Source organism: Phodopus roborovskii, unplaced genomic scaffold (genome assembly GCF_943737965.1).
Source record: "Phodopus roborovskii unplaced genomic scaffold, PHOROB, whole genome shotgun sequence".
Classification (NCBI taxonomy): Eukaryota; Metazoa; Chordata; class Mammalia; order Rodentia; family Cricetidae; genus Phodopus; species Phodopus roborovskii.
Genome location: NW_026125640.1, coordinates 795,558 through 917,748, shown reverse-complemented (window position 1 = coordinate 917,748; position 122,191 = coordinate 795,558). Strand labels below are relative to the sequence as shown.

Here is a 122,191-nt window from a genome sequence, read left to right as displayed (position 1 = left end):
GGGAGCCCATTCCACATAGAGGGACACTCTCTCAGCCTAGACACATGGGGGAGGGCCTAGGCCCTGCTCCAAATGATATGACAGAATTTGAAGACTCCCCATGGAAGGTCTTACCCTCCCTGGGGAGCAGAAAGGGGATGGGCTGGCGTTTGGGGTGAGGGACAAGGGAGGAAGGAGGTGAGGGAACTGGGATTGACAAGCTTGTTTCAAATTTAAATAAAAAAATCATCATTAAAAAAAAAAGAAAGTGAAATTGTATTCCTGACAAGGAATTGACTGAGATGGGAGAGAGCTAAGGCCCCAAGCGACAGTAGGGCTGAATTCTTGACTGCAACCCACCCACCAAGGTTTCTACTCACTGGTTGTACAACAGATCCCTTTGTGGGGAGGCCAGCTTTACTTAGGAGGCCTGCATTTCTATTTGTCAGTGGTTGAGCCTGAAATATCGCACCTTGGAATTTAATGAGGAGTTAGAGTGTACTCCCGGGCAAATATTTCCAAATATTTCTGGTCTCACTTTGGCCCGTAATCTATTCTTAAACAAAATAGTGAAATGATAGAAAGTCCAAATTCCAACATCTAGTGGCTTAAAGCAGGAGGGAGGTTGTGCAGTGTTTTCACAGTAGATTAGACGAAGTAAATACCAACCCTTGAACAGATTTACACTCTATGTAGAAAAATTGACTGTTTTTCTCCTGTATACTAAAAGTCACTGTTTGCCTGCTTTAAATGTAGCAGATTAAAGTAATAGCACAAATGGAAGTGGAATGCCAAATGGTGTTGGACTTCATACAGTAGCTTGTGCCCATGGGACAGTCTGAAAGGACCTTATTTGATTTATTCAAACCAGTCTTTCTGGTTACTTTGAAATATCATAACACTTTGACCCTCTCTATCAAATATACAGATTATTTGAAGATGGATGGATGACCTGTAATGATTTAAAATGAAACATTCTTCAAAAATACATGGGAAACATTTCAAAAAAGTTATCAATTGCTATCTCTAGAATGCAGGTTTCTCCCTGGATATCTCTCAGAATTTTTTTTTGAAGATTTATTTATTATGTATACAGTATTCTGTCTGCATGTATGCTTGCAGGACAGAAGAGGGCACCAGATTTCATTGTGGATGTTTGTGAGCTACCATGTAATTGTGGAAATTGAACTCAGGACCTCTGGAAGAGCAACCAGTGCTCTTAAACTCTGAGCCATCTCTCCAGCCCATCTCTCAGAATCTTTTAAATATACATTTTGAAATCCTAGAAAGAAACAACTAGAACTAGGGAGAGAACTCAGATCAGTTGGTAAAGTGCTTGCAGTGTCAACAGGAGGGCCTGTGTTGAAACTCCAGCACCCATGTAAAAAATATCAGGAAAGGAAGCTCACAGTTCTCAACCCCTGGCTCCCTCCTTTATGCTCTCTCTCTCTCTCTCTCTCTCTCTCTCTCTCTCTCTCTCTCTCTCTCTCTCTCTCTCTCCTCTCATCTATTCCTCCCCTGACTCAGTCTTCCTAGTCCCGAGTGCTTTCACATTCAGACATGCATATGTACATTTATACTTTCACAGACGGCATGAATATTCACACATGCAAACAACCCTCATTCTTGCTTGCTCATATGCTATGCTTTCACACATCTGTGTGCAAGAGAAAGAGTGGGGGGAACCTAAAATTTACACATTCTTTGGCACATATGTATAGGGGAAAAATAGCCATTTAAGTGAACTTAAATCAAATAGGAAATGCTGTCTACTCAGTACATAACAGCAGGAAATTGCCACTCAATTTTTTTTTTCATATTCACAAGCCTGCTTAGGATCTGTCCTGCCTCCCAAACCACACCTGGTGTTCCAGTGATCAATTAGAAATGCACACAGGTCATTTCATGTCAACTTAAAGTGGCTCAGTGAACACATTGGAAATTTACTGAAAGTCTATCCCACAAAAGTAAAAGCTAAGTCTGGTGATGAACTTGAAACAAAAGTTATGAAAAATGCCTACAACCAAACTTACACGATATCAAGCTAGTGAATTGTTTCTTTGGGTGCTCTGTGACATTTATTTTGAGAAAAGTATGCTTCTAGAACAAGAATGTAAAATGTGATACATTAGTTAGCATTTTAGAAAGCCTCTTCAATATCTGGCACCAAAGAAGCTAGCTGGGCTGTGGAGCTAATGTGTGGCCTCATAGTTGGCATTATGAAAAGATGATTTAAATAATTTTTACAATGTTTGGAATCCCTAGGAAGTATACTACATCTGACTTTACTAAGGGATTTTTGGAGGGGTGGAGCTTAAAAACACAAGGTATGCCAGTGAAAGAAGAAAAACTATGAAAGGCTCAAACATCATACCTGTTCCTGGTCTTTAACTGTACTTGGAATTCTGGTGGTCAACCATCAGTCTATTTTTAAATTAAAGCAGCTGAGTTAAAAGAGGGCAAACAGCACTGCTATATAATTTTATAAATACTGTTTTCTCCACAATGTGAATAAATATATAAAGAAGACAAAAGAGGAGCAGAAGAAGGAGTTCAAGGCTAGCCTGATCTACAGAGTGAGTTCCAGGACAGCCAAGGTCTCAAGATAAACCCCATTTCAAACAAACAAACAAACAAACAAAACCCCAACAAAACAAAACCAAAATGAAACAAGCAAAAAACAAACAAACAAACAAAACAAAACAAAAAAAAAACTTCTCCAACTTCCAAGGGAATGTTCATGTGCAGCCTGTGGTGGCAACCACTGTTCAGGGTGAAATGAGAAGATTTATGGGTAGAACTACTGATAGGAGCACATTTTTCCTTTGGAGAAACTATAATTAGTGCTTCTCTGCCTTGGACAATGCTTAATGTCAATACTGGGACTATGTATGCCTACAGTAGAATTATGCTTAACTCATTTAAAATGCAGCACTCATTTCTCCTTAGGAAAAAGGCACATGAATGTGGGAATCTAGCTTTTACAGTTATTGCTTGAAATAGTCTCACCCAGGTCATGTTGGCTAGGAACTGACTCTACCTCCTGAATGCTGTAAAGGAATACACATCATTCTTGGATTAGAAAATGCTGAGTATTGAACCAAGAGTTTTGTGTATGTTAAGCAAGAACTTGACCAAATGAGCTACATCCCCAAGTCCTAGATTTTTAAATCAGAATCGATTCTACTGGTGAGAGTATTTTGTGCAAATATGCTTCCATTACATAGTGTCAATTGTGAAGATGTACAACAGCTGACATTCTGCTTGAGCCAGAAAATAACTTAATTTCTTTATGTAGCATTTTGTAAATTTGGGGTTTTGCATCATCTCCTCTCCTCTACCATATCCTCTGCCTATTCCCTTCCCCATCTCTCCAGAGATGATACATTTCTCCACAGAAGGATGCTGAAAAGCTTTCACATCTGAATATAAATCAAATCTTTATCTTGCTAGGACATATCTTCCAATGTGTCTCTTCCTTTTGTGGAGTTCTGTTTGACCCTTGAGCAGGCTACTAGATGATTTGAACCAAGGATTGGCCTCGTGCAAGTCAGGTGAGTTCTCTATAACCAAACATATTATACAGCCACTGCTTTTTTCCCTGTTTATTTTTATGACATTCTCTCTCTAAATTCTCTAGGCTGTCCAAGAACTCAGTCTGAAGCAAAGATTGGCCTTGAACTTGAGCTCCTTGTGCCCCAGTCTCCTGAGAAGCAATGATTGTTGGCCTGTGCCCTAATATAAAGTATGAACTGCTAGGTTAAGAGGGAGAACTTCTTCTTCTTCTTCTTCTTCTTCTTCTTCTTCTTCTTCTTCTTCTTCTTCTTCTTCTTCTTCTTCTTCTTCTTCTTCTTCTTCTCCTTTTTCTTCTTCTTCTTTTTCTTCTTCTTCTTTTTCTCCTTCTTCTCCCTCTCCTTTTTTTTTTCAGAAAACTAGAAAGGGGAAAAATGTTAAGTGTCAACAATGTAGTCATCTGAAGGGACTGAGTTCCAAAACTTTCTAGACAAAAGCTTCTCACAGTTTGATCATCCTATTTGTTGCTGATCCCTGAACCACTTGTTATTGGTCATCAAGACAAGGAAGGTCTGCAAGATGACTCAGCAGATAAAACAGCTTTTTCACCAAGCCCAATGACTTGTAAGTTCAATCACTCCTTACATGTTGGAAAAAGAGAACTAATTCCTGTAAGTTATCATCTGATCTCCATAAGTGTGCCTTGGCATATGGCATGCAATAAAAAAAAAAATCTGAGAAAATAAGCTATTGAGCTTGCTCCAGAGAAGGTATTAGAAATGTCAATAAACATTACATTGTTACATTGTTCCTCTGGGAGTTTTGATAGCAAAGATTTCTTTCTTTTCTATTTTTTTTTTTGTTCCTGATTTTTTAAAATTTTTGTTAATTTAGAAACAATCATTCTACATATTAATTCCTTCATTCCCTCTTCCTTCCATCCTCCCATGTCCCCTACCAACACCCCCAAGCCATCCCCCACCTGCTCCCCAAGTATGGTGAGGCCTTCCATGAGGGAATCAATAAAGTCTGTCATATCATTTGGGGAAGAGTCTAGGTCCTCCTCCGAGTGTCTGGGCTGAAACAGTATCACTCTATAGGGAGTGGACTCCCAAAGTCCATTTGTACACTAGGGATTAATACTGGCTCCACGGTCAGAGGTCCCTTAGACTGACCAGGCCTCGTAACTGGCAACCATATTCAGAGGGTTTGGATAAATACAATGCTGGTTCACCTCTTTTATGACTGGGGTCTGCATGCTCTCACTAAATCAGGTCAGCTGTTTCAGTGTGTTTCCAGCATGGTCTTGAGTTCTTTGCTCATCCCTCCTCCCTCTCTGCAACTGGATTCTGGAAGTATGGCTCAATGCTAGCTGTGGGTGCCTGATTCTGCTTCCATCAACTGCTTGGATGAAGGCTCATGCTTGTCTTTCTGTGACTAGTCAGGATGGTTTCTTCAAGTTCCATCCATTTGCCTGCAAATTTCAAGATTTCATTGCTTTTTTCCATTGAGTAGTACTCCGTTGTGTAAATGTACCACATTTTCTTCACCATTCTTCAGTTGAGGGACATCTTGGTTGCTTCCAGGTTCTGGCTATTACAAAAATGCTGCTATGAACATAGTTGAGCAGATGTCCTTGTTGTATTAATGTGCATCTTTTGGGTATATGCTGAAGAGTGGAATTGCTGGCTCTTGTGGTAGACTGAATCCCATTTTCCTGAGGAACTAGCAAAGATTTGTTAATGAAGGAGTCAGAACATTGACTTAAATTCTGAAATCAACTCATCATATACTGGAAGAGCAGTCCAAGAGACACTGAGGAGGGATAGATGTGAGACGCTTATTCCTTTGTATCCATTGCAACCAGAAAACTTGAAATTAGGAAAAATGCAAGATACTTTTTTAAAGTTACAAGTCTTGTTGTGGATTGAGTAGCTCTCCTGTAATATGACATGTGAAATTCTGGTAACAGTTCAGGAGGAGCAATTAACTAGTCTCCATGAGACCATAGGAAAGTAGTCTCATGTTGCAGACATTTGAGAGGAGGAAGCTGCAGTTGCTAGTTTTTGCAGACTCCTCATTCAGAAACAATCATACTTGCACATGCTGTCAACATTCACACTCAGAGCAGAGGGAAGCTTGGCCATTCCTTTGAACTTACCTGGGAAAGGCTTTGTCATCCCTCTGAACTCACCTGGGGAAGGCTTTGCACTTTACCTTGGGGGCTTTGGATCCCTTGAGCTCAGGTCAAACAATATACATTTGCTCAGTATTTCATCTGCTCTTTGCACATTCACTCAGGTCTTTCTTGGTCCCTACATAGTCCCTCCTACTATTTCACAGAAAGGGAAGGTATACCCATGTTAGAAACATTTGCTTTGGAATGATCTCATAGGAAATTATATCACTCAGACAACTTTTAATGTTTTGGCTTCTGGTCTAACAATTAAGAGTCCTGTTATCTTTTTGTTAGTTTCCAGAAACAAGACCTAAAAAATAAAAATAAAAGCATCTCAGTAGTTAGGAAGGAGCAATGTTGATTCTGATTTTTCAAGATTATTCTTTATAACACATAAATTGATAACATCACACTGCCTCACTGACTGCTAATAACTCACTGATTCATTCATTTATCAAGCATGTATCATAGTCCATTGATCTTAACGTACAGATTACTTTTCATGTTTTAACATCTCTGAAGTAACAGTGTCTTCAAATTAACAACATCCTCTTGGTTAAGGTCCTGGTGGGAAACCAACTGTCTCAAATGAGAATTAAAGAGGGCATAATGAAATGACTATTTTGTAATGATGTGGGCATAGAAAACCAAATTCAATAAGAGACTTGGAAGCATTCAAAGCTGGCAGCACCAGGAAACATCTCTCCTAGGCTTGAAGGACAAGAAGAGGTCATGATTATGGGGATCTAGAAAGAACTGTGTGTATAGTTTCAGAAGTCGCAGAACACAACTTTCAGATCAGTAAGTAGAAAGCACTGTAAATAAAAACCCAACTTCTCTCTCCTGTCCTCTGAGTTCCTGCTCTTGGTGGAAACTGATTCAAACCAACTAAAATCCAGATCGTAAAGGAGCAAAATACAAAAGTTTGAAAAGTTTTAGAGGGTGGACATGGTGTGACAAACCAAACCACTCAACGCAACTCATCACTTTGAGTCCTTCCCATCTACTCTACTTCTTTGTTCTTTTAGTGTTTCTGCTTTTAGTGTTTCAGTGGATCTGCTATCAGCTAAGAAGGAAAATTTTCAGATCTACTGAAACAGATAACAATAGTGAACTTTCCCTTTCAAAATGCTAGAAGAAAGTACATTGAAAGTTTGTGGCATCTACTGGGTTCTTTGGACAAATAAAACCTTATTCCTCAGTACAGGGGTCGCACAATTTTCCCCATTATCTACTCCAATAGTTAGCAGACTACAGCCTACAGGATGGCCATCTTGTTTTGTTAGTAAAGTTTTAGATGGGACACAGCCACACACATTCTTTCCCACATTGTTTATAGCTGTTTTCATGCTAGGGAAGCAGAGAGAAGTCATTGTGACAAAGACAATATGGCCATAAAGTCCATTTTATCATCTATCCCTTTAAGAAAAGGTTTAGTCCCGTGACTACCGTCAGTGAAGAGCAATATAAAATTTTTTCATATTCCCATATGAACTCTAAAAATTTAGCTACCACCATTTTTTCTCTATACAATATAGCCAGGAAACAATATAGTTGGAAGAGAAGGCTAATTCATGTGAAATTTATGGGCTTCAGTCTCACTTCCATGACTAGTCATGGGACGAAACTTGATATGTTATTCAGATTCTCTTTGAATCTTTCTCAGTACTGCAACTAGATTAATTGCTTTATCCAGATGATGAAGCCAAACTTTCACTTCTGGAATATATGCTTCTTAGTGGTCCTGTTTGGATTGCTTGTAGTTTCCACTGACTAGAATTATAGATCAAAGTGCCTGGCTACCTGCTTCTCCATGTAACCCTGTGTGTGCACAACCCAATTTCCTTTCCGTAGTCACTCCACCCATGTTCTTTACACAAATCAATTGAGTGGCTTATGTCCAGAACACATAGACTCACTGAAATCAAGCTTATGGAAATAAGTACAGGACATTTCTTTAGTAGTCAATTAGGGTTAAAAATAAGAGGATCCATTCAGAGATCTACAACATGGTCCTTCACCCATGCCTTTTGGTGTTCAGAGATACATAAACACATATATGTGACTCTGTTTTAAGGCACATATTATATCATGAAGTTTTTTCCTCATCCTCACTAAATGTTTATCAGCTGATTCGGAAACTGAGCAAGACATTTTTGGTTGATGAGACATGTGGTAAGCATGAGCCAACATGTACACATTCTTCATTGTAAGATGATTTCTTCACCCAGAGGCATGTAAGGAATTCTTTAAGTGTAAGTATGTGGTACATTCACACAACAGGGAAAATAATATAGTTCTAATTTCCAACTTAAGGGCTACGTTACCTGTCTTATTTTTGTTGAGACCTTCATTATTTTTATACACAAAATCACTGCAGAAAATTGAGGATAGGCTAAAGTGAGTGCAAATGCCAGGGTCCAGCTGGGAGAGATAAGTGGGGAAAATGCAAAGCAAGGAGCAGATGCAATAGCTAAGCACGGAGAATTGTTCAGCACCACTCTACTTTCTAAATGGAAACTTCGCATTTATCTATTCCATGTCAGTTCAACAAATGTTCATGTCTTCAAAGACAAATAAGTGCAAAAACAGTAAGACTAGATGGAACACAATCAATCTTTAAAGATGTACAATCCATCTTCCAGAGCTCTGAATAACTCAGAAGACAAAATGTTAGAGATATTAGAAAGTGAATTTAATGAACGAGACATTATAATTTGTATAATGTACAAGATGGCATGCAGCTTTAGTCTAGCATAAAACTCCATTCAGAAGCTTAGAAATAAACATATTAAACATTTAAATATTATTATTACTAATCTTGTGCTAAACATGTTAAGGTAAGTAAAAAGAAATTTTGGAAGCAAGAGTAACAAAATAGCCAAATGAATGCAGACATCCTATCATCTCTTGCAAGTAAAACATTGATATCTCAGTGTTCTATATTTTGATTACCTTATACTTAAAAGCAAAGTTTTATATATATATATATATATATATATATATATATATATCATTTCAAATTTTGTAAGGAGCATTGATATCATGTTAAGTGCACTTACCACAGGAAACAGTGAAGTATCACATCACAAAATGACACGAAAGAATCTTAAATGCATATTGTTAAGTGAAAGAAGCAAGTCTATAAGGACTCTTTATTGTGTTTATGCATTAATCAAGACAAACAGTACTCTAAAACAAAGCATGGGCCTTTTAAGGTATTACCTTTTAACTTCAACATAATGTCTAAGTATCGTCTCATCAGTTACATTGATACAAGGACCTACCTAGGAGAAACTTTGGAGATGGATAGTATTTTAAAATGCTCAGTAACTTAAGCAGTTTTTCTGTAAACCAAATTTTCTCTAAGAAATAAAATCTATTAACTATAATCAGGCAAAATAGGTCAACTTTCTACCAGAAAAAAAGTTTAGGAGAGTACATTGGCACATGAATGAACATGTCTAGAGATGATTCAGTCTGTAACAGAATTGGGGAAATTGCCCCTTTTATTTTTCCTGAAGAATAGTTCTGACTGTGTCCAGTGGCTCATAGATTTTCATGAGACACTGAAAATGTGCCTTCTGTCTGCAATTCACTAAACCCACAGACTCATCTATAGGTCCCAGTGAAAATCTTGGCTTGCTCATCAATATAATGCTTACTCCAGGAATGGGAGACCTGGTGCAGTCACAGAGCCAGGCCAGTAACTGGCCTGATGAGGTGATGTATTCCTCAGATCAATTTAATTTCATTTTGATGCTGAAAACTGAACACAGGACCTCATGAGGCAAGGGCTCTAACATTGAGCACTAGCTCACATTTTTTTTTTTTTTTTTTTTTTTTGAGACGAGGTCCTCCCAAGTGTCCCAGCTGGCCCCAAACTTGAGATCCTCTCCTACCTTACCATCCTGAGTAGACTGAGTTACAACTTTAACCCACTACTTCATGGCTTTGATATCCTCCTTAAATATTTATATGACATTTATATTGAGGCACACTTTACCGATGGAAGAGATACAAGTTCTTCTTTCCCCTTTGTTCTTAGCAACTTATATCTGATCCAAACTGGCATATCATATTCAGTAAAACAACTCCATAATCCTTAAACTGTCCTTAGAAAGCAATTTATGACTCATGAATTGCTCTTCATGGACAGGATCTCTACCTCATCTATATACTCAAGCAGCTATTATGGTTTTTTCTGTTAATGCCATAATCTTCTTGAGAGCAGTTCCCCACTTCATTATCTTCTCAGTGATATTCAGTGACTCTTCTGATCATGGGAAACTGCCTGAGAACCCTGCTTCTTCACGTGACTCTGATAATTAATATGTTTTGCAAGTAAATAAAGTTAACCTGGGTTCTAAGGTGACAGGAAAGAGTTTAAATTGAGTAATGAAATTTCCAGAAACCTTTGTGCAAAAAAAAAAGCAGTGATGGGATCGCCTAAACCTCTGTGTGTACTCTATCAACCCATGGAGCACCAGAAAGAGTGAGAAAAAAAAGAACCCTAGATATCCCTTTCTCTGTGTCAGCCCGAAATCAATACTCTGTCTTTTAAAATATCCACTTATTAAGAGAAGACATTTTTAAACTTCTCAATCATACTGTCAACTGTATAGTCCAGCTCTGAGTGATTGATGCAACTACTTGTAATGGAAAGGCTTCCTTTCTACTTGTTCTAAAAGAGAAGAAATGAAAGTCAAGTCTTATGGTTGTGCTCCATCAACTTCTATGCATTTTCACAAAGAAGTTTTTGAACTTTCTGATGTCCAAATAAAAATTTGGTAAGTAAAAATTATGTATAACCAGATTCCCTTTATTGGCATAAGTATATTTAACAACAGAGATAACACATATACAGTTCTCTGGCCTCCTAATAGATGCTAATGACTTAATCTTTGCTTTAATTGTGTGCCTTAATGGCAGTTTCATTTAGAGAAAAAGGAAAACAGACAATTTTTCTCCTCATGATAAAATATTGGATAAAATGTAAGCATTTTGGCACCTACAGGCTATATTAAATATGAACTCATTTTCACTTTTCTAAGCATCCTTCTTCGGGTGAAGTAAACGACGGTCAACTGATAATATTTGAAACATTATGGCTTACTCATGGTGACATGCTAGTGTCTGTTCCTGTGGGGGGGGGTGACAGAAGAGTAAATTTGTTTCTGTAGATTAATCGTGTGAACTTGAAAAATATTCCTGTGAGATAGGCAAGTTTCATCAATATGTCATGGAAAGTAAGGATGGGTCATAGAAAAAGATGGCTTTTACCCTGGGAGAAGATCTGAGGAAAGGCTAGTAAAGACGGCCAAGTTGGATTGTTGGATTGCTAGCAGGTCCCTCAATTTTACCACGGTAGATTTTATCTTCAGCAAATTAAACATATTATGTAATATTCATGAACAAATCCATCAAAACAAATTTCTGGTTTAAAGTAAATTGCCACATTTGTTAGCATTCCATTTACTGTACCAAATACTTAAGATAGATAAGTTTTGGAGGTTTCAACCTATAGTTTGTTGACCTCTTTACTTTTGGTTCTCTGGGTGGTAGGCCAGAAAATCTTGGCAAGAAAGTGTGCCAAAACTGTTTACTTTATGGCTTGAATTGAGGGTGGGAATAGGCCAGGATCCTAATAAACCCTGTGTACCTTATAATTCAAAGACATCACATGATGATCCATATTTTAATTTTTTGCCTCCCTATAGTGATTAATCTTTAACAGATGGGAGACATATAATATTCCAACTATAAGTTGTCTCATAAAAGGTATCTTTTAAAATATTTGTTGTACACTGGGGGGAGCACTTTATTGTATATAGAATGCTTAAGATCCAACCCAGCATCTAAGAAAAAGAGCTAAAGAGATTATAAATCACAAAGTGTTATTTAAGTTACTAATTTTTCCACAGTAGTTCAAATTTTGCAAGCCATATTTATGCATATTAATTCACTAGGTATTTTCATTTTCCAAAAGTGTATTCATATCTGTATACATGTATGTTTCACAGCATGAATGTGAAGGCCAGAGTATAACCCTTGGGAGTCACTGCTTTCTTTCTACCATGGGTTTTGGAGATTTAACTCATATCATCATGCTTGTAGGAGCAGTACTTCTATTTCCTGAGCCATATGACCACTCCAGTATTTTAGTTATTCTAACGTAGGCCAGTTATTTCCATTTCACAGTAAAAATGACCAAGGCCTACTTTGGATAATTAACTGACTTCAGATGGTTGGTAAGTTATCAAGATTTGAACTAAGGTCCTCTGAGACCAGAGTTAAGGTTTTTTTTCACAACATCCTGGTTGCATTGTGCTTTGTTTTGAATGTGACATGACCCCACAAGCTTATGAGTTTGAACATTTGATATTTGGTTGGTGTTGCTATTTAGGAAGGTTATGGGATGTTTAGGAGATTGAGTTTGTCTACTACAGCATTTTCATATTGTAACTTCTGTTGTTAAATGATGCAGTAAGTTTGATAAAAATATTATGAGTATTTCTGGAAATTTTTGTTAGTATGTTTGGAGCAATACTATGGAACCATAGTATTCACTTCATACTACAGATCATATTTTCTAATTCTTAATATGTCACAACATTCCTAATTTTCCAGTGTATATTTGTTTATGTTGTTTATTTTCTTTGTTCAAAGGTCACAAATGACACTATTGTAGGAGGAAAGATCCTGCTAATTTCTAATGACAATATTCAGATCAATGTGAGATGTATTCTACCAAAAAAAAAAAAAAACAAAAAAACAAAAACAAAAAACATTGATCACAACGCAAATGCTTCAGATTTTTCAATTTTAGAGAATTCTTGGATTTGGTATTTCTAACAACTTTATTCCTAACAAGTAGGGCTTGTCATTATTTCTTCCTTGGCTTTCTCCTTTCCAGCGAAATACAAACCTTGGCACATCAGAGGATTGTATGACTTCCACTACTGTGACACAGGTGAGTGCAATGCATTTGTCACTTATTTAAATACTTAATTATCATTGATCATATATTAATGACCTTTTCAAAAAAAGGAGGTATATGATGTTCCAAACTGTCCTTGTTTTTGGGCTCTAGAAAATCTATCACCATCCTAATTAATAAGTACAGTGATAACAAAAGCAGTAAAATAAGAGCTGATTATGTTCATATGTTGTGAGTGCTATTTATGCATTCAAGTATAAAATCTTGTTTTTAAGACTATCTGTCTCCTTACAACTATTTTGGTTTATTCATGGGAAAATCGAAAGCTGGAACCTCCAAATAAGGAGTGAAAACTTCCAGGAAAGACTGTCTTCTCTTCTATTGAAAAGCTTATCACCTGTCTAGGGCTCTTACTACAGTACTACAGAAAGTTTATTTCTGTTTAAATTAACAAACATATGGTATTGTGTTTTGATTTATATACACATTATCAAGTCAATCTATTTGGCATGTCTGTCACACTAAATATTTATCATTTGTCCTGAGAACATTAAAACTTGTTCTTTAGTTATTTTGAAATACATTATTACTAACTTAGAATGAGTATTTTTAAAAGACGAATCTACAAGCACTTTTAGAAGTTTTATTTTTTTTAATCTGTATAAGCTCCAGTTTTCCTTTCTTTTTAGTTGGAAGTTAGAAACGGTGATCCTTTTTTTATGTGCATGAAATAATTTATGGAGTGCACTGACTAACAATAAAGAAAAACATAAATTAAGACTTAAATTTTATCTTTCTTTTGTGTTCACCAATACCCTAAAAAGCATTGACACTATTCTCCAACTTAAGTAATATATCTCTGTCAATTACTTTTAGACAGTTTGCCAACACTTTTTCCCCTTTTCAACTTTCATTTAGATATGCTAATAACCATCAGTGCTGTGTCTCTACCAGTGATGACGAATCAGTAGTCTTAATCCAGGGTATATCTAGCCTGAAAGACACAGCTATACAAACTAGAATAAAGGTCCTTCTTATAGGCAGATGAAGGACAATCCAGTTATACTCTTACATAACCTCTAGTTTGTTATTTTGTTACTTGTAGTTGAAAATACCCTGAGTGTTGCAAGTTGCTATCTCTTCAGGATGTACTGGATACAGAAATTGGGGGATAGTGTTGAAACACATGATATTTTGTCATTCTTCAGCTCCAGACTCTCACTAGTCCCCATTTCATTCAATGACCCAAATCCCTAGTTAAGATAGGGAAGTCCCTATCCAGCCTTGCTCTATCTCTGCCTTCCCCTCTTACTTGGAAATAGTGGCTTTCAAAAATGTTTACTATTATACCACTTGGTGATGTTTTTTTGTTTTCTTTTTATTTATTTCACATATAGTTTTGATCACCTATTCTCAGCTAAGCACTGGGGATACAATTGTGAAGATGTATTGCCTCTGCCCTTATGAATCTTACATAGTGAGAGACAGCACACATGAGCACCAAAAGCTTCATTGCATGAATAATTTAATGTAATTGCGATGGGTGCAGTGAGGGGGAAATAAAGGCAGGCTTCTGTGGCTTCGTTCAGCATGGGATCAAGAAAGCTTCCTGAGGAAATAGCATTTAAGACCTGGGTGATTTATGGGGATTGTGGTAATGAGAACAAGAAAGCACACAAGGTGGCAAATGAAAAATGGGGGCAGGGACAGGAGGCACAGCTTGGGATATGCTAGAGAAAAGGCAGTAGCCTTCTTATGTTGGACCATATACAGTAATTTAAGATATTTGTATTTTATTTTCAGGACAATTGAAAGCCCTTGGAAAGCTGCCCAAGGATGGGCAGGTATAATCTTTACAATGACAGGCAATCACAGTCATGTGCTAATGCTAGATGATAAATATAGGTCATAGGCCGAGAGTGTTTACTATAACATTCTTTCAACTTTTCTGTATAGTTGGACATTTAAAATATCATTTTGAGATGAATCATTCTGTTTGTAGTGCAGAGGTTGGAATGATGGAGAACAAGAATAATTGTAAAGATAACAGCCAGAGAGATGTCTAATCTGATAGCATATTCTTAGCACAAGACTAATTACTCAGTTTTAACCCCCAGAGTTCATGTGAAGAGAGTAAGAGAGGAGTCCACAGAGTTGTTCTCCCACCTCCACATGTGCATGCAACACACACATCAATATACACACAATAGCTAATAATAAAACTCAAAATGATTAAAGCTATGATACTACTGTAATAGTCACGAAAAACAGTGACATAAGTTTTGACTTGTGTGGTATCACTGAGATGAGGAAACTTAAGAAGTAGATTCCATATGATTCCCTGACTGATTTTGCCCCAGGGCAAAGAAGAAATAAAAACCATTCCATGGTACCTTGCTATTGTCACAGGTTAGAGGATGGTTGCCCATAAGTACTGAGATGAGACAAGCTAGAGCAAGAAGACTAGGGAACAAGTATGATAGCAGAGTTCTTGGTTTGAATATATTTTCAAAGAACCTATCCAGGTGGAGATGTCATACTGATGGCTAGATGTGGGTGGACATCATTAAATAAAATTATAGAAATAAATCCTTAAGAAAAGGAGTTTTATTTGAGAGTGAATGGAAAGATAGAATTGCACTATTTATATATGTGTGTGTGGTATACATATTAGACAGTCTATGATGTATCTAGAGAACGAAAGAAAAGACTATCTTTTTATTGAAGAAAGAGGGAGTAACACAGGTTATTTTGGAAGCAAGTTCCAGAAATGAGTAACACAAATTATTTTGGAAGCAAATTCATATGTCTGGTAATGTATTTTGAGAACTGGAAAGTTTGGATTTGTGATCAGTGACAACTGCTAAGTAAATTTTGTCCTAAAGTTGTAGTGGGTCATTTGGTTGCAGAGGACTTGCAAAGCATCCTATGACACAGATATTTGTGACCTACGTGTTTTCCCTATGCCTCCTTGGCTGTTTACTTGGCTGTGACAGGAATAAGTGAACTGGCTTGGTGGATCTTCTCATAGTCTAGGGCTGAGAAGAAAGGTCTGCTTTGGATATGCAAGTTTTACGATATAAGAAATATCCAAAGCCAAGCGTTGTTAGCACACGCCTTTAATCCCAGCACTTGGGAAGCAGAGGCAGGCAGATCTCTGTGAGTTTGAGGCCAGCCTGGTCTACAGAGCAAGTTCCAGGACAGGGTCCAAAGCCATACAGAGAAACCCTGTCTTAAAAAACCAAAAACCAAAAAGGAAGTATCCAATTCCATGAAAGTAGTTTAGAAGTGAGGAGAAAGAGAGCACTGCGGGGTCCAAATGGTAACAGCTATGATGAGAATTCTCAGAGGCACAAGAGAAGAAGAATCTAGTAACTAGATGCAGAAAAAAAATCTGGAGTGTGTGATTTTCAGATGTCTATTGGTGGATTTTGCATTGCTTCTGATCTCTTTTAGAATATGTAGGGTAGATTCATGAAAGTGGATAGCTGACTAAGATATATATCTCATTTTTTTCCAAAGTGTTTGTTTTTAAAAAGAGAAGATTGTTGGGAGAAGCTACTAAGCATAGATGGTGTGCCCATATTTTCTGTGGCATCTGCTAATGCTGAACATATTCAGTGGACTACTATAGAGAAATACTCTATAGGCATAGAAAAGACTAACACTGACAGTATACTTTCATTCAGAAGTGGTGGACAAAGGCTCTTCATAGTTTTTAAGCACTTGAATTCCATGCCATTCAGAGAATATTTTACTTTTGACATGGGTTCTCATTATAGTCTAGGCTGATGTTGAACTTGTGATAATGGATGGTGTGTAATTTCTTAACAAGTACTGTAATACTAAGCTACAAAGGCTGTCTTCTACAGATGGCCTATTTTTAAATAATGTTGTAAGTGTTGTGTATTCCCTTACCATGAAGAATATTAAATACGTTCTTAAATCATTTGTCAAATTTCAAAAATGTATCTAAATACATGTAACAACTATGTAGAATCAATCTGAACATGGTTTTAGTTATCCTACTACTAACATTCATTTGTTAGATTTTTAAAGGGGTTGCATTATTCAAATGAAGAAATGAGCAATTGGGAATCAATCTGACTCCATAACATCTGGAGTGTGCATATTTTTGGTGGATGGGATGCCATTGTGATAGGGTCTGGTTATATAGCTTAAAATTCTCCATGTAAGCAAGGCTCACCTTGAATTCATGATCCTCCTGATTCCACCTCCAAAGTGCTGGGATTACAAGTGTAACTTACCACATGTGGTATAAATCAAGTATGTTTATGTTTAAATGATCAGACTGTGATCTACTTTCTTTGATGTGTGATCTTCTAGTGAACTTTATAAGCACTGAGTCATGTCAAATTTGCCTAGGAGCTAAGTCCACATTCATTCACAGACTCTATGCAACTTTGAACAAAAAATTTCAGTTCTCTGGACTGTAGGGTTGGAACCCACAAAATAAAGAACCAGATGTGGTTCTCGATTTAACTGAATTTGCTTCTAAATTTGGTAGCTTAGGCACCAAAAATGACAGGACTTACAATGGATTCAACTTATTGATCTCTGTATCACAACCCTTTCTTGAATTCTCACTCTTGTCATCGGCATCACTGTGCACAAGGCATATTTCCTTTTTTTATTGGTTTTGGACTTAGCAATGTGACTTCCTTTGGACCAATGAGGCACAACACACTTATATGCTTGAGTAGTGGGACTTATCCAAGTATACCATGCTCAGGCTATTCTTTTGGTTTAATGACTCTTGGGCCTCTCTATTGGAAGGAAGCACATCCCTGGAGTCAACCTTCATAGACATGAAAAAAATTGATTTTCATTTCAAGTCATTAACTTTTGGGGTTGTTTGTTACTTGCTATTATAATAGCATAAGACAATAATAAGAGTTGGGTAAGCGAAAATGAAAGGTTGAACATGGAGTTCCTGACTTTTCTTCAACAGCACTGGAAGGAGATAGGCAGTGGAGTCACTCCCTTTTCAGTTAACTAGTCTCACTTACAGGTGACAAACAAAACATGAAAATATGAATCAATTGGCTCTTATTTTCTTTTACTTAATGGCTTATGATATTTGACAAAATAATTTTTTGTAACAAGAGTTCTCTAATTGCTAGTTTATCATCAAGATGACTATATATTCCAATTCCAACACATTCTAGTTTGTGTCTGTGTTTTTTAGTGTGTGTGTGTGTGTGTGTGTGTGTGTGTGTGTAATCTTTTCACTTTCAAAAAGAGGTGGAATTAGACGAAGAGTTCTGCGATTATCAGAATCCCACCAGAACATCTTGCAACATTACCATCTCCATCCTTAAGTTTGCCACTAGAAAAGGTTTCTACCCCATCTCTCAAAACATCCCTAGCATGTCTTCTTTACATCATAGACAATCATAGGATACACAAAAGGTGGCAAGTAATTCTCTTTGTTATTCTTCAAGCAATCTACCTTCTTGGTGTTCCCTTTTCTTCTCAAACTGAAGAATTCTTGTTTGGAAACGTGTTGAGGACACCTAATCTCAACAGTATTTTCCAATAAGCTTGTATCATTTCTGTCAATACAAAAGACTATGAGCCATTCCACAGTTTGCTTATTGGCAAGATGGTGTGGTATACTTCTTATTGTCTAATCAGGGAAGCCTGAAGCCTGAGTAGGTGAACATATAGAAGTATATGGGGTGTTGCTTTTTTTTTTTTTTTTTTTTTTTTTTGATAATCAGCAAGATCCTAAATGTTCACAACACTGACATATCTCCTCTTATATCCTAATACCCTTAAGGGTGAAATGACAAGGAAACAGAATTCAAGGCTACAGTCCTTTGATGAAAGAAAACAGTAGGCAATCAGAGATGTAGTTCTTGGAGAATTGGTCCCTTTAGAGCCTACATTTTGCCATGCTGGAACGTAACATGAGAACTCCCTCTATAGATGTTCCAGGGTTGTCAACCATCTTTTGCCAAAGGCGTTGTTCTTCCCCACGAGAGTCCATCCAGTCTACAGTCTTCCCACGGCTGACACCTGAAGAAGGGAAAAGGGAATACAACATTTCACACAGGGGGTAGACCTTCTGGAAGGCAAACAACACTTTCTGAGAGGAACTTTTAAGTACAAATCCTCTCGTTGGTTTCTTCTCAGTTCCCATTTCTAGTGAGAGGTATTAATAGGATTCAGTCTTTTGAAGCCTGCATGACTTCTTTCTAATTAGGTTTCAAAGAGAAGTCAGAATGGCCCCTGATATCTCATTGCCTCCCTGCTTTGATAGTATGGGAGCGAACTTACTAATTCATCCAAATGAAGTTACTGTGAGTTCACAGGCAAGCCTCAGATACGAAGACCTCTATTTCTAACATAACTACTTCTCTGACCCTGGAAGTTTCACTTTTACTGATTAATCTATAAAAAAGTTTTATATATTTCTCAACCAAAATGTTGACATGGCATACGGCTGGCCTAAGATATGGGTTACAGAGATTTGGGGTGACTTCATATGTGCTTCTAGTGATAAAGCATTTGGCCACTCTAATATGCCTCCCCACCTCATTTCCATCTTTGTATTTTATGACATGAGTTATGTCTTTTCATTCTGTGTTTAGTATTCTATCAACATAACACACTCAGGTCATTGAGAAAACACATCCATCTGATTGGCCTGTAAGCTAGTCTGTGGAGAAGTTTCTTGATTGATGATTGACGTGGCAGGAAACAGTTTATATGGGGGTAGTACCACCCCTGGGCAAGTGGTCCTGGGTTATATAAAAAAGCACACTGAGCTAGAATGTAAACAATATTGCTCTGTGGTTCTGCTTCAGTTCTGCCTCTATGTTCCTGCCTTGAGTTCCTGCCCTGATTTTACCTTCATGATGACAGTAAGTAGAATAAACCATTTTCTCCCCAAGTTGGCTCTCATTATTGTCTTTCTCATAGCAATAGAAAGCAAACTATAACACATTGCTTATATGAACAATATTACATGTTGTGTGCAGAGAAAAGTTGGTTTCCTTTTAACGTGATCATGGTTGAGTTGAAGCACTAGACAGAAGTGAAAAGAAGATGAAGTAAAGGCAACCTTATGAGGCCTTCCTCTCCCATTATAAGTCTGTGATGTTTTGATTTTCACCTGAGCAAAACCTGAAGACCCAAGAAAGTCTTTGAAATTCACTTACATTGAAGATTTTTCTATGAAAGGATTCATTATAAACATAACACTTCCTTAAATTTAAGCCTAAGGATACAAAGTTACCATAGAAACACTTATGCTTTTAACAGCGATCAGATCTCCATCTAAAAGAATGAGGCATCTGTGTTACTTCAGGAGTTAGTTGTAGCTCAAACTACATAAAAATCTGATCACACCTGTAATCATGCTACTACCCTTGCCCTGTCAAAGACCAGCTCCAGCTCTCCCAATTCCTTACCACTTCCAGAATTTAAACGAACACCTCCTAGAAAGATGTTGCTGGAAAAGGCCTCCTTGTCCCAGATGGTGAGTTCTAGGCAAACATTCTTTATATCCTGAGGATACAGGCCATTGAATATGAATGTATGATTCCACTGAGGATTAACACTCTTTTTTACAACAACCGTTTTGTGCTTGGTGGCTTTGTTATCATCAGGAAGCAGGTAGCTGTAGAAGGAAACACAGTCACATAAGTGGGAAAGTTAAAAAAATTCTATATTTGAGTTGTCCTTTGGACTTCCTGCAATTTCATATAACTGTGTGTGAATGCTATAAGCATACTTGATGTTTTCTCCCTGATTCTTATAAGCTTAAAAACTATCTTATTTGGGGGGATGACTAGTGTCACAATAGTAAAATGCCCTTTCATTTTTGCATACAATTTTTTTGTCTTTCCAAACCCTTCCAAATATTTGGTTCTCTACCTGGTAAAGACAAGACCTCTGAGGGTGGCCACTATTGAGTGCTTTACTTTGTATCTTCTTGGGTCATCTTTTTAGCTTCTTACCTCAAATCCTGTGTGTCACAGGCTACCTAGTTCTGTGTGAGTTTTCTCCCTGATGTTCAGAGCTCCAAGAAGTTACTGAGGACCCAATGCTTGAAGGTCAATTCTTTTTTTTTTCCTTATTTTATTTAAATTTGAAACAAAGTTGTTTTACATGTCAATCCCAGTTCCCTAAACCTCCCATCCTCCCTTATCACCCCCACCAAACACCAGCCCATCCCCTTTTTGCTCCCCAGGGAGACTGAGGCCTTCCATGGGGAATCTTCAAAGTCTGTCATCTCATTTGGGACTGGGCCTAGCCGCCACCCCCCATGTATCTAGGCTGGGAAAGTATCCCTCTATGTGAGATAGGCTCCCAAAGTCTATTCATATACTAGGGATAAATACTGATCCATTACTAGAGGCCCCATAGACTGCCCAATCCTCCTAAATAACACCCACATTCAGGGGGTCTAGGTCAGTCCTATGCTGGTTTCTCAGCTATTAGACAGGGGTCTATGAGCTCCCCCTTATTCAGGTCAGCTGATTCTCTGGGATTCTCCAGCCCGGTCTTGACCCCTTTGGTCATCACTCCTCTCTCTCTGTAACTGGATTCAAGGAGTTCTACTTGTTTTTAACTGTGGGTGTGTGTCTGCTTCTGCCTCTAAGGGCAATTCTATAAGTGGGTTTTAGAAAAGGTTGATAAGTCCCCTAGTTCTTCAAGGGATACACCTAAGGTACATTATGTAGAGTTATTATTTTTTCCTCAGTGGATCTGAACCCTACAGTGATAATCTTCCCAATGACATTTTAATCTGTCTCACTCTATCCTTTGATTCGTGGTCTACAAGCTCTCACTGATGTTTCCTAGAAGCCCTTCTCTGGTGGGTTACCTGAGCCCTAGGGCTTCTCCATTGTGTTCAAACTCTAAGTCCCAAATACCTTTGTACCTTAAGGAAACATGAGTTAGGGAAGAACATGAATGCGTAGATGGAATCCATACATGAGACAATTATGAAAACTACAGATAAATGTCCCAGAGTTAAAGATGATAATTGGGTCATGCAGAATTTCAATTACTACATTGGTCAGCACTAGTAAGTAGGACAGTGACAGAGTGTTTGTCTAGCAAGGCCCTGGGTTTGATCCAAGAATTACCACCAAAGAGGTAAAAAAAATTAATAAATTAATCAGAGAACACTATTGTCTCTCAATATCTATTCCACACTTATTCTTTTTTTAAATATCTATTTTTTAATTATTTTTACCATCTTACATTTTATTTTATTTCAATTTTTAAAAATTTCCAGCATTAAAAAATACCTGGTTCTAAATTTGGGCACACATTTTTCCAAAATCAAGACCACAAAGCTGTTTTGCAACTTATATAGCCACAGAACTGGGCAATAGAATACATGAAGTAGCTCTATGAAAAAGTTAAGGGAAACTTCCTACAAGCTTATATTTGCATAGGATAGATGAATTCTGCACAGCTAGTTATCCTGGTCTTTGGTGAAGATACTATAATGATATAGAAAAACACCTTTGTCCCTGATAATCAGGATGTTTCCACATCTACCCTAGATAAATTACCTTCAGTTATTGTTTTCATGTAAGAGAAAATGTCTTTTTAAAAAAGACATTGTTTTCTCAGGGGAGGCTTATATAGGATCATGGGCAGGATGTGAGCAAGGTTTGAGCGTAGCCAGGATGTGAGCAGGGTTTGAGCGTAGCCAGAGCATGAGCACTGGCACATAGGCAGAGTGAGAAGGTCATTCAAAGGAATGCCCTGAATTGTTTAGCTAACCTGTAATTGGCTGTAAATTACAGCAGGAGAGATAGCCCTGAGTTGGTTAGCTACTCTTTAGCTGGCTGTTAAACTGCAGCAGGAGAGAGAGCCCTCTACTTGCTGAGCCATCTTGGAGGCACCTATGTCTTTCGTAAGCCACAAATATTTCAGTTCATAAGCAGATTATATGTTTTTATGTAATTTTCTTTCCTTCTTTTTTATGTATATGAGCGTTTTCCCCTGCATGTATAACTATGTATCATGTGCAAATAGTGCTTATGGAGATCAGAAAAGGGTATCAGATTTCCTGGAACTGGAGTTACAGACAGTTGTGAGCTGCCAAGTAGGTATTGGAAATTGAACTTTGATCCTCTGAAATAACAGCCAGTGCTCCTTACTACTGAACCATTTCTTCAACTCCTTGAATAATTTTTAAATTGGCTTAATATTTAAGTATCAGTCAGAGAATTTAATGGAAAGTTAGTTTTTTAAAAAATAGAATGAAATACTGTTTTTTTAATTATTATTTGTGCTTCATAAATTCTCAACAAGAGAATATAAAAACTGTTCCAGACAATATTGAGTTATCCCTGGAAGGACATAATAGGCCAGGGACTATATTCTTACCACACAAGACAGTAGGGAGCAGGGTCCTAAACTGAATGCTAAAGAACACAATTCAGTGATGGGGAAACCCTAGTCATCTCATTCTCTTCAGTATATCGTTTATCCAACTGGAAACATGCAATAAAGTACGATTCATTTCCTTGTGGGAAAACACACCCATGGGAGGCCTGCCCCTTTCTGAATGGAGCCAGAGGAGAAGTGGATGGGGAGTACGGTTAATGGTAGGTGGGCAGGGACAGGATAGAGGAGGGAACAGAAACTGGTCAGAATGTAAAATAAATGAAAAAATGTTAAATTAAATTTGTACATGGGGGAAACAAAAAACCAGACTCTCACCCTCTGCCCCCTGCTGCTGGCCTGGTACTTATTACATGTAGCCCAGCCAGGATGGACATTTGTGATCTTCCTGACTTAGTCTCCCCAGTAGTAGAATTTTAGGCACTGCCATCAGGCCTGGATAACTTTTCAAAGACACAACATCTCTGCCTCAAAGATCATGCTATGGCTTGGTATCATGGGAACTTGCTTTACTTCATATGTTTCAAGGTGCTCTGTGAGGTCAGCTATTATATCTATTTTCAAAGAGCAACATCTAATGCTTGCTACATATACAATTGAGTGTTTGCTTGAATGAATGGAAAAATAATTGGTTTAGCCCAAGTTCTTCTAATTGCATGAGAAAAAGTCTACAATAGTAGGAAATGAGAGAGATTTGACAATTTGCATTGCTTAAGAATATCCATTTAAAGGGTAGTATTGCTTCAAGAAATTGCCATTTACTCCATATGGTTATACATACATACATACATACATACATTCATACATACATACATAAATACACACATTCATACTTAACACACATACACACACATATACATATATACATACATACACACATATTTAGTTACTTAACACACACACATACATACACACATATACATACATACATACATATTTAGTTCCTGGAGACTATCTCACACACTCTACAGGGAAGATGCTGAAATTTCTCTGCATTTTACAATTTTCCAAAGAGAGCAAACAAGCAAGTATTTAGTATTTTGTTGCTGCACCAAACAACAAAGCAAAAATAAAAGTAAATTATACACAGAAAACCATGCTTTGTTCTCTTTTAAGAAACTAATCTCCTGGGAAAGTCTTCCAACCTTCAGGATAAGAGTGGTCCTCACAATGCCCTCCAGAAATATGCTGGAGATAGTGAAAGCTAGAACAGCAACTTTGCCCCCATCATGTTGCTTTAGATGTAAGAGAGAACAAGCACTTAAGGATAGCTTTTCCAGAGTACATGCAATAAGCAGAATGTGGGTTGTTCACAGCTACCATTGTCTATTGGATCTTAATTCCTTTCAACAGCCAGTGTGTCATCTGTGATGAGCTTATACACAATTACCCCTTCACGAAGCTGTCAGAGCCTCCTGATTTGACTGCGGTCAGATTCTTTGCTTCCTTGATGAACACTTCAAGTATTCCCCCAGAGATGACAGCGAACTCCTGCTTCTTTCCCTTTTTAAAGGTCTTCTTTCCTGTATGAACCAGCAGAGAGTAGGTGGAGGAGATCAGAGATTCCACTTCACAATACCCAAAGAACATCTACAAAGAGTTACTTCATTTTCTCATAACTAGGCCGAAGCACACAAAGCTTCTGTAAAGCAAAGACTGTAAAGGACTAGAATGAATGGAAAAGATCCTGCTTGGACTACCATCCTATTCTTACCAAGAAAGTGCTATGATGAAAGCCAGAACCAAATCAAACACCAGAGCACTCCAGAGTATACCAAAGTGTGTGTGTGTGTGTGTTTGTGTGTGTGTGTGTGTGTGTGTGTGTGTGTATGTATGTATGTATAGAAGTATATATATTCCTAGCTATAACCTGCTCATTCTGAACAATGACATTTGCATATATGCTTTCAGGGCTAACCACACATTAATGGGGAAAGACCATGAGACCTCAACCCTACATAAAGAACTACAGGCAAGTGAGGTGAGAAAACACAGACCAAGAGATGAGTTACTTTCATGGGGGCACCACCACTAAAGATGGTGACCATGAATGGGAAAATAAAGGAAGCTGCCTAAGAAGTTGATGGGAGGAGGAAGAAAAGAGGGACTTCAAATGGATTACATGTGGACTTTTCCTTTATTTTTTGTTTTATGCCAGGTATTTCTTCTTTAAACTCCCTGAGTACTTGTGAATGAGTCCACAGAGTAGCTTCTTAAAAAAAAAAAAAGAACTCTTCCCACAATACATCTCTCCCACAAGGGGAAAGATTCTCCATCTCTTGTACTGACAGGTAATAATATCCCCATCTGGGCTGGTTTCTAAGTATGGATTTTGTCCTGTACTTTTCTTCTCCACATGCATTATAGCATGTACTTCTCAACTCTCAAAAGACCCCTAATCCTACTTTATTATCATGCTGAAAAAGTAACACAGTCCAACCAAACCCTAATATCCACTTATACAATTGTATAAAGGGAATGATCACAGCTATTGATTTTTAACCCTACCTTGAGGTTGTCCTACTGGGAATATAGAGTTCTCCTCTGGAGGAATGTAACGTAAAACAACTGTTAGCTCTCCTTTGTACTGAAGGCCAATATCAGGAGCCAACTCCACCTAGTCAAAGGGAGATAAATGAAAAAAAGTTAGAATACTTAGTGTCATCTACTTAAATGAAATACAGCATACTCAGAACAACACATACTCTATGCTTTCTCTCACATTTTGGAATATAGGGAGTCTATATTTCCTTCAGAGACCTGGCTCCTCTATGGGAGGACCTAGCTTAGACTCCTAACAGTTGTGGATAAGTAGCCTGAACTGGCCATCTCCTGGGACCAGATTGGTGCCTGATCTAACAGTCTTCAGAAAGGCAGTATCCAGCAACTGATGGAGGCAGATGTAGAGATGCACAGACAGACATTAAGTGGAGTTTGGGAATCCTGAGGAAGGGGAGGAGGAGGGAAAGAAAGAGGAGGAGGAGGAAGAGGAGAGAGAAGTACAGGAACCAGAGTTCCTAATCCAAACTCCCAGAATCAGCTAACCTGGGTTCACAGGGGCTGGCAGAGACTGAACTGACAACCAAGTTAGCCTGCATGCGACTGACCTAGGCACTCTGTATATAGGTTATAGTTGTGTACCTTGGTCCTCTAATGGGACTCCTAACAGCAGGAACAGGGGCTGCCTCTGACTCCTTTACTGGCTTTTGGGACTGTACTTCTCATACTGGGTCATTTTGCCCCACCCTTAATACATGGGGATGTGTTTAGTCTTATTGCAACTTGATATGCAATGTTTTATTGATACTCATAGGAGATGTGCCCTTTCCTGAGTGGAGATGGAAGAGAAGGGGATTGGGACATGGTAAGGGGAAATGGGGTAGAGGGACTAAGAGGGTAGGATGAAGGGAAGAGTATGTGACCAGGATGTAAAATAAATAGATGAATACAATTTTTCTTCAAAAAGAGTAATACATAAAGACAAGAGACTTGAGTCCTATACACCTAGTCAAGGGCAGAGAATTGTGCTCCTCAGAGAGAGCAGATGGAAGATGACCAGAACCCAAGCTCTAACATAGTAAAGCTAAAGAGTCCTGAAAACTTAACACTCACACAGAGACACACAAATATACACACACCCCACAGATATTTGCGTGAGGTTTATTTATGTTGTAAGAGTAGAAAGTGTTTTATTTATCCTTACCATAAGCAAAATGGTATTATAAGGTAACATTAACTTTATTCTTTTTAAATAAAGTATGCAAAACAAAGAAAACAATATAAAGAGTCAAGGAAACAAAGAGTTGATTCTTACAGAAAATTAACAAGATATATAAGCCTTTATCCAAACTAACCAAAAGGCAGAAAGAGAATATCCAAATTAACAAGATCAGAAATAAAAAAGGGGGACATAACAATGGACACTGAGGAAATTCAAAGAATCATCAGGTCATATTTCCACAAAATTGGAAAATTTAAAAGAAATGGATAATTTTCTGGATAGGTATGACATTTTCAAATTAAATATAGATAAGCAATTTAAATACACATATAATAGCTAATGAAATAGAAGCAGTCATTAAAAGTCTCCCAACCAAAACAAATCCATGGCCAGATGGTTTCAGCAACAAATTCGACCAGAAATTCAAAGAAGAGCTAAGACCAATGTACTTCAAATTGTTCCACACAATAGAAACAGAAGTGTCACCGCCAAACTCTTCTTATGAGGCTACAATTACCTTGGTACCCAAACCACACAAAGACACAACTAAGAAAGAGAATTACAGATTAATCTACTTCATGAACACTGATGCAAAAATACTCAATATTGGGAAATCGAATCCAAGAACACATCAGAATAATCATCCACCATGATCAAGTAGGTTTCATCCCAGAGATGAAAGGATGGTTCAACATACAAAAATCCATCAATGTAATCTACCATATAAACAAACAAACAAACAAAAAAACACATGACCATTCCACTAGATGCTGAAAAAGCCTATGACAAAATCCAACACCTCTTCATGATTAAGGTCTTGGAGATATCAGGGATAAAAGGAGCATAACTAAATGCAGTAAAAGCAGGATACAGCAAACCAACAGCCAACATCAAACTAAATGGAGAGAAACTCAGTGCGATCCCTCTAAAATCAGGAACAAGACAAGGTTGTCCACTCTCTCCATATCTCTTCGATATTGTACTTGAAGTTCTAGTAGTAGAAAAAAGGCAGCATTGATTAAAACTATCCCCCAAAGCAGTAGAAGATTCTTGAGACTCTCAGAGCAGATGTGTGTGTGAAATAATCAGATGGCACTCACTGACTTGTGCTGTCTGAAAAGACAGAGCCACTTCCCGTGCAGAAAAATCACAGGTCCCAGTGCATTTGCAGGTGTAAGGTAGCGGAATAAATTACAGACAAAAGTGCCAACACTGTCAAGTAAAGAGCAGCTTATAGCTAGGTAATAATCCCAGAGAAATATGCATTTACTCTCTGCTTGAAGAAAAAAAAAAAAAAAAAAAAAAAAAGAGAACGTTTCCTTGGAAAACCACTTAAGCTTGCTGATTGCTTCCAGAGGTCCTTGTTTTTCTAACAGCACCTCCTGGGAAGGTCTGAGTAGCAATTCATACTGACAAACACTTCTCATCTAACTACCTAACATGATTTTCAAAAGGATAATGAGTTATAGGCAATAAAGAGTCCCATGCCATGCAGTAAAATGGAAGTTACGCTGTGAAATTACTTTCTAGTACTCTAGTTTGACATCTTGCATCCCTTTTCAGCACCAGTCTCCTCACTGGCTTCCGCTGTAGTACTTAACATAAACAAAGCTGTAAGTACTGAAGGACTTTCAGTAACACAATCAATATGTAGTACAGCAGTATATTGCTCTGTCATATCCAATGCTAATGGAAGTCAGTATTGCTAAAATCTTAAGGATTATTAATTATGATCTTTTGTTAGTAGAGGAATCTGTCCCTCCAGCTCACACTGTGTCTAAGGCTGCTCACAATGAAGTAGAAGCAGCTGGTAGAGTGTTGACTGAACTGAAATGACTGACACAGGACGGAGATTTTTTTCACATAATTTGTACTGAAATTTTTTTTCAGGTTGTTGTTGCCTTTATTTTATTGCCATGAAAAGCAAGGAATTTTGTGCACACGGACTGTACAACAAGTAACACAAAGATCTACAAGCAGAATTGGTGTCTTGCTGGGTATGGTGCTATTTGCCATTAATTCCAGCACTTGAGAGACAAAGGCAAACTCTGTGAGTTTGAGGTTAACCTGGTCTATTTTGTGAGTTCCAGGGCAGCCAGTGCTATATAGAAAGATCTGGTCTCAAAATCAACAAAACAGACAAATGAAAATAATCAATGTCTTGATTGTCATTTCTTACCTTTAACCAATAAAGATCTTTGTCTTAATGGGGGTGAAAAGTCACCACATTAAACATAATAAACCACAGGAATTTAACATTTTGCATGTCTAAACTCTTTGCATTCATCAACTGCTATTGCTAAGTACATAAAGATTGATGAGTTCTATAGTATGTGTGTGTGTGTGAGGACACATATGTCATGGCATAACTGTGGAGGGATGAGCAAGGTTATGCTGGGAAAACCCAATGGAACAGCTGACCTGAGCAAGTGGGAGCTCACAGACTCCATTCTGACAGCTGGGGAACCAGGACCAGAATAGCATAGGACTGAACCAGGCCCCCTGAATGTGGGTGTCAGTTGGGAGGCCAGGGTATTCTATGGGACCTCTCACAGTGGAACCATTATTTATCCCTAGTGCACAGATTTTGGGAGCCCATTCCCTGTGGAGGGATATTCTCTCAGGCTAGCTACATGGCAGAGGGCCTAGGTCCTGCGCCAACTTTTGTGACAGACTTTGAAGATCCTCCATAGAAGGTCTCATCCTTTCTATGGAGCAGAAGTGGGATGGGATAGGGATTTACAGGAGGGACGCATGGGAGAATGGAAGCAAGAGGGAACTGGGATTGATATATAAAATAAGATTGTTTCTAATTTAAAGAAAAAATAGAAAAAAAAAAGACTCCATAGAAATGTGGTGGTGCCAGCCATATTATTTTTGATACGAAACTTTCAGTTACCTCTGATGGAGATGAGAACTTGTCTCTCACCATCTCTGCCAGGTCAGGATGTATGCATGGGGTCTTGTGCAGGCAGCAGAGAAAAAAGTTGGTGAAAAGGAAGCTGCTGTATTTATACAGTATGAGCCAGTTACTCTAGTCTTGCAGTGCTCAGATGTTGGGCTGCACATGAAGTCTGTACTGGAATCTCTAATGTCAGAAGTCTGGGTGAGCTTAGAATAAATCTGCATAGGTGTATAAGAAGGAGAATACATCTCTTGTGTGCTTAGAACAGGGACTGGATAATAAAAAGTGAAATGCCATAATTTAATGAACACAAACCTTCATTTGCAAAGGACAATGCGGCGATTGGTGCAAAAAAATGCAAAAGATGATTTTTGTGACAGGTAAAACAGGGAAGCTAATATGATTGGCGAAAGTACTGATCTTCATTTGCATAATAAGTTTATGTGAATGGAATAAAACAGGTGATTTAGTAATCTATTCAAAACTGACAATGTTGTGCTTAATTTAAAACACAAGTCTTCATTTGAATGAGATGATTATGTCAGTCATAAAAGTGAATATTGCTATGATTGGTGCAAATACAAGCCTTCATTTGCATAGAGTGTCTGTTATTGGTAAAATAGTCATTGATATGATTGATTCAATACAAACCTTCATTTATACAAGTTGTTTGTAATGACTGATGCAAAACGGACTAAAAACATAACAGTGCTATAATTGCTTCTAATAAAAACCTTTATTTGCATCAAAAGTGTGCTGTAATTGTCTAAAGAAGACTGTTACAAAAGAATAAGTGCCATGATTGGTGCAAACAAAATTCTTCACTTGCATAAGAGGCTTATTGTAACTAGTAAAAAAAATCTTGTGATTAGTTCAAAAACAACCTTTTACTTGTATAGGAGGCTTCTTTGAGATTGTTATAAAAGTAATTTCTGTGATTGGTCCAAATACAGTTTTCATTTGGCTAGAAGGGCTTATGTGACTTGTTTAAAAGTGATGAATGTAATTAGTCCAAACACAAGCTTTCATGTGCATATCCCTTAGTGATAAAATATGGAATGCTGTGATTGGTTCAAACATAGTTCTTCATTTGCATAGTTACATTATTGTGTCATGTATAAAAGAATATGGGCTGTGATTGGTCCAAATATAAACCTTAAGTTGCATAAAATGTACACTCTATCAGTGATAAGCTGGGGAATACTATGACCAGTCCAAACACAAACCTTAATGTGCACAGTATGTTTATTGTGACATGTACAAAATTGATGGTTGTGATTGGTTTAAAAATGATCTTCAGGCTTGGACTTATTTCTGAACTGCCTCCTGAGGCCTTTGGTCTGTGCGCCTGTGGGGGACACTGTCCAGGTGGACCAGCCTACCTAGAGTCTGCCAGCATCCTGGCCCTGCCTCTGCCAAAGGAGGGAGCCTGCTTTCCAGTGCCCTGCTCTGGGCCTCCTGAGGACTGGGGACTGCACCAAGAGGGGCCCATCCCTGCAGATTGGTTATTCCAGAGTTTGCCAGCATCCTGGTGTTGCCTCTGCTCAATGAGGGAGCCATCTACCTGTGGATGCCCTGCTTGGAGCCTCCTTAGGACAGGGGACTATGATTGAGCTAACCTGTCCCAGAGGACCAGCCTATTGGTAGTCTGTAAGCACCCTAGTCCCACCTCCACTCACTGGGTGAGGACAGCCATCAGACTATTGGATCTGCTTGCACCCACCAAACATACAGAATAAAGAAATAATATTAAGAGCAGCAAAGGAAAAAGGCCAAGTAACATAAAGGCACACCTATCAGAATCACACCTGACTTCTCCATGGAAACTCTGAAGGCCAGAAGGTCCAAAATAGATATTCTACCAACACCAAGAGACCACAGATGCCAGAACAGACTAATATACTCAGTAAAGCTTTCAATCACTATAGATGGAGAAACCAAGATATTTAATGAAAAAAAAACATATTTAAACAATACTTACCAACTAATCCAGCCCTACAGAAAGTTCTAGAAGGAAAACTCCAACCCAGTACTACACCCATAAAACGTAGGCAATAGATAATCCCACTTTATCAACAGTCAAAAGAAAAATGGGGGGAAATCCTCACACAATACCACCACCACCAAACCCAAAACAAACAAGAATTAACAATCAATTATCATTAATATCCCTCAGTATTAATGGTCTTAACTCACCTATAAAAAGACACAGGCTAACAGAATGGATACAAAGACAGAATCCATCCTTCTGCTGCATACAAGAAACATACCTCAACTTCAAAGACAAATGTTACCTCAGTTATAAGGGTTGGGAAAAGATATTCAATCAAATGGACCCAAGAAACAAGCAGGTGTAGCAATCCTAATATCTAACAAATTAGGCTTTAAATTGAAATCAATCAAAAGAGATGAAGAAGGTCATTACTTATTCAACACAGGAGAAACCCATCAAATGAATCACTCATATATGGTTTTTAGATTTAGAGCAAAGGAATACAAGCCAGAAAAGTTCGGAAAGAAGGAAGACCCTAAGAAAGATATACATGGTCCCCTGGAGAAGGGGAAAGGGAAAAGATCCCTCAAGCAAATTGGGAGCATGCAGGGAGGGGAGAGGGAGTTAGGGGGAAGAGGAAGGGAGAGGTGGGCATGACAGAGCAGGAATATTGAATCAAGGAAAGAGTAGAGGAGAACAAGAAAAGAGATGCCATAATAGAGGGAGCTATTATAGGTTTTAAGAGAAATCTGGCACCAGGGAAATGTCCACAGATCTACAAGGATGACCCCAACTAACAATCTAAGCAACAGTGGAGAGGCTACCTTAAATGCTCTTCTCTGATAATGAGATTGATGACTACCTTATATACCATTCTAGAGCCTTCATCTAGTAGCTGATGGAAGCAGAAGCAGACACCCACAGCTAAACACTGAGATGAACTCTTGGATTCCAGTTGCAGACAGGGAGGAGTGATGGGCAAAGGGGTCAAGACTAGGTTGGAGAAACCTATAGAAACTGTTGACCTGAACAAGGGGGAGCTCATGGACTCCAGTCTGATAACTGAGAAACCATCATAGGAATGACCAAGATTCCTAGAGCGTGGTGCTAGTTTGGAGGACTGGACATTCTATGGGGCCTCTGGTAGTGGATCAGTATTTATCCCTAGTATACAAGTGGACTTTGGGAACCCGTTCCACACAGAAGAATATTACCTCATACTAGACACATAGAGGAGGGCCTAGGTCCTGCTCCACATAATTTGACAGACTATGAAGACTCCCCATGAAAGGCCTCACCCTCCCTGGGGAGCAGAAAGGGGATGGGGATTGGTGGGAGCAACAGGGGAAGATTGGAGGGTATAGGAATGAAATTAATATGTAAAACAAACTTGTTTCAAATTTAAATAATAAAATATATAAAATAAAAAAAATGCAACTTCACTTGCACGAGAGGCTTACTGTTAACTGGAAGAAAGTATACAAGTCTTCTAATTGGTCCAAACATAGTGTCTCATTTGCATAGTGGGATTATTCCAACATGTATAAAAGTAATTGTTATGATTGGTCCAAACATAAAACTTAATTTGCATAGTAGGCTTATTGTGATATATACAAAGGTTATGACTGTGACTGATTAAGTAAAAAGTCTTCATTTGCAGGAGAGGTTTGCTGTAATTGGGAAAAACCTTACCACTCTTGTGATTGGTTCAAACACATTGATTCATTTGCATAATAAGATTATTGTGACATGTATAAAAGTAAATGCTGTGATTGGTCCAAATACAAACATTAATTTGCATAAAATGCTTACTTTTTTTAGTGATAAAAGAGAGAATTCTATTACTGGTGAAAACACAAACCTGAATTTGCTTAGTAAGTTTATGGGGACATGTACAAAAGGGATAGATATGATTGCTTCACAAATAAGTCTTTTTTTTTTGGCGAGGCTTAATGTAAATGGTATAAAAATTACCACTCTTGTGACTAGTCCAAACATAGTGCTTCATTTGCATATTCAATTTATTGTGACATGTATAAGAGTATATGTTGTAATTGGTCCAAACACCAATCCTAATTTGCATAAAATGCTCACTTCTGTCAGTGATAAATTGAAGAATGCTCTGATTGCTCAAAACACAAACCTTAATATCCATACTAGGTTTATATTGACATGCACAAAAATGATGGCTGTGATTGGTTAACAAATAAGCCTTTGTTTGCATGGGAGTTTTGCTATAACCAGGAGTGAAAAACTTACTACTCTTGCGATTGGTTCAAATATAGTGCTTCATTTGCACAGTAGGGTTATTGTGACATATATAAAAGTAACTGCTGTGATTGGTCCAAGCATAAACCTTAATTTGCAAAACTTACTTACTTCTGTCAGTGATAACATAGAGAATACTGTGATTAGTACATACATAGTACTTCATTTGGATACAAGGGCTCACAAGGAATGAAAGCAGAAGAAGAAAGCTAGGAGGTCTTAAAGAGCCAGGTAAAGGAAACTGCTGGTACTATTCACTAGAAGGTTTCCATAGAATTGTCTTTAGGATCTGAGCTTCACAGATATGTATTAGTATACAAGGACATAGAAGTCTAAATTTCTGGGGACCACATAAGATCTATAACATTGTTAGAACAGAAGGTCCAAGATATTTTACATCTATGTAAGTGATGCAATATTTGTAGAATTAGAGTTGATGCAATATTTGTAGAATTAGGTTTCTGCTAACTATGGTCTACATGAGAGCTACACTAGAGAATGTAACAACTGTTGCTGTTTGCTTCTAGTAACACCAAGTGATACAACAACTACCAAAAAAACAATGCTTGAATATCTTATTTTTATTTATATTTATTGGGACAGAGCAAAAAGACCTGAGCCAAACAACAGGTAACAATATTATATAAAAATTATGCAAGTCATAGAAAACTGTTAAGTTTGCTAAATATTTTTTACAGTAAGGCTTTTCATTCAGTTCCAAAAGCCTAATCCTGAATGACCAAGTATTTTTTATATATATAATATCAGGAAAAAGTATGATATCATGGATTTTCCTGCTGGTAAAACTGTAATTCCTTCTCTATCATATTCATGTCAGCCATGTGATTACTATTATGCTTAAGAATTTGAAACTTTATTTCATAGAGTACAAATATATCTAAAATTTTTATGAGTTATATACACCAAGTTTACTGCAAGTAGTTTAAAAGCTCCACCAGCAAGCTGAATTTATTTTCTAAGTCTCAGCTTCTTAATCTCTAAGATAGGGAGAATGTTGTTTATCTCATGGGGTTGTGACAATTAAGTACCATACCTGCTGCCACTGGTAGTGCTATGGGGACCATCTAGTATTGCTTACTATCCCATTAGTTCTATCTATTGGGTCTGATTTCTTTTGTGACAATGCTACCATTATGATGAGACTATGGTGTAAATGTTTTTATTCAAACCAACGTATCTCACCTCACTAGCAAGTTATTATCTAACGATAGAAAGCATAACATGATTAGAGTTAAGAGAAGCAGGTAGGCCAAAGACATTGTTTTCATTATTGGAAGAGGAAAAACACTCTACTTTTCTGAACAGTGTAGTGCAGACAATGGAATGATAACCCACTCGTAGCTAATAATGTACAGGTTTAGCATGCATGGAGGTAGGAAAGGAGGTCAACAATATGTAAAACTTAAAATTGAAGCTAAAGAAGAGTAGAAAGCCAAGACTCCATGGCTTAGGTAAGATTTGCCAATCTGGATCAAGCTTCTAAACAATGTAAATACTACCAAGCTTTTATTGACAACTTACAATGTGCCTAACAGAATGCTGACAAACTTACAGAACATTCTTATTCAAACATAATATGTTATAAATAAGAATATTTAGGCTTAGATCACATAGGCATTTTGAAACCAAATGGTCCTTATCCATTACAAATAAGGAATAATCTTTGGCAGCATAAATGTAACCTTTTCATTCTCCTTCTTACTTAAAAACTGACATTAAATGTCAAGAAAACTTAGTTACCTATAACGAATTCAAGGCATTGCTTATCTAAGGTTGAACATGTTAGACTCTATTGCCATTTTATGAACCCCTAAAGTAAAAATATTTTGGCTAGTGGTCACACAAGTGAGCCAAGACTATTTCTGATTATTCTGTGAATTGTAGAGAGTGGGAAAAGGAAATAATGTTTTGGTCATACACTGTGAATTTGTTTTAATAAAGACTTTCTTGTTATAATAGGATGATATAGTGTGGTCTTTTTAGTAATCCATGGACATCTTCCAATGATAGATGGATTTCAGTAATAAAAGTTACTCAAGTATGATTACATGGCTTTTCATATTATACAACATGTATCTATGAAGAGCTTCTAAAATAATTTATTTCTAATATATATTAAATTTTACAATAATCTTTACAGATTGTTACTTGAAATTTAGAAGCCTTCTGCATCTTCAGGCCTTAAATATCATTTTTGCTCAGTTTTGTCTAATTCTACAGCTGGTGAACTAATCTGGAATTATTTCCTACCTTGGGCTGAAGCACAAACCACTCATCACATGGATTTTCAAAGTTCCATGAGTCAAAAGCAATCTCCACCTCTCCAAGGAAACTATTGCGTCCAAAGCGATCATAGTGCCAGACTGAGAGCTGCAGAGTTCTTGTTTCCAGCTGGGTGTGGCTGATGGTATACTACAAATGAAATGTAAAGAATTACACTGTGCAGGGAGGGTTCTAGCTAATTGTAAAGTAGGCTGAATTTTACTTTACCAATTTTCAGATCATAGGCATCAGCAATATGGAAATAACACATTTCTGCTACAATTGAAGATACAATTGAAGGTTATATGTTGTTAATAAATATATATAAACAAATTATTATAGGGTCTGAAGTGCAATGTCTTTCTGCATGCTGCAAATATATGTTGTATATTGAAAGTGTAAGGTAATAAAGAAGTCTATTTACAATTTCACTTGGTTTTCTTTCTTTTTTGTCATTTACCTGTTGTTTGTTTGTTTGTTTTGTTTTTATTTTTTCATGTCTACTTTGTAGCTCTAGGCTTAATATAACAATACTCCCACTTATTTATACATAATAAAAATCCTTAAATCCAGAAAATTACTGACATGAGAAATTTGTAGCCTAAACTTCATAAAGTCCAGCAGAAGCTAAAATCTACACACAAATTGAATAGAAAAGAAATATTACCAGGCTTGCTTTTTCTTTTCCAGCAGAATGTTAACCATGGCTGCATAACCACACATCCTTGAAACTTCCATTATTCTGTATGCCCATCTGGGTCACACACCAGACTGACTGACTTCTGAGTTGAACTTATATGTACCCCTGTCCCAGCTGTTAGCATCACAATTAACATTGGCTCTCTAATCCCTGAATTGATCTATCACGGTGTTTATCTGTCCTGCTTGACCACTGGATTCACACTCAGACTGTATTTGCTCATTTTACTTTTGACTTGTGCCCTATCTTCTACACATGCCTCTGAAGTGCAGTGTCCTTCTGTATGCTGCAAATATATGTTGCTTTTATTGGTTGATAAATAAAGCTGTTTTGGCCAATAGTCAGGTAGAATAGAGCCAGGCAGGAAATCCAAGCACAGGTATAGAGAGAAAGAAGGTAGAGTCAGGGAGACACCATGTAGTCACTGAAGGGACAAGATGTCAGGTAATACACAGATTAATAACAATGGGTTAATTTAATTGTGAAAGCTAGTAAGTAACATTCCTGGGCCATTGGCCAAGCAGTTGTAATTAATATTAAGCCTTAGAGTGGTTATTTGGGAACTGGTGGGCAGGATGAGAAACCTGCATTTATATGCTTCTATTAATACATGTAGACTTGTGACTTTTTTTCCATTACTACTACCCACTGTGATAGACTCTTACTTGGGGCACAAATCCAATATTTTTCCTATGATTATTAATATATTTTATCATTTCTTTGTTTTTCTTACTATACTATATGGATCCAGAGTGAGAAAAGGGGTTGTTTATGGCTACCCATTAGAAACAGTAATTTCTTTACAATTTAGAACCTAAGGTCTGGTTCTTTTTTTATCAAATATGACCAAGCATTATGACTGTTCATTAACCACACACCTATATTTAGCCAAACTCAGAGATCCAAATTAAAAAAAAACAAAAACAAAAAATAAATAAAAATAAAAACAAAAAATGGTACAAGCCCTTGTTAGCAAAGCAATAAATATGTACACATGTACAAAGTGATTTGCTGAGTTAGTTTCAACTTATTTTGTAACAATATATACCAGCCTAGATGTAATTTGTAATTTTCCTGGATCATCTTGACTTGAAGTACAACCCCATTGACAGTGGAGCGTAACCAGAGCAAGGGCAATTTTCTTTACCAAAAACTTCCAGGAAAGCTAATAATATTCAAATTCTAGCTTTCCAAAAATACATATAAGCCTTGGAATTCAAAAATGTTCCAATTTTGGATAGAGAAGGAGTCTTATTCTGTAGACTAGGCTTCTTTGAATGTCACTATGCTATCTCAGGCTAGCCTTGAACTCTTAACAATATTCCTGCTACCACCTTCTGGCCTAAATTGAAGAGGTTCTAGTTAATATGGCATAAATCCCTATGGTAGTATTTATTTACCTTTAATGTTTCATTGAATTCTGGGTTGGTACCTGTCCTGATTTTGGTCTTGCGCTTATTGCTTCGGGACTTGTCTGGAAGAAGGTACGACTTGACATAACTGTCAATAAGGATAAAAATCATTATTTGAAGACATACATTTTGCTAGATATATTCCAGGACTTCAGTGAATAAAGGGAATGGATAAATGGATAAAAGAGATGGGAATGAAGAGATTTCAGTCTTTGTAATATGCTATCATAAATATAATTCTGGGGTTTCTATAAGAAAAAAGCAGTGATGTATATTGGTAAAGAGCAGGCAATGGCACCAAGAAAAGTCGTTTGGAACCACCATGTATTGTTGCTTTTGATAGCCTTGGGTTTTTAACTTTTCTATGTATAGGAAGTGAGATAGCAAAAATATCTAACTCATGAAACATACATGAGAAGCTACCATATTGTACTACTGCAGGAATGGAATCTGATAACATCAATGATCTCATAAGCTTTCTGAGATATCTGTCTCTCCATGATTAGTCTTTTCTTCTGATGTCGGGTCATAGGACAAACTGGAATGAATGAACGAAAGAAAAGAGTGAAAAGGAAGAAATGGAAAATGACAACCTGACAGAAATTAAACCCAATTCTTTGGCTTGTGCTAGCTAGCTATTTTAAACCTTCTTGGGACAGGGACATCAGAGAAGACAGAGGCATGCACAAGATTGAACCATATTATACCAGAGTTATGGAGCACATCTACTGGGGTTTTAAATGGCTCCTTTCCCTGCTGGCCAAAATAATTATATCTGTCATTTAGCTGTCTAATATCTAGACTATATGAAATGAGCAAAAATCACATCCCTAGCTGAGAAGCTATTTATGATTGATAGCTTCTGGGAGTGAGAAAATGGCTTTCTTAAATGGACTCACATTGAGGATAATCAAGATTACTCCAAAGCAAGCCTTATATTCAGGAGTAGTTGACCAACACAAATTGGACTCCAATTTTTTGTTTTATTTTGTTTACATTGTGTGTGTGTGTGTGTGTGTGTGTGTGTGTGTGTGTGTGTGTGTGTGTGTGTGTGTGCTCTTTTGTTCTAAAGGAAAGAAAGAACATAAAGTTGGTAGGGGAAAATCTGGGAGGGGTAGGAGGGGGAAATAATGTGATCACAATATATTGTATGAAAAATATTTTAAATAATCAGCACAATTCTCTTAGACATTGTGGTGTATGCCAACATGTCAGCTTTCTTCTTCCACAAGTGGCCTCTGTGCTAGCTAAAAGTTAGCCTTGAATCATATAATGGCCTCTTTCAAGTCAGGTAACCAATGATACAATATTTATACTCATACTCCAGAGAATATTTAGACGTACAGTATAGGAAGGAAGTCACAAGTAGTTTTCTTCCTTTTTTTTCAAGACAAGGTTTCTAGACCCAGAAAGACAAATATAATATGTACTCACTCATAAGTGGATATTAGACATAAAGCAAATAACAAAAAAAAAAATCTCTAGGCCACAACCCCAGAGAACTTAGGTAACAAAGAGTTCCCCAAGAGAGACATACATGAATCTGCCTAGGAAGGGGTAAAAAAGACAAGATGTGAGTAAAATAGGAGCATGGTGGATGGGCTAGGGTGTTGAAGGGGAGAGGGGATGAGGGAAGAGAAGTGGGGAAAAATGTATAGCTCAATAAAAAAACAAAATTCAAAAGAAGACAGGGTTTCTTTGTGTGACAACCCTGGCTGTCCTGGAACTCTTTTTGTACACCAGGCTGGCCTCAAGCTCAAAGAGATCCACCTGCTTCTGTCTCCTGTGTGCATGTGCTGGGATTAAAGCTGTGTGCCACCATGCCCAGTCGTAAGTAGCTTTCTTTCTACGGTGGTTTTTTTTTTTTTTTTTTTTTTTTTCAAGACAGGGATTTACTGTGTAACAGTGCTGGCTGTCCTGGAACTCACTCTGTAGACCACACTGGCCTCAAATTCACAAATATCTGCCTTCAGAGCTTTGCTTCCTGAGTGCTGGGATTAAAGGTATATTGCCACCACCTCCTGACTCTGAGAAGGTTTTAATGGAAGGAAATGTGCATGACACAGAAAAATGAACATAGAGAAGGCAACGCTGGAACATCTTATGTGCTTACGCATCTGTCCTCTGTTTCTTCTCATCTCCTATGGCCAGGTTTCTGCAATTCTTGACAAAAATATAGAGACCACCAGTTTTGTAGCAGTAGCTGATGTGGAGAAGAATTTCACCAGTGACCTTCACGTTGCCATAGTCTCCTGTTTCACTGTAAACACTCATCATGCTGTTAAGGCTGGTCTGGAATAAATAAGATGAAAGAAGTCACCTAGTGTTATTACAAGGCTCTATTACAAAATCCACCCCCTTAAGTCAATTCCAATTGAATTTCTATTTAATTGGCAGAAGAGTCAAGGGCAAAGTAAGGAAGACACTATTTGCTTGCTTTTCTGGTAGTGCATAAGATTCTAACCTGAGAACACCCTACTAAGCTCCCCTAGTAAGGGAGACAGGAAGCTTGCTGAGAGAAGAAGCACATCCTTTTGGTTAGCTGAGATCCTTGCTTCTCCACCTGTCATGGCCTTTTGCTGCTAGACTCAAATGCAATCTATTTAAGTATCTAGAATGTGATGATCAGGAGAAAGAAAAGCTCACTCTATATTATGAGTTAACAGGTGCATGCCGTCAGTCCTTGGGGAACCATAACTGCAGCCATAACAAAGGTATGGCAGGACATCCTATACTCACAAGGGTGTCAGTTCCCAAATTTAGTAGCAGTGTGGCTATATATGTAGTCCAAAACCCATGGCTTTGAAATTCCATAGAATAGTAAATGACCAAAATATAGCACCAAAAAAAATTAAGTGCCTCAATTAATCAAAAACATAAAAAAATTCTATAAGGATAAATATAAATTTTGCCAAGACATTTATACTACAAGATACATATTTTAAACCAATGCATTATTATTTGGTGCCAGAAACAAAGACTCTGTATCTTAGTAGCATGATGGACACCAAAGGCCAGTGACATTCATAATGCAGTAGTTTCATAACCTTTCATTCACCAATGAGAAGCAAAGTCTACAGCAGTACAAAGAGCGTAGAATTGTCATTCATATAGATGGATATAGGCACGAAAAGTATCTATGGAGCATTTATCTGTTATATATAGGGTGTGGAAACATGAATGTATCTATGTATCTATATTTCTATATATTTATTTTACTGTGTGCCTGTCTACCTGCCCATGACTGGATTTCATTGTTATTGTTTTACAAAGGCTATTACGTTTCAAACAGGATGTATTTCTTCAAGAAACAGGATGTATCTGACTTATCTCATAATCTCTTTTAAATTGAAGCCAAAGACAAGAATTAACCAAGAATTCTAAAATTGCATATAAGCTATTACTTAGAGAGCCAATAAGTAACAGAATTTGTCTTTCCAATTCTTAAAATAATACAACATTTTAAAATGTTAACTATATAATAAGTCTACTGGGAAATATTCTGACATTTTAATTTATCTAGTGACAACTAGGTCTTAAGGACCCAAATAATGTTTGTACCCCATTATATCACTGCAAATTCATGGGAATACACAGCTATAGTAGCATCCATCAGACAGCATACAGAACTGGCAACTATTTGTGATATGACTAGCTTTTGACAGTTTCCTCGTCTTAACATTTTCTCATTAAAAAATATACATGTTTAGGGTGGCTAGAAATATGGCTCAGCGGTTAAGAGCATTAACTGCTTTTTCAGAGGACCCTAGTTCAGGTCTCAGCACCCATATGGCAGCTTACAAATGTCTGTAACTCTAGTTTCCAGGGGATCTGATGCCTTCACTTAAGCACATATAAATGAAGGTTATATAAATTGTTTAAAAAAATATCTATGTAGGATGCAGGCATGGTATATGTCCATCATCTCAGAACTTAGAAAATGAAGGCAGAAAGGTATTGAGTTTCTCAAACAAAATAAACTTTTCTCATGCCAAAAAAGCAGAAGCATTAATATGGAATGTCAAGTGTAATAAGTTTCTAAGATCTGACAAACTCTATATGGTACTAAGCAAGTACACACATAGAACTCACCTATATTTTCAACACTACCCTCTATAACTATATGGTAAGAGAGGAATGAGGGATCCCTACGAGTACAAAAATTTTAAGAAGTCACAAAATTGAGACTTAGGGAGGATTTAGAGTAATTATGACAAGTTTACTGCTAACAAACCCTTTTTCTTTATCAAGACATTGTTGTGACTTAAAATGGAGATGCTGATGTTATTAATAAACCATTTTGGACATATCTTTTGACTGGTACTCAGATTCTAACATTTAATAAACGGGAATATTTGAGATGTGTCAGCTCTGTCTGTGTACCAGTCAGAAAACAGGTGGATCTGCTCATCCAACCACATTCCCAAAACCATGGAACTTATGAAGTATGGTTGGGAAGGGGGAAACAGGGGTGAAGACTCACGGTGTCTGAGTCAGCATCAGGCACATTTAGGTAGCTCCTCTTCCTATCAGATCCTGCTTGAGAGTTCTTTAAGGATGCCATCCAATGAGCAAAAGAAAAAGGCTATTAGAACATAGAAATCAGAGAAGCAAAGAAATGCACAGGTACACAGGGTGATACGATGGCATGGCCATTGCTAAAGGTTTGCTCTCAAAGGGGATCTTCAACTCCAGGAAGAGCAGAATTTTCTCTCAACACAGAGGTTTTTGTTTTATTTTTTTTGCATAGGAAAGAAAGCACAGTAGGGATGTTTTGTAGGAAAATAACTGGCAGAAGTGTGGAGAGCAGTTGAGAAGGAGGGGGAGGGAGAAGGGAGGGAGGAAGGAAGACAGAGAGAAAGAGATGAGAAAAACTTATCAACAGGGACTGGAGAGGAAGGGGTCTGAATTAGAAAATGAAGAATTTCTTCAGGTATTTATGAAACAATTGTGTGTGTTTACGGGAGTATCATATGACTAATGCTACCATCAATGGTCATATCATGACAATTAGCTTTTATTATCTCCTTCACCATGTAATTCTTTGAGTTGTGAGTCTTCAAACTCTTCTTATGCAGTTCTTTATACAATGGGAATAAAGACAGTATAAAAGCTGGTTGAGGATTGTGGCAGAAGGAGGAAGGATTCAGGAATCAAAATAGAGTGAAAGGTGGTGTATGGGCACAGTGCAAGCTGGAACCTACCACAGCCTGGGACATATGATCACGCTTCCCATCTCTTGGAAATGCACAAGGAATGAACAATAAAAAAAAAAGTTTCTGTGACAAACCTTACCGTTGACAGGCCTGTTGCCAGACTGTGGGGATTTGCAGAAAACCCAGATGACACTAAGTCATCATCACCACCTTCAGTTTCTTCTAGGGAGTTCTAGGAAAGGATGGAAAAGTCAATGGTTTGGTTTATTTCTATCCTAGGAGAATTTCTTTTACATGGGAAAAGATTTATTTCACAAACACTTGCAAAGTCAAAGAAAAATAGAGAAAGGAATTCTCTTTTAGGTTTAGGGTTTTGCACTTCCAGTTAATCTTAACTACAAAATCAAAAAGAAGGCAGGGGCTGGAGTAGGGCCTCTTTCCTAGTAAAACTTGCTTGATGGAAAGCATATGAAATTTGGAATTCTAAAGACCAGGGTTTAATTCCCACCTCCCTGGTCTCTATGGCAACACACTTTGGACAATACACTTGTTATTTTTAGTTAAGAATTGTACCCCCCTCTTCCTCACTCACTCACTCACTCTCTCCAGTCACTCTCTACCCCTCTTTGTTATTTCTTCCTTATCTGAATAAATTTTAGCAATGTATTTTTACCATGAAAGTTCATGAATTATTTTAAACTCTCATTCTTTGTTTTTGATCCTTAATTGCTGTAAGATCTGTGACCTTGATTGGTATTTTTAAAAACAGAATTTAAAGACTTGTTGAATATGTATTATTTTCTGCTTCTTTGATCTTAGTTTTATTAATATAACTTTACCAATGAAACCCTTCTGCAACAGTAGTAAGATTTCTTTCTTTTCATAAGTGTATTTGTTTCTAAACTGCTTCCAATGTAGCCTTTTGCTTGGTGTGTCTTGGAGGCCCTGTTTTTGAAAAGTTTTAGGTTTCAAAGTTTCCTTTCAGTACTTTGAAAATATTACTGTTTCTATCTTGTACTCATTATTACCATAGTAAACTGATACTAATTTGATTCTTCTTTATTTGAATAAAATACAATTTATTTCTATAACTGTAGTCAAAGCATATTTTTACATCATTTAGGATTTTCTTCATATAGGATCACATCATCAGAAAATTGATGTCACTTAAACTGTTTTTGTTTCCTCACTGAGAACCTTGCTCTATCTTTGCTCTTTTAATCTTTCCTTTCGCCCCTTTGTACCAGTAGCTCTAACTTCCTGTATAATGTTGAATGAAGGAATTCTGCTTTATCTACTGGATTTAGACAGTATTTGTTCAGTTTTTCCATTGTCTATAAAAGCCCTTCATTAGGCTGAGGAAATTCTCCTTTCTAGTTTGTTGAGTATTAGATATACATTGAGATTTTGTTTAAAAAAATACCATCCTTCTGCTGAGATGTTATGGCTAGTCATTGTTTAGTACCACTTTCATTTAATTTTAAAAGCTTTATATTATATTTTTATCTGTATGTACATGTGCCCACAGAGGTCAGACTAGGGTGTAAGATCTAGGATTATAAGTGCTTGTGAATCAACTCCTATAGGTGCTAGGAACAAATTCAGGTCATCTCTGAAATCAGCAAGTACTCTTAACCTTAGGCTACATCTCTAGCCTCAACATTCATTTCTTTTCAAATGGTAGATCAACCTTGCTTCTGTGGAGTAAATCTGACTTAGTTGTAGTATGTGATCTTTTTTTTTTTTTTTCAGGATGAAGCTGAGACTTTATAATAAAGACATTCACACCAGTATTCATTAAGTATACTGAGATCCTGTTTTCTGTTCTTTGTTAACCTGTGAAGTAAAGTAACCAACGAAGTAATTCATTATGTGTCAGCGTCAGCATAATGAATGTGGCAATATTTCATCAACTGCCTGAGTGAATTTGTGAACTACAGGATTTCTTCTTCAAATCCTTAATGGACCAGGCCTGGTGGCTCACACCTTTAACATCACTCCTTGGGAAGCTAAGGCCAGAGGACTACATGAAAGTTTAAAGCCAGCCTGGGATAAATAGTAACAGGCTAGTCTGGGTTATAGAGTGATATCTTATCTACAACAGCAATAAGCCAAAATACTTGATGGAATGCATTAGTGCATTAGTAAAGCTATCCACGCCTTAGATTTTTTTTTTTAAATGGGGAATTTTAAGTTTGACGTGAAGAGGCTTCCATACACAATTTAAGTTTGGGTTAAAGGTTTTTCCATACATAATGTACCTCAATTTGATATGTAAGTAGCTATAACCTAGTATTATAACTGTAGTTGAGTCTCTGTAAATCATGAGCAGACAGTTGTGAAATCATTATTGAGACAGACAAGCTGCATGGGGAATAGGTTCCAAAAAGCCAGCTCAAGTGCCAGGTACAGGTCCTGATCCCACTGCTAGGAGCTCCACAAAGAGACCAAGCAACACAACAGTCACACACATGCAGAGGGCCAAGGTCGGTCCCATGCAGGCTCTCTAGCTGTTGGCCCAGAGTCAGTGAGCTCTCAGGAGCTCAGGCCAGCTGTCTCTGTGTACATCCCATGTCATGGCCTTGACCCCACCCCCTTGCTAGTAAAATCCCTCCTCACTCTTCAACAGAACTCCTGGAGCCTGGCCTAGTGCTTGGCTGTGGATCTCTGCATCTGCTTGCATCAGTTACTGGATGAAGGCTCTCTGATGCCAATTAGGGTAGTTAACATTTTGATTCACTATGCTGGATTGCCTCACCCAGCCTTGATGCTGGGGCAGGAGCTTAGTCCTACCTCAACTTGATGTACCATGCTCTGTTAACTCCCATGGGAGATGTGTCTCTTTGCGAGCAGAGAGGGAGGAGGAATGGATGGGGGTTAGATGGGAGGGAACAGCGGAGGTGATGGGAGGGAACAGGAAAGGAGGGAGGGGAAACTGTGGTTGATATGTAAAATACCCCCCCCCCAAGACAGACAAGCTACAATCACTTCCTCAATCCCATTTGTAGTATGCCATTTCCTTTTTAATGCCCATTGCTCTGGCTAGTTCTCTGTCACTTGACACATGCTGGAGCCATCTGGGAAGAGGGAGCCTTAATTGAGAAAATGGCCCTATCAGATTGACCTGAAGTCAAGCCTTAGGGCAATTTCTTTTTCTTTTTAAACATTTTAAATTCATTTTACATACCAGCCACAGTTCCCTTCCCTCCTCTCCTCCCCAGCTACATCCCTCCAACCAAGCCCCTACCCACTCAGAAAGGGTAAGGTCTCCCATGGGGAGTCAACAAAACCTGGCAAGTTGGGCGGGACCAAGACCACCCCTGCCACACACATACACACTGCATGGAGGTTGAGCAAGACATCCCACCACATGGAATGGGCTCCAAAAAGCCAGCTCATGCCCCAGGGACACATCCTGGTTCCACTGCCAGGGGTCCCACAAACAGACCAAGCTATATAACTGTTTCCCACATGCAAAGTGCCTAGTTTGGTCTCACGTAGGTTCCCTGGCTGTTGGTCTAGAGTTAGTGAGCTCCCACAAGTTCTGGTCAGCTGTCTGTGGGTTTCCTTGTCATGCTCTTGACCTCCTTGCTCATATGATCCCTTCTCCCTGTCTTTAACAGGACTCTGGTAAGCCTGTAGGGAATGTTCTTGATTGACATTAATGTGAAAGGAACCAGATTGCTGTAAGCCCTTACAAAAAGTTATAAAATGACAGTGAAAATCCATGTTGTCTTCTAAGTTGTAATGGAAATGGATTAATAATATCAACATTTAAATGGTATATACTGTGCCTGTTTGATATGTAATATTTTGAAGTCACATTTAAATGACTTTCATTAATTTTAAAGTAGAATTTTAAAGGTATGATTAAAATTTTATCACAAGTTGTTGGCTTTTTAAAACTCAGCTTTATATGTTCTTTAATATATTATTGGAATATACTGTTGCTTCATTTCATATATACATTAAATATTCTATTCATATTTAGAACAAAATGTACTTTTTCTTACTATAGCATTTTAATTCATTGCTCAGTTGCTTTATATTGTTTCAAGTTATATGTATATATTCATAATGCAACTTTCCTTGCAGTACTGGTTTTTATTTTTTCAATTGTACTGTTTTAGTTGCTTTTATATTTGATTATGAGAACTACCAGGAAGACATACTGTGTGCCTTCATTTTACTCTCAACTTATGACCTAAAAGTGCACATGCTTGAAACAAGATCATGCCCTCCTCTCCATGTGTTATCAGACTTTTCCCCATATCCAACTTACCAAATCTTTGTCTAATGCCCCAGGGACAGATCTGCTTCTTATGCTTGAAGTGTCCTCCAAGTCTTCTGCAAATGACTCACTCAAGTCTAACTCAGATCGACTCCAGTCTGGAGGGATAAATATGAAATGCAGATGTGAATCTGCTTATTTTGTCATGATTGCATTGCAAATATTTCAGTATTTCAATATCTCAGTTTATACACACACACACACAGAGAGAGAGAGAGAGAGAGAGAGACAGAGAGAGAAATACAGTGCAATGAAAACAGCATCCAGTTCAGAAACTCCATGTTGCTTTATATTAACATACTTACATTTTTTAATACTATTTTGGAAACTGCCCTGATATGAATACGAACACATCTATGTTCATTTGTCCTTTGATTACAGGGGGTAATGTGCTCTGTTATAAAATCCAAGGGTAGCTTTAAGCTGTTTAAAGATTATGATTTACTTCTTCCTAAATATTAAAAGTGCTCATAGATTCGGTCCTGAGAAAACTAACATTCTTAAAGAGAATTCACTGTGTTTTCACATTTCACATAAAATGAAGCCAACTGTCATAAATTTCCACTTTCAAATGATATGACTTCCTTTCATGCAAAAGGGAGCAACTATAGAAAAATTGAGAGGTTTTGATTTCATTAGTTACTAGAATATTCCTTCATAACAGAACATTTTAATTTTAGTTTTTAAGATATCAGTTAACAATTGATGTGCTTCTTGACCATGCTGTAGACAGCTTACCAAGTCCTGGCAGTTTACTTCCATAGAATAGTTCTGTTCTAAAGTCTTGCTGAGACAAATATAGTTGCTTATAGAGGAGAGAGACTGGAGAGAGCAATCAAATACTTAAGTTTGAAATGGCAAATACAGTGATGAGGAAGTGTTTAGCACAGTGCCTAGTATAGTATATACTGAATGATTAGGAGTTGTGGAAGACATGCAGTGCAAGTTGACTTGATGACATTAGTTTCTAGGATATGTTAGTTTTTTTTTTCATTGAAGAGATGAACTACTTCACTATCTTTTTCTTTTAAAGCTATTTATTTATTTAATATATGTGCCCATTCACGTGTGCCATGACACAAGGGAAGATTTTGGGAGCTGGCTCTCTCCTTTCATCATGTGTCCCGGGGAACTGAACACAGGTTGTCAGGGGTGGCAGCATGTGCCTTTATCCACAGCACCAGTTTGGTGGCCCACTTTCTTAGTTTTGAGAACATGCCTTTTAGAGGGCTCTGGTCCCCAGTGCCACACATGTACATGGGTATACCAACAAACACACAAAAACATGCACACACAAACCCTCTGGAGCCTGTGGCCTTAGAAAAGTTTCCTTATAATTCAAGTTACAAGCCAGAATCTAGCTGTAGACTTCATGCAGATATTTCCCTTAAGTAACATAATGGTTCAATGTTGAGGACTTAATTATGAATTGATAACAATATATAGACATAAACATTACAATAACAATGTATTTCTCTGAAGAGTTTTTTATTCATAGGCAATAAACTGCAATGTAAATAATATCCATATAAATGAAAAGACTTCTTACTAATATATAATATATGTGCTGGTTAATTTTTTTTCTTTCAAGTATCAAGGAATTCCTTCTATTGATATGAATATATATATATATATATATATATATATTTATATGAGACTATAGTATAATTATATCACTTCCCCCTTCCCTTAGTTCCTTCCAAACAATCCCATGTGCATACTCTACCCAAACTCTTTCAGATTCATGGCCTCTTTTTTAATTTTGGTTATTGAGAAGAGAAGATGGATTGAGAAAATTCCTCCATCTAACTGGCCTGTAGGTGAGCCTGTGGGAGTATTTTTTTTTTTTTTGACCGATACTAATATGGAAAGAACCAGATCACTGTGGCCAGTACTACCCCTTAGCAGGTGGTCCTGTGTACATGAAAGCACATTGATCAAGCAACAAGGAGCAAGAAAGTAAGTTGCATTCTTCGTGGTCTGTGTTTTAGTTGCTGCTGTCCCTTCATGACAGGCTATAATCTATACCATACTTCTCCGAGTTGCTTTTAGTCATGGTGTTTATCACAGCAACAGAAAACACACTAGACCAAGCTGCTTACAAGTGATTCCAATTTAAGGGATGAAACAATTTGTTTGGGTATATGGAATGTCTAGTCATTCTATAGATTGAACTATCATTATTGATATCTAGGCAAGAGTTATTATTTGTCATATCAAATGCACCCTAGAACTATTTGTATTTCTGTACTAAGAATCTGGTATAGATTTGAACTTAAACAATGACTTATATATAACAAAGCTATACACTCAATAAGTAGACTTCTTTTACATACAGTGGGCCTAAAGCATCTCCTGGGACCACCTTTAGAAAATGCTTATGCTTTATAATGGATAATCATTTTTATAATGGATGATTGTTTTCTCGGGTATAAAGCATCTACTAAATACCATATAACACAGGAAATTCAACTTGACTTAGTCTTTTTTAACAGTACAGTACTCGTACTGTAACCACATACCTGAGGAAAGGGAGGCACCAGACACTGCTATGGAAGGTGTACCGGATGTGTTTCTGCGGTGACTCTTTGTGAGCTCCTCAGAGGTGGTTTCACAGGCATCCAAACCAATGGGGTTTTCAAAACCATGTTCCTTCCCAGAAGAGTAAAATATAAAAAAGAAACATTATACTGACTGATTTCTCTTAAAACCCTGTCATAGAAATATGCTTTTGTATAAAGATGTTTGAATGAGTTATTTTGGGGGAAGGAATGAAATAACATTTGAAGGACCCTTATCAGAAGTCCATACTTCAAAGTTACTGTATAAAATGGGATCCAATAAAACTATCAGTTTAGCATCTAACATATTTCAATACTTTCTTCACTCATGAACCAGTGATATAAGATTAGCAAGAAAGATTGTATAGGAACTTCCTATCTTACATGGAGTGGCAATTAGCCTCAGAACTGTTTGGCCTTGTTTTTGCCCTCTGTCAACATTAGCTCTTCTCAACTACCCTGTTTTGGTTTTAATCAGGACAGCTAGCCCAAAGGCCCAAACAATGGTACTTTGAGCTTCAGGTTGGTGTTATTGGATGGTAATAAAATCCTTTTAGATGTGCACCAAGTTGATGGTTCTAGGTGATTGGCAGCCATGACATGAGCAGCTTGCTCATGACATATTCCTTTTTATAATATGACACAAAGGTGGCTATTTTTCTTTCTTTTTTTTCTGACCTGCAACCCCCAAAACTGTAAGCTAAAGCAAACTTTCCTTCTTAAGTTACTATATCTTGGGCATTGTGAGAATAATGGAAAACAGAATAAGTGACTCCTTTTATTAGTTTTGTATCTAGCAGTAGGAGTGGTTCTCAACCTTCCTAAAGCTGTGACCCTTTAAGACAGTTCCTCATGTTGGGGTGACCATAAAATTATTTTCATTGCTACACCATAATTGTAATTTTGCTAGTTATGAATCATAATGTAAATATCTATGTTTTTAGGCAACGTTTAAGGGGTTGTGACCCACAGTTTGAAAATTACTGAGCTAGACCCTGGAATGCTGACTCACTCACACTGTACTTCCTCTCATCACATTTCACCTAAGACCCTGTCTTCTTTTCCCATCTAGAAGACTGGTAGTCAAAATATAGTTACTCGTATGTTGAAATAAAAGTTTCATGCATGATGCTTATCAATGTTTATAAGAGTGGAGCTTTGTAGGGAGCAGGTGAGGTCCTGAGTGACTGGGTATTGTTTGACATGAGAATGGCCATGTCAAGGACCAATGCCTCATTCCTAAAGGAATAGCAAAGCCTTCTTCTGAAATGCATGCAGATATTAACAGTGTATGCAGAAAATATCCACAGTAGCTTTACTTTCCCCTGGATGCTAATGGGCAGAAGACTGCCCCCCTCTAGAGAATGATCCTACAGAGACTAGCTAAACTGCATCCTTGGTCAACTGGATATTATAACCCCTTCTCCTGGTTCAGCTGCATGCAAGGAACTCACCTCCCTCCTCGACTGCTATGTAATAAAGAGACTGAGCTTGGGATGGGGGTTGCAGCTTTTGCATGAGAAAGCCCAGTGTACCAGATCCCAACAGCCCTGCAGGACACAGTAGGTACTCCTCAACCTGGATCCATAAATGTTTATACATGTGGCAGAATGCAGTCTGAGATTGGCTTTCATTGTTGTGTGATATGACAAATATAAAACCCTGTCTCAGCTCTACTGATTTCTATCAAGTCAGTATAAGCATGTTTTTGTAAAACAATATTTTTTGTTGTTGTTGTTGAAAACTTCATACATGAGCACTTCCATCTACATCACTCTACCCTTCAACTCTCTTGATTCATTCTCAAACTAATGGTCTCTTCCTTAATTATTATTGTTAATCTATCAATATTAGACAGTCATTGAATATATAAAAACAGTAGTTCACACACACACACACGTAACTTACTGAGTCCATTTATCATTGTACATGTATGCTCAGGGCTAGTGATTTGTGACTGAAAAACCTATGTGGGAACCATTGGAGGAAACTGATTTTCCTCCTCAGCAACCATATTGTTGACATGTTATAGGTAAATTTCCTCTGTCATGTCTAGGGACACTAGCTAGGTGTGTGTGTGTGTGTGTGTGTGTGTGTGTGTGTGTGTGTGTGTGTAAAACAGTCCTGGCTGTCCTAGAATTTGCTCTTTAGATCAGGCTGGCCTCGAACTGCACTCACAGAGATCCACCTCCTGTTTCCCAAGTGCTGGGATTAAAGGCACGTGCTACCACCTCCTGGTAGCTTTATTTAATGTAAAAAAAAAAAAAAAAAAACCTGTGTTTCTCTTGAGAACTAGACTGAGGTTAAATGTCAATGAAGATGGCAACATGGTGTGATAACTGTTAAACCTAACAGAGATTTTACCATTCTTCCTATTATAAATGGTTAAATGGTGCCTGTAGGATGAATTCCCTCTTGGTTAACTGACATGCAGGAATACTTAATAAAGTTTCCACAGACAGATCTGGCTCTTACTTACTTAGCATGCTAATAAATTCAGCTCTAGTAGACTGTTTTCAGTATTTTATTATTTCCAACATGTAAGGCCTATAGCAGGAAGTACGTTTCTTCTAATTCCTCTAATTATCATAGACTAGCAAAGTTTATCCAGAGTGGAACAAAGGTCAAATGGATGAATTAGTTTAGGTCAGATTTCAATAGCTCATCAAAAAATTCTTAACATGTGGAAGTCTCCTAATGAAGCAAGACTAAGATCCTTACTGTCAATTATGATGACAGAAAATTTTCCCACAGGTGATTTGGTGGTACCATTAATATTGAACATTAATATGTCAGTTAATATCATATAGTCATTAACATGCAACAATGCACTAAAGCAAGGATTCTCAACCTGTGGGTCATCACCCCTTTGGGAGTTGAATAACTCTTTCACAGGGGTCGCCTAAGAAAATCAGAAAACAGATATTTACACTACAATTAATAATAGTAGCAAAATGACAGCTATGAAGTAGTAAGGAAAATAATTTTATGTTTGGGGTCACAGCATTTAGGAAGGTTGAGAATCACTGTTCTAGAGCTTCAGGTGGTGAAGCCTAAAATCAGCAATTTATACCATAGCATAAACAGAGATATTCAGAAGGTTTTCATTTATAGAAGAAATTGTGAGCTTGGTCTCTCTCTTCTCTCTCTCTCTCTTCTCTCTCTCTCTCTCTCTCTCTCTCTCTTTCTCTCTCTCTCTCCCCCACTCTGTTTCAAACACACACACACACACACACACACACACACAAAAGCAATGTGATTTATAAATTACTGTCTTATTAACAAGAAAACACTTTTCCCCTTTAAACAATCCAACTTAGACCAGTGGGAACACAAGAACAAGCTCCACACCCTTACAGTATATGCAGAGAAAGTCTTCCCACATTCACTGTAGGATGAGGAATACCTGGAAAGATAATCCTTGTTTTGATATCCAAACTGAATTAACTTATTGGCAACTGGACTGATGGTCACTTGTCACCCACTGCCTCAAGCACAGCAGTTGATAATGTTTTTGATTATTTTATATCATAATAGCTAGTAGACATTACCACTGTATTAATCCTATCCCCCTCCTTCCTTATGACTTTCTTCTCCCACAACTCCCTTTATAAGTCATGCAAGGCTCCTGAGTCTTGTACAGTATCTGCTTTGATTGGTCAGGGTCTCCTCACAACCAGCTCATCAATACATGAAATATCACTACTTGTTAGGTAACCAAAGAAGAAAATATGATCATCAATGATCTGTGCACTTTTCTAATGGCTGAGCAGAATCCAGTTGCTGAGCTTAGCATAAATATTTATGAAACTCAAAATATACCTTTTATGTAATGAAGTACAACTTAGGCTATATTGAAACAGATCAACGATATTCAGTCTATCTAAATGTCATTTGATTCTTCCTCCAAAACCCTAAAACACTCTGACTGCTCACTACCCACCCTCCTGCTATCTCCCTGTTCCCAAGCCCCTTTTAATGGCTGCACTATGGCAAAAGCCTCCTAAATGATCTACAGGGTGCACTTACTTCCCTCTGGGGTTCTTCGGCAGCACCTTCCTGAGATCCTGCCTAAAGAGATGCTAAAAAAAATGTTACTTGGCTAGTGAGTCCTACAACTTCAGCTGTCTTAGCCAGACTAAATATTGAAACCTATACAGCAGTTTTCAAGGTCCTTGCTGACTCCTAACTTATTTGAACTCATATGGAAGTCCACTTTTCTCCATTTACTAATAGCAGTACACTGGACTTTTCAGTCTTCCTTTAGAAAATTGGGCATGCCCACCTTGGGTTCTTTATATTAGCAGCTCCTCATGAAGTGTACAGATACTTTACAAACTATCTGGGCCAGGGCACTGATCATTAAAGATGGATAGGCCTTCTTCTTTGTATCTCTCCAATATTGATTTGGTCTGTCTGGAGGATACTTTGCCTGCCCAGACATTTGCATGGCTGATTCGTTCACTTATTTTAAATCTTTGCTTGTCCAGGTCCTCTCAGGAGGTTTCACTTCACTAAATTATGGCTAAATCAAAGTATTACAGTTCATATGTAATGATTTCTCAAATATAGACTCCAGCAATACCGAATTTCTTGCTTAATAAAAAGTCTAATAGATGATAACTTATTCCAAGAATTACTTCCAATAGTAAAATTGATAAAAAGAAAGTATTACCCCAAGTGTTTGGTGCTTTTTCTTCTTTAAAAGAAAAAATGTGATACAAAAGACAATTTCTCATGTATTATAGGTGTATGTATATCTCTTTCTACACACACACACACACACACACACACACAATAGCAATTTAAGCCTTTATTATATGTTTGGCTTCTCATTTTAACAAATGCAAAGAAAGAAAAGAAAATTATAAAATGACTCCAAGACCCTGCTTTTCCTGTAGAATATCAACCAGCTTAGAAAACATTTAGTACAGCGAATTTATGGATTAATTTATAAATATGTTCTCTGAGAAGTAGCATGAAGGATGAAATTCAGAACCTCCAAAGAACTCTTCCTATTTTCTTAAGTCATACAGCCATTTAAAGATCTGTCATATAATAGCACCTTTAAAACCTGGGTTGCCCTTTTGTCTTCATTTTGGGTTTCTGTCCCAAAGCTAAGGATACATTCCATTCAACAACATAAGCAACAAGCTCCGAGATACAGAGAAATCAAACCAAACCGAGTCATGGGTGGTGGTAAAGCCACCTCCCAGAGACTGGGTGTCTCTTCACAGCTGTATACTTACTCTGCTGCTGGTGGAGGTGACACTACGAGCACTTGAGGCTGGTGACCTCTGAGTAACTGGGATTCCACCATTGCTGTAACGGGTTTTCGGTGTTCCTCGTCCTGCCTCCTGGTCAATGAGATCTGATGAAGCGGTACTTCTCCTAAATGATAGGATAAAGCACACTCCAACTTTGACAGCAGCCAAAGACACCAGCCAGGAAATGTTGATGAGGAAAATGATGGGGAAAGCAAATCACACCAAGCTGACAAGGGCCACTCTAGAGCTGCTCAGTAGTTTTCCTGGCACCTTCTTCAAAAACCTGCAGGACTTCAGTAGGTCCTGTGCCCACATCCTAACTTGTCTAACTCCATTGTAATGTAATTGAGCTTCATGCTACCTTTCCAACTTTATTTCCCAGTTTTCATCAGCACTCTAAGCCATTTCTTATCTTTCAAATGACCAAATATTTACATGCACATCTGAGTCATTTGCTTCCTTCATCCTCATCTCTTTTTCATTCTTTATCCATGTGAGTCCTCCTCTCATTTAAGTACACAAGAAGTTCTGCCTTCCTTATAAGGCCTTTCTTGAAATGCACAGCCCTTGCTCTCCTCTGTGCCTGTTGACTTCCAGTTTTTGAGGAGCTGTAATTCCTGTGCATATGTGCATCTTGAAGGGACTCCTATTAACTGTGGGCTCCCATATTATTGCCAGCATTTTCTCTGGTGTAAAGTCACTCAGTTATGCTTAATCAATGATTACAAATTATAGTTCATTTCTTCAAGTCTGACTCATTGGTGGCTAACAAATGTGCTATAAAATAGTGGCACTGGATAAATAGACCCCAATCATTTTCATATTTGAGGGAATGATGTGATCTATTTAGTGATGAGAAAAGCTATTCCTGCTCAGGATGTGATCACAGAGTTCTTATTCAGTGGAACATCACAAGTAAATATACAAGGCAGACGAATTAGAATTTAAAAGACACTTTCATCCCAGGGAGGCCTGCTCTTTTCTGAAGGGAAGAATGGATTCAGGGGAGAAGTAAGGGGGAGGGGCTGGGAGGCCTGAGTTGAGGCAGGGAAAACTGCAATCAGGATTTAATGTATGAGAGAATTTTAAAAAATAAATAGTCATCCTTATTTTATTCCTTATTCCCAGCGAGTCCCAAATAGGCTAGTAAACACAACTATGTGACATTTGTGCTTTCAATTACTGTTTTTGTAAGCCTTGATAGTAAGCATATGATTGATAAGACATGTTGATAATTAACAAACAGTTATTAGGGTTTACAGTTGAGCCACCTGGAGGTAAGAACAAATGGAGGAAAAAAAGAATTGTGTCTTCTGTTTTGATCTTTGAGAGGGAGATCTCACTATATAGTTGTGGTTGGCCTAGAACTCACAAGAGATCTGTTTCCTTCTGCCTCCTAAGGGCTGACATTAAAGATGTGTGCTAGCACATCAAGCAAAGAAAAAAATTGTAACAATGTTTGAACCTACATACATTGTTACCAGTAAATACATCTGTGAAAAGAAAGAGCAAGCAATGACCGTCATAGCTGCCAACAATAACTCCTTAGTATTTTTTTCTGAGAAGCCACCAAAGCAAATTATTTCCTGATTGACATTACCAGTCACCACTATCTTTAATAAGCATGCAAATAACAGCAGTATTTACTATTCAGGTTTTCATCAGTGTCCTTTTCCTCAGCATCCCTGAAATAAAATTTCAACTTTAACGATGAGGAAAGTAAGTCTTACAGAGGTTAATGATGAGAGCATAGTGTTCCATACCAGTATCCCTACCATTCCAAAATCTATGGCAGGAAAATCCTGAGTTTGAGGCTGGCTTGGACTACTCAGTAGGATCTTATCATAAAACAAAAAATAAGGGAAAAAGAACAATTATTCTTGCCTTTTCTGCCCAAATCTTTTTTTTTTTTTTTCCTTTCTTGTCTGGGGACCAGCAAATCTGGGGAGGGAGACGGTAATGGGAAGCAAATAAGAGTAATATATGATGACAGATATGCATGAAAATTTGACAATGACCCCTGTTGCCTTGCCTGCTAACTAAAAAAGTTACTAAAACAGCTAGTCTATACACATACACTGTTGTATCACCATGCTCTCACAAAGGTAACACCTGAAGAAAGGATTAAAAAGAGTATTGCACATCCACCCAAAGTCTGGCCTATTTATTCTGCTTTGTCGTACTGGTCTCACATTGTCTCACTAAGATCAAATCTTTCCAAACAGAAGAATTCTGCATAAATAGAATGCACTACCAATAAAAGGACAAAGGAACACTGAATTGCGAGTTAGTTATTGATGTCTGACTGCAACAATCTTGATAAACCTTCTATATAGCATCTTTTTGATAGCACATAGCATCTCTGGCCTCCACTTTCTAGAGACAATGCCAAATTTCAGTGCTATGAACACAGCTCAGAGTAGTTTCTGACTGCTTGTTGATCCTGACCAAAAAAAAAAAAAAAACATTTTCTGTTTTAATTGTTTAATGAAATTTAGAGTTCTAATTTTTAGAACAATTTTCCTGAACCCTCCTACAGTAGACACTTCATTTTGGACATCAGTTAACCACATTTATACTTTTCCACATGCATCTCAGAGATCCTACTTAGTTTAGGAAAAGATCAAAGACCAACCCAGTGGCATGTCATGACCACAGGTTATAGATTGTCAGAACAATATTTTAGAAACACCTCTTCCTATCATTTAAGGACGAAAAGATCTTTAAAAATGGCTAATGGTGAGTCTTTCAAAAAGAGGTCAAGAAATTACAAAGAGATTCATGTGAATATTCTGCTAATGTGTTGAAGACCTTCCCAGGTCCAAGTGGTTTTGACAAATTTCCCATTGTGCTTTCAATAAGGCTGAAAGAAAAAGTCTTACTTATTATAAAAGTACTGCCAGCAGTTGGTTAATCAGAATGATGACATTTAACAGGCTAACCTGTAATAAGGAAAAAATTCTTGTGATCCCAAGTCAGCTACTGGAAATTATTATTGCTAACAGCATTAGCTCAGAAATGGCAGACTTTCACATTTGTCCCTGACATTTACTATGAGTGTCTCAAAACATTTCCTTTTGTTTGATAGACTAAGGAAAGTTTAGTGTAAAGAGGCACAGAATTTTAAATACTTAGGTGCCAAGTGTTTTAGATGTTATTTAAAATATGACACAAGTGCATGGACTTTTGCCACTTAAATAGGAAGAGGGTCATAGTCAAATTTTGAGAAGTAAGAAAGCCAATTAAGAAAGTGCCATTTTTGATTCAGATAATATGTTGTCATGATTTAAATACATATTAGAGACCATTGGCAACAAATGTTCAGGCTAACATGGTTAAGGGAAAACTGGAAAGGAGGAGACATATTTGACAGTGTCTATGAGGCTTCATTATATGAGGTTACAGAGAAACACATTTTCTAGATTAGAAGAGTCTCTTCTAATTTGGTTTATGAAATATATTTGAAAAGTCTACTCTTTTGTTATCTTTAATTCCATGTTGTCCCAAAATATTGATGATGCTTTTTGAGATATATACATTTCTGTATAGCGGATACAAGGATAGGACAGATACTATAATCTACATTACTTTTCTGGGTTTATATAATGCTCTCCTAGGAGTGGTATCTAGGAAATCATTTCCCAGTACCCTCCCTTTCTAGACTGGTTGACAATGTTGAGCATTAAATGAGTATTCCGTATTCCAGAAGGTACCATTAATATAACAGCCACTAACACTGAGACCAAGATATAATGCATGCTACCACACAGAGAATGCAGGATATTCCTTCTGAGGCATATAAGCATTTCTAAATTATTTTAGTTAATTCAAATCTGAAACGAATATATAAGAAAGATGGGAAAGAGAAGTTATAACTGAAAAATGAGGTAAGTCTGATAAATGAGAAATAAATACAAAAAATCTAAAAGGAAAAGAGGAAAAGATTAAATGCAGTTCTTTTCTAGTCTTTAAACTGGCTTATGTGAGGTACATACACCTTCACCCCTTGCAGCACATCTGAAACACCACACTGGATTCTCTGAGCATGTGATCTAGAATCCAGTATATTTTTAAACTGCTTGTCCTAGTCTGATTCCAATACACAGAAAAAGATGGAGACTATTTTGCTAAACTGCTCAGCAAGTCATTAATCTCAGACATGCGTCTGCCTGCAGGCATCCCTTCCCATGGGGTACCACCATGTTTCCTGTTTAGTATAATGCTCACATGAAAAAGTTCTGAGCTGTCCTCATGGTGACCGTGATAAATGAAGATACATAAAGATATATTTTGTGTTAGTAAGCTACCATGAGATACTAAGGTTCAGCAAATGGTCTGTAGATTGAAGTATTCCCATATAATATTTTTGTGGCTAGCAAGATCAGTGTAATTTCTCAGTTTTAGATTGATGATAAAAACAAATGAAAAACATCTTGTGACACATAAATACTATAATTTATATTTAGATATCAATAAGTTAAATGTTGTTGGAAAGCAGGCATACTCTTTCATTTATGTCTTGTGTATAATTCTTTCTTTCTCCAGAAGGAGAATTGAGTTGAGGTGGAGAATTTATAGGCCATGAAACCAAGTATATTAGCTTGAATAAATGGACCCATTCACAGAGATGTGTAAAGACACAGATATGCATACCCATTTAAAAATCAAACTATTATGAGAAGCCAACACAGTTCAAAGGAAAAAGTTATAAATGGTTTATAAATAAAGACCTCATGTATCTCCAGCTGATATTATGGCCGAATCCGTATTTTTTCTACCTGTAATATCATTTACTCTCACTTTTCTGCACCAGATTCTGTATTCTTCAGTTCTCAATTGTCTGACAAATTTTCTTTAGGTTGTTTATGACAATTTGTGACTTTAGTTTCCCATCCCTTGCTACCATTAAAGAGGGATCCCAAAAGGAGTTAAACAGAAAAGTATGAATTAGTAGATATGGATGATAGGGAATAGTGGCACAAAGCTTATGAAAAAAAATCTAACTGATTTTAAAGCTCACTGTCAAAGATGGAATTCATCCCTGACAGTGCTTGGGTGACCAAGAACCAAAGACTAGATAGCTCAGTGACTTAGGGTAAAAACAAATAATACTGGTCTTTAAAATAATAAAAAATAAAAATGTATTGATAAAATGACCACTAATGATATTCTGCTACACTCTTAGATTAGTGCCTTGTTCAGCCATCATCAGAGAAGCTTCCTCCTGTAGTAGATGGAAACAAATGCAGAAACACACAGCCAGTCATACAAAAAGAGAGAAAGATCTTGGAAAACTCATCCTCAAATGGGATGTTTCTATCAAATCTCCACCCAACCCCAGAGCTCAGGGATTTCTATGGAAGAGGCGTCAGGCATGTAAGAGCCAGAGGGGACAGAGGACACCAAGAAAACAAAGCCCTATAAATCAACATGAGCAAAGCTCATGTGAACTCACAGAGACTGAGGCAGCATGCATATGGCCGGCACCAGTCTATACCAGGTCCTCTGTGTATATATGTCTTCTGATGGGAGATGTCATTCTGAAAATATGTTTCTCATACTGGTTAATGAATAAAGCATTGTTGGTTAATAGGAAAGAAAGATAGGTGGAACTAGGAGACAAGGAGAAAAGAGGAGGTAGTAGGGAGGAGTCAAGATGGAAGACAGAGAGAACAGAATGCCACCGGCCTCTCTCTCTGGTAAGATAAGACCTTATGGAAATACATAGATTAACAGAAATGGGTTTGAAAGACAAAAAAGTAAAGTTAAGGAACCCCTCCCCAACACACACTTAAAATAAAGGACAGTCTGATTTGGAATTTGCTAATTTCCCCTCACAAGGCCCTGAGATGGCAAGATACCAAGAATTTACACTGCCCCTCCTTTCTGTGAGTCAGCAAGTGATAAATAGGGTCCTTAAGAAACAAAGAGATAACTATACCTCCAGTTTGCCCAGATAAGATTAATTAGCACACACTGAGGCCCTAAGGTCTGTTGATCCTAATAGCAAGATCATCCTGCCTCCAAGGGTCACGTACTCAATGGACAGAGGGTCACACCCCTTCCCTAAGCTTGTGGGTTTTGTCTTTAAAAACACCTGTGTCCAGGGGATGGGGCTTCTCTCTAGCCTGCGTGCTGAGGGAGCCTGTTTGCTCAAACGTTTCCTGTTCATTAAAGCCTCTTGCATGTTGCAGCAACTGGACTGGACATTGAGTTCTTGGGGGTACCGACCAAAACTGGGAGACTCCTCATTCTGAGGGTCTTACAGGTTAATACTTAAGACAGAGTTAACCCATAAGAAACTAGTACCTGACCAACAGAATTATATCTAATACAGAGTCTCTGTGTGTTAATTGGGGCTGGCGTGGCAGCGGGACCAGTGCTGGTTGGAAAAACCTTAGTCCTTACAATCTTCCAGTCTAGATTTTTTTTTTTGTGTGAGCAAATAAGTTGGTTCCTGATTCTTGTAACTTCTCCTGGGATCTTTCCTTTCTGATTGTCTTGTCCAACTCTGAAGTGATAGCTTTGCTTTATCTTTTGTGTATGTGAGTGTGTGTGTTTTACTGTTACCTTGTGGAAGCCTATTCTTTTCTAATGAGAGACAGAAAGGAAGTGAATTGGGATGGGATGGGATATGATGGGATGGGATGGGATGGGATGGGATGGGATGGGATGGGATGGGATGGATGGGATGGATGGGATGGATGGGATGGATGGGATGGGAAGGGATAATTGGGTAGTCTCTGTTTTTTATTTAAAGCCAAACCAAACAGCTTGTGAAACTTCACAGACAGAGTGACAATCAGTCCCAGGGTTGTGGAGAGCAAGTAAAAGTGAAAGGATTATTTTAGTGTGTGTGTGTGTGTGTGTGTGTGTGTGTGTGTGTGTGTGTGTGTGGTGACTGAAGTGGAAGGAAGAACCACAAAATATACATTTTCATAGAATGTTAAGGGGACTCTGCTGGTATCCCACCTAAGCCCTCACATCCTATTACTAGTTCTACATAACTCTCCGTCATTACTAAGGGCATTTCTGACGTGCTTTGCACTTCATACCTTTAAGATTTGTCCATTGACACTATAGATACAGGCCCAGAAATGATTTTGATTTTTCCCCCATCTCACCCACATTGTAGAAAACTTAGATTAAACTACAAAATTCTTAGTTAAATTTGAATTGTATATGCCCCTTGTGGGTTCACACTACAATAAACAATCAAATTTTATTAAGAATTGGGAACTTCTATATATTTCACTACGTATACTAATACTAAAAGTGTTGTCTCAAATCCATGTTTATCTGAACATCCTTAATCCTTGTTAAGCAAGGAAACCGTATGTGACTGACTTGGATCACAGTAAAATGGCCTGTCTGCTCCAAATGCAAAGGGACAGTCTAAATTTACAACTTGTTAAAAACTGTCCTTTGTTTTCCAAATCTAGTCCCTGGCAACAAGTGAACAGCCATTTGTTATGCTTTCCTGAGAGACTGCTATGCCTTTCCTATCCTGTTTGTACTTCCCCAGCTTTGAAACTATTGACAAGAAATGAATCAATTAGGCATCTGATAAAACACCATTTCCACTAGTGTATAATGTGAGTTTTTAAAAGGGATGCCTTAGCCCAGCTGCTCCAGGAAAAAAAAAATGAACCATGAAGAAATATATTTTATTGAGAAGAAAAGAGAATAATTGCCTAGCTGGGTCAGGTAATAGATGAAAGAGAGATGGGCATCTCATAATCTCTTTAGATGATAGTTAAGAAAAGATAGTGTCCCCCCCCCAACTTTTTAAGGAATCACTTGGAATGAAGTGAATAATGAAAATAATTATGGCAGTCTATTAATGAATCATCACCAAGGTCAGTTAATGTTCCAGGGAAAGGGTGGTTTGCTCTATTGATCTCTTGAACATCTTCATTTTATTAATAGGAAAGCATTGCTCTTGACATGCTAAAGCTGAACAACTCTGATGACAATATTTGGATTATATACAAGCTACTTCAGATATTCACAACTTAGAAGATAAAGTCTTTGGAGGCATGAAGGAGGTGTCTGGGAGAGGCTAGAGGGGTAAGTGGGGGAATGAATATGATCAAAATACATTGTATGCATGTATAAATGCAAATATTTTTAAACTCTATTTACGGATTGTCTTCCAGTTTATAGTTGCCAGAAAATCTTGTGTCAAAACACGATTATTAGACGCGACATGTCCATATGGCATTACTATTTTATAATTATTCATGTCTAGCAACAAAGAAGACAAAAAAAAAAAACAAAAAACAAAAAAAAAAAAACAAAAAAAAAAAAAAAACAAACCCAGACAGAGTGATTCTGGAATAACATTGTAAACACCTTGATCATGCGGGAGGAAGACCTTCATTATTGGTGGGTTAGGATAAGGCAAATAATTCAAAATAGCATGATCTAATTTTTGCTCTATAGGTCTTGGATCATTGGTTTTCTTTAAACAAAGAATCCAGTCTTTCCTCTCCCTATATGGTGTCCCTCTTAATGTTAGCCTGAAGTGTAAAACAATATGGTGCTGTAAAGATGGCCCATGGGTTAAAAGCACTGGCTGCTCTTCCAGAGGACCAGGTTTTTACACACACACGGCAGTTCATAATCACCTGTAACTCCAGTCCCAGGAAATCCAATATCCTCTTCTATGGGCATCTGACATGCATTCAGTGCACAGACATATATGCAGCATCATACCCATACACACAACAAATATTAAATCTATTAATTAAAAAACAGTCACTCAAACACAAAGTCCCAAAGAGGCTAACAAAAATAAACCAATACTAATTTAGGTGCACTATCATTTGTAATGACTTTCATATCTACTCAGAGACATGGAAGCAAAAATGAAGACCAAAGCTGACATTTTATTTCTCTTTTTCTTTTTGATTTTTTGAGATATGGTCTCACCATGTAGCCACAGCTGTCCTGTTACTCATTATGCAGTCCAGGCTGTTCTGAACCTCACAACAATCCTCCCAATTTATCAACCTGAGAACTAAGTTAACAGGTAATACCATGAGTGATTGGGGTTTTGAAGGGAAAAAAATTTAATGGAGGCAGCATAGAAGGGAAGTGAAATAATCCACAAACCCAGAGAGGCTAGGTAACAAGGAGGGCTCAAGGGGGGGATGCTCAGATCTTCCTGGGAAGGGGAAGTAGAAGAGATTTCATGGGTGGACTAGGGGAGGCTGGGAATGGGAACTGTTGTGAAGTATTAGCTTAAGATGTGTTGCATTTGTTTATGCTGTGGAATATTTGTTTAATGATACAAAGAGGTGTTCCATTCTTTTAGGTTACATTTGTTTAACTCTGTGGATCTGTGTTACTTTGCCTGTCTATAACACCTGATTGGTCTAAGAAAGAGCTGACTGGCTGATAGCTAGTCAGGAGAAAGGAACAGGCAGGGAAGCCAGGCAGAGAGAACAAATAGGAGGAGGAATCTAGGCTCAAAGGAAATAAAGGAAGGAGAGGGAAAGGAAGAAGGAGAGGAAGACAACAGGGGCCAGCCACCCAGCCACACAGTCAGCCATGGAGAAAAAAGAAAGATATATAGGATAAAGAAAGTCAAAATTCCCAGTGGAAAAACATAAAGAGAAATGGGATAATTTAAATTAGAAAAGCTAGAAACAAGCCAAATTAAGGCCTGGCATTCATAATTAAAAATACATCTCCATTATTTATTTGGGAGCTGGGTGACAATTCCCCAAATTAAAAAAAAAATCTACAGGTAATATGAGAGATCAGTTTAGGGGGCAGATGGTGGGGGAAAATACTGAAAAAGACTACTGGAAAAACAGAGTGGCCATTCCAAGATCAGGTAAAAACCTGGTGCAGGGAAAACTCCCATGAATCTATAAAGATGACTCCAGCTAGTAAGACTCCTAGCAATAGCAAATGTGTAGCCTGAACTGGCCATCTGCTGTGACCAGGCAAGACTTCAAGTGGAGGGAGTGGGAAACCAACCTAGCCACATAATTTTTGACCTATAGTCTGTCCTGCCTATAGAATGTGCTGGGGTAAGAGTGGCCTAGAGATTGAGGGAGTGGCCAATGAATAACTGACCTATCCTAAACCCATTCCAGGAGAGTAAGTCTACCCCGATACTGCTTGGAGCACCAGGATCCACATGCTAGATGACCCAGAAACCTAGGATAGAACCAAACATGACTGGAGGGGGAAATGTCAATGTAACCATGCCTAACAATATTCTGCTATACTCAGATTGGTGCCTAGCCCAATTGTCATGAGAAAGACTTCATCCAGCAACTCATGGACACAGATGCAGATCTATAGCCAAACACAAGGCAGACCTTGGGAACCCTGCAGAAGATGGGTAGAAAAGACTGTAGGAGCAAGAGGGGTCAAGGACACCACAAGAAAACCAACAGGAACAACTAACCTGGGTCCTAGGGAATCATAGAGACTGAACCAGCAACCAGGGAGCCTGCATGGGGCTGACCTAGGCACTCTGCTTATGTGTGACAGTTGTGCAACTTGGTCTGAATAGAAATGGAAGAGGGGTGGATTTGAGGTACAGAGAGGAGGCTTCTGGGAGGAGAGGTGGGAGGGGAAACTGCCATCAGAAATCAAAATAAATTAATAATAAAAAGAAGGAAAGTGGAGCAAAGCTATTTTGAGGGCAAAGATGCTTTGCTTATGTTTCACTCACACAGGGATTCTTTAATCATACAGGGAATATTTCTATATTCTTGAAAATTCAGAAAATTCTGAGTACAACACTGGTCATCTGAAAGAGGATATTTTTTTCTTATATTTTTTCTCTATAGTCTTATAAAAAGTGATGTGTGGAGGAATGCTAGAGGAAAAAAATGAAGCCAGTATGAATAGCTATCATTATTAAAAGCACCAATAATAGAAAAGTGTCCTGGAAAAGTTCTGGTCTATATACTTGATTACAATATATAAGGTCCTGGGTTCCATACTCAGTACCACAATGAGGAAAAAGGATGAGGTGTTATATATACATATATACATATACATATACATATACATATACATATACATATACATATACATATACATATACATATACATATACATATACACATACATATACATATACATATACATATATATATATATATCAAACAACCCCAAACAAAACAAAACAAAAAAAAAAAACAAACCTGAAATTCTGCTTCTAGAACCTAAAGAGAAAAGAATAGAAATACTAGCAGAATTGTTGTAGCCTGAGCAATCAAAAACAAATTGAATTAGCATGTGGACAAATCAGTGTATCATCAAAGCAGATAATTTTTTTCTTACTTTTAGCATTGATAGTTATGAAAATGAGGCCTGACTTAGGCCAAACAGGATAAAAAATCTGAATTGAAGTGACTATGCTTTTGGCTATCTGCTCTTTTCCTCTTTGCTTCTCCTGACAAGTGATGACACTATGCACAAGAGATTCTCACTTGATCCATCTGAAAATCAGTTAGAGGCAGTGGAACAAAAAAATAAATGGAATTACAAAAATTCTCTAGGGCAAAACACATGATGGAATTATTACTAGTTTTGAAAGCTTCAAGGAATGGCTATGACACTTAAAGGGTTTTGTTTTAGAAGTTGAAAAAGAAAAAGAACAAGAAGTCAGTGAAAAAATTATGTGCTATATACATCTCTACTTGAACTTATAGCCCCAACTCCACAAACACAAGGCTACATTCCTTCACATGACACACATGTTTATAATAGCTGTAAATCAAGAGGAAAGCTTTTCTGTAACAACTGAAAAACTTGTTCTTGCCTTTTGCATTGTACATTAGGCATTCACTGTGTGCCAACCCTTTACAGATACTTAGACTCCCTATGTGGGCAGAAAGTTATCAAGCTGATTCCCAGGCTATCCATTGCTCGATTTGTATGTTCCTTACCTGTCGGAACCAGGGGCTGACTTGAAATTCTGAAGATTTTGACTATCTAAATCCAAGCTATAGCTCCTCCCACTTTCAGGCTTTGGAGTTCTGATTTCTCCTCTGGTTGCTGATCTGAACTTGCTCAGAAGAAATCTGAAAATAAACATACAAATTCAAGAGTAAGATATGAAGCTCTTATCATTATACCTGCAAACTAATGCATCTGTCAACCCCCATTAGAGAATCTTCTATTTGCAGGGATCTTTGCTGAAGAGGGGATAGAAAGGGTTTAAGGCTAGAGATGGTGAACAACTAAAGGAAATAATATTATCTAGACACAGAATGATAGCTCACAAATGAATATACACTGGTTGTCACAGCATACAAAAAAAGCCAAGACAAAACAAAACAAAACACAACAAAACATGTGCAAGCCAAAGCCAGACAAAAGTCCCAGTGTGGAAAGGAGATTTTGGTGCTACTAAATTCCTACCCCTGCCCGTGGAGTAATTGCCAATGTCTAGGGAGAAGAGTCAGATTTCTCTAAGAAAACATAGTCCCAGGTAAGTCAACCACACTCAAGTGGAAGGTCACATATACAAGAATATTTAAACATCACAAATAGATCTTGATGGGTTAAAAAAGTAAAGGAGGGGCTGGAGAAACAACCTAGAACAGATTACTGACTGGTCTTCTGGAGGACCTAAGTTCAACCCTCAGCACCTACACAGTGGCTCACAACAGTGTTTATAACTCTATTTACTCTGACACCTTCTGGCAACATTGGGCATCAGGCATACACATAGTGCACAGACATTCATGAAGGCAATACTCCCATACACATTATACATACATATGCATGTATGTTTATAACATACATAATATAATTTCCAGTGTAGCTCAGTGATACAGAGCATGTTCAGTAAGAACAAAGACCGGGATTTGATCTCCAGCACCAAAAGTGAATAATAAAATCAGTAATTTACATTACTTTCACCAGTAAATGATTGCTCAATAATAGACCATGACTGAGGAATTGCGGGTAGTTGGGTAACAGTGCCTCTAGTTCCCCAGCAAGCATACTACTTGATGCTAAGCAAGGTCTCTGCCCCTGTTAAGCAAAAATTGCCTAGTTTGGAAACTCATCAGTGGCAACTGAGAGGGAGAAGCTTATTCTGGGCTGGGACTCTTGGCAAGCATGCTGAGAATAGAAAATTGCATATGAATTTCACAGAAAAGAAACGAGGCTCTGGGAAAAACAAAGGTGGCAACTTAGAGCAGGGCACCATTAGAGCAGTGACTACCTTTCCTCATTGCTGGAGCCCAAAACTACTCTGGGGAATACAAGAATATACTATGTTCTTACTAAGCATGCCCTGGATCACCAAGTGCCACTGGGAATGACATATTGTTTTTAACATTTATTACTTCTTGGACAGTTTCACACAATGTGCTTTGATTATATTCACTCCCCAACTTGTCACCAGTCCACCCTCTCTCCTCCATTTACCTACTTTGTGTTCTCTCTCTTGCTCTTGTGTGTGTGTGTGTGTGTGTGTGTGTGTGTGTGCACAGTGTTTTGATGTAATCTGCCTTTATATCTTCTGTGTCCTCTCCTGTTGTAATGAAGTTTATACTAAGAAAGGTCTCATGCTGGGCAAAATCTGATTGCATTGCTATGCCATGTAGTTATTTGGAAATAAAGCACAAATAGCTTTTGAGGAAATGGAACTCAAGTCCTGGACCAGAGACTGAATGCACCAAACATGGCTGTTTCTAAATATGTTAGATAAAAATAGGACTCAGGGGTCTAATAATTTTGGAAGAGCACATGAAGTATGGAAAGAGATGGGTTTGTGAGTCCAAGGGAGAGTTGATGGATAAGATCAAAATACACTCTCCTTCTGGTGCCCTGCTCAGAGCCTCCTGGAGACCAGCCCATCCAGAGACTGCCAGGGCCCTAGTTCTGCCACCACCCATGGAAGAGGAGAGGCATCGGCGTATTGAACCTGCTTGCACCCACCGGATGAGAACCTTGTTTCTACCCAGGAGAGGGAGAGACCCCACCAGTGCACACTGGAAGAAGGGATGGGTAGATGACTGTATAAGAACACATTCAACAACAGAAAGATCAATATGATGCCCCCACAGTCTAGGGACTCCACACCGGCAAGACCTGAACATGTCATCACAAATGGAGAAGAAGAGAACGACGCTAAAAACAACTTCATGAAGATGATAGAGACTCTAAAAGAGGAAATGAGAAAATCCTTTAAAGAAATGGAAGAAAAGACAAACCAAAAATTGCAAGAAACAATTCAAACAGTGCAAGGTTTGAAAGCTGAAATACAGACAAAAACAAAACAAAAACCAAAACAAACAAACAAACAAAAAACTAAACCAAGCAAACAAACAAAACCCAACAACAGCAACAACAACAACAAAACTAGTCTGAGGGGAAATGCTGGAAATTAGAAAAGCTGGGTAAATGATCAGGAACTGCAGATGCAAGCATAACCAACAAAATACAATAGATGGAAGAGAGAATCTCAGGTGTTGAAGATACACTAGGAGAAACAGATTCATTGACCAAAGAAAATCTTAAGTCTAATACAAAATATCCAGGAAATATGGGACACTGTGAAAAGGCCAAACCTAGGGATAATAGGTATAGAAGAAGGTAAAGCAAAAAGACCTACATGGTATGTACTCACTCGTATATGAATTTTAGACATAGAGCAAAGGATCACCAGCCTACATTCCACACCACCAAAAAAGCTAGGAAACAAGGATCCTAAGAGAGACATACATGCACCCCCCCCCAGAGAAGGGGAAAGGAACACAATCTACTGAGAAAATTGGGAGCATGGGGTGAGAGGAGAGAGAGTTAGAAAGAGATGGGGAGAAGAGGACACGAGGGAGCAGGAAGACTGAATCAGGGAAAGAATAGAGGAGAGTAAGAAAAGAGATGCTGTGGCCCTTCTGCAGTGGCAGACACTGAGGACACATCATGGAGTGCCTAACAAAAAGCCAGGAAACCTGCTGACCGCATCTCGCTTCAGGGCTCATCTCCTCAGCAGGGTCAAGCCAGACAGGAACAGCGCCAATGCAGGGGCCACATTCAAATGACACTGCACACAGAATGTCCCAACCTAACTTCTGTCTATAAAATGTCAGTTCACTTTAGACAACTTTTGTAAATTAAACATGGGAACAAATCAGGATCTCTGCAAATGAAGTATATGAAATACTTGGAAAAAATCTATTATGATAGAGGGAGCCATTATAGGTTTTAAGAGATAGCTAGCACTAGGGAAATGTCCAGGGACCTACAAGGATGACCCCAACTAACAATCTGAGCAATAGTGGAGAGGTTATCTTAAATTTTCTTCCCCGATAATGAGATTGATGACTACCTTATATGCCATTCTAGAGCCTTCATCCAGTAGCTGATAGAAGCAGAAGCAGACACCCACAGCTAAACACTGAGCCCAAGTCCTGGAATCCAGTTGCCGATAGGGAGGAGTGATAAGAAACAGTGTCAAGACCAGGCTGGAGAAACCCAAAGAAACAGCTGACCTGAACAAGGCGGAGCTCATGGATCCAGTCTAATCGCTGGGAAACCAGCATAGGAACAAACCAGATCCCCTGAATGTGGTGTTGGTTAAAAGGCCTGGTCAGTCTATGAGACCTCTGGTAATAAATCAGTATTTATCCCTGGTATACAAATGGACTTTGGGAACCCATTCCACATAGAGGGATACTCTCTTAGCCTAGGCCATGGTCCAAATGATATGGCAGACTTTGAAGATCCCTCATGGAAGACTTCACCCTCTCTGGGAAGCAGAAAGGTGATAGGATGGGAGTTGGGGGGCAGAGAAGGAGGGGAGGGTAAGGGAACTGGGATTGGCATGTTAAAACAAGCTTGTTTCAAATTTAAATAAAAAATATTATCATAAAAAAAGAAAATGTAAACATCAAGTATCTTATAACATCAGCCAATTAGGCTATTTCTTCTCAAGTGTTTCTGCTTTGGAATGAGAACAAAGTGGTTTTTCAACTTTCAGATACTCTTCTGGATAGGAGGATTATGGAAACCCAGTTGCCATCAGTTTTCTGTTTGCTTCAGGTCTTGCATGGAAGCCAAGATGGTGTCTTTCTTTGTTTGGTCATGCAGTGTCTGCCTACACACAACTGTGTAAAAGCTATGCACCATGACTCACCTCCTTTTTAGTTACTGATGATTGCACAAAAAGTAAACATGTTTCCTACAGTGCTCTGTAGCAACCAAATGTGCCAGGGCAACGACCACTTTTCAAGTAAATGAAATAAAACATATGGGAAGAAAAAAAATAAAAATACACAGTAGACGCATTTGAAATTTTCAAAGAATAAATAAAAACATTAAAAATGATAACAAACTGTCTCTATGTGTTTCTGCCACATGGTCTTGTCCTCTCCATCTGCATCTGGTTTCTAGTTCGACTCAGTGTTTATGTATGGGTGTTTGATCCTGTTTTCAACAGGCATTAGTTGAGGGCTCCATGGAGAAGTTAGTTGTTGATCTCACTCTCCGGGAAGGGCATTTATGATAGCCTTTCCACGGAAGCTCAACTTGTTAGTTGGGAGCAGTCTTATAGTTCTCTCGACCTTTCTTTGTGTTCAATTTTATCTTCAAACCAATATTGGTTTGGTTCTCTCTCTCTGTCTGTCTGTCTCTCTCTCTCTTTCCTATCTTCTATTCCTAACCAGGCTCAATCTTCCTGGTCGCACATGTTTTCCTTTCCACTCAGGCCCCCCTGATTATGGGTCTCAGCCAGAAGGATTGAGCAGTCTAAGAGACCTCAGACAGTGGAGCCAGGATGTATCCCTGGTGCACAAAAGAACTTTGCGAACATATTCCCCATGGAGGGATAACTGCCTTAATCTAGAGACAGGAGAGAAGCCCTAGTCCCTACTTCACAGGACCTGTCAGATCTACATGACCCCAACTGGATGGCATTCCCCTACATATGGAATTGGGGTGGGGGGATGGGAGGGGAGGGTGTTTAGAGTGCATGTGAGAGGGCAGAGAGGGTAAAAAGGGAGGGAAGGAGGGAGGGAGGGCTGGGGGGTAGGTAGGGAAAGAGGGAGGGACGGAGGGAGGGAGGGAGAGGGAACTGGGATCGACATGTAAAATAATATATTAAACTAAAAACAAATGCTTTGACTCCAAAATTTAAGTTGAAGGACAAGTTACTGGGAAAAAGGATTTCTATTTTTATTTTCACAGAAAATGAAAAGATGTGGATTCCTTCCAGACTAATGTGGTTTGATCACGCCATACTGCCTGAAACAGAGTACAAACTGATCCTACATTCAAAACAGCTGGACAAAAAGCCCTACAGACTACAGCCAGGATATCTGAATCTTCTTCGAATCCCCCAAGACAGCGCCCCTTACCAGCAGGAAGTAGTTTGGAAAGAATGACGCCCAAATTCCCAAATATTGTGTATAAATGTTTGTTTTCATTTAATTGGACTGTTACATAAAATTAAATAAAATTTAAAAAAAATCCAAAAAAAAATGATAACAAGAATCTACTAGCTGTGTTCTTTAGGAAGATGATGGTAGGGTGATCGTTTCATTTATTTCATATTCAACAATGTTCTAAGTGAACAAGTGGATTCCAAAGGCACTGGCATAATCTTAATAGAATCTGCTAAGTTGTCTCTGCGTCAAAGGAACCTAGCCAAATGTCACTGTCAAAATGTCAGAACCTTCATTCTGCTGGAAAATTACATTTGGGGTGAGAAAGATGCTTAATGAAATGCTAGCCTTTGATGCTCAGAATCACCCCTTCTTCCTTTTGGTTGCCTGAACCCTATCCACCTCTCAAGCTCCTTGTCAAATCCCACTTGGAATCTGATGTGTGTCTTTGTGACTCGTCTGCACCCCAAAGCAGCTAGTATCGATTTAGTGTGTGTCTCGATTGCCTATGCCACCTCTTGTGACTTATTAACACATTGCTGTATTTCTGACCTTGATAGCTTGTATTGCCATTTTATATGTTCATACAAGCCTTTAAAACTCAGTAACATTTTAGGTGTTAAGCTTTCCTCTCTAACTGGATGTTATAGCCCTTAAAGGTAGAACCACAGCTGCCAGTTTTGAGGGCAAACAGGACTAAGGTAGTTTGAATGAGTCAGGATGTGTGTGACTCATGTTTGTCAGTTATTGCTTTCCAGCTGCTGACTTCCTTAGTTGTGTGACCTAACTGTGGTAATCTGAAGTAAAAGTATGTAAACTATAGCTCTTCACAGCATCTGTAGTCTCTGAGATCCTTACTCAGTCATCCCTTTGATTCTTTTTATGGTTAGGCACTATGCTAGATATCTTAACACAAAAGTAAAGAAGCCACTGGGGCTGCACTAAAACAGCTTGACATTAAGTGTGTGTATATGGGGGAAAGGGTCAGAGTGCAAGACAAGAGATTTACAGGCCGAAGGCACCAGAAGAACCCTGATGAATAAATGACTGCAACAGGAGAGGGATGGTTAAATGTGGAGGATAGGAGTTCAAGAATTTCTAGAACATCTTTTGCATTTGTCTCTGCTAATTAATGAACAAGGGGGTTAGTCAAGAGAGTCTGACTTAAGTTACACTTTTATTTCATTCCCACTCCTAGTTCAGAACACTGAAAAGAAAATGAGAAAAGTCCACACTTCTTTTAGAACTAGCTACAATCTTAGCCATTGTCCGCATTTCCTGTGGTTTCTGCTGAGAGAACAATGCAATGCTACCTAGAAAGGAACAGAAAAAGACTTTGTAGAACCCTTGCTATGCAGTCTTCCTGTGGTGGGGGGGGCTCTATTTCTTTTGGGGCATCTTGCTGCTAGTTCCCGTGCCCCCTTGCATCTTGTTCTCTGATATATCTCCCATTGCTCAGTGCAGTACTCAACATGCTAAGTTGAAGTGATCAAATGTGACTTTTCTTTTCCTTAAGGAAGACTGCATTTTAAATAGGGAATAGCATGTTCAAGTAACTATGCTTTTATTGAGTTTGTTGTATATGCCAGAAGCTAGGTTGGAAAAAGAGGGATACAGACATTTGAATGCAAAGACTCTAACCACCTGCTTATAGCCAAGACTGACTCTGATCAACGATCTGCCTGGAAGTAATGGGAACGGACCATTTTTGAATTCACATGTTCAGGTCAGCCAGGGAGTTTGTTTTGTTTTGTTTATTGAGACAGGTTTTCTGTGTAACCCTGGCTGTCCTGGAACTCGCTCTGTAGACCAGATGGGCCTCCAACTCACAGAGATCCATCTGTCTCTGCCTCCTGAGTGCCAGCATCAAAAATATGGGCTACCACTGACTGGCTCTGGCCAGGGAATTTATATGAGGTTGAAAAGTATTTAAGCATGCATTTCCTGAAATAAAATGTTACCTCTTGGCTACTGAAGTCACATCAGACATGAAGCACTAAAAATTATTTTTTTAGATGCTGTGCTTACCCCTTCCTCTTAGGTCCTTCATGGGTGGCCTTCTGCCTAATAGAAGATGAAGTATCAGACTTGTCTACATCTTGGTGGGCTTGCTCTTGGCTTTGTATTTCTTCAGATCCTCATAAAAAATAGAAAATAAATTTACTTATAAAAGGCAAAAAGGATAAGCTTATAATAATTTGTAACTATATAGTTCAATTCTAAATTATTTTGTATACATAGGTATTTCTAATTTGTTGAATGCTGTAGAGATAACTGAGAATTAAAACTCATCAGGTCAAGGTTTGGCATGATAAACTTTCCTAAGAAGACTGCAATGAAGGGACAAATTCATTATGCCTCTACGGATATATTCAGAGTATGAAATGCTGAGTTCAGGAGACCTCTAAATCCATAGATTATAGGCATTATTTTTATAGGTGTTTTGTCTTGTTTTGAGACAGTTCTCTCTATATTCCTAAGGCTGGTCTGGGACTCACTCCGTTTCCCAGACTGCTGTTAAGTACATAATCATTGTGCCTCAGTCTCCCAGCAATAATGAATACAAGTATGCCACAATACTGCACAGCCAGATATCATTGAAATGAGAGGCCAGATGTCCTGATCTTATGCTTGGAAATGTAGTTCACACACTGGAAGGCACTGAGGTTTAGTGTAGGAAGAGGCTATAGCTGACTGGATATTTTCATTCAACCTGACTCTTCTAACATCAGACCTGATGTCACTCACCTTTAGGAACTTTCATTGTGAGTATCACAGCCCAAAAGCAACACTGGAATCAGTTGTAAGCTTCCCAGACAAAAAATATACCCATTCTACCTTTATTAGGTAAATAATGCATGGGAAATATGCACTCAAGAAATCTTTATTCCTTAATGAACCAATTAGATTGTAGTTTGAGTACACTGGCAAGCAATCTTAAGCTGGTTGTTCTTGGTACTTTGGGCCAGTATAATTTTTCATTGACTAAAATTTTCCTGCATATTTTAATCCCATTAACTTATCATACTTGGTTCCTCTCCAATAAATGTTATTGACTCAGTCTAATCATCATAACAACAAAAATGCTCCTTGGCATTTCCCAATGTTCCCATTTGTGAGAATGGGACTTTGGGGTAAAATACCAGTGCTTGGTTAGGAAACAAGAATGAAGTTTTTAAAATCCCATTTAAAAGGAAATCTGAAATTAACTTGGTGAAAACTCAAGACTTGCTTTTGAAATCATTTATTTTACCTGTTTTAGGTTACTTTCCTAAGTAATTTGAAAAGTATCAGAAATGTGTCTGGAAAAATAACTGGCTGTGATGAGGATAAATGGTTCTTTTGAAATTCTTAGCATGCCAGATATGTGGAGGATGACTATGAAGTTTGTTTTCTAATGACTTCATTTGTATAATTTTTAGGTTTAGATTTTAAGCTACCAAGTTGTGAAATGACCTACAGGACTGAGAAAAAGTGCAACTGTGTTCACCAGCTATATTACCACAGGGAAGTTATTTAACCCAACCAAAGACTTAGAGACAAATAATTGCATTAGTTACCTGGACTTCTTCTTAAGATGGACTGTCGAACAACATCAGTGCCCAGAACATTGACTTGCTTGAAACGCTTTGCCTTTTCTTCAAAAAACCATTCTCCGCTTATAATCCTCAGCTGCCTGCTCATGGAGCAAAAGTAAGGTACTAAAGTTAAATTATTTAGCTTTGCATAGATAACTTTCAAAAACCACTTAGGTAAAAATCTATGGCTTTGGATAAAAGTTCTTCAACATAAATGAGGGACAATCAAAGGCTCCATATTAAATAATGGTATCACTAAGAACATGTTTTAGGAATATTCCTTCATGGAACATAAATGCTGGGCTAGAATAGAGAACAGGACAAAGACTATCACAATACTCTAGGAGAACAGTGATGGGATGTATTCCTGAGCAAAGGGAAAAGTAACAGAGGAGGAAGCCGATTCAAAATACCCTGTTAGGAATGTCTTCCTTAATTTTGTAACCAATTAAATGTTAAAGATGGGAAATGATCCTTGAATAACTATGTACTGGTTGGGTTTTGTCAACTCAGTGCAAACTGTGTCACCTGGGAAGAGACAACTGCAGCTCACCAATTGCCTCCATCAGATTAGTCTTGGGCATTTTCTTGACTGATGATTGAAGTGGCAGGGCCCAGTCCAGTGTGTGTGGTGTTACCTCTGGAAACTAAGACCTAAGTTATATAAGAATGTAAGCTGCACAATCCATAGAGAGAAAGCCAGTAAGAAACTTTCCTCCATGGATCCTACTTCTGCTCCTGCTTGAGTTACTACCTTGACCTTCCTTAATTAGGAACTGTGTTTGAGATGTGTAAAACAAATAAGCTCTTTCCTCTTCAAGTTCCTTTTGGTCAATGTTTCATTCACGCAACAAAAATGAAACTAGGACAGATCCTATTCATCTTTTGAGCCTTATCTATGATGACTGTGTGAAATGACCTCCTATCTCCCCTCTAGGAATGCCTGTGATCTTCTTTTAGGCCTGCACTTTTTTCTATGATCTATAGAGCTTTAAACTCTATCTTAGAATTTTAAGTAATATCTATTTGTCTGTTAACTCTGTGAGAGACAATCTCTATGCAACTCAACTACCCCCCCCCCATAGTACTATAATAATAGACACTAATAGACTGTACTCTCGAGCAATAGCTTCTTTTTTATTATATATACTAACATACATTTGTTAAAAAAATGATGGAATGCATTGTGGTATTTTTATTGTGCAAAAATTGCACATAAATGGTACTGATCTGTATATCTTCATGTTATAATTTTCACTTTAGCTTCTTTTCATATCTTCATCATAAACTTTGTTGTTATCGGTAACATGAAGGCAGGGATCTGGAATCTCAGTTATCATCCCTAGCACTAATATTTAGTACTGTAGTTTGTAAACGTTTGTAAAATGAGTCAAGATTCCTGGAATTCAACCTATAGCATCTACACTGCTATAAAGCTCAGTTGGATGCTTACAACAAAGACATAGAAACAGAAAAGTCATTAGGCAGTCTACAATTATTTCTAACTAAACATGAGAAAATAGCTTATAAGTGCATGAGTTGAGGATGGAAAATAGTACTGTACTGTCAGGGTAAATGATTTCTACAAGGTTATAGTAGAAAATAATGTTAAGAGGTTGGCCTGGACTATATAATAGTAACATTTGAATGCGATGCTAAGCTAAAATTTCATTCGAGAGGCCATAAGGAACTCACACTAAAGTTCACACTTGATTACATAATATGTAGAGAAATGAGAGGCTAGTAAACCATTTAAGAAACTAGTTGATAAGAACTGATAAAATATAAATCAAGGAAGGTATCATAAGGATGAGATTTTGCAAGTATGATATGCTGGCTGAAGAAAAGCAAATAGAGCAAAACAGAGATTTCTAGCCCCAGAACATCATATTGAGATTTATCCAGCTGAGCTTTACAATCAGCAATTGGATCCCAAATGTAAAATTCATTCAGGAAAAAATATCAGCTTTATTCCTCGGAGTAATTGAAATCCTACTCCTTTGTATAAGAGACAAAGACAAGATATATAAGTTCACCACAGATCTACTACTGGCAAAAACGTCAAATTGTCAATCTTAGAGGAGGTATACAATGAAAACATGACCATACCATGTATACTTCACACTCACTCCTGGTGGCTATATAACCTCTTGAAAAGCACAGGTTATTGAGTGATTAATTCATAGCTGTAGAGGCTACAAAATACATCAACCTATCAAAAGAATAAATTTGAATAGATTATTCCTGCATATATCTCCAGAGATTGATAGGCACATATATTATTATTTATGCTAGACACACAGGTTTCTGTGAAATGTAAATTTCTAAAGATGCTGTCAATCAGAAACTCACATATATAAGTATTAATATAATTCAATTTTACAGCAGGAATTGAGCCACTAATGAAGTGACTTTAAAATAACACGGCTGTCCCAGTTTATTAATGTCGATCCAAAGTAATCACATGAGCTATTGAAACCAAGAAAAATAAGTGCAAGTCAACAGAGACAGCATAGAGCTGGACGTCACGGAGTGAAATGAGAACAAGAGAAGTGGCATAGCTGAGTGCTAGAAAATCATCCAATGGGGATTATGCTGTCTTGTCTCTTCTGTGTGTATGTGCATGTGAGGGAGTGTAGAGGATATTACAGTGACAGTTTCGTGTGTGGCAGTCTATATTCTAAAGGAAACAGACCTCCATACTATCTTTACCATACATCTACAGCTGCCAACAGATAACACAAATACCATTTCTCTAGAGCTGTTAGTCACTACCCCCTACCATCTGTGTGAGAACAATAGCCATAACTGTATTTATTCACCTCCACTATGAACTTGAGTAATTTGTCATTTTTAGAACTCTGAAGTACCAGAGATAACGCTCTTGTCTCCTTCACCATTTCTGGATGTAGACAGAAAGTTAATAGAAGAACAAGAAACTAATACTGAATACCTACCAAGTTCCAAGTAATGTGCTAGGCACTTTATATGTGCAATCTGTGTTCCTTACTGTGAAATGTAAGCTAGCAATAACAGTCCTCACTGTATAGACTAGGAAACTCACATGGGTTAAACAATTTCCTCAAAGACATAAAGGTGTGATGAAAGATACAACATTCATATTCCAAGTCTCATACTCTTTCCATTGGGCAATATCATCAGAAGAAAACTCATGTTTGTCAGCTACAGCAAGGCTTTGATAAGGGGTGAAGATGCATGGAAGCAAAAAAAAAATTGTCAGCAATGCTTAGCCTTTCCAATGAATGAATGTGTGTACATTCCACATGTGTGACCACTGTGGGCCAGGCAGCAAGAATGATAAAGTGGTGAGAGAGGAAAAAAATAAATATGAAGCTCACTATAAGATTTCAACCTGTCTGCCATGTCACTGTAGTATTCAAACAACTCAAGGCTTCAAATAGACTGTTTCCTCAAATATGAACTCAGAAGAATGTGTTTTGACTAAAATTACAGGTTATCACACTTATTATCTGTGAACACCAATCACTAACTATCAGAGAGTGTTAACTTCTGGTTTTATTTAACACTAAACTTCTGGGGCTCATGTAAGTTTCCTTTATTTGGAAATTTACATAAATGGAAAAAAAGCTCTATTCTCTTTGGATTCACAAGGCAAGTAGGTAATAGTGTTTTAAAAGACAGCAACCAAAGCATTTTGTTTACCTATCTATAATTAACTACTGGAGACACATGTAATATGCTATGCTTTGTAAGATACACTAAAATATCATTTTCCATTTGTCAATCCCAATGAAACTAGTTAAACTTATTATTTATAAATTCATTCACTATATAGTACATATTTCTCGGATTCTTACTATTGGGAATTGAAAGAAGAGAGGAGCAAAACATATTTTGTCCAGATAGAGAGGGTGGTCATTCTAGGTTCCTTTTTTTCCAAGCAGAAAAATAGGCAAAGAAATCCCCATGCATGTGGTAGTGAAAGTGCAAACCACTTACAGGGAAAGAAAACATCTTAAATGCAGTAATGGGACAACAAACGCAAAAATAGATCTTCTACAAAGGGAACAGCTTTCTCCCAATCCTTGCAATAAACATTTCAGTGCTTCAGAATGAAAACCCTGTCCAAGATAAATGACAATAAAGGTTGTTCTTCCAACTGATTAAAGAATGAGTCACTTTCTGACTCATCTCATCTCTTAGAGGTTAGGGTGGGAATTTCAATTTAATGGTCTATTAAACGTGGAGACAGCCCAGTTGGGCTGTAATATTCTCTTATAACAAACAAAGGACATTCCTTGCCAATAAAATATCATTTATGCTTCCTTGTTGAAAGCCACTCCATAAATAGCAAACAGGATATTTCCAATGTTGAAAGCTCTAGTCCCAGAAAGCACACACAAACAAGTAGCATAAATATAAGAGAAGTATTAATATATTTTTCAGCTAAAGAAGTAAACATGGGCTTTCATATATTAAATACTCATGGAAATTTCCATTTATTGGTAAAAAAACATAACTATAGACAAATTGTTGCTGGAGAAGTATAAGAATAGCACATCAAAAACTATTTTCTCATTAGAATGTTCAGAATGATAGTTTCTTTAGTGGGTGCAAAAATAACATAACAATCTTACTTTTTACATTAGACTATGAAACCATTGAAGATATTCCATGTTTCCCTTTCCTAGTATCTTACCCCATTTTATTCTAATAGGCTAACAACAAATGTGTATAAAGGATGGACAGATGTATGGATGTATAGATCAATTAGTCAAATAGGTGGTTTATTTGATTAAGCTATCTACTAATAAAAAGAAGACAATTGATTTGGAAGTTTTTAATTCATATATTAATACTTTCTAAGAAAAGCATCCTGTTCAACATCTTAGTTTTTATGTTTGTATCTTCTTACAACAACTTGTATTTTTCTGTGATGGGTAGATATTTATTTTGTTTAAAGGGCAGATGTACTTGTCATGGTTATTGTTTTACACCCCAACTTCATGTTCTTAATAGAGTAAAATTATATTTGTTCTATTTTCTTCCTCTTAATCTAGCCTGATATGCTTTAAGTAGGAGACATTCATTCAACCACTTATCATTTTATCCATCTACTCATTTAACAAATACACATGGAGTACCTATTTTAGGCATTCCTTTAGGCACGAGGATATCATCAGTGAAACACAGATTATTTTTAAATCTCCTGTCTTCATGGTAATGGAATTTAAAGTATAAGATGAGGAATAAGGAATATGATAAACAAACGAAATATATAGCACATGTGATCAAAGCACAGGAAAGGATTCTTTCATTTTGGGTAGGCAATTTCTATGACAAGCTCCAAATTAGACTCAACATATTAAGACTTAATTTCTTGTTAATACGCCCTAAAATGAATCTGACTCCTGTCTTTCAGATGAAAGATACAGTGAATTGGACCCCATTTACTACCCTATTATCTATCAAATGAACTGATTGCAAAAACATAAGGCTACAGATCTTATGATTTAATAATTAGAACTAGTATAGATACAATAAGTCAAATTTTATCTTCTTACATTGAAGTCTGAGGCTCCGTATAACAGAAAAGGAATTTTGAGTCTTAGGCCTTACGTCCTTTTGTCAGAACAAATGAGGGTCTGGGCTATATAAGAGAATGAACAGAAATGGGATATAGGGGAAAAGAAAACATACTAAAAATTAAATCAGAACGTATTGAATAAGAATTGGAGAAATAGTTACAAAGAATTTCTCATCAATCTTAGAAGATTTGTGTAAGCAAGTCCACTAAAATCAGGAACAAGACAAGGTTGTCCCCTCTCCCCATACCTAGTCAATATAGCACTTGAAGTCTTAGCTAGAGCAATAAGATCACAGAAGGAGGTGAATTGGAAAGCAATAAGTCAACATATCTTTATTGGCAGATGACAGGATTGTATATGTGACCCTAAATTTCTACTGGGGATCTCCTCCGGCTGACTAAACACTCATCAAAGTTGCTGCATACAAAAGTAACTAACAAAAATCAACAGCACCCCATAAAAACAGACAAGTGGACCAATGGAATCAAATAAAAAACACTGGTATTAATCCACACACGTATGAACACCTGATTTTTGACAAAGAAGCTAAAATTACAAAATGGAGAAAAGAAAGAATCTTCAACAAATGGTGCTTGCATAACTGGATATTGACATGTAGAAAAATCCAAATATATCCATATCTATCCTCATGCTCAAAACTCAAGCCCAAATGGAATAAAGACATCAACATAACACTAACCACACTGAACCTCATAGAAGATAATTTTGGGAAGCAGCCTTGGATGTACTGGCACAGGAGACCACTTCCTAAATATAATACCAGTAGCACAGACACTGAGAACAATGATGAATAAATGGGATCTGCTGAAACTGAGAAGCTTCTATAGAGCAAAGAACACAGTCAACAAGACAAAATTACGGCCTACAGAATGGGAAAAGACCTTTACCAACCTCACATCTGACAGAGGACTGATTTCCAAAATATACAAAGAACTCAAGAAACTAGTCACTAAAACACCAAATATTCCAATTAAAAAATGGAGTACCGATGTAAAAAGAGAACTCTCAACAGAGGAATCTCAAATGGCAGAAAGACACTTAAGGAAATGCTCAACATCCTTAGCCATCAGGGAAATGCAAATCAAAACAACTCTGAGATACCATCTTACTCCTGTCAGAATAGCAAAAATCAAAAAAAAATTTAATGACAGTTTATGTTGGAAAGGATGTGGAGATAGGGGAACACTCTTCCATTGCTGGTGAGAGTGCAAACTTGTACAGCCACTTTGGAAGTGAGTATGGCAGTTTCTTAGAAAATTGGTAATCAATCTACCTCAAGACCTAGCATATACCAAAGGACATTTTACCAAATATGGTTATAGTAGCATCACTTTACTGTAATATCCGGAACCTGGAATCAGCCTAGATGCCCCTCAATTGAATAATAGATAAGGAAAATGTGGTACACTTATACATTGGATACTACTTGGTGATAAAAAGCAATAATACCTTGAAATTTTCAAGCAAATGGACAGAACTAGAAAAGCCACCCTGAGTGAGGTAATCCAAACCCAGAAAGACAAATATATACTCACTCATAAGTGGATATTAGACATAAAGCAAAGGACAACCAGCTTATAGGCCACAACCCCAGATAACAAAGAGGAAGACCCTAGGAGAGACATGCATGGATCTGTCTCAGAACAGCAAAAGAGATAAGATATCCTGAGTAAAGTAGGAGCATGCAGGGTAGGAAGGGTGTAAGGGGAGTTGGGAGGAGAGAAGGGACTAGGGATAAATGTATAGCTCAATAAAAAATGGCAAATAATCAGTAGTCCTCCTATATACAAATGACAAATGGCCTGAGAAAGAAATCAGGGTAGCAATATCCAGCCCAATATCCTCAAAAATATAAAATATCTTGGGGTAACTCTAACCAAGCAAGTTAAAGACTTCTATGATAAAAACTTCAAGGCTGAAGAAGATATCAGAAGATTTGAAGATCTCCCATATTCATGAATTGGTAGGATCAATATAGAAAATATGGCCATCCTACCAAAATCAATCTAGTGATTTAATTTAATCCCCTCCAAATTTCGAACACAATTCTTTGCAGACCTTGACACAAGGCAAAGTTGTCTGAAAGGAAAGAGACTCAATTGAAAAACAAAAACAAAGTCTCTATAAAACCCAGCTATAGGTAACCCTATAAGGCATTTTCTTAATTAGTGATTTATAGGGGAGGACCCAACCATTATGGGTGGTGCCATCCCTAGGCTTGGTGATTCTGGGTTCTATAAGAAAGCAGGCTAAGTAAGCCAAGGCTCACACACCAGTAAGCAGCTCCCTTCTAGGGCCTCTGCATCAGCCCCTGCTTCCAGGTTCCTGTCCTGTTTGAGTTTCTGTACTGGCTTCATTCAGTGATGGACTGCAAAGTGAAAATTTCAGCCCAAGAAGCCCTTTTCTACCCAACTTCATTGGAGCAATAGAAACTAAAATAGAGACAGTCCCAGCTGTTCATTTCCAAATGAAGCTTCCAGTACGAGGACTGGGTTACATACAATTGAATTGTTGTTGTTGTTGGCCAAAGGCAGTGGTTTTCAACCTTCCTAATGCTGTGACCCTTTAGTACAGTTCCTCAGGTTTTGGTTATCTCCAACCATAAAATTATTTTTCTACTTCTATGAATCACAAGGTAAATATCTGATATGCAGGATACCTGATATGTGACCTCCAAAGGGGTTGTGACACACCCACAGCTTGAGAATCACTGACCAAAGGGGTCCAATGGAAATCTCCAAACAACCCAGGCCGTTGACAAGACAGTAAGTTACTCTCCAAAAACTGACAGCAAGGCCCCACAACAACTCACTGCACATGGAGATGTCAAGCTGATGCCTACATAGAATCATCACACTTAGATCCTAGTGCAGTATTTCTCAACATGTGGGTTGCAAACCCCTTTGGGGTTAAATAACCCTTTCACAGGGGTCACCTAAGACCATTAGAAAACACAGATATTTACATTATGATTCATAGCAGTAGCAAAATAACAGTTATGAAGCAGCAAGGAAAATAATCTTATGGTTGGGGATCAGCACAACACAAGGAAATGTATTAAAGGATTGCAGCATTAGGAAGGTTGAGAAGCACTGATCTAAACTGAAGCCTAATGGGAAGGCTGCCTCCCTTTGTCCTTTTAGATGAACAGCTAGCCCCAGAGAACAAGCAAGAATGGTTGGTGCTCATCTTTCCAGTAATCACACATGTTTAAAAATATCAAGAGAATTATGTCTATGCCTTTAGAGAAGCCATGTGGAGTCTTGAAGGGCTTACAGAAAATACATGACTGACTTTGAAATATAGGGACATACTGATTTCATTAGGCCTCCAATTTTATTATGCTTCAGAGTTGTTTCTTTCTTTCTTTTTAATACTATTCCCCACTTTTTTTAAAAAAAAAAAAGATTATTTATTTATTTTACATGTCGATCCCAGTTCCTTCTCCCTCCCTCCCTCTGTCCCTTCCTCCCTCCCTCTCTCTTACCCTTTCTCCCGCCTCACTTGCACCCTAACCACCCTCCACTCCCAACTATTCCCCACTGTTTCTTTCCCATTGAACACTCCTTTATCTCTGTGCCTGTTTATATTTTCCTCTTTGTTTCTATCTCTAATACACACACACACACGCACACACACACACACACACACACACACACACACACGTCAAGCCTGTTACTAGGCTGTGCTTTTAAATCTACTCTCAATTTTAAATTCTTTTCCTCATTTCTTACTTTCCTCATTCGAATCTTATCAATCACAAAATGTGGATTTTGCACAAAAAGGTAGGAAACTCACGCGACTTTGGCACAGACAGTGCATTTCCAGCTGCCACCAAGGCCCGTGACTCGACATTCACTGCACACCCTGAGTGAGCATGCTTGGCATGGATCTCCCCGGTCAAAGATGAGGCCAAGGTTTTTCTGACAGTGAACACAGACTCTACTGGTCTCTTGTTGGGTCTTCCCACTTTTACGCTTTGCCTCTAAAAGTTCATTTTTCAGCTTCCTGGTAAGAGAAAAAGACACATTAAAAATGAAGACGAGGACTGGCAAGATTACTTGGTTGGTAAAAGCTCTTGCTGCAAGGCCTGATATCCAAGTTCAATCCCTGGGACACACATGGTAGAAGGAGAGAGGACCAGTTCCTTCAAGTTGTCCTCTGACACCTACATCACATGACAGACATGGTATATGTGTGTTTCCTCCCCAACACACAAATAAATACTTATTTGTACCCCAAACATTCTCATAGGAGCACAGCCTTCTTTATTTATAAATATTTTCATAATGAAATCAAGGAATCAGAGCCAATACAATTTCTTTATCCAGAATCAATGATCTTTTTAAATTAGCTGTTGAGTTAGTATGCGTTTTACTTTTGCTATCTTCCACTAGCATGGTTTTTATCCATGTTTATTCATTTATTCAGGACACCTTTGATGTGATAATCCTGGAAGTGCTCTCTATGAAACCACATACGAGAAACAACATTCAGCCTTATTATTTCTTTCCTTGAATTACAACTACAAGCATATTCTATCATCTCACTTGAACATACTTCCTCTTAGCATGGGAAAGTTTCCAACAATGCACAGTACCATTTTTGTCACACACACAGAGCTGTGTTTGAGTCCAGGACACAACATAAATTAGCTGGTCAACTGCATGCAATGATTTATCCACTGAATTTCAGCTCTCCTTTTCTAAAACAGGAATAATTACATTCTTTAATGGTTGTCTTTATGAAGTAATAAAAGTGAAGTCCCTAGCATGAATCCTGTCATAGGCCATTTTCATATCTACTTTTTAAAACTATTTGACAAGATATGTGTTTATCAATCCTTTAAAAACTTGGAATTGCAAACATAGTCCTTTTTTTAGAAGCCGCACTTAGGAAATTCTTAGACATACTTATCAGGATCTGGTTTACTGGATCAAAATCTTCTTTTTATCAAAGCATCCGATTGATGATGGTATGAGAAGTACAGTTTTGAAACATGTGTTCTCTAACTTGTCTAGTCACTGGAATAGCTTGGAAATACTGCTGTCCAAGTCTCATGTCCACACATTTGAAGGTTTGGGAGGTGGCCTGGGGAACGTAATGTCTAAAGTGTCTTTATTTGTCCTAGTATACTGCAAGGTTTGGCAAACACTGCTTTGGAAGATTGACCTGCTCCATTTTAATATTTTATAGATATGCCATTCCTTTGGGTCACTGTTCTCTTATCTTGTCTTCAGTGCCCAGAAAGAAAACATGGAAACATTCCACATCTTTCATACCATTTTCTTTCCACATTCATGACATCTTTGGCAGATTCAACAAGACTAGCATTATCTTGGGTACAAAATGAGGTCTGTATTTTCTTGAGCACATGCTAAGGATCTAAATCCATCCTGGGTTATAAAGCAGTTGAATAATTAAAAGTAATAATTATTTCTTTTGTGACATCTTATGAATCTGAACTGGTCCATGTGTAGTGTTGGAATCAGTGAATGCTATTAACAGTAAATTCGTGTTAATTAAAATAAAATATTTTAAGGATAATAAGCACATGGATAGAACCAGAATCTAGAATTTTTCATTCTCAGCCCAATAAGAGAATCAAAAGTCAAGAATTTGACTAAGGAATACATTTTCCGAAATTATTGACATTTTCATATATTGATTCAGCATGTATTAGGTAGGATGTCAGACATAAGCAGGCAGAAGGACACTGAGGATGGATGCTTCCATCATAGTCAACTTTGGAGCCTACCTCCATTTTCCTGGTACCATTAGACAGAAAAGTATCAGAGTTGCTGCATCTTTACCACTTAAAATACTGCATGAGCAGGACATTGATTTTGGTCTGTTAAAAGAAAGCTAATATGTCTTGGTCAAAAGATCAAAATATTTCTACTGATCCTTATTTACCACGATATTGGGCCCTGGGTAGAAACATTCTGACATCCTGACATATACAATATCATCACCGCCCTTAAGAATTAATCCAAATGGGCCTATCAGTCTCCTGGTCAGGAAAACACCCTCCAGGATAGCTAATTTGAATGAAAACATGCTAAAGAGAGAAGAACTATCCCATTAATGGGATAATGTACTTACTTATGTCAGGACCTTCCCCACCCCCAGATCCACTGCTTACAGATCTTCCCTGCTGAATCTACCCACTTTTTGAGGTTCAGCCCCCAAAGAATAATCTTCTTGTTCCTTACCTCTTCTGGAATACCAGCCAAAGTCCTAATAATACTTTCCCTGACAGTCTGGGTGTACATGTCATTTTCATGAAGAACCCATCTCCATTTCTAGAGCTGTTTATAGTCGACCATGTTGACTCTAACTCAAAGTAGAACTTTCTCTCTTTCTCCTCCATTTTCCCCTACTGTTGTTTCCCTCTCATACTAATATAATTGACCTAAGTCTCCTTCTGAGTCTGTTTTAAAATTCTTTTATCAACCATCATGGAGCCCTCATCTAATGCCTGTTGGAAACAGAAGCCAACACCCATACCTAAACACTGAGTTAAACTAGAATCCAGATACAGAGGAAGAGGACAAGACCAGGTTGCAGAAACACATAGAGACAGCTGACCTGAACAAAGAGGAGCTAATGGGCCCCCAGACTGATAGCTGGGAAGCCATCATGGGACTAACTCAGGCCCCCCTGAATATGGGTCTAAGCCAGAAGGCCTAAGCAGTCTAAGAGACCTCAGACAGTGGAAACAGAATGTATTCCTGGTGCATTAATCTAGATTTGGGTGCAATCTTTTCTTTGGTATGTCATTAATGTCCTATCCATGGTGAATAGAGTTTGTCTCCCCAGTAAAAGTTGACATAATATTTGATAAAGATATAAAGTAATTGAAATAATCGGAGGACAACACCCTTGAGAGCAATCTTATGTGAATATGTTGGTGGATCAAAGTAACAAGCAGAGTAGATAGTGGTTTTGGATATAACCTAGAGTGGAATTCTCTCCTGCCAAAGAACATACCATTGGGTACTCAAAGTTTAACCTCTTACCAGTTCCTTTTACTAGAGTAGCTGGGGCTACTTTGGGAAGTTATGGCCACATACAAGTCAAACATTTACTTTCAATTTTTGTGTGTGCTTTTACTTCACAGTCACTTATTTAACCCGGAAAATGATTTCTTAGCCTGAAAGAATTTGGGACTCAGTATAGATCAGGCTAGAGGAAAGCAATTATACAAGGGTCTTAGTTGGCCAATTCCTAAGACAATTGATGTTTATGATGCCAACTGTCTCTGAGATATGCTACAAAGTCTGGAAAGGTTTTCACAGGCTGATACAGAATATAAAAGAGCTTAATGATTTTTTTCAGCCTTTCTCAGACATTGAATTCAATCATGTCTATGCTAATCCGAGTTAAGAACACAGTCATTTTTCAGACATTTTTGAGGCAGAAGAGATATTCCATTCTGTTCCAAGATACACACAAAGTATTTCATAAAGATGGAAGTTAATTTCTTATCATTTTGGAGGCTCAGAAGTCCAATATCAAGGGGCTGTCAGCCCCTTAGTAGTGTAAATCTGTAATCCCAGATAATTGGACAGAAGGATCACAAGTTCAAAGCCTAACTTGAATGAATTCAAGGCCAGCCTGTATTTTAGAGGCCCTATTTCAAAATTAAAAGGGAAAAACAGATGACTGAGGCTATACCTTAGTGACAGAGTGCTTGCTCAGCATGTCCAAACCCTTGGGTTCAATATCCAGTACCTCAATATTCCGTGGAATGTGTGCTGATTTCTGGTGGTGTCTTTTTTTGCTGTGTCACTGATGGCAAAGGTAGAAGGGGGTCAAGAGAACACAAGAGAGCTTCTAATCTACTGTGTTAAGAAACTCACTGCTAGGAAAATGATGAAGACATAGATCCATTAATGAGGAGGGCAGAATGAACCCTGATGATCTAAGAATCTCCCATTAGACTCCTACTTCCAAATATGGGCATTAAGTTTCCAAAATACCAGCATTTGTATTCTGGTTTTGTGTATGAGGTTTTGCCTGTATGTTTGTACATGTACCACATGTATGCCTGGTGCCTGAAGAGGTCAGAAGAGGATCTTGTAGGACTGGAGTTATGGATGCTTGTGATCCACCATGTGGTTGCTGCAAATCAAAGCCGGGTACTATGCAAGAGCAACAAGTGCCCTAAATCTCTAAGCCACCTCTCCAGTGCCCCCATCATAAGAATATTGAATGATATAATCAAACAATAGCAGGTAGTGATTAGAAAACATGAAGAAAATGTCCAATTGGAAAAATGATACTAAAGGGAAGGGAGTATTGGATGCTATTAGAAAGGGATAAATTTAGAGGTGTATCTGGATCTCTGTTCAAGCAGCCAGCTCTTAGAAATCCAGGTGGCATTCATTTATATGTGCATGGTTATAGTAGCCTCAGGAAGACATCTGCTACCCCAGTACCTCATCTTTTCTCTCATAAATAAAAAAGCCACCCTCAGAAGCCATAAATGCTTCTGAGAACGAGCCTTTATGGCCTGGTTTATTTTCTGTTCTTCCAGATAACAAGAAACACTGAGTTAGGCAGTTGCTTCAATTAGATGCAAAATAGCATCATTAAGGATCCAGTATCCTTTCATTTTGTTCTTTCTCTATGCACAAAATATGGCTTATTCTTGTACAAAATGACCAGAATATGGCTTATTCTTGTACAAAATGACCAGACAGCTCCAACATTGTAGCCTTGTTTAAATGTGTGCTTAGGTGCTTCTATGTATGTATCTTCACAGACAGAGCAAAATCTACTTCAGAAATCCTCCAATGAGACTTCTTGTATTTGACCAGACAATGTCACACCATTACCAAGTAGTTACAAGGGAGGCTAAGGAATTGACACTCGACCTTGTTTTGTGAAAGTGGGTAAAGAATATTGGGTGAAAAATAATTCTAATTCCCATTTCCTGAGAGAGATTGTGTGTTGTGTAGTATTGTGAATTCCCCACAAGACAGCAATCCCTCTGTTCTGGAGACAGCAGCTAACTGTGATGCATTTTATGCCTCACTTCACAATATTCCTATGTTTAATTTACAGGAAAGAAAATGAAAAGACAAGAATCAGGCTCTGGGTCGCACAAACATCTCTGACCTGGGTGTTCTTTTTTTACTACATGCATTATCAACTTTCTTTATAAATTTCAGTAATGGTTAACAGAAGGGTCCTAGCTGGCTTTTGGCCACTCATTTAATTGCTACCACATCCCTTTGAGATTAAAACTATCCAACTATGTCACCTTCCCACTCTGTCTCCATGATCATTAGTGTTTTGTTTTGTTTTGTTAACACAACACAAGCCAGGACTATCTGGGAAGAGAAAAATCTCAATTGAGAAAATGCTTCCATCAAATTGGCCTGTAGGGGTAATTTTTGGCAATGGCAACCCTGGACATCCCGGGTTCTATACTAAAACAGGTTGAGCAACCCATGGGGAGAAAGCCAATAAGCAGCATTCTTCCATGGCCTCTGCATAAGTTCCTACCTCCAGGTTCCTGCCTTAAGTTCCTACCATGAAGTCCTTGGAAGATAGACTACAAGATGAAAACTGAGATAAAGCCTTTCTTCCCCAACTACCTTTTGGTCATGGTGTTTATTACAGTAATAGAAAGTAAACAAGACAGTTTCCTTAATATTTATCATCTATTACTTACTTAAACACCTCACTTATCCTTTGAATATTTTCATACTGTAGTTTCCCTTCTATGTCAACAGAACAACTGCCAAACATCATATTTGGACCTTGTAAAAATTACAGCACTTAGATGGTTTGGATTTGAGTAGGTGGGGAAGGGAGGTGGATCAGGATGGAGTTGGGAGAGGGAAAACCACTATCAAATATGATAGGAGATGTATATATGTTTCTCATACTGGTTAATGAATAAAGCACTGTTGGCCAATAGGAAAGGAAGGTAGGAGGGACTAGGAGACAAGGAGGAAAGAGGAAGTAGTAAGGAGGAGTCAAGATGGAGAGTCTGGAGAGAATAGAACTGCCAGCCGCCTCTCGCTGGTAAGACCACGTGGACATACATAGAAATGGGTTAATACTTAAGACAGAGCTAGCCGATAAGAAACAAATACCTGGCCAACAGCATAATATCAAATACAGAGTCTCTGTTCATTAATTGGGGCTAATTGGGGCTGGCGCGGCGGCGGGCCAAGACCAGGTGGCGGGCGGAAAAACCATACTCCTTACAAAAATATATTAAAATTTGTTTCAATTAAAAATCTTACAAATTAAAAAAAGAAAAAGAGTGCTTTCAAATATAACAAGATCAAGGATCTTGAGATTGGAAAATTGTCCTGGATTATCCAGATAGGCCAATTTAATCATGGGTATTCTTTCAATAACAATAATAGAAAAGGATATGATATAGAATGATGAGGGCAAGAAATGCAGAGGATAAACCACTGTGACAAGAGAGAAACTGATGCAATATGACAACAGCCAATGAATTTAAAGAAACAGCAGAATGAAGGAGTCTAGGACAATATTTTGCTGAATGAAGTAATGTTATGCCAACACATTGATTTTTAAGCCAATGAGAGTTACTTTGAATTTCTGCTTTCTAGAGGAGTGAAAATAAATCCACCTTGCATAAAGCCATGAGGTTTGTGATAATCTGTTATAAGAGACACTGGGTATAAAAATGCCTTCCTAAGAATCTAATTTCTTGGAGACTATAACATCTTTGTGCTGTTAACAAGTTCAACTCACTGTGTTCTCAGGTTTTTGGCCTGTTCACATTTGACTTCACTTCTAATTATTCTTGTGAGTAATATACTGCCACAGATAAGAGTTGGGACTTGTCATCTTTAGGAAGGACATTGTATTCAAAATCATGAATTCAAACATCTTATATTGTCAGTCTAAATTTTTTTCTGAGCTCATTTACTTATGACTCTATCAATTCTTCATATCCCTCTCTCTTTCTCTTACACACTTCCCCTTGGTACCCAGAATGCAGAAACTCTGCCTGCACTGGGTATTTCCTGCCCCATAGATCCAGACTCAGAAATCTACCTTATGGCGATACATGTACATTAAGTAAGTTGAAAGGATAAGCAATAGTCATTATATGTCATCAGCCTCATGTGAAGAAGCAGTCATAACAAATGAAAAAGATTGACTTTGATTCATCATTAAATGCTCAAGGCAGTGATGCTCTCCCACCGTCAACAGGCCCAGATCTTTAGGAGGAAAAGAGCAGAGAGGAGAGGAGCTAGACAAGGAAGGGGAAGAGAAGCTCCGGTTGCATGAATTTCTTTTGAAGAGATGTCGACAAATATCTACTTGGCACAAATAGAGCACCAGCAATAGAAGCAAACTGTTCTACTCAAGTGCAGCTTGGACAAGGAATGTAATTGAGACTACTTACTGGAACACAGGTAAGAGGTTACTAACAGGAACATGGACAATATATGGGAGAATACCTACTAAAACTCCGTCTGTCTGTCTCTGTTCTCCATCACCCAAATCCCCTCCTCCGTTCCTCTCTAAAACTGCTGTCTACATATCTTCAAGACACTAGGGACTTATAAATCTCTTCCAACAGACATGCTCAGAGGAGATTGTTCCACAATACTTGTCCTTGTCTTTCTTCTGATGCTTCACTGTAGTAGATTGAAACACTTGTACATTTAGAGACATAAGGGAAGAAGACAGAATTAGAGAATATGTACTTTAAAAGAGAAGAATGTTATAAATCAGTTAGTATATTACCTTGAATAAAGCTGCTGGGCCCACAATAAAGTTTCATTTGGAATTTTGAAAATATGTATGTTCCATTTCCTTTCCTTCTAAATTGATTCTAATTTATTCTGCATGGAGTAATCTGTGCCATTGAACAATACCTTTTTAAAGTATTTTTATAATAATTTTCATCTGCTTAAAATGTTTCAGTGGTTACTCTTTATAGTTTGAATGAAGTTCACAGCCCTTCCTATGCTCTATATAATTCTTTCTAATGTGGTCCTGCTGTGTCCCCTCCTTTCTTTAGTCATCTCCCTTCTAGTCACTATATATTGGCAATAAAATGCTACTTCAAGTTTCATATTGTTTCTTTTGCTGAGCATGCCTTCCCCCTATGCTCCAGGATATAACACGTTTCACAAATATTTCCCATGTTCCCTTTGAACAAGTTATGGTCATGGAATTTATATAGGCCCATGAAATACGGTACTTGATTTTACACAAAAGTTTTTTGATCAAGGACATCATTTGTATATTTTAGAGAGAAAGCAATGTCTAAAACAGTGTCTGGTCTACAAGTCTGGGCTGTGATCTGAGGATGTTGTGAAGTAACATCCTCAGTCCACCTTGGTATGGATATGTAGTGGGGTTTTGTTGTTGTTATTACAACACAACTTAGCATACACTGAATAATAATCATTCAGTTTAATTTCCAACATGAATGGCTGGTCACATCTATAAAAATATTTATTTTTATTTTATATGAATGGTGTTTTGTCTGCATGTGAATGTGTATACCACATGCATGCAATGTCCATGGGAACCAGAAAGTGTGTCAGATTCTCTGTAACTAGTTACAGATGGTTGTAGGCTGCCATGTAGGTGCTTGGAATTGAACCAGGTCTTCTGGAAGAGCAGTCAGTGCTGTTAACTGCTAAGCCATCTCTTCTTGTTTATTACTGCTTCTCTAGAGGTACTATCTCTGACCACCAAATTTACAGTTGGTATCTATCATATTTTTATCCAGAATAATATATTTAGGTTCTTCACAGAACTTACCATACCTTTCAAACTGAATCTCTATTTGATTGCTTTTAATGTTTTCATGTTTATATCCCCATGTTTGTAAAGTGGTTTTGTGTTTCTAAAGGACATACATTGCAATGTGGTAAGACTATAGACACAGAGACAAGATTAAGACTCAAGAGATTTAACATGTTATATGCACATTTCAGTACCTAAGACAAAAAAATTATCACTCATTGGACAAAATAGAAGGTGTTTAAGCAGAAGTAAGAGAGTAAGAAAGAGGGTGAAGGAAGTGAAGGGAGAAGATGGGAGGGGAAGGAAGAGAGGAAGTCTGGTTATCTGGTTACTGATTATCACTAGGCACTCCAGTGAACTTTGTCAGTTTTGGTCACTCCAACTTGAAAATAAGATATATAGTTCCTTTTCCATCTCTGTCTTGTCTTTCTTAACCTCAGTTTAAATCATTTTATTCAGAAAGAAAAAATATTTTGATTCTCCAAAATATTAACAATTCTAATGACTTCTCTACTGTTTTGAGACAAGTTCTCATTATTTATCACAGTCTGGCTTTCAGCTTGTTGTTGTACTGTTGGAACCTCCTAAATGCTGATTACAGGTGTGTGCATCTATTCAGCATCTATTTGTTTTTATCCAAAGAGGATCAGAGAGGACTGAAGAACACAGTTCAGTAGTAGAGTGTTTGCCTAGCAGCACATGGAAGGCTCTAGGTTCAATCTCAACACCTTAAGAAAAAAAATGATATAGCTGATACTTTAAATGTTTTCAACTAGGTGTCATGGCATACACCTTTAATCCCAGCACGTAAGAAGATAGCCTGAGCTACCAGACAAAACAACAGAAAAAAATGCAAAATAGTTTTGCTATTGAGGATATTTAATTAAAAGTAATGTCATCCCTTATTTGGAATAAACCTGTGATGTTATAAACACTTAAAATGTTTATTCTTAGTTTTCTTTGTTGATGTACAGAAAGCAACTTTAATATGAAAATATGAATTGATGGTCTACATCAATTCACCTAAAATCTTAAAGACTGAATAGATGGATTACCCTAATTATTGCTGAATGATTGAGTTTTATGTCTGTGTTATAATGACTTATTGAATTCATTTTTCTATTTAATCATCCAGACAGCTCAACATGTAAAAATTCCTTACTTTGTCATAACCCAGACACATTATTTTCAAATGCTATCATAAAAAATTGTCTTCTGTTATCTTGACTAGAGCAAGCTGTACTTAACAGAACTTTGCACCAAAGTAGGAATTTCTGAATATAAGCAATGAGTTGCTTGAAAGAAGTCATAAATAGTTTATAAAGCTCTCTTGATTCTTGATGCTTTCAATAATCTCATGTATTTGGGCACATCAAGGTCCAAGTTAATAAGAAAGGGAGGTTTACATAGTGGCCCAAACCACAGAGTTGTGCACTCAAGACTGCCTGGGTGCAAATGCTCAGTTCTGTGCCACTTATTTTATATGAGATCTTAACACAATTATTTAACATCTTTGCCTCAAGTCTAAAGATACTATCCTCTCCATATCTCCAAGTATTCCCCACTGCATATTATTGTGAGGATTTAAATATTTTAAGTATTTAGTGTACCTTGAGGAACTGTAATTAATCATAATCTTAATAATTATTTCAGGATCTCTTCTAGAGACTATATTTCTAAATTGCCCTAATTCTATATGGGAACAAAAATACCTCAAATTCAATAAAAATGAACTTAAACAAAAGAAGGTATCACAATACTTCATTTTGAGATATAGTTCAGATCCATTTAACAAAGTATTGCAATATCACACAAAAACAAATCTGTTAACCAATAGAATATAATAGAGGTATATAAAAAAGAAAGCATTTAATTGGGTTTACAGTTCCAGGCTGGACTCAAGGCATGGTGGCAGAAACAACTAAGAGTTCACACCTAGAATTACAAGCATGAGGCAGAGAGCACACAGGAAATGGCATGAGTTTGAAACTTCAAAGCCTTTTCTTACTGAAACACCTCTTTGAACAAGGCCACACCTCATAATCCTTCCCAAACAGATCCATCAACTAAGAACCTGGTATTCAAACATATGAGGCCATGGAGGGCGTTCTTACTCAAACCACCATAAAAGAGTCTAGAAATAAATTCATGCATTCATAGTCCACTTATTCTAACCAAATATTCTCATGATATATACTGGACAAGATCATCAAAAAACAGGGAAGAAAAAAAATTAGATGCACATATGCAAATAGTTGAAATCTGACCCTTAACTCGCAGCTAATATAAAAAGAACTAAAAATGTAATGCAAAGTATGAAACTCCTAGATGAAAATATTGGGGAAGCACTTCATGACATCATTATAGGCAACAATCTTTTGAATTAGGGTCCCAAAACACAGGAAATAAGAGCATAAGTAAACAATGGAATCTTATCAAACTAAAAAGTTTATGCATAGCAAAAGAAAAAATAAACAGAGAAGTAACAACTTATAGACAAGCAGGTATTCTTTTCAAAGTATTCATCAGACAAAATTGATATCTAATGAGCCAATGTAGTGGCTTAACACATACTGGAATTCCCAACAAGGATGAAGAGAGTTAGATCCCTGGAATCCCATGGCAGAAGGAGAAAATTAACAAGTTGCCTTGTGATCTACGTACCCTACCCATACTGTGGCATGCATGCTTACAAACATATCTAAGTATATAAATAAAGGAAATACAATACATTTTAAATATTAATTATAAAAATATAAGGGAATTTAACAACAATAACCAAACAAGAACAAGTACTTTTCCTTAAGTTCTTATTATTTCCTTGAGACTGGTATAAGACCTAAGGACTAATCTTGAATCAAAAAATAAATTTTTAGGATACTGGGACAGTAAAAGTTAAGGAAACAGTATAATAGAACTGTCACTCAACCTAGAATTTTACATTAGTGAAGATATGTGGAATATTTCCAGATTGTTTAAGTCATTATAATACTGTCATTTGTAGCCAAATATCTTTTCCAGCAAGACCAATAAAGACTCAATAAATATTAGTTCTTGCACTGTCTAATCAAAAACTCTTGGGATTTTCTTCAGCGTCTGCTATAGTGCCTCCAACTTCAAGCAAACTAAATCCTTGTCTAGAGCTAAAGTTTCAAACTCTGTTTAAACAAAACTGATGGACTGATTAAACATATGGCAAACCAGTCACATGACAAGGACCACAGAAATCAATACACACAGGCAGAATGATATATCAGCAGCCTGATGATGATGGTTCTCCAGTTCCTAATACTCCTTCCTTTGTTAGTATTCAGAGACAGTGCTACTTTTGAGCTATTTCATTTCTGCTTGCAGAAAAGTCGGGGTGGATGGCATGGTTGCCTAAACATGAGCTGAAAAAGGCAAGACAACATGGATAGGAGAAAGCATAAGAGGCCCCAACCTTACACAAAGAACTACAGGCAGCTAAGTAATGCTGGGATAGTTTTTTCTCAGGGAAAGGCAAACCACTTAGTTATTTATTCAGTGCAAAATGGTCAGCCCTGAAAACATATATACAAGTAACATTATGTAAACAATTAAATTATTATATATAATTATATATATAATATATTTAGGAATGCATTATATTTAGGAATGCATATGTGTACACACACACACACACACATGCATGGATATGAGGAGAGATGGATGAATTTGAAAAAGAGAAAGGTTGGGTACATGGGAGGGTATGGAGGGAGGAAAGAGAAGGGGTTATATGGTAATCTCAAAAGTATTTAAAAAACATTGGTTTTGTGGGGGGAAGAAGGTATGGCTCAGTGGTATAGCACTTGCTAACCATACATGAGGCCCTGGATTCCATCTCAAGCACCACAAAAGAAAATAACACTAGGCTAGACAAACATATACTACATTTTGTTTTGATAGCAGATGCTGCATGTATGAAAGATTACCAAACAGTACAGTGTATAGCTACAACAATGGCATGCACTCTTCTTTATGTGTGAAGACATTAACATTTGACAACCATGACAAAGGCATGGTACCCATTTTAGTGCCAAGAAGCAAGATAGGCAGCTTGCTGCTGGTCAGGATTCAGATCTAGAATCTGGTATTTAAAACAAAAAGAAAGCGGCATGCTTCCCATATACAAGCCTCCTCTTACAGACTTTGTGTTTATTAAATTGCTATGTTCAGAAAGAACACTGTGTTTGTGAATGCTGTATCTTTCCTAGCAGTGCAAATCCGTTTTGAGCACCCTCAAAGGTAAGCCTTAATAAACACAAATGTTTTCATTTGCTGGCCTAGTTCTACCATATAGCATCTTCCCAGGTTGAATCTTGTCACAAACTGTCTCAAGACAAATATCACCTACGGAGTTGCATTTCAGTAAACACCACTTTCATTCTAATAAATCTCCTAGTGATTGCGATTAGTTTTCAGATCAAAGCCTATTGAAAGATCAACACCCATGGCAGTGGGACAAGGATCTATCCCTAGTGCATGAGCCCATTCCCTATGTTGGGATTTTTAGAGCCCATTCCCTATGTTGGGATACCTTGTTCAGCGTTGATGTGTGTTGGGGGACTTGGTCCTGCCCCAACTTGGTATGCCAAGGGCTTGCCCTTTCTGAGGAGTGGATGGGGGGTGGTAAGAGGGTGGGGGCAGCAGGAGGAGATGGAGGGGGAACTGTGGTTGGCATGTAAAATGAATAAAAATAAAAAAAACAAGTGTCACAAACCTCAGGGACACACATGACACTCAAATAGTAAGGAAAAAATCAACACCCTCTGAGGATTGGGAGAAAGGCTGAGCCAGGATTTGGACCAAAAGAAGACTCTTTGAAAGAAGAACCACAGAACAGAATGGCAGTGGTTCCTGTCCAGATGAAGACTTTGTGAGTTCTGCCAATTCAGTGTTCGAAAGTTGTCTTGAGAAAAGAAGGCAATCTGAAATTTGTGTATCTATAGATGGGATGAAGTAATTCCTAGCAGCATAAAGCTTAGCACTTAGTAATACACTGGGAGTTCCCCCAAAACCATGTGAAAAGCTAGACAGTAGGCATGTTCCCAAGATTTATGTCAACATGATACAAGCTAGAATCATTTGGGAAGTCTCTCAGTTGAGAAAAGGCTTCCATTAAGATTCATCTGTAGGCAAGTTTGTGGTGAGTTTTCTTAATCAATAATTGATATGGGAGGGCCCAGCCCATGATGGATGGTGCCAACCCTGGGAAGGTGGTCCTGGCGTGTATAAGTAAGTGAAGACTAATAGCTGGGAAACTGATAGCATAGGATAGACCCAGAGCCAATGAATGTGGGTGTCAGTTAGGAGGTCTGGGCAAGCTATGGGGCCTCTGGTAGTGGATCAGCATTTATCCCTAGTATACGAATGGACTTTGGAGCCCATCCTACATAGAGGGATACTCCCTCAGCCTAGACACATGGGGGAGGGCCTGGGCCCTGCTCCAAATGATATGAGAGACTTTGAAGATCCCCCATGTTAGCCCTCACCCTCCCTGGGGATCAGAACGGGGGTGGGATAGAGGTTGGTGGAGGGGGCAGGGGAGAATGGGAGGGAGAGGGAAGTGGGATTGACCTGTAAAACAAGTTTGTTTCTAATTTAAATTTAAAAAAGAAGAAGAAAACCAAAGTGAACTGAGCAAGCCTTGAGGTACAATTCAGTAAGCAGCCTTCCTCCATGCCATAATTCTTGCCCTCAGGTTTCTGCCCTGAAACCTGATAGAATGACCTGAGAATTGTAAGATGAAATAAACCCTTTCCTTCCCAAGATGCTTTTGATCATTGTATTTTTACCCAGCAATAGAAACTCTAAGACAACTGGCACCCCACCCCACAATACATAAATAAGTACAAGAGTAATAATACTGAAAAACAGTATAATTAAGAGAAACAGATAAATCCACAAGTATACAAAGAAGAGAGGGACTGATGTCCTATCACTATAAAAAGAGCTCAGAGAATATTTACAAACATGCAGGATACTTGAAATATACTTGTATGTGTACTGCAAATATGTGATGGCATTCTGGATGCATTTAAAGATGGAAAACTAAATAGCAAATATTGTCTGCCCTGGTAAAGCTTTGTCAAATCTGCCCTTGGCAGATGCTGCCTGACATGTGGCCTTTGCTGGATTACTCCCCTTTCTCTGTCTTGCTTTCCCTAGGACTTCAAGGTTTACTGGTTTAAAAACATAGATCACTGGCACGCACACCCTAAGATCAAGGTCTGCTTTTAATAAAAATAACTTAAGACAACGGCTTCAGAAATCACAAGACAAAGATAACTCATCACTGTTCTAAAGAAGTGAGACATGAATTAGTACTCTGACAATTTCTGTTTATTAATTCTTGTCTGATACCATTCAGGGATGCTTTCACATGTAATTAGCAAACCAAGCATTCTGAGAACAAATATTGTTGTCTATCCTGACTCACAGAGGAATAAGGATGCATTTTTCAAAGTGTGTCTTTCCCAAGAATCCAAAAAGGAAAACATCATATTACTAGTATGTTAAATTACTTACGGAGATGGGGATAGAATAAGTACAGCAACGGGTAGGAAAACACCATTTCTTTAAGAAACAATGAAGGACAAAATACTGGGCTTTAAAAGATGGTTGCTATGACAAATGGAAGAATAGACTGACTTGATAGAAAGAAATTGGGCATTTATGCAAGAAATCAAGATGCTTTAAAGAGAACACACTGCCCTTGAAAATATCTTTGAAAGTGCTTCTGTCATCGCTGGGTACTGACAGTTTTTGCAGATATATAACACAAGTACATTTCTGAAATGTGTCTGAATTGAATTTGTACAATGTGGGTTATTTGAATGATGGCAAGGAAGGAGACTATGTACAGCAAAGGTTTTCAGTACTTAATTTCCACATTTTAATTTAAAGAAGGTATTATGTAGATTCATATTTTCATAGATGAGCCATTACAGAAACACTTTCAGTTTTCCTGATTATTGGTACAAGTCAGGCTACCATTTAACAGAAACTCACTGAAAATTACCAAGTGCCTTAAATGTGTTTTTGGAAAAAATCTTATATACATCTGATAAACTAAGTGATAATTAAATTTAGATTCTATAATTGGAAAATGAGATGTTCACCTTTGAACAATAACAAAACCAATCCATGAAAAGTGTATGATACTATAGATATCAAAACAGTATTTACTTGAAATTTAAAATCTGAAATGTGATACTTAGTGATAACATTTTACTTATGTTATTTTTTAGAAATACAGTGTTTACTTTCTAAGGAATACACATGATGTTATACATTTTCTTATGACCCATAGGAGGTGGGGGAAGGCAAATATTTTTCAGTTCCCACTTTTGGCTCCAAAATTCACTCATATTCTAAATTACAGGGACTTCTTCATATGGTCTTACATACTACAGTAAAAAGAGAGTGGCACTGCCTGGCTATCAGTACTGACCACCTTGCACTACCTAGAGGTTTGTCCTCAACATTAATCACCCCTAAAGACAATACATTAAAAGTCAGAACACTACAATAAGCATGCATGGAAGAGACTAGGATAAAGATAGACTTGGTTGTACATACACGTATAAGGAAAATAGTTTACTTTACTATCTATTCCTATATATCATATATAACTTTAAAATGATGATATAAATTGTAAATAAAATAATATACTACACATCTCTACAAAGAGATACACACAAATATATACACATATAAAGTTTTTAAAGCCATCAAAAAGCAGCAAACATTTATGACTACAGTGACATTATTTCAAACAAAAAACAGTTCAACATATACATGTGCATTTATTGGTAAAATGCTTGACATGTCTTCAAATACCAGGTTTTTGTATGCCAGTGCCTAGAATATGCCTTACCGCAAAACAGTAAAAATCACTTGAAGAAAAATTCCGTAAAATCAAATTTCACTTGAACTCCATATATCTATTCAGTAAAATTAGTAAGCTCTTGGTAGAACTTTTACATTATCCTGTGGGACTCATTAACCATTTGAGTTCCATTAAGAAGCTAGCATTTACAATTCTTCGCTGACCTTGAAAGTATAATACTCAACTTTAATGGAAAAACAAAAGACCCAGGATAGCCAAAACAACCCTGTACAATAAAGGAGCTTCAGGAGGCATCACCATCCCCAACTTCAAGCTCTATCACGGAGATATATTCCTGAAAACAGCTTGGTATTGGCATAAAAATAGACAGGTAGACCAATGGAATCAAATCAAAAATCCTGATATCAACCCACACACCAACAAACACCTGATTTTTGACAAAACAGCTAACATTATACAATGGAAGGAAGAAACCATCTTCAACAAATGGTGCTGGCATAATTGGATGCTGGTGTGTAGATATGTAGATTAACAGAAATGTGTTAATACTTAAGACAGAGCTAGCCAATAAGAAACAAGTAACTGGCCAAAAGAATTACATCAAATACAGACTCTGTGTGTTAATTGGGGCTGGCGCGGTGGCGGAACAAGACCTGCGGCAGGCAGAAAAGCCTTACTCCTTACAGACCCATGTCTATCACCATGCACAAAACTTAAGTCCAAATGGATCAAAGACCTCAACATAAATCCAGCCACACTGAACCTCTTAAAAGAGTAAATGGGAGGTACCCTTGAATTAACTGATAAAGGAGACTGCTTTCTGAACATAACACCAGTAGCACAAACACTGAGACTGACAATTAATAAATGGGACCTCCTGAAACTGAGAAGCTTCTGTAAGGCAAAGAACACAGACAAAAAGACAAAATGGCAGCCCACAGAGTGAGAAAAGTTCTTCACCAACCCCACATCTGACAGAGGGCTGATCTACAAAATATACAAAGAACTCAAGAAGCTAGTCACCAAAACACCAAATAACACAATTAAAAAGTAGGGTACAGAACTGAATAGAGGATTCTCAAAAGAGGAATCCAAAATGGCTGAAAGACACTTAAGAAAATGTTCAACATCCTTAGCCATCAGGGAAATGCAAATCAAAACATCTCTGAGATACCATCTTACTCCTGCCAGAATAGCTAAAATCAGAAACACCAAAGACAGTTTATGCTGGAGAGGATGTAGAGAAACGGGAACACTCCTCCACTGCTGGTGGGAGTGCAAACTTGTACAGCCATTTTGGAGATCAGTATGGCTGTTCCTAAGGAAAATTGGAATCAGTCTACCACAGGACCAGGCAATTACACTATTAGGCATATACCCAAAGAAGGCACATTCGTACAGCAAGGACATCTGTTCAACTATGTTCATGCAGCATTATTTTTAATAGCAAGAATCTGGAAGCAACCTAGATGCCCCTCAACTGAAGAATGGATAAAGAAGATAAGAAGATGTGGTACATTTACACAGCAGGGAGGGGGGATGGAATCTTCAAATTCGCAAGCAAATGGATGGAACTGGAGGAAACCATCCTGAGTAAGATAATCCAGCCACAAAAAAGATGAACATGGTATGCACTCTCTCATATATGGATTTTAGACATAGAGCAAAGCTCTACAACACACAATGCCAGAGAAGCTGGGATACCAGGAGGACCCTAAGAGAGTCATATAAGGTCCCCTACAGAAGAGGACAGGGACAAGATCTCCTGAACATTTTGGGAGTGGAGGTGGTGGTGGGGGTGGCAGTAAATGGAGAGGGAGTTAGGAGAAAGAGAAGGGGAGAAAAGGAGGAGGGAGGAGAAAATGAAGGACCAGGAAGATTGAGTCAGGGGATGAATAGACGAGAAAGAGAGAGAGAAAAAAGAGAGAGATACCATAGTAGAGGGAGCCATTATAGGTTTGAAGAAAAAACTGACACTAGAGAAATGTCCAGAGAACTACATGGATGACCCCAACTAACAATCTAAGCAGTAGTGGAGAGGCTACTTTAAATGCCCATCCCTGATAATGACATTGATAACTAACTTACATGCCATCCTAGAGCCCTGATCTAGTAGCTGATGGAAACAGAAGCAAACACCCACAGCTAAACTCTGAGAACTCCTGGAATCCAATTGTAGAGAGGGAGGAGGGATGCGTAAAGGGATCAAGACCAGGCTGTAGAAACCCACAGAAACAGCTGACCTGAAGAAGCTCATGGATTCCAGACTGATAGCTGGAAAACCAGCATAGGACCAACCCAGACCCCCTGAACATGAGTCTCAGTTAGAAGGCCTGGGCAGTCTAAGGGACCTCTGACAGTGGAACCAGGATGGATCCCTGGTGTAGGAAAGGACTTCAGTAGCACATTCCCCTTGGAGGGATGCTCCCTTAGCCTAGAGACAAGAGGGAGGGCCTAGTCCCTATTGCAAATGACTTGACAGATTTTGATGATCCCAACTGGAAGGCATCACCCTCCCTGTGGAGTGGGTGGGGAATGGGATGGGAAGAAGGGTGGAGAGGCATGGGAGGATGAGAGGGAGAAGGAACTGGGATCGGTATGTAAAATAAGTAAAAATAAGAAGAAAAAGAGAAAAAAAAAGGAGCTAGCACTTTCACACAGGGATAACTTATTTTTAATTATGTTCATGCATGTATCTCTGTGTGGATATATGCATGTGAGTGCTGGTCATAGGTGTCAGATTCACCTGAAGCTAGAGTCACTGGCAGCTGAGAGCCACTCAGAATGGGTGCAGGGACTGGAACTCAGGTCCTTGACACAAGCAGTATTCACTCAAATCCTGGGTCATCTCTCCAGAGTTCCTCATGCTCAGATTGCTATTAATTGGTTAAGAAGCTTTATGAAAATTCTATTAGGATTAAAATTAAATGGTAACCAAGCTAGAAGTACAGGTCAATATTTCTCTGGGTTATCTGTGGAGTCAGTGAGTCTTCAGGCTTTTAAGAAGGCCAAACTAATTTCATTCTTAGTGGGAGAGTAATAAGATTTGGTGGGAAAAAATAATACTTGCAGATTAAACATTTATAGAGTATTAAAACAATATTATTCTTTGCACTTATTGTCCTACCTGACTTCCAGGTTGAATGTATTATTCCTGGAAATGCATTAAATTCATTTGAACCAAATGTTTACCTTATTTGCTTTTCTCTAATAGTTCTCCTTCCTTTTCTTCCCCCAGGACTGAAATAAAAGAATGAACCTCTACAAAAAAGTTGGAAGGCAGTTTCTTAGCTGGGGTATATGGGTTATTGATGTTACTAAGTTCAGAATTGCTTAGTGGCATATTTCAGTAAAACCAGTCATGAAGAACAAAAAAATAACTTTGAACTCTAGTAGTTTTTCAGTCATCACACAGAGAAGATCAACTTAAAGAACTTTTTGTCAGTTTTTAATTTTTGATAAAAGTCATAGTATCTTTGGATAATAGCATACAACTGACAGGTCAGAACAGTCAGTAAATGCCAAGCTGAAGCAATGTTTTTTGCTATTCCATTTTACTGATGGGGGTGGTAATGACGTGAGTGTATTTTCAAAAGGGTAATCAAAATTGCTACAACTGTTACAAAAGTATCTGTTGTGGGATGTTTCCAGGCATATCTTGGCCACTATTGCACTCACAAACTCTACACCGCTTTGATTATCAATAGGAGATCTGCATTAGATTGAAACCACTCATTTTCTGTTGTGGAGATGGGGAGGGGTTCACAAACCCTTACCCATTCCTGTGAATTAATAAAGTCGCTAGAGGAAGAAGGCTCATAAGACAACCCCTTTTCCAGAATATATAGTCTGAAGGTTACTGGGGTAGGTGAATTCATAAGCATATGTATCAGCTTTCTTAATCTTACAGATTGCTAAGAGGAATAATGTTATTATTATCGTTTTGTTGATGAAGACTCAAAATTGGAAAACTTGCGGGCAGTAATAGATAGTTCTTCTGTTAGTGGAACAAAATTATCTGAGATCAAAAAATTAAAAAGAAAGGGATATCATTCAATGGCTGCTTGATTCTGTTTTTGGAGATTGTAGAAAAATATAGTGACAAGAGGATGTAGTAAGGGATGCTTATATACCTCGTGGTAAGAAAGCAGTATTCAATAAGCTTTTTAAGGATCATGCTTTCAGTGACTTACAACTAGTAGCCAGATTCCACCTCTTACAGATCCCACCCCCTCCCATTGGGACAATGTCTTCAACACATGAACATTTGGGGAGCACACTAGATCTGTCAAGTTGGATTGTATGATGTCAGTGTATGGGTTTATGTGTTTGAAAACTTGGCCCCCAGATGGTGACATTGGACATTGCTTTGACAACGTTTAGATGCTTTCTAGGCACAAGGCTTAACTGTTGACTGTAGGGTTGCACAGCAGGAAGTTGAGATCTCCATAGGCCAGTTCTTCTTCTAGTCTGTTTTTCTGCTTTCTGGTCTGCTGAGGTAACATAATCCCAGCTATCATCCTTTCCTCATCATGATGGATGACATTCTCTAAACTAGAAATCAAGTTAAGCCCCTCCCCCACCCCCATCAGTAGCCTCACTTGCTTCTACAGTTACAGCAATGTAAAGTAAATGTAACTAACAGCGTAGCTACTTGCTCAAAGATACAATTACACGCTCCAGACTTGGGGAGTCTTTCTTTTTAGCTACTGGGTTTGCTGTTAGAAAATGAGTGTCCTCATCTCATTAGCATCGTATTGTTTGCTCATTTCCATTCTCTTCCCTGGCTAAATGGTGTAGTACCAAAGACATTTTCAAATGTTTGGGCTACGTCTGGAATGTCATAAAGTCCCTGATCAGTATTTGTCTCCAGTACAACTGTCAAATTTCCAATCAAAAGGACTGCAAGCAAATAGAAAGCAATCAAAAAGGGTAACACAAAAACAAACAAAAATGTACATTACCTTATTCTCTTGTCGTCTACTTTTTTCAAATATTCATCTCTCTTTAGGACTCCCAGGATCATTTCCTTCTCATGATCTAATAAAAATGACAGGTTGATGAACTCTGAGTTCTTAGACATGGTACTGCTCTGGGTGGCAGCAGTTGAATCTTCCAGAAGGCAAATGGATATTTACAATTGTTAAGGCTCCCCCTGGCCAACCTGGATTTGCAGTTGTTCAGTTAAAAGGGTTTTTATAAGGTCTCCACAGATTTGCTGATGAGTGCTCAGTATTCTTCCAGGTTACAGAGAAAGTGTGTTCTACTGAGACTACAGACCATGAAAGTCATTATTGTTTGTGCTGAAAACAAACAAACAAAGGCCAGTTCTCTAAATGCTTTGCTGTGGTACCCAGTCAGAAGTTCCGATTCACTAATGATTCTGAACGTTGATCTCTCAAGAAGCTTCAGAACAGGAATCAATTCCTCTGGGCCAAGAATATAGAAAACACTAAAAAGGTAGAAAAAACAAAGGTGAGAAAAATTAATTAGATCATATCACACACAGCACTCAGTCAATTATTTCATTTTTAAAATATTAGTGTACTTACCTCAAGCACAACTTTCAAATTAATAAAAACAACTACATGGACTCTGTGGTGTGTGTGTGTGTGTGTGTGTGTGTGTGTGTGTGTGTGTGTGTGTGTGTTTAATCATAGCTCTATATAATCACTGGAAATGTTGGAACACATCCCTTCCAGGAAGAGGGACCAACCATGCTGAAGAAGAGATGCATTTAACCTACTATTCACAACATCAGAAGGTCATCAGGTCCTAGAGATCATGTCCTTAGCTTTAGTTTTATACCTGGATTCTCTTTTAATAACCCCTTAAGAATGATAATTCTTACAGTTGTTTTCAAGATTAGGGGATTGCTAAAAGTTCTATCCTTCAGGGCCCATTCACACCTATGAACTACAAGCTACATAGTTTCCTTGGTTCTTGCCAAGCTTCCAGGCATAACTATCTATTCAAAGGCTGCTGTGAGGCAGCTGTCTGCCCATAATGTCAAACTGACCTAAAAGATGTTAGTTGATTCAAAAGAAAAGGGTCCTTTTCAGAGCCTCTGTAACTTTTCACAGCCACTAATGTGTTTGTTGCATTCAGTGTGTAGCAACCAGAACATTGATGTAATGAATCCAAATTGAAATGATTCCTACAGACCAAGAAGTAGCTCCATTTGAGGAAATGTACCAGGTCCCTCTAGACTGGATTTACTTGAGGCCTTTTGCCAATCTACAAAGACCATTACCTTAGACTGTGGGGATTAGAAGTGAAAAGGAAGCAGCAAGGACAAAGACAAGGACAAGGACAAGGACAAGGAAACCCTATAGAAAACACAATCCTCGGCATTTTCTACCAGTGTCAGTTGCTGTCTCCCCAGATAAAGTACACTATTTGCTTTTCCATCCTTGTGCGTCTCATTTGTTTTTAAGCTGAAATGGGAAAAAATAATTGGAAATTCAGTGCCTGAACAGATCATGCAGGTTCACTTGCAAATTACTTTATAAATAAAATGTCAGATTTAATATATCCTACGTGCATATTTTACAGAATATATTTTTTTAAAAAAATATTCAAGAGGTTGAGAATGCTTGAATTCAATTAATAGTTGTACATGTTTTGAACTGCAGATAAAAGTCTGCACTCTCAAAATCCATGAGTTTATCCTGTGAGTGAATGAAGGAAGGGAAGGGGTTTGCTACCAAGCCTGATGGTCTGAGTTTGGTCCCTACGAACAACGTGGTGTGTTCCATACTCAGTGATGGAACCTTTGTCTAGGAAAATTTCATGTCATTAATCACTAAAATCCTAAGCTACTCCCTTGTTTAAATTTTCTTCTAGATCCTTCTTAGATTATGTTGTCTTCCCAGAGAGCTCTCCCTTCAGTTGTGAATGTTCTAGTCCTGTCTGCAGAATCCACTGTGTTTATTTTAGTTTGAAACCATATCTCATCCACTTTTTCATTGTATGCTGGCTAAATTGCATTTCTGAGCATTTGCACTGGGGACTAAACTGGGCTACAATTAGTTTACCTAACTATGTACCAATTTATGAAATCCCCCTTCAGATAGACCATAGCTCTACTTCAGGAATCCTTTACCACCAATGCCCTTTAACAGAGCAAAAGAAAAATGAGAAAACAAGTTTACTATTCTCATCCTATTGGTTAAACATACTCTGAACACTAGTCAGATTAGGAGGGATTACTTCATTTTTACTTTATTCTTACTTCTTTATGTAACTAGAACTGTGGGTTTACATACTTCAAATGTGTATTCCTCCATGTGTGGTTAATAGCCTTGATGAACAGGCTAAGCTCTTTTGCTTGGGACATGGTCACTTTGAACATCTCATTAAGTCCAGTGGTTATAAAAGGAGAGGCTACCATAATTCCCTTCCCTTATAATGAGAATGATGACTCCCTTAAATGCCATCCTAGAGACTTCATCCAGTAGCTGATGGGAACAGAAGCAGACACCCACAGCTAGGTGAGCAAATGTATGCCATGTGTGTGGGGGTGTCCTTGGAGGTCAGAAGAAGTTTGTTATATCTCCTGGAGTTGGAGTTACAGATGCTTGTGGGCTTCCCTATTTGGGTGCTAAGAACAGAGCTTAGGTCCTCTGAAAGAGCAGAAGTGGTTCTTAACCTCTGAGCCATCTCTCCAGCTCCATTAGTAATTATTTTATATGACACTTTAAAACAGAATGTTTATTAATGTTCTCTTAGTATGAAATTAATATACAATAGAATCAACTTTTTTTTTTGCTTGCTTCTATGTGAAGTACAAGAATCAGACAATGCTCAGAGATTTACAAGGATGACCCCAACTGACAAAGTGAGCAATAGTGGAGAGGCTACCTTAAATGCCCTTCCATGATAATGAGATTGACAACTTCTTTATATGCCATCCTAGAGCCTTCATCTAGTAGCTGATGGAAGCAGAAGCAGACACCCACAGCTAAACACTAGCCAAACTCCTGGAATCCAGTTGCAGAAAGGGAGGAGTGATAAGAAAAGGGGTCAAGTCCAGGATGTAGAAACCCACAGAGATAGCTGACTTGAACAAGGGGGAGCTCACAGACCCCAAACTGACAGCTGGGAAACCAGCATAAGACTAACCCCCTGAATGCCGGTGTTTGTTAGGAGGACTGGGCAGTCCATAGGGCCTCTGGTAGTGGATCAGTATTTATCTCTAGGGTACAAATGGACTTTGGGAGCTCATTCCCTATGGAGAGATTCTCTCTCAGCCTAGACACATGGAGATGGCCTAGACCTTCCCCAAATAATGTGACAGACTTTAATAATTCCCCTATGGGATCATCCACATCTTCTCTGAGGAGTGGATGGTAGATTGATGAGGGACATAGGAGGATGGGAAAGAGAGGGAGCTGAGATTGCTATGTAAAATAAAATTGTTTCTAATTTAAATAAAAAACAATGTCAACAGAAGATTTTTGGAAAGTTAGAATTATCACTCTCATTTTGAAAACAATCATGAGTGCTCCCCCATACTTGCCTCACTGTCAGGGCACATGATAATTCAGGGTCATTCTACTTAGGTGTAAGGCCTTTTACTTATCACAGACTCATATTACACAGATGGGTTAATTTTATCTACTGTTAGATTGGTGGTCGTTGGCTTCTAGTTCTTTGGCTATTAATAATCATGCTAATTTCCCCCACTTTTGCATTGTTGACTGACAGAAGTTCTGAAATCAAGTCAGTAACAGTCCCTCAGCAACTAACTCAAGATAACTGTTAAATGTTTGGTCTTAAGCCAGCATCTCTGAGTTCATGTCTGGCCCATGCATGGGCACTTGCCTGAGACTCTAAGCATATTTCCTTTCCTTGCTCAAGCCTTCATATTTTTTGGTCTAGGGATAGAAAGATGCATCACTGGGCCTTGCCCATTCAAGTTAAATGTTCTCTTTGTCTGATATACATCCTAAACCTCGTTCCCTTTACTCTTAAAAGTCTAAATGGTTTACTGTGGTTTGTGAACCTTTTGCACGTGGTCCTCGACCACCCACTCTCCATGTATCTATGTTCTAACCATATTCAACATTTTATTCTCCTAAAGAAGCCATAATTTTTTAAACCTTTTTTGGTGAGTCAAAGACTGGAAAGTAGAAGTAGGACTGTCAGGATAAGGAATGGGATCAGTGGTAGTGGGAAGGGTACAGGAAAGGGTAAGGGGTGACAAATATATGATAGTGGATTACATAGAAGAAAATGTCATAATTAAATCCATTGCTGTACAAAATTAATATGTGTTAGTAGAAATGTGACAAGGAAGTCATGATATTCCTTACCTTCAGATCTTCCTACTTGCCTGCTTAGGAGTATTTAAACTAGTAGTTTCCAAAGATTCCCCACTGTAATCCCGAGAACCTATAAATACATTACATTATATGCAAAAAAATATTGCAGCTAGGATAAAATGAAAGGGTCTGAGGTGTAAAAATTAGTGCAGATTGTGTAGTGAACTCTACATAATATGTAGCATCATCAAAAAGATGTTGATATCTGGATATGATGTTGTATATAATTACAGCATTAAATATGCTGAAGCAGGTGGGTCACAAGTTCAAGGCCAGCCTGTACAACCTACTAAGAATGTCAAAATGTAATGAAATTCATTAACTTCTATGCAAAATTTCAAACTAATGAAATACATTTTAAAAATAATCATACTGGGGTCTATTGATATAGTCAACTATGTAAGAGGATATAAGAAACTAGAAAGAATCAGCTGAGTGTGCAAAGATTATTTTTTTTTAATCTAGTGGATGTAGTTCAGCAATAAAGTACTTTCCTAGCATATACAAAGCTCTTGGTTTCATCATTATTATCACAAACAAAAGAAGGGGAACACACATCTTAGAGTCAGAAAATTAGTTGTGACAGAACAGAAGTTGGAGTGATGGGCCTTGAATAACTTCATGAATGAGAAGAAAGATACAAAATTTTAGGAAAATGCCCCAAATAAACACTGGATTATATGCTATTTCATTATGAGAAAGGACATTGTCTATATGGGAAGCACTGCAGTGCTACTGGATTTACAGTGGGGTGTACTACTGAAACTATTGTATATGCCATTATGGTACATCCTCCCCCACCTTAGAACAAATGGGCCATCACTTTTACCTGGTATTCTAAAACCCAAAAGAAAAGCCTCTGAGAAATATCCAGAGACCTACAAGACTGAGCCCAACTAACAATTTGAGCAACAGTGGAAAGGCTACCACAAATACCCTTCCCTGATAATGAGATTGATGACTAACTTATCTACCATCATGGAGCCCTCACCTAGCAGCTGATGGAAACAGAAGCAGATACCCACAACTAAACACTGAGCAGAACTGGAATGCAGATGCAGAGAGGGAGGACAAGACCAGGCTGCAGAAACATATAGAGACAGCTGACCTGAACAAGGAGGAGCTAATGAGCCCCCAGGCTGATAGCTGGGAATCCAGTGTGGGACTGACTCAGAGCCCCTGAACATGGGTCTCAGCCAGAAGGACTGAGCAGTCTAAGGGACCTCAGACAGTGGAACCAGGATGTGTTCCTGGTGCACAAAAGGACTTTGGGGGCACACCCCCCATGGAGGGATACTCCCTTAACCTAGAGACAGGAGAGAAGTCTTAGTCCCTACTCCAAATGACTTGACAGATTTAGATGACCCCTCCTGGAGGGCATTGCCCTACATGTGGAGTGGGAGTGATAGGAGAGGAGGGTGGTTAGGGGGCATGAGAGGATGGGAGAGAGGGAAAGAGGAAGACAAGGGGGAGGGAGGGAGAACTGGGATCGATATGTAAAATAAAAATTTAAAAACAGAAAAAAAAAAAAAAAGAAAAAAAGCCTCTGAAAGTTCTCCTCTTGAATCAACTCATGTGAATTAGCTCACAGGAAACTAAGCATTTGTCTAAAGGAAAATTCAGAACTCGATTTGGTAATACACATACCTATAATTCCAGGTACCAGGGAGGCTGAGACAAGAGGATCACAAACTTAAGACCTACCTTGACAACTTGGTAACATTCTCTTAAAATAAAATTTCACTATATTTTGATCATATTGTTTCCTCTCACTCAACACTTCCTGGATTCTTTCCCCACCCAATTTCATTTTCTTTCTCTTTCTTAAAAAAAAAAAAAATAAACACAAAGCACAAGCACAAGCAAATAAACAATGAGTCCCTTTTGTACTGGCCACATGAGTCATGGCCTGACATGTTATTGAAAATCCCAGTGTCATTGCACTGAAGAAAACTAATTTTCTCTCTTCCAGTAGCCATCAATTGCAAATAACTTCTTGGTTAGGAATATAACTTTGATATCACTTCCCCTTCCCTGTGATGAAATTTTGTCTGGCTTGAACATGTACATGTCTTGTGTCTGATGCTGCCATAATCTCTGAATTCTCATGTACATTGGCCCTGTTGTATTAGAAACTGCTGCTTCCTGAGAGAGGGTAAAGCACATGATAAAAATATAGTAAATGAAAATATTTTAAAATCAAAATATTAAGTAAAAAGTGAGAGCTGGGAGGTTAATTTGGTGGCAGAGGAAATTGCAGAAGATATGATGTCTTATATTCTTTCCCCAGATTTGGATAAAAACTAACCAAAGCAGCCAAGCAAAACCCAAGAAGGTGAGGTGTAAATCTAAGAAGACAAGAAGAGGTTGAAATCTGAAGAGGAAAATTTGCCTTAAATGAATACTTCTGCCTGTTGTTTCACTGTAACCTCTATTTTGCTGAGAGTCAGCCTTTAATAAATTTAATAAATTTAATAAATTTGCTTGTTTCACCATCCTTTGTGTCCTGCCCTTTACATAGGAACAGAAACCTTCAGTGCTAGTAATACCGTACAACCTACAGTTAACAAAGCAGTGATCCAAATTTCCATTAGCTCAAAATATAATGTGTACACTTGATTCTTAACAATTAAGTTATCTGTTGGTCAGCAACCAAGAACCCCAAAACTTTAGTGACTTAAAGAAAATAAATCTCAATAAGTTTTAGTTTTGTGTGTTGAATGAGTTTGACTGGAGGCTACACATTTGTGTCTCTCTCAAGGCTTTTTGTTGGATGACAAGTAGGGTTAGAGTCATTTGAAATATTTTCAGATTTAGGATGAGCCATTCTTGCATTCTTTTAGCTCTTGATTGGAATGGAGAAGTTGAATTTGCATCAATATTATCTAATTATTGTTATTACTGAATCAAAACAAGTGTAAGCACTTTTAATTGTGCAAGGGAAAGTTAGCAAGTATACTTCAATTCTTAAGAGGTATCAGTATAATAGTTCTCACACAGAATTGCAAAAATCAATGAAAATAGAGTTCAGTTATAAAAAATAAAAATTACTTGAACTCCATCTATCACCCAATAATATTACTGGTGTTAGGAAACTAGCTCTATAATTCATGAACTCATGAAAGGGTAATAGATCAAGAGCTAATGCTCTTTCTCAACATAGGCCCTGACAGGCAAAACTAAAGGTTTCATACACTTGTATATGCTCCATTATTTGTAACAGAGATTTATAAGCCTTTCTGAAAACAGTTGAAGCTTAGATGATGAGTGAATGACAGACTCTCTACCTTGATGATACATGTTCTAATGGCAAGGAAAGAGCATTTCAAAAGTTCATAAGCCATCATTAAATGTCTTAGAGTCTACAGAGTCTGCAATAATGGATATTTAGAGGAAAGGCTGGCTTTGATTTGGCTTTCTCAGATTTGGTTTATCTTCTATTCTAAGAATAAAAGAGCTACAAGTTTTTGTGTCTTTATTTATTCATATTTAAAATGAAAATATTAATGTTGGTATCATGGACTTGTTTCTATTGAAATGAATTATTAGTAGAATTTCTTATTTCTTAGCACATGTTCAAAAAACATTTAGGCCTTACAAAGCTAAACAATGTACCATTAAAAAAAAGATCCATCAAAAACATCTCCATTTCATTTGATTTACAAAACACCCAGGGTATCTCTGGCTTCCTACATTTTTCTATGAGGATATTTTAATAACTATCTAGAAATAGCACAGTTTCTTATAAATACTAAAAATTTAATAGTATCAAGATATTTTAAAAATATAAGAAGCAACATTGGATGGTTCAGAATAAAATGTGAACATAAATCAAACATAATAGTAATTATGCAACTAGGCAAGGTGGTTCGTGCCTTTTAATCCCAGCACTCAGAAGGCAGAGATAGTAATTTTGAAGATAGCTTGGTCTACATAGTGAGTTCCTGGACAGCCAGAGATACTTAGCCAGATCCTGTCTCAAAATAAAAAAAAAAAGCAATTATATGCAGCACATCTTCCCAACTGTGTTAAAATGCACATAGATTCAACTAACTACTATAAAAGAATTAAAAGTATGAACTAAGCCAAAACACAAAGTCTCTGTGTAATTTGTTGAATCATGAATGTTTTAATCTTCTTCAGTTGTCCTTATTTTATGTTTTTATAATTAGTATACATTACTTATAAAAATTATCAATAAAATGGCTTCAATAGAGCGTAACCCCTGCCTACAACTTCATAAGCAGACTTCCACTTTACCAGAAGTCAGGCTGGATCTAGGAATCCCAGGTAAGACACCATTCACTGCCTGCTAAGACTCCTTAAAGCCTGCCCAACAACCCTAGACTGTGTTCCCTGGGCTACACACTAGGGACCACAGCCACAACAGATTTACCAGGGCCAAGGCTAGTCATAGCAACCCCAGGTAAGACAGTGTCAACCACCTACTAAATCCCTTTAAGCCCACCCAACAAATCCAGACTGTCCCCTTCCCCTGGGTTCCATATCCTAGCCTACAACTTTGAAAGAAGATGTTGGCTTTACCAGAGGCCAGGTGGGATCTAGGGACACCAGGCTCACAAAACTCCAGAGGAGATACCCAAAGGAACCTGAAGACTTGCTAGCCACAAGAACCCTTTGCTGTTTAGAACAGAAGACAAGAGAGAAAAGAGAAACCAAGGAACAAAACACACACCCAACAAAGAAACTCAGGAATCAACACCTAAACCTATAATCTTCCCAAATCCAAATGCCTAAACCCCAGTATAAGAACATGATCAATAATAGAAAGGGCAATATGATACCATTACAACACAGCTATCTAATTACAGGAAGACCTGAAAACTCCAACACAGCTGAAACACAAAAAAATGGCCTTTAAAATGACTTTATGAAGATGATAGACGTCTTTAAAGAGGAAAATTTAAATTCCCTTAAAGGAATTGAGAAGACAAAAAAATTGGATAAAATCAATAAATACATAAATAATACCAAGAAAGCCAAGAAAGAAGAAACAAGAGAAGAAAACTATTCAAGACATGAAAATGGAAATAGAAGCAATAGAGAAAACACAAATAAATGGAGGGAATACTGGACATGGAAAATCTGGGTAGGTGAACAGGAACTACAGATGTAAGGATAACCAACAGAATTCAAGAGATGGAAGAGAGAATCTAAGGTGTTAAAGACACAATAGAGGAAATAGATGCACAAGTCAAAGAAAAATGTTAAATTAAAAAAAAAATCCCTAACACAAAACATCAAGGAAGTTATACAGTGGTGGCATATGCTTTTAATCCCAGCACTTGGGAAGCAGAGGCAGGTGTATCTCTGTGAGTTCGAGACTAGCCTGGTATACAAAAACTAGTTCCAGGACAGGCTCCAAAGCTACACAGGGAAACTCTGTCTTGAAAAACAAAAACAATCAATCAATCAAACAAAAAGCAAACAAAGAAAGAAAGAGGGGAATAAAGAAAGGAAGAAAGAAAGATCAAGGAAATATGGGACACTATGAAAAGACCAAACATAAGAATCATAGGAATAGAAGAAGGAGAAGAAACCTAGCTCAAAAACCCAGAGAATATATTTAACAGAATCACAGAAGAAAAATTCCCCAAACTAAAAAAGGTATAGGAATCTTAAAGACGAGCATAGAGATTGGATCAGAAAAGAAAATCCCCTGTGCCACATAATAATCAAAACATTAAAGCTATACAACAAAGAAAGGATATTAAAAGTGGCCAGGGGTAAAGGCCGAGTAACATAAAAAGGCAGACCTATTAGAAACAAATCCAGTCCTACAGAAGATACTAGAGGGAAAACTCTACCCCCCCCCCAGGAAGTTAACTACACTTACAAAAACACAGACAGTAGATAATCTCACACCAACAACCCAGATAAGGACTGGAGAAGGTAAATAATCTCTCTCTCTCTCTCTCTCTCTCTCTCTCTCTCTCTCTCACACACACACACACACACACACACACACACACACACACACACATCACATCACCACCACCACCAACAACAACAACAAAATAACAGGAATTAACAATCATTGGTCACTAATATCCCTCAATATCAATGCACTCAAATTGCTAATAAAAAGACACAGGCTAACAAAATGGACATGAAAGCAGGATACATCCCTCTGCTGTATACAAAAAAACACACCTCAACCTCACAGACAGTCATTACCTCAGAGTAAAGGGTTGGGGAAAAATTCCAATCAAATGAACCTAAGAAACAAGCTGATCTAGCTACTCTAATATATAACAAACAAGAGTTCAAACTAAAATCAATCAAGAAAGGTAAAGAAGGGCATTTCATGCTCATCAAAAGAAAAATCCACTTAGTTGATGTCTTAATTCTGAAAATCTATGTCCCAAATGTAAGGGTACCTACATCTGTAAACATAATATTAATAAAGCTTAAATCACACATCAAACCCCTAACATTAATAGTGGGAGACTTCAACACCACACTCTCACCAATAGACAGGTAGTTCAAACAGAAACGAAACAGAGAAATAATGGAACTAACACAGTTATGACTCATATAGCCCTAACAGCTATCTACAGAACATTTCACCCAAACACAAAAGAATATACCTTCTTCTCAGCACCTCATGAAACATTCTCCAAAATTAACCATATATTTTGCCACAAAACAAGTCTCAACAGTTACAAAAAAAGTTGAACTTTGTTATATAAAATAAATTTTTGAAAAAATTAAAAAAGAAAAAGAAAGTTGAAATAACCCCCTGTATCTTACCAAACCACCATGGATTTCAACAATGACAGAAATGTAAAGCAAAACAAACAAACAAAAAACCCCCACCCCCAAAAAAACACAAAAGAAAAAAATAAACAGAAACCTTACAAATTCAGGGAAACTAAACTACTCTACTGAGTTACCACTGGGTCAAGGAAGAAATAAAGAAATTAAAGACTTCCTAGATGTCAATGAAAATGAGTGCACAACATACCCAAACTTATGGGGCAGTGCTAAGAGCAGTATTTATAACATTAAGTGCCTTCATAAAGAAGTTGGGGAGATCTCACCCCAGTGACTTAGCAGCACTAAGCTCTATAACAAAAAAGAAACTAACACATCCAAGAGGAGTAGATTGCAGGAAATAATCAACCTGAGGGTTAAAATAAATAAAATAGAAACAAAGAGAATACAAAGAGTCAATGAAACAGAGTTGGTTCTTTGAGGAAATCAACAAAATAAACTCTTATCCAAACTAACTAAAGGGCATAGAGAGATTACCTCCAGTTAACAAAATCAGAAACAAACAGAGTGACATAACAATAAACTTTGAGAAAATCCAGAAAATCATTAGGTTATAATTCGAAAACCTGTACTCCAGTAAATTGAAAAATCTAAAAGAAATGAACAAATGTCTTAATAGATACCACTTATCAAACTTAAAGCAAGACCAGACAATCTAAATAGACCTGTAACCTCTAAGGAAATAGAGCAGTCATTAAAAGTCACCCCCACAAAAAATGACTTTCTTACCTAATGAAATCTACAGATTCAATGCAATACTATTAAAATTCCAACACAATTTTTTACAGGCCCTGAAAGAACAATATACAACTTCATGTGGAAAAACAAAAATCCTAGGGTAGCCAAAACAATGCTATACAATCAAATAACTTCCAGAGGTATCACAAACCCTGATTTTAAACCCTACTACAGGGCTATAGTAATAAAAGAAAAAAACATATGAAAAAAACATGAAAATAGACATGTGTATCAATGGATTCGAATTGAAGTCCATGTTATAAACCCACACACCAATAGACACTTGATTTTCAACAAAGAAATTATACAATGGAAAACAGAAAACATCTTCAGCAAATGATGCTGGTATAACTGGATGCCGGCATGTAGAAAAATGCAAATAGATCCACATCAATCACCTTACATAAAACTAAAGCCCAAATGGATCATTGTAATCAGAGGTTTCTCGGTCCTGCCCCATCCTGCAGCCACTTTTAAATAATCACTCAGAGGCTTAATATTAATTACAAAATATTTTGCCTATAGCTATGGTTTATTACTCACTAGCTCTTACATTTAAATTAACCAATTTTTATTAATCTATGTATCACCATGTGATCATGGCTTTACAGGTCGTTTGGCATCTTGCTTCTTAGGCAGCTGGCTCCCATCACCCCTTACTTTGCCCTTCTTTCCCCCTGTAACTCTGTTTGGCTTTCCCATCTAGCTTTATTCTGCCTGTCAACAAGGCAATTTAGCTTATATTATCAACCAATGAGAGCAACATATACTCACAGGGTACAAAGGGATCATCCCACAGCATATCAGAGACCTCAACATAGATCTTGTTGTAATGTACCCGACCGAAGAGAAAGTGGGGAATAACCTTTAACACATTGGCGCAGGAGACAACTCCCTGAACAGGACACCGATAGCAGACTAAGATCAACACTTAGTAAAGCAGACCTCATGAAACTGAAAAGTTTCTGTAAGGCAAAGGACATAGTCAATGGGACAAAACAGAGGCCTACAGAATGGGGAAAAATCCCTTCACCAACCCTATATCTCACAGAGGGCTGATCTCCAAAATACATAAACAACTCAAGAAACTATACATGAACAAACCAAATGATGTCATTTAAAAATGGAGTATAGATCTAAACAGAAAATTCTAAACAGGGGAATCTCGAATGACTGAGAAACTCTTTAGAAGCTCAACATTAGCCAGCAGAGAAACAAAAATCAAAACAATTCTGAGATTTCATCTTACAGCTGTCAGAATAGCTAAAATAAAAAACACAAGTGACAGCTCATGCTGGAGAGGATTTGGAGCAAGGGTAACACTTACATATTGCTTGTGGGAATGAAAACTTGTTTAGCCACTTTGGAAATCAGTATGGTGGTTTCTCAGAAAACAGGTATATACCAAAAGAATACTCAATCATTCCATAAAGATATTTGCTCAATCACACCACAAGGACACAGCTTAATTTGTAATAGCCAGAACCTGGAAACAACCTAGATATCCCTCAATATGAGGAATGGATACAGAAAATGTAGTTAATTTATTCAGTGGAATATTATTAAACTGTTAAAAACAATGACATCATGAAATTGAAAGGCACATAGATTGACCTAAAGAAAATCATCCTGAGTGAGGTAACCAAGAAAGACAAATATGTTATCTATTCACTTATACATGGATATTAGCTGTAAAATAAAGAATAACTATACTACAATGCACAGACCCAGAAAGGGTTCAATGGGGATGGCCAGATCTCCCTGGAAAGAGGAAATAGAAGATATTTCATGAGCAATAGTGGGCTGGTGGGGATGGGAACATGAGAGGTCAAATAATGAGAGATGGGGATATGACAAAGGTGAAGAGTACTGGAAGAGACTACAGGAAATGTGGATCATTTCAGGATCATGTAAAACTCGGGCGCAAGGGAATCTCCAAAGAATCTACAATGATGACCCCAGCTAAAACTCCTAGCAATAACGGATATGTAGTCTTTACTGGTCATGTCCTGTGACTAAGAAAGACTTGAAGTGGAGGAAATGGGAAACGAACCCAGTCATATAATCTTCAACCTACAGTCTGTCCTGTCTGTGGGATGTGCTGGAGTAAGGGTGGCCTAGAGATCGAAGGTGTCTAGCCCTGGTCTAATCTAAAACCCACCCCAAGAAACTAAGCCCACCCATAAAATTGCCTGGAGCACCAAAACCCACAGGCTGGATGACCTAGAGACCTAAGATAGAACCAAACATAGCTGTAGGGAAAAAATGTCAATGCTATAATACCAAACAATATTCTGCTATACTCATAGATTGGTGCCTAGTCCAATTGTTATCAGAGAAAAGCTTCATCCAGCAACTGATGGAAACATTTCAATGTTTCAATGTCCTATAAGTTGGATTCCTATTAGGATTTTAGTTGAAGAAACACATCCATGACCTTGATGTCAAGCTGTTGAATGCTTTTATGCCAAGGAATAAATAAGACAGGTTTTTATTTTAGATGTGTATTTTGAAAGACTAGCACTCCTCAATGACTGGTGGAAGGACCAGTTAGGCAAAGCATGAGGAGGCCCTTGAGAGT

At 37.8% G+C, this 122,191-nt stretch overlaps 1 protein-coding gene across 1 annotated transcript; it reads right to left on the bottom strand.

Annotated features, from left to right (window-relative positions):
• Window positions 1–18,341: 18,341 nt before the first annotated feature.
• On the bottom strand, window positions 18,342–107,834 carry Sytl5 (synaptotagmin like 5). Its single transcript, XM_051177931.1, has 17 exons — window positions 107,713–107,834; window positions 85,906–86,115; window positions 76,499–76,614; window positions 74,967–75,075; window positions 67,488–67,622; window positions 55,549–55,690; window positions 50,261–50,390; window positions 47,730–47,836; window positions 43,587–43,679; window positions 42,775–42,840; window positions 40,405–40,583; window positions 38,280–38,379; window positions 36,168–36,329; window positions 25,518–25,626; window positions 24,400–24,532; window positions 20,051–20,259; window positions 18,342–18,653 (listed from the first exon to the last, which is right to left on the bottom strand). The coding sequence occupies exons 1-17, from the start codon at window positions 107,829–107,831 to the stop codon at window positions 18,511–18,513; spliced, it is 2,262 nt and encodes a 753-aa protein (XP_051033888.1). The 5' UTR covers window positions 107,832–107,834; the 3' UTR covers window positions 18,342–18,510.
• Window positions 107,835–122,191: the final 14,357 nt, after the last annotated feature.

Bases quoted from the DNA above. Each gene is read 5' to 3' on its own strand.
- Sytl5 (XM_051177931.1), bottom strand. From the start codon at position 107,831: ATGTCTAAGAACTCAGAGTTCATCAACCTGTCATTTTTATTAGATCAT. The intron at 75,076-76,498 runs GTAACTAATGCA...ATTTTTTATGAG, and splicing joins CATCTTAAGAAGAAGTCCAG to GATCTGAAGAAATACAAAGC. The intron at 36,330-38,279 runs GTAAATAAATAC...TTTCATTTGTAG, and splicing joins AATTCAATGAAACATTAAAG to TATACCATCAGCCACACCCA.